The sequence below is a fragment of the Amphiura filiformis genome, chromosome 4 (genome assembly GCF_039555335.1).
Source record: "Amphiura filiformis chromosome 4, Afil_fr2py, whole genome shotgun sequence".
NCBI classification, from domain to species: domain Eukaryota; kingdom Metazoa; phylum Echinodermata; class Ophiuroidea; order Amphilepidida; family Amphiuridae; genus Amphiura; species Amphiura filiformis.
Window position 1 is genome coordinate 66,543,948 of NC_092631.1, and position 144,179 is coordinate 66,688,126.

At 36.5% G+C, this 144,179-nt stretch overlaps 6 protein-coding genes across 7 annotated transcripts in view; 4 read left to right on the forward strand and 2 right to left on the reverse strand.

Moving 5' to 3' along the window:
- Positions 1-639: 639 nt before the first annotated feature.
- On the reverse strand, positions 640-22,252 carry LOC140151237 (DNA polymerase delta subunit 2-like). Of its 2 annotated transcripts, none has more exons than XM_072173505.1 (11): positions 22,084-22,252; positions 12,947-13,116; positions 10,377-10,498; positions 9,837-9,960; positions 9,521-9,635; positions 7,955-8,150; positions 7,220-7,300; positions 6,366-6,523; positions 5,949-6,076; positions 4,908-5,009; positions 640-3,859 (listed from the first exon to the last, which is right to left on the reverse strand). In XM_072173505.1, the coding sequence occupies exons 2-11, from the start codon at positions 13,113-13,115 to the stop codon at positions 3,717-3,719; spliced, it is 1,338 nt and encodes a 445-aa protein (XP_072029606.1). In that variant the 5' UTR covers position 13,116; positions 22,084-22,252; the 3' UTR covers positions 640-3,716. The 2 variants fall into 2 exon arrangements, with proteins under 2 accessions (XP_072029606.1, XP_072029607.1); XM_072173506.1 differs by having other exon boundaries at positions 22,111-22,251.
- Positions 17,382-18,602, forward strand: LOC140150332 (uncharacterized). Its single transcript, XM_072172340.1, has one exon. It carries the CDS (start codon positions 17,382-17,384, stop codon positions 18,600-18,602), a length of 1,221 nt encoding a protein of 406 aa, XP_072028441.1.
- A 240-nt stretch (positions 22,253-22,492) lies between the features above and the next one.
- Positions 22,493-33,657, forward strand: LOC140151238 (uncharacterized). Its single transcript, XM_072173508.1, has 6 exons — positions 22,493-22,679; positions 24,524-24,751; positions 25,271-25,660; positions 26,183-26,281; positions 26,988-27,109; positions 27,678-33,657. The coding sequence occupies exons 2-6, from the start codon at positions 24,532-24,534 to the stop codon at positions 27,843-27,845; spliced, it is 999 nt and encodes a 332-aa protein (XP_072029609.1). The 5' UTR covers positions 22,493-22,679; positions 24,524-24,531; the 3' UTR covers positions 27,846-33,657.
- Positions 33,658-38,744: 5,087 nt separating this feature from the next.
- On the forward strand, positions 38,745-98,154 carry LOC140151239 (sodium-dependent multivitamin transporter-like). Its single transcript, XM_072173509.1, is given in 18 exon segments — positions 38,745-38,930; positions 51,265-51,532; positions 54,250-54,349; positions 55,062-55,181; positions 57,002-57,119; positions 58,060-58,127; positions 61,199-61,301; positions 61,304-61,349; positions 63,909-64,049; positions 64,804-64,889; positions 66,150-66,200; positions 67,497-67,558; positions 76,894-76,982; positions 77,667-77,815; positions 82,702-82,855; positions 83,476-83,593; positions 85,023-85,156; positions 96,377-98,154. Coding segments are annotated over 17 exon segments (1,827 nt in total). The 5' UTR covers positions 38,745-38,930; positions 51,265-51,380; the 3' UTR covers positions 96,513-98,154.
- Positions 98,155-104,662: 6,508 nt separating this feature from the next.
- Positions 104,663-108,972, reverse strand: LOC140151240 (cytochrome P450 2J4-like). Its single transcript, XM_072173510.1, has 3 exons — positions 108,303-108,972; positions 105,548-106,510; positions 104,663-105,177 (listed from the first exon to the last, which is right to left on the reverse strand). The coding sequence occupies exons 1-3, from the start codon at positions 108,667-108,669 to the stop codon at positions 104,999-105,001; spliced, it is 1,509 nt and encodes a 502-aa protein (XP_072029611.1). The 5' UTR covers positions 108,670-108,972; the 3' UTR covers positions 104,663-104,998.
- A 24,025-nt stretch (positions 108,973-132,997) lies between these two features.
- The window catches only part of LOC140151241 (proteasome activator complex subunit 3-like), a 23,392-nt gene continuing 12,210 nt past the window's right edge, over positions 132,998-144,179 (forward strand). Inside the window, exons 1-2 of the mRNA XM_072173511.1 lie at positions 132,998-133,142; positions 141,090-141,122. Of these exons, the coding sequence (XP_072029612.1) occupies positions 133,119-133,142; positions 141,090-141,122 (57 nt within the window). The 5' untranslated portion in view covers positions 132,998-133,118. The remainder of the gene's footprint in view (positions 133,143-141,089; positions 141,123-144,179) is intronic.

Below are 144,179 nucleotides of genomic sequence, written 5' to 3' on the forward strand. Positions count from 1 at the left end.
TTCTCGCTTGGATAACAACAATGCACTTCTTTATGGATTACCAGCAAACCAACTCTATCGCCTTCAGAAAATTCAAAACACTGCCGTCAATTCTTACTTTCACCAGAAAATATTGCCATATCACGCCAATCCTAAAGGAACTGCATTGGCTTCCTGTCACACAAAGAATTGTTTTTAAACTTATGTTGATTGTATATAAATGTATTAATGATATTGCTCCGTCATATTTATCTGAACTCCTTTCACATTATGTTCCCAACCGTGACGCTTCGATCTGGAAACATGCAACTTCTACAAGAAAGAAAATCCAACCGCACATGGGGTGACAGATCATTTGCAATCGCAGCTCCACGTCTATGGAATGAACTGCCTATTTATATTAGAACTGCTAAAAATGTTACTGTGTTTAAAAAGTTGTTAAAAACTCATCTTATGTCAGAGACATTCTCTAATTCTTAAGTTATGTTTCTTAATTTAGTTCCAGTTTTCTTTGTCTTGTTTGTTTTTGTTTTTTGTTTTAGTGCCTTGAGCGCTCTTAATTGAGTGGATATGTGCCTTGTCGCTATTATTATTATTATTATTAGTACAAGAAACAAGACTTGACACAAAGCATAATAAAGCAACAGATTCACGTTCTAGTGTTGTTTACTTCATATTCTTTTTCATGTTCAGAGAATACAAAACTATATATTGGATTTTAATTGTATTGGATTACTACAGATATTGTGCAATTATGACGAAGGTGCATATTTTGCTAGTTGCGGTATTTGCGTAAAAGCACTGACGTCATGGGAGCTTTGACATCCTACACACACCATGAAGTTCTTAGCAAACCTCTTCACAGTTAGTAACTTTTTTCATACCAAATAAAATGAAAATATTTCATAAAATATAATAAAGGCTAAAAGCTTACTTTACAGTATCAAAAGTACAAAAGATTTTCACAAATAATGATGAAACAGAAAAAGAGTTCAGATGCAAAAAGCAACGTGTTAATTAATGCTTGCTGACAACCTTTACTTAAAGCATATATCATCATGATCGCCGCATACTGACAAATCACATATAACTAGAAACGGGTCCTTATGAATTACAGGTTAAATACCACTAATTTTGGGCAATATTTGAAAAAAAGAGGGACTACTTTCTCGTACACATCTGAAAAAGATACTTTGAAATCACTGAAGCATACCAAGCTATTATAGTCTGTATACCTTTCTTGAGTCAGTAATTTTATGTTTTATAATCATTATTTTAATTCATCTGGTGGACATCAATTTTTCGACTCTATTGATGTGTTTTTCTCAGGTCCCAAAAAAGAAGGAAGCACTGTAATCTGTAAATGTGTGGGGTTTAAACACATCTGGTTGAAAACAAGGAAAGTCTCAGGTCATTGTATGTTGAAATTTTGGTCATTTGGTGTCTCAACCATCTACTTTTAATTGATAATAATATCTTTTTCCTGTGAGAGTTCCAAGTATGAGAAAATCATGTTTGAAATTACATATTTTTCCATTGAAAACTTGTGTAATAGAGAATTGGTGGTATTTAAACTATAATGACACTGCCGTTTTAATTTCTGCACTTGGTGAATCACACTTTTGTAGTTTACTAGTTTGTAGTATGAATAGTATTCACCAGTTTGTTGAAATCACATTAATCTGAATACATGATAAAATATCTATTAAAGAATTCTAATAGGGGACTGTCTGGACACATCACAGCTACATAAATAAATGTAATGAAGACCCCTTACACCATATCAACAGCTAACTCCCCAAATGATTCAGACAAAGGCTATCTTAGCTGGCAACTTAGGAAACAGACAGATCAATGATATCTTATAAACAAACTATAGTGGGAATTCCAATTGAATGAACGCAGCTTTCAACAGTTGTACTCGATCCAACCGTGATCATATATCGCGTATTTCAAACTACAACGCGAACGCATAACCTTAGATACAATGCTAACCAATCACGAGTGTGTTGCCATGGTTAGATTCACTTCAGCGTTACTCACGCACAGTCACACACGCTGGCGTACATCGCGCAGTGTACGCAAAAAATCGTCACGCTATTGAATGCTGCGTTCATTCAATTGGAATTCCCACTATAGTTTCATTATAGGGGAGGAAGTCAAAGGTTTGTAAAAAGGAAGGGTAAAGTGTCAATACAAAAAAGTAATTGTCAACATTTCATGATTATGTTTTAGGCAGGGAGCGAGGGGGGGGCAGCCTTCTAACAAAACTAGAGGTCATTGATCTTTTTGGTTTGTACGAGTATTGCAATGGTTTGCATAGAACTGCATCATCAGTGAAATCGCATTGAACCCAGAACACGGCTATATTTGTGTACACAAGTGTGACCAAAGTCACCAAACATATGTGAAAAGGGTGTTTTGGTGAATGTGAATTTTTCATTCAATCTATCTTTATTCTGGTAAGCTCTTTCAATGCATAAGTACTGATCTCCCAAGAGGTCCATGTTTTAAAGGGTTATATTATGGTTCAAACTTGTATAGGGGATCAAATGTGGCTCCATATCTTTGTTTAGGGTTGTTTAAGCAAAGAGACCCAAAACTTGCTTAGGGAGGGTACTTTGAAATCAAGTTGACCATGCATGTGTACACTATTATGGTTCAGTACCAAATTCCCATCTATATAATCCCCAATGTTATTAAAATGTTTCGACTATAACACAAACATATTTATAATGGAAAGCAAAATTAAACTTCTACACTACTTAAATTTGGCCATTTGGTACACTCACTGGAGCGCTTTCACTGGTGAGTGCACCAAATTTGAGTAGCGTGATAGTTTAGTTTTGCTTTCTATTTACGTTTACCGCTACGTATGAATATACATCATTATATGTGTAAAATGTTTTACAAAAATTATGTGATGCTGGGATGCGCAGTGTTTATGAAAGTATATGCATCACATAAGATTGATTAATTTTCCAGCAACAAGGTTTCAAGTGGTACAGTGGGACTGAAAAAAATATCAAGCATTTAAAGTGTCAGAGCCACTGCTAATGAAACCTTGGTAACTTTTTCGATACATTGAACAGTGGCCTGAATTGACTTTCTGAAGAAGTGTGCGATTTTGGGCTATAATATAAAGACCCAAACGGGTTGAAAATAAATAAAAGTGCAGGAAATTTGGAGTAACAGAAAGTAGGACATCAGGCCTGGTTGGAAACTTGTTATGGATTCACATCAGACCTATAGTGAAAGCCTCTCTTGTTGGGTCATTTTCCTTCGAGATGAATGCCTTTCTATTGCTTATAACATTTTTATAGAATATTTTGCTATAAAATGTTGTTATTTCTTTGTTGTCTATTAATTGGGTTACAACTACTTTCATTACTTGTTGCTCCAGAACTAAGTCAAATGAATGTAATTGCACAGAATGTTGATGCTTAGCATACATGCATTGATTTATCTCATTTCTGGAATAGTCCTTCAAGAATGACTCTCGGCTTGAGAAGTTTAAAACTACAATGTATACTAGTATTGAGCATGTTGACCTTCGGCCTCGTTGTTCGGCTTCGCCAAGCCCCCCTCGGCCTCGCTACTCGGCCTTCGGCCTCGTTGTTCGGCTTCGCCGAGCCCCCCCCCCCCACATAGCCGTGGGTCATTCTTGAAGGACTATTCTGGAACAACAAACAATGCAGTTTTTAACCTATTATTATTTCATCTGGGATATATCAATTCTATGCTTCACCATTAGTTGATGTCAATTGACTTGAGAAAACAAGAGGTTGGCAGTCTAATGTCCGTAAATTCACCATGACACACGCCTGGGTGTCTATAAACTTGGGTATCGTCACTAGCAGTACTTGTTGTTCTGAATCACCTGAAAAAAGACAAGGAGAAAACAATGAATATCTTAAGTAAATCTTTCATGCACAACTCTCACCTTGAAGAAACTACCAATGTTAAGATGTCTTTGTGAGACAAGTTCTACTTGAATTTGATTTTGAGGGATAAGTGCAAGAAGGTCCTATCTGCAATAGCTGCCAGGTGTCATTATATTTAGATGTGTACACAATAGAATGCAAGAAATTGTCAAATGTCTATATGGCAGCTTTTGCAGATAGGGCCTTCTGGCACTAATCCCTCATTATTTCATTTCATTTTGGAGGCCAAAGTAAAATAACACCAGAAAGTCTACTTTTTTAATAATTAAATTCAATTAAAATGAATTTGAAATCGTAAGTCATCAATTGTATTACACTTTTCCCACCGTTAAACTAACACAACTTGCTAGAACCCTAATACAAACATACCAATATACAAGATAATGTTATTCATCTGGTTGTGCTGCATACATGTAAGTATGTACTGTATTTGCACTGCCTTCTATAGCACATGTTTTTCCAACGGTACATCTAGTATTTCTTACCAGGCAGGAAATACTAGTATTTTCCAGGTGGCGGGTGACATGATAGAGAGAGACGGCAAAACTGTTCAGCCGTATGGCACTTTCCATACAATCGGAACACGGAAGTAAATCTAGTCTGAATTTCGCAGCTGCCGTGATCACTGGTACGCGCCGTTCAATTTACACAGAGTGATCGGAGCCTAACCAACACAGCGAATTTCGGCACTCTCACCCATTAATAATCAAATTTTACTGTATTTAATTCATTTGAAGGTTTGTTTTGTAGGGTTCATTATCGAACCCCAACGGTTTTAGCTTGTATTAATATTATTTACTAACATAGGCCTACTTGTTTGTGATATTTTAAGCGTTTTAAAATTTTAAAATAATCCCATTCTATTACAGGGCTGACAAAGGAAATTTACTGAATTTAGAGAATGCATTGCGCTCACCACCTGGTATTTTCTGGTAAATTGCTAACCTGACATTATGACTTTATGTTGAGATAAGTTTTACATACCTTTCCATAACCTGCTCTGAAACTTGGGTTGGTTTCCAGCAAAGTAGATGGTTGGACAATCTGATATTATCAGTGGATCTTTGTCATAGTATGGGTAACATGCTGTAATTGATGAGATACAAAACAGAATGATTACATGTTACATGACAATGGAGAATATTAAAAAGGAACATTATAAAATACATGAAAGACGGGCTATTTCTTGGAAGTTATTAAACTTATGAATATGTTAGGCTATTCCAGTTGAAATCCATACATCCCCTATGGAAGACATAACCATGGCACACATGGAGTGTTAACTTCAAATGGTATTAACTGAATGGGCGAGTCCATTTGCAATCTACACCCCCTGTGTGGAAGATTAAGGTCATATCTTCCATAGCGGGTGTTATTATTTCAACTGGGATAGCCCATTTACTCTGAACATTTTGATACCGTACTTGCCACCTAATCAGGGATGTAGCTACAGTGGGCGGTGGTGAGCGGCAGTTTTGGAGCCCACCACTCAGCTGCAATTTTAGCACTGGAGCCCACCACTCAGAGGCCAAAATTGCACAATTTTATTGGATCAGTCAAGAATTCGGTCCATTTTGTCAAAAAATGCCACATATGCAAGATTTTCATTAAATGCAGCCCACCACTAAAACTATCCTAGCTACAACCCTGCACCTAATATGCAGATTTTGGGGTTCTCTGTGTTTTTTAAATATCCCTTGTTTTTGTTTCTCCCCATTCAGTGCTGCATAATTGGACAAATTCATGGATTTATTTCTCAAAATTGAAATGATACTAATTTTAAATGAGTCTTGAGGTACTGAAACTACATACATGGTACAAAAACAACTTTGGTGTTATTTTAAGCTGATTTAATACAATCTTTTTACTGCTACATTAAAAAATCCTGGTTTTATGGTAACAGGTTACATTATTACATATATGTATTTTGTTTCTTGAACCATAAAGTATTTTGTTTCTTGGACCATAAAGTATTTTCACATCATATGATATGAAATAAAAGATATCTCGGCTAACATTACTTACACAGTGTATCTGGTGCAGTGGGTGCCAGGTGACCTGCTTTCAATGTTGTCTCCAAGATCTCCATATGGTCTTCAAATGATGTGAAATGGAAGATGTCTGTCACATTCTGACCTGATGTACCTAGTATCCTGAGAAAAAAGAAAATTAAAAAAATGTGATGCAGACCATCATACATGACTTCTTACCATCGCTCTAAATAAGAGCAGGAGACATTTTTTCACAGAAATTGTCTCCTGGTTGAAGAACCAGGACAACCTCCACAAAATTAAAGTTCAATTTTTAGCTAATTCCATGACTATAATACATTAAAATATGAATAATATCTGTAAATTATCAATTGCTCTCAAGACATGCATTTAAAAGCCTGTCTTAGTGAATTCATAGACAAAGAACTGGTCCAATTTCAACTACCCTTACCTGATTCCATCAATACTGGCTTCATATGGATTGGTGACAGAATGCATTGTGGGATAGATAGTAGCTTGAGGAAACATACACTTATGTAATGGTTGCTGAGGAAGACAGCTGTGACCTGGGTCATATTCACCAGGCATCACATCAACAGGGACTGAACTCTGAGGGGGAGGTATAAATTGCAGACATTTACAATAATGCAACTACAATAACTATTTAACAAAAGGACAACATACATTATGTACATGTGTTGACACCCTGTCAGTTTTTTAGAACAAAAGTAGCTAAAATTTCTACAACAATTGATCTTGTCAAAAAAATTCCCCTAGCCCATGTGGTACAGAACTGCGTTTTCCTACACCGTGTCACAACTTTGCACTTACCAATAACAGCCACATGTCTGAGAAAGCTGAAAATGTCTGATGATATTTTATTTAAAGATTTCAATAATAATTGAAAGTTAGGTTGGTGACCAATTGACAACCAATTGGCAACCTCACCTCATCCACCCACATAACCACATTATTTTTGATTTTAGCATAATATGAAGAAAGCTTGTATTTTAGTCATAACCCCAGTAAAATTGTAACTTCAGATATAGGTTTCCCTTTAGATGGTATAGATATTTACCAAAAATGTGTGGCCTCATCCCCCATGGCAGTACTGTTGTATGGGCCATTGTGATATACAGTTATTTGCTTCTAATAATATCCAAACCGTTTCTAACTTTAAAATTGGAATCAGATATTTCGGTGATAGCCCTCCACGTCAGGTAGAATACACCATATTAGAGCACCCACATTTGACTTAAAAATACAGTACATAACTTGATAAGCCTCTGCATGAATAATACTTACAGCAAGCTGAACCAGGATGTCATCTAACCCTCTCACTGCGTCCACTGTACTCGCTTTGGTTTTTCTTGTTAAGTACTTGGCCTGTAAAATCATTGAAATCAACATTAATATTGTTCAAATACCAACATGTATATTACTATATTATGAGATGCCTTACACATAATAGAATAAAAGCAGCAATGAAGCAGTTCTTTGCATAACATATGTGACCATCCACCACAAATGAGCCCAGAAGTCGGAAATTGTGATTTTGAGCTACAGTATCCAAAAATGTCATATTTTAAGAAAAATATGATTTTCACAGATTTGAAATATTTCATACTTCTTTTACACAGCTGCAAAGTTACATGGCTATACAAAAACAAACAAATACTTAAAATTATACATTTTATGGAGCTGGTTTCAAAAGAAATAATAGAATTATGATAACTTTAAGTGCAGTTTTCTCAGTGTTGCACTCTGTTGTAAGGCACATTTTGGAGATTTCAACATAACTTCATTTCAGGATATCATACAAAGTTGGTTATTATTTTGAAGCTTCAAGTATGATCTTTCCAAATCTGTAAATATCTCAATTTGATGAAGGGCTGACTTCTGGGCTCATTTGTGGTGGACTGTCACATATGAGGTTTGTATAACAAATGAGGTTTGTATTACGCTATGTACAAACCCAAACCCTCAAAGACATAACAATTTCATGAATTAAAAAAGAATAGTTTTAGAACTCAAACTTACAGTGTTAAGTATATCCTTCTGTTGTGTTTCTGCGCTTAGACTATTGCCAGCCACAATTACCCGTATAACCTTAGAGAATTTCTCTTGTTCTTCTGCAGTCCCCAACTGGCCTGTGATTAAGTCTACTAGTAGTTGGAGGTTCATTAGATGGTGCCCATCTTCTCCTATGCCTAGTCCAGACATCAGGACAATGTATCTGAAATAGAGGAATGGAGCCACAATGCACCGTGAACCATCATTCTAAACTACCATTTATGACTAAAACAACCATTTTCTCCAAGATAATTTTATTTCCATCATGTTTGTTACCGCCATGAGAAATATTAGAACTGTAGTGGGCTAGATTCTATTTTACTTCACCCTGAATGATTTTGGAATTCAACTGTTTTAATTATTCCATAGTAACACAGTCTCCTTTCCTGACACAAGAGATTAAGATAAAAACCACAGAGCAATCCATGAAAGACATCTTATTAGTGCATATTTGTAATGTACAGCAGGGTCTCCCAGTCAGTCCAAAACACCGTCAGTCCAAATTTTTAGGGTTAGGGTTAGGTTTAGGGTTAGGAACTCTAAAAATTCGAACTGACAGTGGTTCGGACTTCGGACTGATGGTGTTTCAGACTGACGGGATGTACCCTGTACAGCAAGCACAAAGACACAAGAGCACATTACTTCAAGCACACTGTGACACATTTGTAATGTACAGCAGGGTCTCCCAGTCAGTCCGAAACATCGTCAGTCCAAACCACCGTCAGTCCGAACCACCGTCAGTCCAAACTTTTAGGGTTAGGGTTAGCTTTAGGGTTAGGAACATTAAAACAAAAATTCGAACTGACAGTGGTTGGACTTCGGACTGATGGTGTTTCGGACTGACGGGATGTACCCTGTACAGCAAGCACAAAGACACAAGAGCACTTTACTTCAAGCACACTGTGACACATTTGTAATGTACAGCAGGGTCTCCCAGTCAGTCCGAAACATCGTCAGTCCAAACCACCGTCAGTCCGAACCACCGTCAGTCCAAACCACCGTCAGTCCGAACCACCGTCAGTCCAAATTTTTAGGGTTAGGGTTAGCTTTAGGGTTAGGAACATTAAAACAAAAATTCGAACTGACAGTGGTTCGGACTTTGGATTGACAGTGTTTCGGACTAACGGGATGTACCCTGTACAGCAAGCACAAAGACACAAGAGTACTTAACATCAAGCACACTGTGACACATTTGTAATGTACAGCAGGGTCTCCCAGTCAGTCCAAAACACCGTCAGTCTGAACCACTGTCAGTCCGAACCACCTTCAGTCCGAACCACCGTCAGTCCGAACCACCGTCAGTCCGAACCACCGTCAGTCCGAACCACCGTCAGTCCGAACCACCGTCAGTCCAAATTTTTAGGGTTAGGTTTAGGGTTAGGGTAAGGAACTCTAAAAAAATTCTAAAAATTCGAACTGACAGTGGTTCGGACTTTGGATTGACAGTATTTCGGACTAACGGGATGTACCCTGTACAGAAAGCACAAAGACACACGAGTACTTTACGTCAAGCACACTGTGACACATACATACCTGTCTTCTTCAAGTGGCGCTGCTGGTGCCTGTGTTGGTAAATATGTCAAGCAGTAATCATCCACTTCAAATTTACCATCATCCCTTTCTTGACCATACACAGCTATCACCACACCTGTATAACATGGACAGAAAAATAAACCTGCATTTCCCATTTCTATTTCTGAAGAGCAATAATATTTGAAACAAATAATTAAATTGGTATGGCCTTATACATGTACAATGTATACCAGTACCAGTAGTTGCGTCTCTTTGTTAGACATAATTGCACAAAGATTTGACTTTTTTCAAGAGTCATACTGAGTCAGATACATACCTGTAATTGATTTGTGTACATCAATGTCCCCAACCAATACAATCCTCTGTAAATCATCTTCTAGTATAAGTTCATCAGAGTCGGATACATACTTCCTTCTTGGTGGCTGAGGGACCAAGTTGAGCTGCAGATGAAAAATTTAGTAAAGTGGTAAATTTGAGCACAATATGTCATAAAAAGCATCTAGACCCTAAAGTCGCACAAGTGCATTATTGTTGTGGTTCTAAGAGTGTATGGAAGCATGTTACACGTCATACAATGCATAAATGGAGGACAAAATGCAATTGTTGCATTTCAAGATCAACAGAGTAAAAGTTGCATTTGGAGAGAACTACCTTATAATGCAATCACCATGCAGTGCAGTATCTTGGTAAGGTATACCTGTTTTGGTGTATGGTAATGAACGCTAGTACACATTGATGGCTTCCCTCTACCGTTTAAAACACCCAATGGATGTGACATAGCTATCTACTACGTATATTGCTACAAACATTAACAAGGACTTAATCAAATTTAGTACTGAAAGACAATTGTACTTACATCTTTGCTGATTTCCTTGAGTATATTTGGCTTAAGTTCCATTCTTTTAAACAGAGTCCCTATAACACAGCACTTCTCCCCAGATGTCATTTCAAACAGTTTCTTTAGGTTCACTTTGTTACCTGGATTAAATTAGAACAACAATCAATAGCTTATTATAAATGTCTTTATCACATACCAACAGGTTCCCCCTTTTTAAATATGTGACCAGCTCCAACAAAACTCGGAACAAGTCGCCAAGCATGTTTTTGAGTTATAGGCCTTTAAAGATGGTATTCCCATAAAAAAAATCAAATTTTGGAATTCTTAATTTCATGGTATTTGACCTTGGGACTGAGTGGACTTTCAAATCCTTGAAAGTACTTCTTGAAAAGTATTGATGCTATGTATATAATTTTGGTATCATTTTGAAGTTTATTGTCCTGTGCTTACATCTTTATTCAAATCATGAAATGTAAAAAATGTGACTTGTTCCTGGTTTTGTCGGAATGGGTCACATATATTAGGGATCTAGGGAAGCAGGCATTGAGTTTTGCAAAGTGACAGGTGTGCTGTAAATCGCACGCCTGGATAACCCGAGGTGTGCTCTTAGGTGTGCTGCAAATCGCACACCTAAATAAATCAAGGTGTGCTTTTTTCAAAACTGGTGTATGACTATGATTTCATTTTCAGTTAAAACTTAGCAATATTGTGACTACATGTACTTTTTTTAATTGGCCACGGTTAAGCTCTGGGGTAATGAACGGTGCATTCTGCAAAGATGTCTTTTAGCTGTAAATTTGCTTTGGTGATAACTTTGCTTGTATCATTCGTGGTTAATTGAAAAAAATACAATAACAAGAAAAAATTATTTTACAAGTTGGAAGGGCAAAGTTGTATATTGTGTTCATATCACAATCTACCGTAATTTTTTAATTTTGTTTTTTTACATTTTTATATTCCCCCTGGATTTAGAATGTCCCTGGACCTTGGACTAATTGCTAGTGTCATTTGTAATTAATTTAATAAAAAATACAAAAAAATTACAAAAGATTTAAAAAAATTATAAATTCTTGTTTAAAATAGGCAAATTCAGTAACTTATGTTCACATAATAATCTATGAATGATTTTCAAATGCATTTGTTTTGTATGCTTCTTTACATCATAAATAGGTTGCAATGTGAACATCAATTATAAATTTGCCTATTTTGAACATGAATTAATAATTTTTTTAAATCTTTTTGTAATTTTTTTTTTTTTTTCTAAAAATTTTTTCAGGGACATTCTTAAGTTCCAGGGACATTCTAAATCCAAAAAAGAAAAAAAAAAAAAAAAAAAAAATTTTTTTTTTTTTTTAGGCGTCATGAAAAATCGCACCCTCGGCGCATTTTCAGGCGTGCGGCGCGTGCGAATCGCACTCGCACGCCTTAAAACTCAATGCCTGGGGAAGAGACAAACAACAAACTATGGTTCTTATTTCCCCATGACTTTGCATGTATTTGGGTGTTACATCAACAATTAGGGTAAATATTTCTGAAATATTTTTCATTAAACATGCACAATGAATTTTGTTCATCTACATGTAGGTACTATTGAAATATGGCATATTCAAGCGTAAAAATTGAGGGAATACCATATCATTTATCTTGTGTGCCAGCTTTATTTGTTTCAATATCAGGTCATGCTCCTCTAGCCAACAGACCTGGCTTACACTGTGATACTTAAGGGGGTACTACACCCCTAGCCAATTTTGTGCCTATTTTTGCATTTTTCTCAAAAATTATAGCATATTGGTGACAAGTAAGATATGTATATTATAGGGGCAAGGACTACAACTACTGTACTGAAAATTCAGCAACTCAAAGCAAGTAGTTATTGATTTATTGATCAAATATTGGTTCTCCCTCATTTTTGACTGTAACTCTACAACTGTTGTCTGTGCTGAAATAAAATTTCCAGTGCAGTAGTTGTAGTCCTTGCCCCTATAATATACATATCTTACTTGTCCCCAATGTGCTATAATTTTTGAGAAAAATGCAAAAATAGGCACATAATTGGGCAGGGGTGTAGTACCCACTTAAGGCAAGTGTAAAACCAAGGCCCTTTACAATTGATTCTTAGTTTCCTGTTTCCCGCCCGCATCCAAAATAGAGAATTGCAAAATATTTAATTATTTTATTTATATTGTGGATTTTCTCTTTTAAAGTAACTTTTAATGACTTCCATTTACTACTTTCTGACTTTGATCATATCAACTATAATGATGAATAAACAAAGAACATAACTGTACCATTACTTATGTATAAAATCAAACATAGTTGTAAAATAATTAAATGCATGTTCCTAGTCGAAACGGATTGATGTAGGTTGCGACAACTTGTTTTTTTAAAAGTAAAGAAAATAATAGATAATTAATAATTAAGAGTCACCGCATCCCTTGTTTTCAACCATGAAACAGGAAACTAAGAATCAATTGTGAACGGCCTAATGAAAATAATGTCCAACATTAGTAAGGAATTTTGTTTCATACTCCAGACCTTAGTCAAAATCAGAATGAAATGTACCATTAATGATCAAATTCCACACTCACCCCATTTTTTCTTTGCAGCATCTCTGAGAAGAGGGAACATAACCTTCAATCTTTCGGAATAAAGATGTGCATACTGACGTTGGAAGTTGCGCTCTTTCAGCAGAAACCTGGAGGAGAGATTCTCATACTTTGATGCAGGGCGTTGGAACAATACACCATCCTCTTCCATTCTAAATTAAAATGAACAAAAAATACAGAGCAATTGTGACACAATCTGATCCAATCAGAGTACATTTTAGGGAAAATTAAAAGGAGCAAAAATTACTAGAACATTCACATTGACATAAAAAGTTCATAACTTTGCAATCAAATATATCATTTTGACTTAACCTTGTTATTTGCATGCGTTTAGGAACTGTTTCTACCTCGATCTAATTCCTAAAAACAATTATCAATCTGCATGGCCGTAATTGGCGTAAACTTTACTGTGCCTGCGGATAATGAAAGGTCGCATGTCATAAGTTGGGTACAATTTCCATTACATGGTCAAAAATGACAAAAAATGTATTTTTTTATATGTTGTATATATTGAAAACCTCTAACAATTACCACCACTTTTAACCTTAGCACATGCTTAATTTTTGAGATAATGCTTAATTACTAATTAATTAATACACAGGCGTCTATGTAAATCTCAATTTTCAAATGCATTTTTCTCAAATCGGACCTCAATTACAAAAATGACTGTAAAATTTTATGCAAGAATGTCATCAGATTTGGAGGATATATTCTCAATACATTAATGCTTGAAATGAACTATTTAAAATAATTGTACGTATGTTAATTATGTTGTGGAGATCAATGACCTTTTTACGAGTAATTAGCGAGATGGTTATTCTATTTGAGGAAATGAATATCAAGAAGAGGAATGTACATTAGCATATTGCTAAAAATACTGAAATTCAACTATGGTTTCATTAAAAATGAAAAAAATGGAACATATAACCCTTTAAGGTGGTACTACACCCCTTGATACATTTGTGAGTATTTTTGCATTTTTCTCAAAAAATAATATCACACTGGCAGGGTCTTAGCTAGAAATTGAGGGTTGCCCGTCATTTGAATAAAATTGCCTGTCCTAATTTGACCTTTAAAACATTTACCAGACATCTATAGCCCATTGGGGGTTCAAAGAGTTCAAATATGTGCTGATATGGCCTTGTTCTACAAATTGGGTCTACTAAAAGGGCAATTAGCTTCTCAAAACATACAATTTATAATATAGCATCTGTCAGAGGCATTAATTTTGCCCGTCCCAGGAGCAAACTGGCCGTCTGAAATGACGGCCAGACGGGTGGCTAGCTAAGACCCTGCACACTGGTAACAAAAGTTATGTATATTATAGGGGTAAGGAATCCAGTTACTACACTGGAATTTCAGTGACTCAAGACAAGCGGTACGTTATTTATTATAAGAAAAGAGGTACCGCTAGAATGTACCTCATTTCTTAACATATAATGAACCCCTTGTCTTGAATCACTGAAATTTCAGTGAAGTAATTGGATTCCGTGCCCCTATATAATATAGGCCTACATATAACTTTTGTTACCAGTGTGGAGTTACTTATTTGAGAAAAATGCAAAATTAGTCACAAAATTTATCAGGGGGTGTAGTACACCTTAAGTAGTCAGTAATTGTTTTAGTTGTACAAATTCAGAGCTGTCAATACATCATACCCTCACTAGATTTAAAAAAGTAACCAGTAGTTTTGACATGCTGACATGTGAATGTTCACATATGCCCTATTGCACACTCCCACATCCGCCTGCTCCACATCCGCCTGCTCCTCCACCCCTGGCATTTTTCATTTCAACTGATGTGATTTTTTTACTGAATGATGTATAATTATATGCTTCAGGAGACTGAAAGAGTATGAAATTAGGCTTAAAATGAGGTATCAGTCACTGCTGTAGGATATAGGGTTACGGAATTTTCAGAAAAGTGTAATCCCTCCACCCTTTTTGCATACCCAACTTATAACATGCGACCAAAATTCTAAAATGGCGACCGTCGAACAAGAATCAAGATCGCCATCTTATTTTTGGCTGACGATTACATGTACGTTCATGAAGTTAACTCAGGTAAGACCGTAAGAATGATCGCATACTGGTATACCTAATTAGTAATTTTAAAGAAAGGATAGAAACGATAGCTGTATATATAACAATTGTGCGAAATATACATGCATGCATACATGTGCATGTACATACATGTACAGGCCTGTGTTAGACATGATCACATTTTGAACATGTGAGGGCGGGCTTCATTAAGCTTACTTATGATCCAAGATCCTGTCTTAACTGTGTAATCCAATAGGAAAATGAAGAAAATTTTGATTTTGACCCTCAAAACTCCAACCTGCATGATTTTTAGAAAATCTGCATTTGAATAATATTTGATACTATCAAGTAATGAAAGCCACATTTCATGAAACATTTGCGAAAGTTTTGTAAAATGGCCCTTCGTGGAAAAATTTAGCCATAAAATACATACACACGTTGGTGCGCATGCGTCGACGGTAGTTGCTTTTTTGCAGACCTGGAGGTCGGGGGATTTTTATCCATCAGAATCCCTAGTTTATGTTTTCCATCCACCATAAACTCTCTCCAGATATTGCTCTTTGACATCTACTGAGCGATATAGTGTGGTTTGTTGGTTGCTTTAAGACTTTATTTTCCTCAAATTTTGTGTTGAAGTTTAGTATTTCGCCGACCCAGTAGCGGCCATTTTGACATCAAGGTACAATCTACACACTGTGCAGTCACTCTGTCAACGAGGGGTTCCTTCGTCTAACTGAACCCAATTGCGTAGTTATGGCTGGCTAGACCAGTAGTGCCTTGGACCGCGGGACGGTAGTTGTGAGATACTCTACCGGTGGGGTTAGGTTGTCCCTCTCATATGCCTTGTTTTGAGCATTTTCATGCTCATGTTTACATGCCTCTTCATGTTGTCGAATGCATGAATGTATGGCCCTGTATTGTTTACATTGCATCTTCATTATGCATACCCGTATATATTGATTGTATTTTGCTTATTTATTGATAATTGCTTTGTATATATATAGTCTTGAGCGTGCGCACGCCAATTGTGTTAGTGCTAGCTTAAAATATTATAGCAAATTTGTGGATTTTGAATTATTATGATCCACATTGGCATTTGCTTGCTTGTTATCTCATGTATATATTTGTTTGCTGTATTTATATAATATATGTAAACATCGCCAACAGCATTGTCATTATTGTTCTTTGATATTTATGTAATTTTGTACCATACTTCATTGCTGTGCGTATGTCGACGCACACAAAATTTATGCGATCAAAATCTTGCGCTAGTGCTCCATTGATTGTAAGTTGGATTGTATGAATTTTGATATTATCCTACCTGTCATTTGCCAGACAGGCTTACATGTTTTGCATTGTATACTGTATTATTTTGTTATATATACATCGCCAACGGCGTTGTCATTGCCATTTAAATATATATGTTTGTATCATATTTATATTTGCTCAATTGCGTGCTACATGTAATTGCATATTTCTAGTGACACTGATTGCTAGTTGAACTACATTGTATACTGTATTATCATACATGTATGCATTGCCATCGGCGTTGTCATAGTGCCATATATTTTTGTATCATATTTATATTGCTCAATTGCGTGCTAATTGCATATTTCTTGTGACATTCATTGCATTTCATATTTGCAAGCGCTCTTATTGTACGATAATTGCACGCGCGCATGATTGATTTGCCTTGCCTTATTTGGGCTCTTGTGTTACTATCTATGCATACCATTGTATATTATATATTGTGTATTTATTATTTTAAAAATATTTTGTGCTCGAAGCCGAGGGTAAAGCTTGTCAGGTACACCACGCTTGCGCCAAATTTTGGTTGACTTTGTAGTGTCATCACTACACGTTCTAGTCCTGCTTTAAAAGATTGCGTGAGCGTAGTTATCCCCGACGCTAGTTTTCATCAGCCTAAATCTCTTATGCTGCTGTGAAAACTCCCCGCTCGCATCATGAGACTTGACATTGTTCTCGTCTCTTTATTATTCGTTGTTGGATCTGGCTTACAGATCCACCAAACCTGGATGGAACATATGCCTGATACTCTTCAGTATCAACCCTCAATGTCAAATGAGATCAGTTTAGTTAGTCAGAATTATTTTGACCACTTCCGGCCCTATTGGGGAGTCCTAAGCAACACAGGACCCCAATCTTTGAGGATACGAGTTGTAATCGGCCGTGGAAGATCACCTTGTGTTATATTTCCATACTGATGCTCGTGACGTGCAGGTGACTTACATCCCAATCCAGGTCCCTACACACCAAAATTCCCATGTATGATCTGCAGCAAAGCGGTTAAATGGAAGCAGCGTGCGCTAGGGTGCGACGGGTGCATGGAATGGTGGCATTCGGATTGCCTGAACATGGACCTGTCAGTTTATGAAGCACTTGCCAATTGCAGCGTCTCCTGGATTTGTATTAAGTGTGGACTGCCAAACTTTACTGACTCATTCTTTAGTACATCTAATGTCACCGTGTCCAACTCATATTCAATTTTGTCAACCGATTCTGATTTAGAAACCAACACTAGCCACGCTAGTTGTAATAGCTCTGGGCCAAAAAGCCCTCCTCTGGCGGCATCCTCGCCTAGAGCGACCAGTGGTGTTCATATTAATCGTACTACTCCTGGCAATAATAACAGGCCAGCTAAGCGTAGTAACCTGAAAGTGTTAGTCATCAACTTTCAAGGTATCACGGGCAAGATTTCTGAATTGGCTTGTTGCATAGACACCAATAACCCTGATGTCATCATAGGGACAGAAACCCATGTGGATTGCTCCATTAATAGTAGTGAATTGTTCCCACCACAGTACCAAATAGTCAGAAAAGACAGTGACTTTGGTTCTGCTGTTAGAGGGGGAGTTCTGATTGCAGTTAAGAACGACCTCATCGCCACTCACAGAATTGATCTCGATTCAAACTGTGAAGTTGTCTGGATTTCTATCTCAGTCCAAGGGATGAAACAGATCATTGTTGGTGCTTTTTATCGATCGCACCAATTTGGTAACACCACTGAGTATTTGGACCAACTTAGGGATTCGCTCAGCAAGATCAAAAGATCTAATCGTAGCCATATCTGGCTTGCTGGCGATTTTAATCTTCCCGGAGTCGACTGGGATTCTCAGAGTGTCACCCCTAATTCCCAGTATGTTGGACTTTCCAAACACATGCTTGAGATTGCTGCAGACTTTGGCCTTGAGCAAATGGTCACTAAACCTACTCGAGGCAAAAACATCCTTGACCTATTTTTCACCAACAATCCAACCCTGGTTGAAAGGTTTTCACTTATCCCAGGGTTGAGTGATCATGACGGTATCCCCATGATCATAGTCAGCTCTAAGCCCAAGGTGATCAAAACCAAGCCTAGAAAGGTCTTTTTATATCAGAAAGCTGACGTCAGTGCTATCAGAAATGATCTCAAGCAGTTTAGTGATACTCTGACTTCTAGTGATCCATCATCGTGCTCTGTGAGTGACCTATGGGCTGATTTTGAGAAGGCGGTCAAGAATTCCATGGATTCCCACATTCCGACTCGCATGGTCAGCAAGCGCAATCTGACCCCTTGGATAGGGAGGAATAAATGAGACAGCTGAAAAAGAAACAGCGTGCGTTTAACCATAAACAGAAAGTTGGGGACCAGGAATTTCTTGATCGCTTCCATGATTTGCGCAAGGCCACTCAGAAAGCTACGAGGAAGGCTCACAGAGAGTTTATCAACTCTGTTTGTCTAGATTCCAGCAAAAAGTTCTGGTCCTTCATGAAGAATTTGAAGACCGACTCTGTTGGCATATCTACCCTGAGATCAAACTCAGGTGTTCTGGAATCTGACAACCATGACAAGGCTAACATTCTCAATGACCAATTCAAATCTGTTTTTACCAATGAAGATGACACATTACCAACATTAGGACCTAGTAATTATCCCACAATACCAGACATTCAAATTTCACGAGAGGGCATCATTAAACTCTTACAGAACATCAAGATTCACAAAGCCCCAGGGCCTGATGGTATTCCTGCCTATATACTCAAGGTTGCAGCTGAGGAGATAGCCCCGGCATTATGTTTGATTTTTGAAAGATCCTTAGAGTCTGGCGAACTACCGTCTGATTGGCTTAGTGCCAATATTAGCCCGATTTTCAAGAAAGGAGACCGAACAGCTGCCTCGAACTATAGGCCCGTCTCTCTCACAGCCATATGTTGCAAGGTCTTAGAACATGTCATCCATTCACACATCATGCATCATTTTGATAAACATTCTGTTCTCACCACAAAACAACATGGCTTCAGACGCAACCACTCATGCGAATCACAACTTTTATTAACAACTCATGACCTGGCCCTTTCACTAAATAACAGACAACAAACTGATCTTGTAATTATGGATTTTAGCAAGGCATTTGATACGGTACCACACAATCGCCTTCTCCTTAAATTACAACACTATGGCATTCGCAATAACATTCATACATGGATAGCAAACTTCCTTAAGCACCGTAAGCAGAGGGTCGTTGTCGGGGTGAACACTGCTTGGACAGATGTGTTATCTGGCGTTCCCCAGGGCACGGTGCTAGGACCTTTGCTATTCCTCATATATATCAATGACTTGCCACAAAACATACAGTCTGAAGTCCGGCTCTTTGCCGATGATTGTGTTATCTATAGGCAAATATCTCACACTCATGACCATGTTCAACTCCAGGATGACTTAAACACACTTGTCAAATGGCAGAATGATTGGCAATTACATTTCAACATCCAAAAATGTTTCGTCATGAGGATCACCCATGCACGTTCCACTAAAATGTTTGATTACAAACTAGGAGACAGCATTTTAGAAGAGACAAAATGCCATCCCTGTAGGAGTTGAGATTTCCAACAATCTTTCATGGTCAAATCACATCAACCGCAACACATCATCTGCAAACAGACAATTAGGATTTGTTAGAAGGAACTTATACTCTTGCACCAAACAAATCAAACAAAATGCCTACATGTCACTTGTACGTCCCCACATTGAATATATTATGCCAGTTCAGTGTGGGACCCCCACCAAAAGGACCTAAGTAACAAAATTGAGATGGTGCAGCGTCACAAGAGCGCGCTTTGTTATGAATGACCACAAAAGAACTAGTAGTGTCACTAACATGCTGAAGGAGCTGGATTGGTGTTCTCTTAAAGATCGTAGAACAGCCAATAGGTTAACCTCCACAAGGCTAGAGAGGGTCTCCTGCCCCTACTGGTCGACGACCTCCTTCTGCCGGTCCAACGTCCTTCTAGGCACTCCCATCAGAACTCATATGAAATTATAACAGCAAATAAGGACTGCTACAAGTACTCGTTCTGGCCAAGGACAGTACAAGACTGGAACAAACTACCCTCCCTACCACATCACCACGATACAACTACAAGACTCAAAAGAATTCAAGAATCAAGCAACCAACCACCTAAAGCAACTACAATAAATAGCATTCCGCATGTGCACAACCATTTCCTGTTCGTCTGGCTTCACCTGAAGCGTTGAGCAGTATTGCTACAGATACAGATACACATGTTATGACATAGGAAGCCATTGATAATGCTGTGACACACAATTTGGCCTTCCCGGGCCTTGGGACATTCAGGCGAGCATACTTTTCCTCATAACATTGCCAATTATAGGCCTACATGTATGTACATGATTGACCCCTAGGCCTCATTTTTTAAGTTAAATGATTCTCTTTTTAATGAAAGCAATTTTAGATGCATTTATTAATTTTCAAAATTTTATGAACATGCCTACCTGCATGACCTGTGATGTGTGTATATAAAAAAAAATAATAAAGTCTAATATTAGGCTAATGAAAGTTGATCCCCAGTTTCCCGTTACATAGTTTTTCATGACTGGGTAGGTGACTGTTTCATTATTCATTATTCATTATTTTCAAACTTTCATTATCAGTGCAAAGTTAATTACGGAATGCTATGTTTTGAGGCCCAAATAAAATAATAAAGTATAGGGGCCTAGTAGGCCTAATGACCATGCTTCACTCAAATATTTTACCAACTTAGTCTTCAAAACAAATTTTAATTAAGCACATCTTCTTTGGAATCTTCAAATTAACCTATAGGTTGTGCAACATATGAAAGCACCAGAAGTCCATGATAGTCTTTGGAGAACCACTTTTCCATATAAATACAATGTGTCTGTGTGTTCTATTGCACACTACTTTTTACAAACCAAACTTACTCTCCACTAGCACATCTTTGGAAGCAATATTTATACGGAAATTAGTTTGTCTACTTGCACATAAAACAACCATGCAAGAAATTGACAAATAAATCATTTTATTTATAAGTTTATTTTATTAAATACATATATTTGTAAGATAAGCAGAATAAATTTGACTTCAAATTTTATTTATTTTATTTATTTTGAAGTTGTCTATATATAGCGCGCTACATAGTGCACGGTAGAAATGCTTTCATATTTGTTCATACGCTGGTTCCCGCGAATTTGGCTGCCTCTCTTTGTGTTCGGTCTATCCATTTAGTGGTAGGAGAAACTTAGATGCAGGGAATTGCTAGTCTCCAGTAAATGCGCTCTACGATATCGCCATTTTACCCGTAGTTTAACCCAGCGCTTGCAAAGACTATTCGGGCCGGTCAGGGTCGGCGTAAAAGTGTGCTTAAAATACGTGTCGGACGTGAAAGATGACATTAAAACTATCCTTTTTTCTTAAAAACTTGAAAATGTGAAATAATGAAATAATGGAAAATAATGAAATATTTGATCGGCATTTTTTTCTGACCGGAGTCGGGTACATGGGAAACTGGGAGTCAACTTTCATTAGCCTTAATGTAAAATTATGTGGACAATAGAAAATCCATGCTAAAAATAAGTTGCGTCGTATAGGTTTAATAGCAGTACATTTAATTTGTAAAATATTATAACAGCATCAGCAGCATGCATGCATGATAGTGAACAAAATGCCATGCACATGATGCATATCTGACAGGTGAATCATGATGATTTATTTTAGGTAAGCTTAAAACTTTTGTTTAGATCTAGGCTAATTCGTTTACCTCACAATACTTGAAAGGTATTCTTACGCTGAGGAGACTCTCTAGGTAACAATCTACACACAATATACTGCCGTTACAGTTCTGGTTACGCTCACGCATTAACAATTTACAGTAAAAGAATTCGAATTTCACATTCACGTTTCGCGGTTTCGCGCAACTTGGTAAATAATGACCTTTGACCTAATTATGGATTTCCGCGATGACGTCATTTTTTTCCAGTGTTTTATCTGGTAGAAATTTTCCAAATCAAATATAATTTCACTAGTGTTTACTTTTAATGTAAAGTACAGCAATGCATTATTTTGTAAGTAAGATTTGGACCGTAACATGTTGATATAGAATTTTAAAAGATGGTTTGTTTGCTTTAAGTGAAAACTTGGACGGATTTTCACAAACTCTAGAAACATTGTTTTTGTTTACATCAGACAGCTGCTTTGCATTGCCCGGTCGCCTTTGTTTTGGCTTTGCGAAATGCTATTTTTGTTTAATTTTGCATCAAAAAAAGGACATAGTGACGTGAGACAAACGTGACAAGGTGTAAAATGATAGTAAGGATCAACCAACTGACTTGATTTGAAGTGAGACTGCATGGAATGGTAAGAATTCAGTGTCAAATTGGATGTAAAATATTGCGTCACACAATAACAACAACGTCAAATCGAATTGCACGATCACTCTGCATGATCGGCTAGTTATGTCGATGACCTATCACAATAATAGAATAATAAACCCTTTGTTCTATTTATCTATAAATCATGCGTTTATCTTTATATATCAAAAAACAATACTTTATTTCTCTTTTGCAAGTGATCTTTATTCAGGACTTCATATAGATATAGATGATGACTTTGATTCAAACTTTGATTTCTTAAAATTTGATTTAAAACTTCAAAGCTTGGCTTCTATCAATACTCTCTTGAGTCCAACCAATATGAATTTCTGTGCTTGAATTTAACTTCAAGATAAGTGAATCAATAATTTTTAGCATGAATATATTTACAAATGTACCTAGACATTCGCTTTTCGTATCTCTGTGCTTGTTGTAAAGGTATAACATTGTGAAGGTAGGACATCCGGGTCCTACACCTTGGTCTGGGGCGGACATTTTAAAAATGAATTTAGAAGAGCAGCAACGACATCACTTGCATTACATTCCAGATGTTAAATATACATCATATGCAAAATTTGAGGAAATTCGCACGAGTCCGTTTTATTTTAGGGCCATTTGTCTATAACTGGTCTTTACATGTAGCCCTATGGAGAGAGTGCCCGTTGAGGGCGCTATAACCCCCATTTTAAGAACAAAAATGTGATTTAAAAAAAACGGACTCGTGCGAATTTTCTAAAATTGTCAGAGTATGTAGTATGAACATGTAGAAATATAATCAAGTACTTGCCCTACCTGCTCTTCTCCGAAAAAATAAAAAGTCCTATACCTCAATGATAATGAAACCTAGGTGCCTACTCTGCCATGTTTGGCTGAGTAACAGTACATGAACACGGTCTTTTGTGCCTATGTAAAATAAATTGTATAAAGCTGTGTTTATACTCATGGTTACTCATCATCAGACTGAATCATTGTCATTTACAACTGCACAAGTTTATGTGTGTAATTTTAGTGAACGTTGACCAACAGAGTGTCAAATATAATAGGCCTATCTGTCGCTTTTGAAAAACAGCGAATCATGCGCATACACAGCATGCAAATACAACGGCAATTTAGTACACTGATCATGCATGGCTTTTTTGTGTGCGATTCAGTTTTCTGCAAAAGCGATTGAGTAAAATGTATCTTTAGAAATGGCCGGCGATTGTGTGTTCTCAAGTGGGTTTTATCATGTTTTTTAGCGACCTGACACATTTGTATTGGTTCGATCACGCATTAAAATGCTTTTAACTTTTGTACTGGATCGTCCAAGCATGCTCAACAAATTTTTTAACGTAAGTGCCTCTGGCCCTAGTAGAAGTAAAAACGGATACTAAATAGCCAGAGTTCTAGGGCTAAATGTACCTCCGTAATTTTCAGATGTTGCTAATTTAGTCCAACCTTCATCAGTGGAATGACCAGGGCTGCCAAATGAATTAGCCCATGTCGCAGGTAATATAGCTGTGAAATGTCACCTGATGCCCATATAGCCAAAAAATTGCTATTTAAAAGTGGATTTAATTTTAACAATTTAAATCGAATGTTATTTTTTTCTAGCGAAAGGCCTCAATGTAACTCGTAAGGAAATTCAATGCCAGACTATCAACATAAATTTAACAGCACAATTTCAAACAAGAGAATGAAGTATCTGATCCATGGTATTCTTTATTCAATGAAATGTGGCCTACATTTTCTCAGAACTATATAAATTTGCGTACTTGTTAACAGAATTTATTGTTATGTACGTTCTTGTAGTACACATTTTGTAAAACTCCCCAAAAATATGTTTTTTAGGCAAAATCATGCTGGGGATAGGAAATCGTTTGGTTCAGGCACAACAGGCAAGTGCCCCTACACATCATGCTGAAGATGAGTCAGTGAAAGCAGGCAGAGAAGCTGAACAACAACTGGTAGAACTCTTGAGAAAACATGGTGTGCCTAATGGGTATGTGTACCAAGGTCTCAGGGTACCTGATGGATTTCGGACACGCAAGTATGAAATAGACGTGGTTGTTTTATCAGGTGAGTTGCTGTGTCAAATTTGAGTTGTTGTTTTTTTTCATTTAAATTTTTACTTAAGTAAAATTTGCAGGATCTTGTTTTGCACAGATTACTTTAGGCAAAACTGCAAAATCATTAGTTAATTTCACAAATTTTGTGCAGAGACACTTTTCGCAAATTCAAGCAAAAGTATAAGTTTGGAAATAGAATTGAATGTATGGATCTACAAAACTAATTCCCTTCAAAAAAGCATGCTGGTCTTTAAAAATTTGTGAAATAATTGCGCTCATCATAAACAGTTAGCGGATCCTGTGGGTGTTTTAGGGGGTTCCAGCCCCCTCCCATTTTGTGTAAATCTTACAAAATCAGCACAATTAAGTGTGACAATATTTTGGCCCTAACAGGTCCTCAGCCCCCAGTATTTTGGACCATTTTACAAATCCTGGATCAGGGTTTTAAAAAGAATATTGGTCAATATTTAGTCTTTGCTGCTAAAATCTAAATCGGCTATAAATTTGTCTTCATTTTCTTATCTTTCAGAATATGGTATTTATGCAATTGAGGTAAAAAACTGGTCTGGAAGAGTAGCTGTTAGCCATGATGGCAAATCATGGGTACACGGCAAAAAAGACATTAACAAAGAGAAAGATGTGACTTTACACTATGACCAAGTACATGACAATGTTCTGATTGGAATACAACAGAAAGCACAGTTGCTAAGAAATCATCTGTTGAGAAATGAATCCTGCCTTGCTGAGAAATATTTCCATCCTAGGGTTGTGTTTATGAATAGTAATGTGCAGTTGTGTGATAAACTGAAATCAACTAAGGAGGTGATAGGACAGGAACATCTGCTCAAATTTTTGGAGTCATTTGAGAAGGGTTTAGCATGGAGTGTTGCCAATTCAATGATACCTTCATTTATAACAGGTATGTAATTATGTGTTATATTTGTTATGGGTTCAAATCCCTGTAGCACCAGCGTGTTATATGCAATTGGGCAAAATGCTTGACCTATTTGCCTCACCCCCACCCAGGTGTAATGGTGTGCTGTTGGGGCAGGGGATAAGTCAAGTATCATGAAGCTTGCAATGCCAGTGATTGCTCCCCTCCCATAGCTTCCAGTGGGCTGGGTTAACATGCAGGCTAAAATTTCAAATGATAACTTCACTAGAACAAATACCTACAAATGCGCACAAAAACAATATTAATGCTTATATGGGTCATAATTAAGTTAATTTTGGACTGAAGCAGGCCCAAAGGTAGAAGCAAAAGGCAGATTTTCAACAGTTGTTTATACCACCTGTCAGAGCTCTTTGGGATCATCATTTAATTACCATTGCCCTGTGATGTACATGTAACAATGGACCATGATGACTGGTGGTGACCCCACTGGCTATATGCTACTGATGTAACATAAACCCTTTTTTCATGTGATATTTTCACCCCCAGGTCAACTTTCTTACAGTGCAATTGAGAGTGCAAGACAAGGCTTATGTACCATAGGAACATGGGATGTATTGCAACTAAATGGTGGTAGACAACTTATAGGTAAGGAGAATGAAATGATACATTTAGAGAAATTTATTTGCAATATTTGATAATAATGTGGAAAATACTGTATTTGGCCAATCTGGAAAATTGAAGCAAATAATTGGATATTGATCAGGGAGTGGATTCCAGTGGAATGATTGTCAGTTGGCCCAAACAAGGATCAAGAAAGATATGATCTTGTATATATTTGGGTAGATATTCATTACAATAATAACAAGAATTAAATGTAGAGTGTAGCCTCTTCTAAAGCATAGCTTTGAGTCTTCAGTCAATCCTGAGCCAGAAGGGTGCAGGTGCAACACACCCGGGGCAACACATTAAAAAAAAATGCCAATTCAAAAAAGTCAGTTAATTTGCTCTGTAAAAAAACATTAAAATCCACCCTTTTTGGAAACAAAAATTAACAAAAGGTCCACTTTTTCTGTAAAAACATTGAAATCTTTTGTAAAAATATCAAGGTATCATTTACAAAATTATTCATATCTTGAAAAGTATTGATGCTATATAAATCATTTTGGTATAATTTTGAAGCTTATTGTCGCGTGCTTACAATTGTATTCAAATCATGAAATGTCAAAAATGCGACTTGTTCCTGGTTTTGTCGGAACTGGTCACATATATGAATGTTTAAGTAAATTTGCCTCCAAAGACTAAATACAAGAATCAACTAATCATGTTTACGTATTTGTACTTAACATTATAGGTGATTTCAAGAGTTGTCCCCATATATCACCCAACCGTGATGATACTGCCAGATTAGATTTCAAACATCAAAGAAATGCCACAGTGTCGTCAGTTTGGGCTGTGTTAGGATATTCACCACAGGTAAATTATACTATTCCATTTGAAATCCAATACACCTTCTGTTAAAACATGATCTTAATCTTCCACATAGGGGGTGTAGATTTCAAATGGAGTCACCCATTCAGGTAACCCATCAATGCCTAATGCCTGTATGTGGGTTTCTGACCAAATTAATCTCATATTTGGCCATTTTAGCCTAAATTTTTGCATGCTTCACACAATTTTATTCCACTTTTGCACCACCTTTTACCAGTTTAGCATCAATATGACAAAAAAAATTTGGCGCTTCGTACACATTTGTATCATAAACTTATTCTGTGGCCAAAAGACGCTGGATTCACTTCCAAGAAATTATTCCAATGCCATCCCCCCCATGATGTCAAAAAGAAATCTACTCCACTGCCCGAGGGTTCTTCTTTCTTCCTTCCTTTTTTCCTTCCTTCCTTTTTTCCTTCCTTCCTTTCTTCCTAGGTTTAAGTTTCCAAATAAACAGTATTATTGAAACTAGTTGCTAACTTAATTGAAATTGCATTGTATATGTTGTCAAAGCCATATGATGACAACAAAGCCACTTTTCATTTTTCATCAGGTAACTGTGAACATGTACAAGCGTAATAGCACCAGCTGGCTAGTAGGCTCTACTCTTGGATCAGTCAACGTACCGTACAATACCGATGTCACTTTCCGTGTTGCCGGGGAACAGGTGGACTCCAAGATTCCTGTCAATGATATCCACAATATAACATTGAGTGTGTAGTAATACCAAGTGTGTTGTCATGGTAACTAAGTAAAGATGAAAAGTGTCATCTTAATAGAACCAAATTGACGCTAAGTCAAATATTTCGTCTTTGTGATATATTTGTGTTTTATTGCCAAACAAGCTTTGCTTATACATAAATTTGGAGAATAAGTTTCATGGCCTGACTTTAGTTCTAACTTCATGGATTATTATTTGATGTATACTAACTGTTTCAAAGGAACTAAGATTTAATTTTAGATAGAATGCTGTGAGTTTTACAGTTCTGAAATATAAGCCTGGAATGTACTATATTAAAAGGCTTAAAACCAGAATTGCATGTGTCTAACATTCCAGAAAAGAACATGGCATTTACTGGTTCTAAGCCCTTGAATTCTATTTTGTTCATATCATCAGAAAAAAAACCTTATATTTTATGATTTGGCATTGTGGGCTTTTCCAGTTGAAAAAGTTTACACTTGTGCACTCTGCAAGTGTACATAGACATTAATTGACCTTAATCTTCCACACAGGGAGTGTGAATTTCAAATAGGGTTAGCTGAATGGGTGACTCCATTTAAAATATACACCCCATGTGTGGAGATTAAGGTCATGTCTTCCATAGGAGGTGTGTAGATTTCAACTGGAATAGTCCATTCCATTCTTCATAAAGAAAGAGGAAATCAAAAGTTGTAATATTACAAAGCACAGGGTACATTTCACTATACATTTATGACAACACAACGCAAGTCCAAGTCCATCGCAACTCTAACATACCAATCCTATGGAACTGTTTGATGGATTTAGCCTAACAATGGGTTTAAGTAGCCTCCGTTCCAGGAGTTACGTCGCTGGTATAGTATTGTTGTTGTTTTTATTCTGCCTACCTTGAATTACTAGCTGGTCTTAAAGGCAGCCCTGCTGTCTTGGTTGTCATGGTTTACAGAAGTAACCAGAGAAAATTGCTAATCCCAATTTTTATCATGTAACTGCTGCTCTCAACAACTGCAACTTTTCAATCTATTATTAAACTTTGTCAGTGATCTTTTTAGCTGCCACAAAAAAAAGAACAATACTATCCCCACCTCCTAAATCCTCAAACCAAAGCTAGGGTATAAGGACTTACGATGTGCTGTAATTAATGGTAGTGAAATGGGCAATTCCAAGCGCATCATTCTGCAACACAAAGTTTGCATATACAAATTATGAAGTTATGGATTGGAAAAGTTTCTCCTACCTTAACCATTCACTTACCAAAATAGTTTCCATTATGCTATTCACCTACATCTGAGATGTCTCAGACCTACATTATATTTGGCTGCTTCATTAAAAAGAAATTCATAAGCAAACTTTGTATTGCGGGATGATGCGCTTTGAATTGCCAAATACACCCTAGGGATAATTGCACAAATAATGAAATGGCATTTGCTTCTTGAAGTACTTGTATTCTTGTTAATTGGAAAAATAAGATAAGTGTTATGTCAGGGGAAATCATAGTACTACCTACTCAAATTTGTTATGTTTGTGTGCATAATTATGCTGACACCTTCAACTTTGCATTCTATTGATTATGTGTATAAGATATTTCTGAAATAAAGAATGCTTAGGTTATAAGACATGCTTGCTTGATTAAAACCTCATCATATTACTTAGCTTAATTTAGCAAATAATATGTGAACAAATTGTGAGAAATGACACTTTATTTCAAGAGCAGAGGAATTTAAACAAAAATGGTATAGTGTCAAAATAAACAAGCTTGCCAGGCCATAACGTAACAAAAAGAGAAAAAATCAAAATATCTGTAAATGCTCTAATCAAGTTTGGACTAGTTTCACAGTATCTTCTAAACTAGTAATCTGAACTTTCCATGCACAATTTTGCACTGCCAAAGAAGAGTAGTAAGGGGTCTGCATAGTGCCCCAGCTGGTCAGCCCATAAGTGTGTTATGACTCAACAAGAAAGTACAGTGTGAAAGCTCTTTCTCTCTTTCTTGTTCTCTTTCTCTCTTTGTTCTATAGTTTCCTTGTGGGTTAAATATTAATTTGGGAGCAGTCAAAAGAGCAGTCATGCCAAGACCTATCAAAATTAATTTATTAATTTATCATGGATGATTTCTTCACAGCATAGTTTATCTTTGACATTATTTTGTAACTAATAATTTTTAATGTAGAATGTCTCTTGATGATTTTATCATTGTTAATTAGTTTTCTTGTGTAATAACAATGTTAGATTTACTGTGTTAAGTGATGTTATGTACTGTTATGGCTGATGTGTTGTGTGCTGTTTGATTTCCTTCTCTAATATGGAGTCACTCATTTATTCATGGCAAGTGATTGTTTCTAGGTGACTATCCATTATGAACCTTTCGTAAAGGTATAAGTCAGCCCGGTCAGTTTTGTCATAAGCTTTAAAATGATATATCATTTGACTACATGTACAAACGATATCCAGAGGCGGAGTTATGGTTTGTTGAACTTGACACTTTCATGCACATTATATGAATTGGCCCTTCATGCACATTTTGCACTGGAAATCAAAATGTATTTTATGACTTTAGGTATTTGTGGTGGATGGTTATACATATGTGATGGAACTTCTAGTAGCTAAGCTTAAAGGTTGAATAATACTCTGGCCTTGGCTGAGTGTATTAGAGACTTGAGTCTTTAATCAATTTCAGTGAGTTTTTAGACCAATTTGGGATATGCATAGACCTGATAGGATGGAATTTGAAAAAGAGCGATTTGTGTGTGTATCCAGGGTGTATTATCTCATCACAGTTGTAGCAGTAAAAGGTCCACATGAAAAGGTCAGGCATTGTGTAGAATTATTATGCACAATGTGTAGATGAGCTAGTAGTAGTGCAGTCACAAGTCATGGCACATGGTCAGTATAATTTCAAGCTTGTTTGTGGTGCTTTAATGAGCCTTGGTTATAAATTGCTTGGCAAAATACAAAGAGAATGCTTTATAGATGATGGTCACTGTTATCATGCTAAAAGAGCAATCTGTTTCTAACAGGCTCAAATTGTGTACATGAAGGCCAGGGGTCCATTTCACTAAACTTAACAAAGCTTGGTAAGTCTCAAAATCGTTCCTAACTTACGACAAGTTCCATTTCACTAAACTTATTTACGAACGGTACCCTTCGTAAGGAGGGATTTACTACAGGGACTCTTCATAAGGTTACGTCTAGTATTGGGTATTTGTAACTTTACGAACGGTTACTTGAGTTACGAAGGGTAAAAGTTTAGTGAAATGGACCCCAGGCCCTATTTAAACAATTACGAACAGTACCCGTAGTAAGTAGAGATTTACTACAGGGACTCTTCATAAAGTTACGTCTAGTATTGGGTATTTGAAACTTAACGAACGATTACTTGAGTTACAAAGGGTAAAAGTTAAGTGAAATGGACCCCAGGCTCTTATCTAAACAATAAGTAGACTGTGCAGTGGTAGACATAATTATGAATGGATTATTGGCCAGTGTTTTATCCAATGTTGATTGTTTGGCATTCAACATTAACATGGTTTTCCCATAATTCAATGTACTATAGCTGGATTTTGTTGTGTTATGTCAAGCAAATTGTCCAGGTTTTATTATTATTTATTACCAGTATTGTATTTAAATGCTTAATGTTGTGAATTCATTAGATAGAATTAAATAATGATTTGTTTTTCAACTTTATAAAAAAGCAAATTTGCAGATATTCAAATGTCAAATTTTGGATGTAGATACATAATCATACTCAAATTGTGTAGTTAACACTAAACAGCATGAAATATTACCTCATTCATGAGGAATGAGTCTAATGTCAACATTTTTCAATTTTGATTTTGATTCATACTTTAGAAATGCTAAAGTATAGTCCAAACCCCAATTACAGTTGGACTTCCAGACAAAGTTGAGTCTTGCCAACTTAAACAATGGCATACATGCAGTTGGGCACGGCACTAACACTTGTTGCACATGGCATTCAAATAGGACTACATGATGTTTAATTGTGTGCATAAACTTTCTTTCAAAATTGGTTGTTTAACATCCAATATGTATTTTCTGTCTGTTAGCAGGCACTTGAGGGAAATTACAAAACAGTGGCCTATATCATGTATATGGGGCAATGTAAAACATGCAATTATGTATAACTTACAAATCGCCGTTGGGCAGAAAAAAACTCAAAAAGTGTCATTGGCCCCTGAACATGTATGTTTAAAGCAAAATCTCCTATGTAACCTGTCAGCAGTTTTGTTTTAAACATGTTCAGGGCCTAAAATCACATAGGAGGTTTTTCCTGGCCAGCAACGAAATTCAATCTCCAAATCAACTGAAATTTTTAGAAATAACCATGCTAATTACTTAGTAGAGGGTGCTAATCAGGTTGAATATGGTATCCTTTATTGGGTATTGTTGTAGATAAGTTGTACCAATGGCTTTTTAGCAGAAATAAGAACCGGGCATTCAATAATTCAGTGTAATCTATATATATTCACAACTATTGTTCATTAGACTTGAGCTAATGTTGAAATGGAAAGAAGTGCATCTTAAATTCTCATGTGGCGATATAAATGAAGTTAAATGTGTGCCATAAAGGTCGACATGCTGCAATGTAGGTTTGGGAAAACTAATTATGTTAACTGATGCCAAAGATATCAGCTAGGCTATCACATAATTCTCTTTTAGGTCTAATTACAATGCTCGAATTAAAATGTAAAACATTATTTTACCTGCTAAATTATGACTTTTCAATATTTCTACATGGGACACCAAAAAGCAGAAGCTTATATTTTATTCTACGATTTATAACATTACGGTCTCAAAAAAGTTTTGCCAAGTTCAATACTTTTTCCTCAGTCAAACTTATTGTATTTTTAAATGCATTTGTATATACAGTTATTCGGACCAAAAGTGAGACAGAAATTGATTGAAGAATGCATGGACTATTATATTTATGATGGAATGACAGAAAAGTTGGTATATTTATTAAGATATGGATGCATGCATATAAAACAAATCTTTGCCATGATTGATTGATGCATAAATATTCTGTTATAATTTCACCGTTGTTTAAATACGGAACACATAATAAAGATTCATTGCACTAAGATTGAAATTATTTTTATGAAAATATCAATATGTAAAGGACACACGAAGGCTGGATCCTAACAAAATTATTTTAATGATTATTATTTAAAACAACATACTATAGAAATTATAGAAACACTAAATTATAGAAACACCTAAGTATTCATCTTCCACACAATTTCAATGCATTGGGCTATTCCAGTTGAAATCCATACACCCTTTATGGACAATATGACCTTAATATTTCACACAGGGAGTGTGAATTTCAAGTAGGGCTATCTGAATCGGTGACTCCATTTGAAATCTACACCCCATGTGTGGGAGATTAAGGCCATGTCTAAATTTCATAGGGGAGTATGGATTTCAACTGGAATAGCACATTTTTAGATCCAGCATGGATATTTGCTAATTGCAACATTTTAAGAAATTCCCTGCTGGTAAAATATCTCTTCATATTTTGTGAGAAGAAAAGATATTTAGATAAGCAATGCAAAGTAGAATGTTTAATGTCTTTCTATGGATATAGAAACAATACACAGTAGATTTTAACAATCTTACAGTGAAATTTTCCATAACATTGTGGTTTTAAATTTGTAATTTAATACGTCTTGAGATTTGTGCAAACTATTTGGTAGACACATTGTAGATATGATATTTTGATGCCATACATTGTACATAGATATAAGATTGTGACATAAAAATGAATGACGTCTAGCTTTACATAACTACCTCTGTAATGGAGGTATCCTAGAAATGATATCATCTTTGTGTGTAAGATTAAGTAAGAAAGATGTTTTGTAAGAAAGATGATAGCTGTCTCAAATGTACAATGGTGTTACCCAACTCTCCTACCATAACAGTTGATCTGTGGTACATGATTCTCCTGTCCTGCCAATTCTGATGCATTTAGTCTGTTTTAGCATATCCATAATAAGGGCTAATCCTGAACTTGCATATATAAGGGGAGGTATCAGTAGTGTGGCCATCCTTTTAGTTTAAGGGGACAGAGACAAATTTTCGTCCCCATTTACCAATTTTTTGTCACATTTTTAGTCATTTTATTCTTTACTCTTTGTCGTCCCCATCCCTGAACATCCCTACGCCACTGCGTACAAACAAAATGGAACCTGTGGACAAGAAAGTTTTTTTTCTTTATGAAGTGATTACTATCCGCATTAAGAAAACTTGGGAGCTAGTGAATCAGGGCTTGAAAAAATGTTTATTTCCCGGGAAGCAAGCTAAATTTCCCACAATTTATAGCATGTTTTTATATACAAAACAGACACAATTTCCCTCCAAATACCAGAATTTCCTCCAAACACCAACATTTCTTGGGAATGAGGTTCCCAAATTCCCCCACTTTTTCAAGCCATGTAAGTGAATTTTGTTTGGCCAGAATCTTTGTAACAGGCTTTTTAAAGTTATGCCTATACAACCATATGGTCCCCAAAATGAGTGCATATACCGTATTTAGTCAAATAAACGCCCGAGCGTTACATTTTCCCAAGGGGGGGGCGTTTATTAGAGGTCATTTTTAGCACGACAATTCCCGTTAAAATCATTAGGTAAGCTTAAAAGTCACGCTAAAATGACGAACTATGAACTTTTGACACTGACTTTTGGTTCACTTCGGGTTTCTGATGCAGATTTTCGCCATTTATTGCTGCTATTACCGACCATGTGAGCAACTTGGTAAGCTTATTACACAAGATAGCATGGAAATATCGGAATTTTTTAAACATCTTGGTTGAAAAAAGTGGTGGGGGCGTTTATTTGAGGGGGGTGGCGACTATTTGACGAAATACGGTATGTGCATTGATTCATAAAGTGACAATTCTATTTGTCACTCATAATACCAGAAGCTATTTCCACTCGACAGTTATTAGATATCTTGTAGAAACATCTTTCTTTCCCTTACAAGATGATTATATAGATCATTTATCCCTAGAAAAAAAAAAAAAAAGTTTCATTTGATTTTGCTGTGAAGCAAATTTTGCCCTGTAAAAGATCCTAATCAAATCAACCATTATGCACCGTGTTCCTTCTTAAAATGATTGGTCTAAAGTCACCTTAATAATAATAAATGTGATGCAAGGTGATGTGTGTAAATATATGAGGGTAAGGTCCTAATTGACTGTGTTATAGTGATACTACACCCTTGATAAATTTGTGATTATTTTGCATTTTCTCAAAAATAATAACACACTGGTAACAAAAGTTATGTATATCATAGGGGCAAGGAATCCAGTTACTACACTGAAATTTCAGTGACTCAAGACAAGCGGTACGTTATTTATGATAAGAAAAAGAATTAATGTAGCTCATTTCTTAACATATAATGAACCACTTGTCTTGAATCACTGAAATTTCAGTGAAGTAATTGGATCCCTTGCCCCTACAATGTAAAATAATACATAACTTTTGTTACCACCAGTGTTTGAGAAAAATGCATAATTAGTCACAAAATTGATCAGGGGTGTAGTACCACCCTAATGAATAATTATGATCAGCATGATGATTAATAGTTGCTGAAAAGGCAAAAAAAAAAGGTTTGTCTCAAAGCTCACAAGATTTGTAAAATCGTGAGATTTTATTTCAATTTTTTTTTAGTTTTTCCAGAAAAATTCGGCGAAAATCAGATTTTTTTCTCCAAATACCATGAAAAAAGTCGGGAATAACAAAAAAATAAAAAATAAAAAATCGCATTTCGCATTTGTTTTCAAACCACTCGTGAGCTTTGAGACAAACCATTATTTTTTTTGGCCTAAAGAAATTTTGGGTCATGTTTATACTGCATTATGACAGACGTACATGAAGAGTTCAGATGCTAAATGTGACATATGTACATGGTGTGTTAGTTCTGTTATAGATATTGTAATTTATTTATTTTGTGTAGGGGTGTGTGTGTGTGTGTTTAGTTCTTTTTTAATGGATATTTTATTGAATAAACTAGTCATTGTTTATTTGGGAATAATTTTATGATATTTCTTTGTATCAAATTATCAATATTAATACACCACAAGCCAGTGATGGCATTTCATATCTCTTATTTTGCATCTAAACTCATCAAATATATCATGTCAAGGTCCTTTGGACATGATACCACTGGTAAATATGCTCATTATTGAACTTGGTTTCTGCCTACCAATCAGAACTTGTATTTTTATCAAGTGTACAGTTGATTGATTTTGATAAATATTTCTTAACTTTATCTGGGCCAATTTCTTGTCAAATTGGGCCAATATGATATTTCCTTGCCATGGAACACTAATATACAGGATGAAAATTGTGGTAAAGTTTGACCATCGAGGCGTTTTGGTCATTAAAAGATTGATGTATATTGACGATTATTTTGTGAGTTGTGTCACATTGTAGTTTTGTTTTGTTTTTCAGTTGGAAAAACTGACAGAAAAAAATACTAGAAGTGTGGATATATTATAATAGTGTTGCTTTAGACGAGCAGAAAATAATGTGTGTCTGTTTTTTCTTACTGGTATTCAATAAATTGCATTTTTATGGACTAAATGTCACATTTGAAGCTGTGTGTTGTCAATGTTGTGATTTACAATAACCACTCCTCACCTTACCATTAAATTAAATGGAGGATGAAATTTGGGCCTGTGCAATAATTAGTGTCATAGAGTGGACACAATGCCTGGGGTTGACCATCCAGGGTATGTATGTTAGTTTATTAAAGCCATAATGTACAATCTTATAAGGCAAAAAAAACCCAAGTTTGTTTCCTGTAGTGCGCGCGCATTTCATTTTTGACGGCTTATTTTGCGCATTAGAAATTCTTTTGCTTTTTCGTTCTTATTAGGAAGGTGAACGTTTTGCCCAACATATTATGCAATAAAAATCGACATTTTGTGTTAAGTAGGCATAACACGAGGTAAAGTAAAAAAGTACCATTGGGGCAAGTCCGCCCTGTATGTGAAGGGGCAAGTCGGCCCTGTGTTTTCCCCTGACAGACTCCCGGGGCGGATTCGCCCCATCGGCGTATTATGCAAAATATTGATAATAATACCTTTAAAAAGGGTAAAACTACATGCAAGCATATTTTTTAATGTTAAGTGGCCGTTTATGCCCTAAAACCATAAATGCTGAAGTTGTAAATGAAGGTTTTGCTCATTTTGGACCCCTACATTTATTAGCTTACATTATACCCCTCCAATAAATTTAGTATACTCTTTGGAAGAGAGTGAGTGCCTAATATAACCTTTACTAAATGTTTGCAATTTATCATTGTTATGCAATATTATAACCTTTTCTTTTTTATCAGGATGAACTTACCCCACCATAGGGACTTGCCCCAGCATGGGGCAAGTCCGCCCTTGCATCGTGATTTTTATTTTTAGTATACAGCTTTAAAGTGTAAAAACTATAGCCTTCTAACATGAAAATTGCCCTCTCTAGGTGAGATTGAAGAAAATAGGGCGGACACGCGCGCGCACGCCCCAGTCTCCCCTATGTTGCAAGTGCAGCGAGCAGGGATTTGCATATTAAAGCGTTTCCTAAGCCTTTTTAGAGCGTTTTATTCAGGTGCCCCATAAATGTGTGCCACAAATTGCTTGCCCCCTTCTTGGCTGGGCTGGCCGAAAATTGCATGCCCCCTTTTGGCTCGCCAAAATTTCTTGCCCCCCCCAATACCCCAGGTCTCATAATTATTGCACAGCCCCCTATACATGCAGTGGCGTAACTAGGGGGCAGGGGGGCACAATAGACCCATTCAGCATCAATTCTGCGCCCCTCCAAGCGATGAAAGTCAAAAATTTTGAGCGTTTCACATGCATTTCAGCACCATCAATTGAAAGAACATCATCAAGACCGATATTCAACATCTAGTAACCAAAATTAATTAGTGGTAGGCCTTATTTGTCCAAAATTGTGCGCGCAATTGTTTCAAGAATTGCCCGCGTCTAAGATTCGGGGGGTAGGGGAGTCAATTTTGTCAAGTGCGGCCCCGGGCGCTACCAAAAGTACCAACCCTAGTTACGCCACTGTATACATGAACATATACCGTAAAATGGGGTAACTTTGGGCACTTTTCAGAGTTTTTAAACCACTGCTTCCAAACAAAACCAATTATATTTCTAATTAACTCTTTTTGTGACATTAGGGTTCCTTCTACACCTTGAAGTTGAAAAAGATTTTTTAATAATTTTGTAAGGGTGCCCAAGGGGTTCAAAATGACCTGACCAAAGTTACCCGCCTTTGGGGCAACTTTGGTCACAGTATTACATTCCATGAAGGAAAAGAAATCAAAAAAATTGATCTTCGCTGAATATGGGCAAGTTGTTGTTTTTTGTGACATTTGACACCTTGCAAAATTAATCAAACACACATCCTTGCTCACAAATATCGATTTTTATTTTTCTGAAAAAATGTAAAAAATGCTGATTTTTGGTCAAAAATCCCGCTTTTTTTCTTTCGTAAATTTCAAGGAAATTACACATGAGCGACTATTATTTCTTCCAAACATATTTCTTAACAAATTGACACAAATATGACTAAAAACAATATTGCTGTACGAAAATATGACCATTTAAAAAAATATATTTGACCGACCAAAGTTACCCCGCTGACCGAAGTTACCCCATTTTACGGTAAGCCATGGCATGTGTGCTGGGGGTGTCTAATGATGGTTAATAGTGATACTGATAGCCAAGCTTCTCACTGCCCCTCCACTGAGTTCCTCTCCTCTCTCATCCCTCCGGCTCAGCTCTAATATACGGTCATACTCAGAGTTTTGTCGTACTTGGCAAGCCATACAGAATAGTGTCAAATTTGAGCGTTCACAAACCAGTGCAGATCGAGACTGCCACAGCTGGGAATGGAATGACATTTTCTCAAGGATTATTTCTGTGGCGTTAGCAGTGTTTGTCTATGCGTGACCAATATTATTTTCCTGGTATTATGAAGTGATATTGTGTCTCATATTATGGATTACATGTACGCCATAAATGCAAGTGCTACATCGACTTGATTGAAGAGGAGGAAGTGCACCGTTGTGTTGGGATTTATTTGGTAAGCTTAAAAATTACTACGGTACTATATATAATTAAATGCATTTATGATTTAGCTTTAATTTATTTACATTTGTACTATAGTAAAAATTTCATTTGAATGAACGCAGCTGCCAATATCTGTGCACGATTCGACCGCGATCGCAGCTGGGCGTATTTTTAAATTTTAATTTATACAATGCGAACGCACAACCGTTGGATCATGATCATCATCGATGGCTGCCCATTGAGGTTGATGAAGGCACACACAGTTAGTTTAGTTCGCAACACAAACTTTTAAAAAATGGGCAAAACAGACACGTCATTTGTCGGTATCACTTTCGTTATTGTTGCTGCCCTCAAGCACGGATCCAGGGGGGTGCTTTGGTGGCTGCAGCACCCCGGGGGTATGAATCGCAAAAAAAAATGAGAGAGAGAGAGAGAGAGAAAGAAAGAAGGGAAGAAAGAAGGAAAAGTATGCACCAAATCGTGCGAATTGAGTTCAGAAATGCAAAATTTCCCTAGGCAAGGGGACGCTGCCCCCTTCCAACACCCTAGGCCCCTAACTTTAGCCTACAGAAGGCGCGGTTTAGGGGAGCGGGTCCTCCTCCCAAAAAAAAAAAAAGAGGAAATGAGAGAAGAAAGAGAAAGGGAAAAGAAATAAAAAAAAAAAGGAGAAAAGAAAAGGAAAAGGGCTAAAAGGAGGAGAGAAAAGGTTAAATTGCACGTAATTGAGTATAGGTCCATGCCTAAAAAACCGCACGGTCGGGTCCATCGGAAGTAGGCCCTATAGGCCTAATATAGGTTTGCAATTATTTTAGGCATTGCTTGAAGGCGGGTCCTCGTACATACCAAAAGCTTGTGAAAATTACTGCAGGCCCGCCGATATGCAGGACCTATTACATTTTGTCACCTAAGTCACTAGATGACAATAATAGGGAAAACTTATCCACGAAAGGCTTCATGGACGGGCCGTCATTTCATAAATTTTCGGGTTTTTTTTCAAACTAAAATTTTACACACTTATAGTGACAAAATGGTCCACCAAATCGCTTTAATTAGGTCTTCATTTTGCAAAAGTTTCTTACACCCCCCTGCGTAGTGCATAAACAAGTAGTCATTTTAGCGTCTGCTTTCAACATTGGCCAAATTATGTTTAAAACAATTTGTAGGCCTACAACAATTATAGGAAAAACTTGTCCACGAAAAGGTTCACGCCCCGTCATTTCACAAATTTTCGGCTTTTTCAAACTAAAATTTTACATACTAATGGTGACAAAATAAAATGATCCACCAAATCGCTTCAATTAGGTCTTCATTTTGCAAAAGTTTCTTACTTCTGAGGGGGCACATCCCCCCTCAGACCCCCCCCTGCGTCAAGCAAGCGCGACGCGATGCACGCTTCGTGAACATTTTTTTACATTTACGATTTCTTTTTACGGGTAAGCAGTCCTGGATCCGCCCTTGGCTGCCCTATTGAAGTTTGCACTGAAGTGCCATCTAGTTTGGGTGCACCGCGCGATGTGGATCATGTGCTAATGAATTTTTATTTATTCTGGATAAAATGGAGTACGTATACTATTAAAGGTCCGTAACCCGATCGACAGCATCATCCCCCCGATATAGATTATATTTTTCTCATTACCATCCAGAAATTTGACGATCCAATTTGATGTATTTTCGGAGAAATCAAGAAACAAACAGGCTATATTGGTAGCCACCTTCGACATTCTGGGTAGGAAAAATTGAACCCGTGAATAAGAGCCGTTTTACTCCCATACTAATTCGCACGAACGGAAATAGGTCCGAAATAATGAGGGCGCTATAATGATAAACGCTTAAAACAAAAATAAAGAAATACATAAGGGATGAAATAAATACAAAACAAGACCTTATCTTGTTAAGTATGATACGAGGAAGTAAATGTATTTTTATCATTGACATTGTAGTTATAGTTGTAGTTATAGTTGTAATCACATTTTTATAATCATTTATAATTGTAGTTGGATTATAGTTGCATTTATAGTTGCAGTTAGAATTGTAGCTGGATTGAGAGTTATAATTAGAGAGTTATAGTTGAGTCTAGAGTTATAGTTGAGTTTATAGTTACTTTATAGTAGTTGTAGGTTTAGAGTTAGGGTTGAATATTTCACTTATGCTACATATGATCACAGAAGTAAGAAATCTTTCATGATGATCAGGTATTAAACCTAGTAAATTCAAAACCTAAAGGTCTATAGATTCAAATCTTCTTAGACTATACTCCAACATCAGATACTCTTTTTTCCTGGAAGACCTGGGTAAATTACTTGAGGGCACAACAAAGAGGAATTAGTTTTGTGGCCATATTAAATGTTTTCACTGTGGGAGACTATTAGCATGATTAGTAGTTGTGAAAGCAGACCCTGGAAATAAATTCCAGGATCTGTGCTGTGACTTGGTATAGATCTGATTACCTACCATGCCTATACTGTAAAAATAGTCATGATAGTGGGGTGGGTGTAACAATGCGGTACTTAAAAACAATTGTGCCATTTAGTACCATTTAGCATAACATAATTAGTGCAAATTGCACTCTATTAGTTTAATTAGTGTTCAGTGGTGTAGTTCAGGGGTTGTGGTGCCCAGGGGCCAATGATACATGTACATAATGGTGCCCATTTTTTTGCATCAGCCCCCCTTACAAGTGTTTAAGATAAGATTGTCAAAAAAGATGGTCAGAAAAGGTGGTCAGAAAAGGTAGTCAGAAAAGGTGGTCAGGTTATGGAAATTCCCTGTGAACGGTCCATAAATAGTTTTGCGAGCATAGCAAGCATGACATAATTAGGGGTATATGAGGGGTGTTTGGGTGATGGAGCCACCTTCAAAAGACAGGGTATAAACTCTTCTACAGGAGTGGGAGAATTAAGAAGGGGCCAAGAGGTGAAAACTTTACAAATCTTCCTGCTGTCCCTCTACTAAAATATTGTTGATATTCACTGAGAAATTTTGGGTCAAAATTAGAATGTTTAAAAAATTTTGTCCCATTATTTTGAGCCAAGGCAATATCAACCAGCCCCCGGGGGGGGGGGGGATCAAAACATTTTGGTGGGGTATGCCCCCCCGAAATTTTGAGGCGGTGGGTCTTTGGGAGCTGACTGCGCACCGATAAAAGGGGGTCTTTGGAGCTGCGAACAAGTAAAACAGGGACTTTTGGAGCTGCGAACAGTCCAAATCAAGGGTCTACCTTGGCTTTCTGGTTGAAAATCGCCTGAAAAAAACCTTTCAGAGCTGAAATTATCCCCCGGGAAATGATCAAAATCAAGGGTCTTTCCGAGTTCTATTTTGGTCAAATATAGGGGCTCTTTCGGAGCTGCGAAATCCAAAAAGGGGGGTTTCTCCGGGGAGCATACCCGTATGGTCATTTGTGTTGAGTGCCCCGGGACCAGCCTCTCCCACTGATGCTGGTATGCCTCTGCTCGTCTGGGTCTTTGAATTGATGAAGGATCATGCGATAAAAATTAATAAAGTCATGAAGTGACATGAGCTATCTATAAATTCCATATGGGTTGCTGTTTTGGCCATGATTTGACCATTTGATTTGACCACCCAGAGGCTTTCATTTCCTGCTTAACCATCAACACATTGACCCCTTACTGTGTGTCTCAACTCCAAGCATGAAGTTATAGAACTCCCAGGACCTCAGTTTAGTATCTTTGTTTACCTGGACAAAAAGGCATTATGGGAAGGCATTCCAGTACAGAGTACGGAATACATTTATAAGGTATTTGACTACCGGTATAGCATAGTATCAACAATGCATTATGGGAAGCTATGGCATAATTTCATCAATCCTTTGTATGGGAATATAAGGTACAGGTGATGCATTCTGGGAAGAATACATAGTGTACATGTAGGCCTATTTAACATGACAATAACATGGTTTAAAAAATGCATTATGGGCAAGAGTTCCAACAATGCATTGTGGGCAAGAGTTCCAACAATGCATTATGGGAAAGCATTCCAATACAATCTACAGCAATGCATTTATTGGGAAGACATTCCGCTACAGAGTATGGGTATAGCATATAGTTTCAACAATGCATTTTGGGAAACTATATCATAGTTTCAACTTTCAACGATGCATTATGGGAAAGCATTCCAGTACAGGTTACGGAATGCAATATGGAAGGCATTTGACTACATGTATAGCATAGTATCAACAATGCATTATGGGAAGCTATGGCATAATTTCATCAATATTTTGTATGGGAATATAAGGTACAGCTGATGCATTCTGGGAAGAATACATAGTGTACAATTATTTAACATGACAATTCAGTATCGAAGTTACGTAATGTTACTATGTCAACGGGATCACTCGCTAGAGTAATGAACCACGATCGAAATGATCACCACATAAAGTATATGGCACTCGAAGGCATACCAAAGTAGCGTGATCCGGTAACCAAGAGAATTACGTAACCACTTCGATGCTGAATAACATGGTTTTAAAAATGCATTATGGGCAAGAGTTCCAACAACGCATTGTGGGCAAGAGTTCCAACAATGTATTATGGGAAAGCATTCAAATACAATATACAGCAATGCATTATGAGTATAGGTATAGCATATAGTTTCAACAATGCATTATGGGAAAACATTCCAGTACAGGGTATGGAATGCATTATGGAAGGCATTTGATTACAGGTATAGCATAGTATTAACAATGCATTATGGGAAGCTATGGCATTTCATCAATACTTTGTATGGGAATATAAGGTACAGCTGATGCATGTAGGCCTAGGCCTAGGCCTATATATTTAACATGACAATAACATGGTTTTAAAAATGCATTATGGGCAAGAATTCCAAAAATGCATTATGGGAAAGCATTCCAATACAATCTACAGCAATGCATTATGGGAAGACATTCCGCTACAGAGTATAGGTAATAGGTATAGCATATAGTTTCAACAATGCATTATGGGAAGCTATGGCATAATTTCAACAATGGTACAGAGTATGTCTTTAGTTATCTAGCCAACTATAAACTCAACTATAATTCCAACTACAACTATAAACTCAACTATAATTACAACTACAACTATAAACTCAACTATAATTCCAACTACACTATAAACTCAACTATAATTCCAACTATAACTACAACTACAACTATAACTGCAACTATAAACTACAACTACAACTATAAACTATAAAATGTTAACACTCGATACGAGGAATATGAAAAAAATATGAGAAAAAATGCCCCCCACTGTAAAATTAATTAATTAATTAGAAATAAAATTTTTAAAATCATTTTTTCATTAAAACAAATCCTAAAATAAAAGAAAAGTGTAAAATGTACATGATGATAATATATAAAATTAAAAGGAAATGTATCCGGGTCAAATTAAAATAAAAAGAATGAGATATTTTGTCACAAGAATGATGGGCGTACGTAGTGGTATGGCGAAGCACTCGACTGGAGTGTTGTTTCTGGATGCCGGACCACAATGCAATTCATGCGTACCAACGTATTGGCTTGGTGTGCTAATTATTCACTTTTACGCTGAAAATGTTCTCGTTTTCTCACATGCATAAAGGGGACAATATTTGAAATTGTATGTAAGTTTGAAGACAATCCATATCCTAAACTGATAGGGTTATACCCCCCTTTAATTATAATTTCAAGCATTACCTGAGTTACTCACAACAAGCTGAGTAATTAAGGTTGGTCTGAACCCTGGAATTATGGAAACTTTGGGGCCTCATAACTTCTAAATTGTTGGTCTAAAGTATATAAAAGTATATTTTAGAATGGCAAAGACTTGATAAGTTCATCTGTGGGGTCAAATTTGGGCCAAAATGCCATTTTTGGCCCAAAATCCCCAAAATAACGGTTTTTGGCCCACTTCTTCTTCGTGCATCGTAACAAAAAAATTCTTGGGCCAATTTTTTTGTACACAAGACTTCTTTCGTGACATCGGCTCTTGGCACGTAGACGAGCTAGATTGAACACAGTTTTGCCATCTGTCCTAGAATGGAGGAAAACTCAATGCTGGTGACCATCTGATAGGTTGTCAGATAAAATTTCCAAAACAGCTGCCAAGAAGAGACCACAAGCAAGGTTTGTGCCAATACACATCCCTGCTTAACACCATGACAAACTGAAAAGGGCTTGGTTGTATCATCATCAATGGCATCAACAAGAACAGTTGCCTGCATTCCATCATGAAATTCACGAATGATCTTGACAAAGATGTCTGGACAACCATAATGCTCCAGTAGTTGTCAGTTTTTAGTAGAATGCACAACCTTTGATACAATAATGAAAATTATACCATTACTAACCAATCACGAGTGAGTCGGCATGGTTGGATTCATTTCCATGTTACGCACACACAGCGGGCGTTCATCACAGTGTATGCGGACAATCGTCACACTGTTAGCAGGTTTGTTCATTCAAATGAAATTTCAACTACACTGTAAATACTAGCCCGGCCTAGTGGCGGGGGTCAGACGTGTCCATATGGACTCACAAAAAGCAAAAAGCACCCTAGTATACAAGTGTTTCTGAGACTGAAATTTGCACCCATAAATAAGTATAAGTAGCACAATTTGCTACCCTAAACAATTTTCCCCACCCTAAACAAGTAATTGATGCAATTATTACCCCTAAACAAAAACACAGAAACGGGTGCTTTTAAAAACCCTATGGGGTGGTGCATAATTATGTGTGCCCCGGTAGTGAATTATAGGGGCAAAGATTTTGGCAGGCCAAAAGGGGGGGGCAAGCATTTTTTGGCAGGTCAAAAGGGAGGGGTCAAGCAATTTGTGCAGGTTGAGGAAAGGGGGTGGGGGCAAGCGATTTTTGGCACCGTTTCTGTATTACGCACTTAGAAAAAGGTGTAGGAAAACATTAGGAACATGTTCAAATATATGCAACATTGCCTGCTCACTGCGCTCGCATTATAGCAAGACAATTTTAGGTTATAAATTCGGGCTCCCCAAAATCTTAGTGTGTAAGGGGGGAGATTTTTTGGCATGTCAAAAGGGGGGAAGGTTTTTTGGCATGTCAAAGGGGGGGGCAAAGATTTTTTGGCACGGCCATAGAGGGAGCAAGCGATTTTTGGCAGACCACTTTAAGAATTCGCCGCCCCGGGAGTACACATAATTATTGCACAGCCCCTAAATAAGAAGCTGCAGCTGCCTCCAGGAGCATTTTTTTGCATACTGCAGGCTTTATAAAGTCTAACGCCGGGTGGTGTCATGTTACGAAATTGGGCGCACCCCTCCTTTGCCATTATAGTCCCCCCCGGGCCCCCCAGAATACTAGTACAGTATGTCTATACACAGCCATTCTTCCATGGAATCAAATCCAATGAGCCATGTCATGGTCAGGATTTGGTCGGCCATTATCGGGTCCCCGCATGGCGCATGCACCAAACAGGTGTTGTGAGTGCCCAATTGGGTGGATTAAACCCGCTTAAAATTTGATGTTAGATTCTTTTGTGTTGTAAACTGTCATCATTCTTTTGTCTATGTGTATCACGGGTGATAGAATGCAGTTTAAAATACCCTTCAAGGCCACATCATTTCACATTTTAGGTGAGATAGCTGGGTCCCCGTCGCGGCTATGGCTGCCATTGAGGTGTAGGAATATGTGAAATTGGATTCGTCTATAATAGTACAGCCTACACAGGAACCATACTGTGGTTCCTTTTTTTAATCCAACTACAGTCAGTCTATTGTACCCATACATAAAAAAGGTTCTATGGAAGAACCTGGTAACTATAGACCAATAACATTGCTTGATGTATTTGGGAAAATTTTCACCTCTATTCTGCATACAAGACTAAGCTGATTGGTGTGATCAAAACAATAAAATTCGGAAAATCAAGCTGGCTTCCGTAAAGGATATTCGACTGTGCATAACATTTTCACATTATACAGTGTCATTCAAAAGAAACTTCTCCGATCAAGAGGGAAATGTTATTGTTTATTTGTTGACTTCAAACAAGCTTTTGACTGCGTCTCAAGAGAAAAACTTATGGCGAAATTAATCTCCGTTGGAATCAGAGGTAAAATGAAGAACATTTTGACAGGCTTAAACAAAACCGTCAAAGCCTGTATTCGCAAAGGAAATACAATCTCTGAATTTTTAACATGTACTACTGGACTCAAGCAAGGCTGTCTACTTAGCCCATTACAATTTGCTCTTTTTATTTCTGAATTTTCAAACTTTCTTGATAATAACGGTGCTCATAGATTTCAATTGTACCCTGATATCACAGAGATAAACTCACTTTATTATGCGGATGACATTGTTATTATGGCTGATACAGTCGGTGGACTCAAGAAACACATAGCCTCTCTCCAAGAATTTTGTTTGAACTGGGAAATGAAGGTTAACATCAATAAAACTCAAATCATGATTTTCCGGAAAGGAGGGCGATTCAAGAGACGAAGCTTGGTTTTATCAAAACAATCGCCTTGATGTTGTTAAATCGCACCGTTACCTGGGTATTCAATTGTCTACTGGTAATGCATGGGGCAGAGCGACACGAGCATTGGCTGATCAGGTAGTAAGGCGTTGAACGCACTTAGAAAAACGATGTCTGCCGTTGGAAATATTTCTTATGACTCATACTTCAAGATATTTGATACAACAATTTTGCCTATTCTTACATACGGCTCTGAAATCTGGGGTTACAAAAAATATGATTGCATTGAAAAATTCATTTCAAAGCATGTAAACATTTTTACAGATATCTCAAAACACTCCCAATAATGCTGCTGTTGGTGAATGTGGTAGACTTCCTATTTATGTTACTTGTATGATTCGTTGTGTTAAATTTTGGTTCCAACTTCTATATATGGACAATAACAGGTATCCAAAAAAATGCTACCTTATGTTATTGTATCTTGATGACAGAGGTAAATCAACCTGGGTAATGCATGTTAAAAACATTCTTTTAATGCATGGCTTTGGCCACGTTTGGTACAATCAAGGTGTTGAAAATGAATGTCTTTTTATGTATATATTTAAACAAAGACTTGAAGATGTTGCAAAACAAAACTGGTATTCTGATGTAACTTCACTTGATAAGCTACGCACGTATTGCACTTTCAAGTGTCAATTGACTCCTGAAAAATATCTTTTTGATGTAAAACACGCCTCATATAGGCGTTTTTTAGCTAAATTAAGGTGTTCCAGTCATATTCTCAAGATTGAAACAGGTACATGTAGAAGACAGAAATTGGATTTGGAGGACCGGGTTTGTGATCTGTGCAGGGATGGGAATATTGAAGATGAATATCATTTTGTCATGGTCTGCAAGTTTTTTGATAAGATTCGTCAAAAATATCTCCCATTCAGGTATGGATCGGAACCGAGTCCCCAAAATTCATTTCACTCATGAGTTCAGATACACCATCTGACATCAGTGGTCTCTCATTATTTGTTTTTCACGCTATGAAACTTCGTGAAATGATTGAATTTATGTAATTATTTCTTCATGTTATTTATATGTCTTCCTCATATGTAATTATTATATTTGTAGTGCAAAGGGCCAAGGGCCTATATGTACAAATAAAATCTAAACTGAAACTACTCTGAAGTACAAAGTACCGAAAAATAATAAAAATCATAAAAATAAAACATGTTTTAACCCATATTTCACCTCAATATGGCATTTGGTGAAACAATTTTGTTTACAAATTGTATAAAATATTCATATGCCTGCTATTTTTCAGAGCAAAAATTAAGGTTGCTGTCATTTTTAATAGTTGACATATTTGGGTAAATATTGGAATAAAGCCAGAAAATAAAGTCATATGTACCCACAAAAGTGGCCTCTCTGCTAATTTTAAAATAAGAAACCACAACTGTTCTGTTCTGTTCAATTCATGAAAAATGAATACTGCAAAAATATAACGCTTTACTTGTTTTTCCGGTCCATAGGATATATAGAATGTTTGAATATTGTTTCTTATCATATACATTGTACTATACAAGTGTAAATACAGGCATATAACTGGGTTGGTACTAGATATCCAGAATTTCACTGTTAACTCTGTAACTTTACACCATTTACTATAGTTTGGTGTTGCCATTTACTGAAAGCAAAGTAAAACTAAAATATTTTGACCAGTTTAAGCCTAAAAATCCCATGTGTACCAGTTTGCGATACTTGACTGTGATCTCTCTCTCTCTAGGTGCCATATCCTAAGACGTTGGCGATCATGTCATGCCACAATTCTCTGTTATATGCCATCTCCAGAAGCTCTGTCGCTTTATGTTCAGCTCCCCTTTCTTTTAGCCAGTCTTTCAGATTTGATAACCACATCACTCTCTTCCTGCCTCTGCTCCTTGTTCCTTCTATTCTTCCTGTCAATACTAGGTTCTCGAAACCATCCTTTCTGAGGATGTGACCAAGGAATTTGAGCTGCTTAACTCTGATTTCACGTAACAGCTTCCTGTTCACATTTGCTCTACTTAGGACATCGTCATTAGACACTTTATCAGTCCACTGGATCTTCATCATTCTTCTAAGGAACCACATCTCGCAGCTCTCCAATCTTTTAATGTCTGTTGTTATTGACCATGCTTCACTTCCATACATTAATACAGGGACGACATAGCAGTTGAGTACCCGAATTCTGGTCTCTATACTGAGGGCACTGTTTTTTAGGATCTTGTCTAATTTTGAGAATGCAGACTTAGCCAGTGCAATCCTTCTCTTAATCTCCTTTTTAACATCTGGCATCTTCTGTGATTAGACTGCCAAGGTAGTTGAAGGAGGAAACTTGCTTAATTCTTTGATCTTTCACCTTCAATATGCATGTTGGGCTTTCAGTCTTTGATACCACCATACATTCTGTCTTCTTGCAATTTAACGATAAACCTTTCCTCTCACTTTCCTGAACCACCACATCAAGAAGCCTTTGCAGATCCTCCTCAGACTCAGCTAATAGGACAGTGTCATCTGCATATCTTATGTTCGTGATGTTATGTCCACCTATACTGAGACCATTTTCCTTTTCTAGCTCCCTTAGAATCAGCTCACTGTAATAATTAAAGAGATCTGTTGACATCACACATCCCTATCTGACTCCTCTCTTAATGCTTGTATATTCACTACAATCTCCATCCACCCTTATGCACGCTGTTTGGTTCCAATAAAGGTTCTGCAACAGTCGTAGATCCTTTCCATGCAGGTCTAGCCTGCCAAGATCTTCTGACTGTGATAATGCCTATGAAACCATATGAAATGATGTACTGCGAACAAAAACACATTAAAACACTTTACACAGTACACTAAAAACAAAAGCAATATCTTAAAGACACTAAACCTAAATGACTAAATACAGCAATGATGGACTGAGAATGTTGTACCCTAAACATAAATTACACAATTTTGTTATCTGCATATTTTGGTAGGGGCACAATGCGACTTGAGTTTCCCAACATACCAATTTGAATGCAAAAGAGAGCATTTCAAAAAGTAACAAAGATTTACAATGACATACATTTTTCTCTTGAAACACACTAATTTTAAATAAATGGCGTAACTAGGGGACAAGGGGGGGGGCAACATGCCCTTGGCGCCACTTTAGGGGGGAGCAGAATTGATGCTGAATTGGTCAAGCGATGAAAGTCAAAATTTTCAACACAAATGTCCATTTAGATCAATTTATGACCGTAATTTAACTTCATTATTTAAAATTAATTAGTGGTATTTGTGCAAAAATTAAATTCTTTGGGGGGGGGAGTGAGGGGCGCCACTATGTATCCTTTGCTCCGGGCGCCACAACCCCTAGCTATGCCACTGAGTGTACAGATGCTTTTTGTGCGTAATGTAGGTCTAATGCACTGCAAGATCTAGCATGCTGTATCTCCTGTATATCATATTGTCTTTTAGTATGTAGTGCCTTCCAAGCTCCCTGCTGGGATCACATGTAATTAAACCTTTTAATTGGGATCGTAACTAATTTAGCATGATGTTTATGCATCATATTCACACAAATATCCCCCAAAAGGCCAGAACCGTTCACAGACCAAAATATAAACATTTTTTTAATTTTTTTATTCAAATCCTATAGCTATAATTTTCACAAATCATGCTGATTAAACAAGTTGTTGCAACTTTAATATACATTTGTTATTTTGCATTAAATTATGATTGTACCAAATCAAAAAATTAAAATATTTTAATATTGTACATTCTAAAAGTTTCAGTTGACCATCAATACAAAATCTGTGAATGGGTCTTTTTAATTGTTTGATAAAGATGCTGGCATTAAAGAAAATTTTACTGTTACATTATTTTCATTGTAAATTTGATTTTTACTCTCAAATTGCTTTTCAGCATAAGGTTTGAATAATTACTCTGTGACGGCACCATTCTTACCAGAACCAGATGTTGCAACAATAATCACAAACACTATAGCACAGGCTACAAATACTAGCCAGTGTACAGAAAATATGGCTGCCACAAATGAGACTCAGATTGATGACGATGAGACTGTGCCTTTTGCATGGCTGGATTACACAATATTTAGTCTGATGCTGCTGATTTCTATAGTTACTGGTTTATATCATGCTTTAGTTGGAAAAGGACAGAAGACTACATCAAAGTAAGTGTATTAGGTTTTATAAGGAATATCAGTGATAATTTCCTAAATCAGGATATTTAAAAAATCATAAAATAGATTTGTGCATTTTATAGGTCTGCTAAATACTTATTAAACTGCTATTGACATAGACTTGATTAATAAAATAATAATAATAAATAATAAAACATTGTGAATCACATATTCCTCAATGCATTTTAGGGCTCATATTGAAATTCCCTTACACAGGAAGGTGGCGCCATCCTGCAGCTTTCCTGTGCTAGCCTTCTTTGTTAAAATCCTGGGCAGGGTGTATCACTGATGCATATAATCCATCCGTTTTATGACCGAGCTTTCCTGAGGCGCACGCTTAGCGAGGGGAATCCTGCCTTCTTTCTGTGTGAAAACGTGGTAGGGTATTTCAATATGAGCCCTTACAATAAGTAAATGGAAAAATCATAATCAAAAAATTATGTTACATCAATAAAACATACAATGAATTCAATATAAAAGTTTAAAAGGCTTAAAAAAACTATGTATCTACATCAAGCATAATAAAAATACAAACTAGACCAGCTGTGAAATGCAATATAATTTTGGTCAATATTGACTAGAGCTTCACATTAATTTTGTTGGCACTGTTGTTTTTTCCGTTCTGTCAGCTTTTTCATGAGAATTATATAGATTATATCATTCACTCTTAAGCTACCTCTACTTTGACACAGTTTGTATGTTACATCAATTAACATGAATTCAGTATAAAAGTTTAAAAGGCTTAAAAAACTATGCATAAATATATACATCACGCATATTAAATAAAAGTATATTTTAAAAACTAGACCAGCTGTGAAATGCAATATATAATATAATATAAGATTACAGAATTAAAGGGCACAGAATTGCACAAAAGAAATTTTAGTCAGTATTAAATTGGAGGAGTCTAGATGCCTAGAGCTCCCATACTCTGCATTTTTGTTGTTTTTTCTCTTTCTATCAGCTTTTTCATGAGAATCATATACCGTATTTCGTCAAATCCGGGGGCGTTACATTTTCCCAAGGGGGGGGGGGGGCGTTTATTCAAGGTCAATTTTAGAACGATAATTCCGTTAAAATCATTAGGTAAAGTAAAACACACGCTAAAATGACGAACTATGAACTAGAAACACTGACTTCTGGCTCACTTCGGGTTTCTGATCCAGATTTTCGCCAATTATTGACACTATTATCGACCATGTGCGCAACTTGGTAAGCTTACTACACAAGATAGCATGGAAATATCGGCATTTTTGAAACATGTTGGTTGAAAAAAGTGGTGGGGGCGTTTATTTGAGGGGGGGGCGACTATTTTACGAAATACGGTAGATTATATAATATCATTCACTCTTAAGGGATCTGGAATGAGCGTTTTGACAGTATTTTTTGTGGGACATGAGAGCACATCAGACATATCGAATTGCATTCTGAATCGAAGAATGTCTTTCTGATATCAAATAATTTTCATTTTTGAAATTCATGATATAATACAAATTTTATGACAAATTATTAAAATTTGCTATTTTTCATATTTTATATATAACAGTCCTCGAAGTAAATTTTATAAATCTAATGATATATTCTTAAAGTGTATGTAGCTGGGAGGAAAAGCAGACGATCAATTTTGACCTTTCATATTGAAGATATGGATTTTTCCCCCAAAAGACCTAATTTTTTTTTTTTTTTTTTGTAAAAAATCCATATCTTCAATACGAAATTTCAAAATTTTCAATTTATTGTTGGCTTTTCATCCCACTTACATACACTTTAAGTAGAAATCATCAGATTTATAAAGTTTACTTCGAGTACTGTTAAATATCAAAAATATCAATTTTAATCATTTGCCATAAAATGTGTATTACATTGCAATTTCAAAAAATTATTTGATATCAGAAGGACATTATTTGTATTCAGAATGCAATTTGATATGTCTGATGTGCTCTAATGTCCCACAATAAATACTGTAAACGCTCATACCACACCCCTTAAGCTACCCTACTTTTTTCAGATACAGTGACACATCACTGAGATTACTGCTATAGGCCTTTGGCATGTTTAGCAGACAGTGAAATGTAGTGTCAATCCTGACTAAAACTTACATCATATCACATAATTCCATGCAGTGTAGCTTTTTCAGCATATGAGGTGCTGATTTTTTTATGATTTGATGCCAATTGCCAGCTGCCATTTGGGACACATTTCCATGTTTTTAACATTATGCTACATCAGTCAGTGAAAAATTCTGTTCAATCTGATAAATTTCTACACCTGCACTTACAGGTTAGGATTAATATAATTTGTTATCTTAATTAGAAAGTTTTAGGGGCCGGAGCTTTCAATCCTAGCATGCCTTTGATAAAGATCCTGCTTGGATCGAAAGCTCAGGCCCCTAAAACTTTGAAATTTTACTTAACAGGCTATTCTTGTGAATAAGCAGTTTACAACAGCTCACTTTTTAACATTAATTAGAAAGTCAATGAAAAGTCTTGTTTGGTTTCTACTTTACAGCATATTCAGTTGATTTTCAAAAGAGTCACAAGACTTCTTATTTGCAGAGCAGCTGTAGTTTCTACCATTTACCCTACCATCTTGCAACACATAAATAAATGTGTTACAAGAGAAACCTGTTTAAAAGCAAAGACATTTTGATATGTAAAAAATGTTGATTGTAAACTATGTATTTTGTTTTCTTTTCATTGATGCTGTAGGTTCTTGATGGCTGAGCGAAGTATGTCGAGTCTACCAATCACAGTCTCAGTTCTGGCATCCTATCTATCAGCTATAAGTCTTCTTGCTCTTCCAGCTGAGGTAGGTAGTGACCCCAGAGGTCCATTGCTGTCCTGCTACTTTGTGGCTACTGTAGTGTACCAGTGCAGGGTACTGTACCAATAAAGCTCAATAACTAATGTACTAGTACCAGTGTGTGTACTGTATGTATGTGATTCCAATGTGTGTACGGTGTACCCATACAGATACCACAATGAAGTAGCTGTACCTTTCGGGCAGCAGCAATAGGAATCTGGTTGAGTAGTAATGACCCTATTCTTAAAACACAAGGGTCCGTATGCACAAAAGAGTTAGACCGGGTCTAAAGTTGAACCTGATCTAAGTTGAATTGAGTACCATGAGAAAGGACATTTTCCTTTAAATTTGCTTAAGTTATTTTGTATTATTTTTTAACGTTTTTGAAATCTTTAGAATTTGCCAGCTACTCTAGGAAGGAAATAAGAGTAAAGGACCATTCCTGATGGAACTGAATTCCAGTTAGACCAGGTCTAACTCTTTTGTGCATACGGACCAAGAAGTTACATGCGACAAATTTCTTTTTAGAGAAAGGACAGTTCAACCTCCCCTTTGAGTTTAGTACTATAAATAGTAGTGACATCAAAATGTGTCTCTATAGAGCATTCCAATTTTGCCACCTTTACTTGCGAGCGTATAATATTGTGATTCTTTGTATTATAATGTACTAAAGCCCTGGACTGAACCTTTTCCCTATGTATCTTTTTTTTCATTTCAGGTATTCTTACATGGGATCCAATATTGGTTCTATGTGTTTGGTGCTTTTATTACCTTTCCAGTAGCAGCATTGGTTTATATGCCTGTATATTATGACCTGGGATTAATCAGTGCCTATGAGGTAAGAAGGATTCAAGTCTTTAGGTGTGTTTAGACGGTAGCCTACTTTCGAATGTAACTTACAAGCGAGCCAGAAATTAAATAATGCTTCAAGCGAGTGTGTGTCCACATGGGACTTACTTACGTAGCAGTCAAGTTAGCTCAATCGATAAGGCGTTTGACTATGGTGCGAGAGGTTGCGGGTTCGAACCCTGGCGGTGCCTATACGTTCACATGGAAAAATTGAGTTAGCTTGAAATTCCCTTGGACAAGGAACTCACTGCTAATTTGTCTTGTTGTAACCCGTACGAAACTCGGGGAGCTGATCCTGGTTGCGATGGTTATTTGTGGAATGTCTAGGGTGTGCGCTCTTGAAGCAGCAAAGTCCCTGAATTGTTTAATGGTTTGTGGAATGATGTGGGGCCGTATTGGTCAGCGAAAACCTGTAAAGTGTGCTGAGGCTTGTGGATCAACGTCTAGGCGTTGTGCCTATGTGTAGCGCACTATAAATCACTGCGCTTTTTTTTTTACTTACAAGCCAACTCAAAATTAAGTGTGACCTTCACTGGTAAATTATGCCATGATTATGCACAATCAGAATAGGATTGGGTCATTAAGGTTATGCTTATACACATGTCACTTGTATGACCCACCCTAGGACCCCGGGGGATGTGCGTCATGGTTGGGTCATTTACCAACCAATTAGTGATGCAGGGTATGGTCATTTACTCAATATGTGCGTCACAACATACCCCGAGGGGTGCGTCAGTGTCAGTCACTTTACCTAGGTGCGTCAATGGTTAGGTGCATCAGTGTCAGTCAAAATACCTAAATGGTGAGTCAAATTTGCATCATGAGGACAGTCATAATCCTTAACATGTGCGTCACAATTTTGACGAGGGGCTCAGTCATTGTCGGCAAATGTCCGTCATTGTTTAGACGCACATGTGGGTCATGGTATAGTTAAATCCGACTCACCTTTGTAAAGTGACTCACCACCCCCGGGGGTCATGGGGTGGGTCATACAAGTGACACGTGTATTACATGCGAGTTTACATGCAAGTCTTGTTCAAACTGGTCTTACATTGGAATGTAGCTCACTACATGTAAGATATCTTACATGTAAAATCGTTGAAAGTAACTTGCATGTAGCTTCATGCGAGTGTGTTTAGACGGGCACTACATGCTAGTTTACATTTGAATGTACTTACAAGCGACTTTACAAGCAATCATCTGAACAAGCCTATTGGTTTATTTGTTTACCAAATAAACCAGGATGTTCCCAACCAGTGGATTGTAAGCTATTTCAGTCAAGATGTGAAGTTAGGTCGTTGGAGACGATTAACATGTTGATACATGTTATGTCAAATGTTTGCTATGTTGACGGTTTGCTATGTCCACAATAAGGTTTGCTATGTCGAATTTAACCCCAAACCATACCCTAACTCTAGCGAATGTTATTTCATGCAGCAAACCATGCAGTGTTTCATATTCGACAAAGCCAGCCTTGTTTGGGACATTGTGAACCTTTGACATAGCAAAACCTGTGATGGTGCAGGCACACATTGTGTAGAGTTGGGAGTGTAAAGTATTTTAAATTAACATTGGATATATAATTTGTGAAAACATACTTCACCTATTTCGTTTTTGTACAGATCTTTTTTCAGATGTCAATTAATATTCAGACTTGCAGCATATTTAGGAAAGTAGAAAATGAATTCCTTGGTGCCAAGAGAAATTATTGTTTTAGCTATTCATGCAAATAATCTTTAAATATCAGTTGATCACATTTGTTCTTGTGGACATCATCATAATTTCATGTGTTTTATCACAATTTTCCAGTACCTTCAGATGCGTTTCAACATGACAGTGAGGATATGTGGTGCTCTTGTATTCATCTTACAAACAACTTTCTATATGGCTGTAGTTTTATATGCACCAGCTTTAGCCTTAGAAGCAGGTAAGCATAGGTGGAGATATAACGCCCCCCACCGGGTCACAGTGTTTTAAGATTTACTTACCAAAATAGGGAGATCTAGAGTTGATCTCAATATGTCAGATAGTTATTCATTATGCAGAACATGCTATTATAGCACTTACCAAGGGATATGTGCTCTATTTCCTTTTCCAAGGGATGTACTTCACACCAGCTGGACCAGTCATTTGCAATTGCCAGTCTCTTTAAATTCCAAAATTACATGCCGGACTGGCTGCTGGCAATTCAGTCGGCTAAATAACATAACAATATGTTGAGTCATAAGCTGGTTAATTATGCTAGCCGAATCAAATAAATATTACTCATGGAACTGAGCTTTCGCCATCTTGGCTGATGGCTTGATCACAGATGAACTGGTCCACTGCTTTTCCTGCGAAACTTGGTTGCTAATGACGCATCCTCGTTACCCGCAAGTGATGTTGATTTAAGCAGTGGGTCATATGTTGAGTCGTAGCTGCACTATTAACAATTTCATGTAATGGTGGTATTCATAGTCACATACTGAGGTCAAAATTAATTTGAGGTCAACTTGTAAAATAGGATGAAAATTAATAAAATGTCTTGCATAAACAGATCAAGTCCTTTTGCAACTAAACTTGAGTCGTAGGTGTACTTTGAAACCCGCTTTGAAACCTTTCATGTAATGGTGGTGTTCATAGTCAATACTGATGGACTAATAACTTATTTTGTTACCTATCTGACTGGCTAGTGCCAAAGAAGTTAAAGAACCCCCCTGATCACTAGAACTTCATATTCTGAGCTAAAAGCACTGTTGTAAATTTGATAATCATTGCCTTTATGGTTTTTTATTTCCATTCAACAAAAGGCTGATCTGGCAACACTCTACACCTGTTTCTTATAATTATGTACTCCAGCTTTTAATGTAGCTGTTTTTATTTTACAGTTACTGATTTCCCCCTGTGGGCAATGATTTTAGTAACAGGAGTAGTATGCACAATATATACTGCCTTGGTAAGCTTAGTTCTCAAGTATATTTATACACTGCATGTATATAGCACCTTGGAAATAAAGCTGCATGGCTAATCTTTGCATGCAGACAGGATCAGCACTCTGTCAGCCTGGTACAATACTTGCATTGGCTTTTTGTGAAAACCAGGATTTGCTTATATGTGACCAGATCTGATCCAATCAGGCTAAAGTAGGCAATAATGAAACTGAGATATAGGCTAAAAGAGAGGAGAAAAAACAACAAAAAGAAAATGGACATGAAAGTTTCATAACTTTGCAACTAAGTATTCAAGACACATCAGTGGGATTCAACATCAGTAAGTGTATGTACTGAGCAAGTTAGAAATGGTAGTAACTCATGTTTCAACATTTCCGATTTTGGCATGAGTGGATCAGACCAGGTCACATCTTTTTACATATATTTAAATGCCGTAATGATCAAGTACCCTCATATCTGGCTGATATTATTCAATTAAACCTAGGTGATGTTTCTGATGGATACAGGCATATACTTTGCTTTTTCTCTGTTATTACTTGCCTCACCATTTCACAATCTAGAAGAGAGCCAAGGACTCCTCATTTGCTGTAGTTGCATCACAGCTTTGGAATCAGGGGATCCTAATAGCTACCAGGGAATCAAAATCTGTGTCTGTATTTAAAACCCTACCCTAAGTTATGGGGAGTGCAATACTGAGGATCTCACTGTTGGTAATTGCCTCTCCCTGCCAAGGCTTTGTCAAATTGTTATTTTCATGCTTTTATAAAATTGTGTGCTACATATTTATCACTGCTTGCTTAAATTACAGCATTGTTTTACACTGTTTTTGCTGCATGTTTACATACCCTGCCCTGTCTGAGCACTCAGGATTATGTGCTGGTAACCTCTCTCCTCCAGGACTTTTCAATAATTCTTTCTGCCCTTGTTTTTATTATAATCACTGTGTGCGTTTTGGCCCCCACACATATGTGGGACTTATGTTATCATCCAGATGGTTCACTGTCTGCCTGTTTGGCTGGCTGGCTGTCGGGGCTGAAGCAAATTCATTAATCCACTGTGTAACTCAATGTACTAAGCTAGTTTGATGCGGATGGCCCCCAGCTGACCATCACTTGGCTCGTCAGATTCGTCTATAGATTAACTTCAAACTTGGTTTGGTGATTGGATCTGGTGCCCTGATGTGCTGTATAGTTATGTGTCATGCTATTTGCATATTTATAAATATTAATGGGCTTATTTGCATATTCTGCCTACATTTGTCATGAATCCACTCTGCAGTTTTTGTTATAAAACAACCATTTAAAAAAATCAATCCTTATTATCCTTGTCCATATTAAAAGAAAATTTCTTAAAATGCTTACCCAGCTTATTATTTTTAAAGCAATTTTATATTCTGTTTGAATTTAACCTGGACTAATTTATTTTGCATTTTTACTGCTTTGGACACATTATAAAGATCTATGCTGTATCAGCCTTTATTTCTGATTTGTTTTATTTGCTTTGCTGTACTACTTATTTCATCTGACTTGATTGTATTTTAATGTTCTTTGCTTGTGCTTTTTATCACCATATGATATTTCATTATATGTGTATATTTTTCATATGGTATTTTAGCGTGATTCATAATAATGTTTGTATTTATATTGAGGCATGCTAAATGCGCTATATAAATCTCTTGTATTATTATTATTTATTATTTGTATCTACATATTTTTTATTCGGGCTATTTAGACATCAAAATGTTTGAAACAAAACAGGGTTTTCCTCTGCTATTTCATTGTGTAACTTTGATTTTCAGATAGATATTTAGTCATATCGTAGTAATGAAGGGGTGTAATGACTTTAAATGTGATATGCTTGGGCCAAAAAAAAGGTTTGTCTCAAAGCTTGCGCATGCATCTTTAAAATTGTGCGATTTGAAAAAAAAGAAATGCAGAAATGTTTTTTATTTAAAAAAAATACAAATTGTAGTTCTTTCCGTAAAAATTCTGCAAAAAGCAGACTTTTTTCTTAAAATACCATAAAAATACCAAGTCAGGAATTTAAAAAACCACTTGTGAGCTTTGAGACAACCCTTTTTTTTGCCTTATATGAAATACATATTCTCTGCCATGTATACATGAAATGCTGTTCACATGTCCATTTATATTCTCTATTTTGCCGTATGGATTAGGGTGATAATTACTTACTGAAGCTGTCAATTTGTTTTCTGTACTATTTTAATGGGCTATTCCGTAAATTATAGTTGCACCCCTAAGAAGATATGGGATTCCCAAAAATTCTAGCCTGTGCTCTCCATGGGATTTCTCAAGAAAAATCATCATTTAGCAGTGGGGTGGGAATTTCCAAAAATGTATCATGCTCATTTCTAATGAAAAAAGAAGACATTGGATTTCCCAAAAATCTTTGTGAAATTTCACTTTTTTGGGGAAATCCTAATTTTCAATGGTATTTTTCCCAAACTGGGAATTCCCATCCCATTGTATCATTCTGATCGACTCCACTTCTCTGGACTTTATGCTTCCGTCAATTGCAAGCCCAGCTACCAGGGATCCGGGGACGTAGCGGGGGAGATTACCAAAGGCAATTGTAATAATCCCCGCTATGCCCCGGGTATTGTCCTGGGTACCGGGGCACAAATTGTGGGTGAAACCCCCGGTACTGTCCCCACCCATGCCAGCCGGGTTTCAAAGTGCTGAATTAATTTTCAATGTTTTTAATCAGCAAATCCAAAATTTAAGTATTTTCATGGCCCCTACCGGGACGACTGATTGTACATCCCGGGTACTGTCCCGGGTACCGGGGACGTACTTTCTGGTAATTTCAGGGTGGCAGTCCCGGGTATTGTGTCTACAGTGCCTGTGTCCCTGGTAGCCGGGCTTGCAATTGACCGAAGCATTATGCAAAGCCATTTCTTCCTTAGTCAGTGGTAGGCAAATCCCCTAAGGTCCTCTATGCTATACAGACACTGTTTAAAGTAACGTGAAAAAGTCAATATTCAGTGTTCACAAAAATATTAATGGAACTTCGCTGCCTGGCAATTTCTGATAATTATTATGTTAATTCTTTAATACAGGGTGGCATCAAAGCAGTAATCTGGACAGGCGTTTTCCAATACGCTGTTATACTAGGTTCTATACTCACAATACTTATCATAGGCACTAGGGATGCTGGGGAGCTAGTTATGTATGGAATTATAACTTAGAGAGAGGTCATCTGGATCTCAAGTAAGTATTACAAAATACAGTCCAACCTACCATATCCAGACCTCATTTAATGCAGATCTCTCTTATCTGAGTTTTAATTTGACACCTTAATTTCATGCTCAGAAGGACATACATGTACTACACTCAAATACCAGCTTTCAATGTTAATGCCCAATATTTTGCTAATAATAACATTCTACATTCAATGGAAAATTATACATAATTCACTTATCTGGATTTTCATTTATCTAAACTGAGCTCAAAAAAGAAACTTATAATTTTTCACAAGGTCATATCTTGAAATCCTGTCCATCAAATTGAACCAAAATTACACACATGTTTACTTCAATACTCTACTCTTAACACATGTCAGTAACCAAGCAGTTATCCAACTGACACAACAGCAAAATGCACTGACATGGAACAGCTTCCTGGACCACATTCACAGCCCAGCCCTGTTTCATGAAAAAGTGTATGAAAAGCAGAAAGCAGCACCGTTTTATCATCTGTGCAAGGATATGTGTGCATTCTCACAGATTTTTTGTACTGGGTGCCAAATGTTGGGCTGTGAAAGTGGAGGAAGTCCAGGAAGCTGTCCCATGACAGTGCATTTTGCTGCTGTGTCAGTTGGACAACTGCTTGGTTACTGATATGTGTTTTGAGTAGAGTATTAAAGTAATCCTGTGTGTAATTTTGGTTCATTTTGATTGACACTATTTTAAGATATGACCTTGTGATTCACAAGTTGTAAAAAATTATAAGTTTCTTTTTGAGCTCAGTTTAGTAAGATTATAGGGGCAAGTTAATGAAAAATCAGTATTTTGCATTAGTCTCATAATAAGAAATGATGTCAGAAATAATCACTTGGACATTTGTCATCATCATCATCATCGGTCGGCTGCTTGAATCAGTTGTTCACAAGCTTCCTCCAATAAGAGATGTCTGTATTTACAACATATGTTATAAATATTACATATATATACAATGAACTCATATACTAGCACCAGCAAATTTTACACTAGCTTTGATTTGGTCAATAATTGCCTCATGTTTGGTCGCATAATGCAGTAAAGATAATTAATGTAGGGATTACAGCAATTTGATTTATTTTGTAAGCATTGTATTTATCTAAATTTGCAATTTTAATATTGTGTATTTGAATTTATGTAGTATTTTTAAAACCTTAATAATTATGTTATTTAAATGTTGTATTGATCCCTGGGCCTCAAGGAAGAACAGGTGATTAATTGCATTTTCAACTGATTGAGTGTCCCAGGTTAAATTAGAATAAAACAAACAACAGATGGAGATTGATTATAGACCAATCATGTTTTGTTGCCCTGAGCAATTTTACCCAAGTCTGTAATTATTTGGCATATTAAATGATAGATCTTATAGTTATATAATTACAGTTTCAATATTGTTGATAAACTATCAGTTTTGAAACCCAACTGTATTTAATGTGTTTGCTGTCATACCTGCCGTAGATGGCAATCAGATTTCTTGTTTGCTCCAAAAGGTCTTACCAGAAATAAAATTATATAAACAAATAACATATATGACATGTACATAAATATCTAGTCAATTTTCAACTGATTGAGTGTCCCAGGTTAAATTAGAATAAAACAAACAACAGATGGAGATTGATTATAGACCAATCATGTTTTGTTACCCTCAGCCATTTTACCCAGGTCTGTAATTATTTGGCATATTAAATGATACATGTTATATAATTACAGTTTCAATATTGTTGATAAACTATCAGTTTTTAAACCCAACTGTATTTAATGTGTTTGCTGTCATACATGCCGTAAATGGCAATCAGATTCTTGTTTGCCCAAAAAATCATACCAGAAATAAAATTATATAAACAAATAACATATATGACATGTACATAATACATTGTATACTTATAGACGAATCCAACGAGCCAAGTCATGGTCAGGATTTGGTCGGCCATATTTGGTTTCCGCATGCACCAAACAGGTGTTGTGAGTGCCCAAATGGGTGGATTAAACCCGCTTAAAATCGATGTTAGATTCTTTTTGCGTTGTAAACTGTCATCATTCTTTTGTCTATGAGTAACATGGGTGATAGAATAATGCAGTTTAAAATACCCTTCAAGGCCGCATCATTTCACATTTTAGGTGAGATAGCTGGGTCCCGTTGCGGCTATGGCTGCCATTGAGGAGTAGGAATGCGTGAAATTGGATTTGTTTATAGGCAATTTCACATTCAAATTGGGATTTTTTTTTGCCAACCTGACTGCCTGTGTATCAGAATTCCTTTGCATTCCTTTGTATTTATCACCTGTACTCCAAAACAAAACTGAGTGGGATCTTGATTGGCTAATTGAATCAAGAAATCTTTCCATCCCATTCATTGAAAAATCTGCATAGCATCAAATGACCAGGGTGTGACATGATTCTTTTTAGCCATAAACAATCAGAAAGTACAAAGAAGTTCATAACAGCTACTTTAATTTTACACACTTCACATAACATAATCATAACAGTTACTGTAATTTTACACACTTCGCATGACATAATGTTCACTCCACTTACATGATTTGTTTTTCAGCTGGAATCCAGACCCCACTGAGCGCATGTCAGTTTGGTCTTGTGCCATTGGTGGCGGTATTAATGCGTTACCTGTATTTGTTTCTAGTCAAATAAGTGTACAAAGATTCCTGACTGCTAAAAGTTTGAAAGATTCACAAAAGTAAGTTAACTGAGTATGTATAATTCTTAGAAAACAAAGATCAATAGGATTCATTTAATTTAATTCATTTAACCAGTGTCCCAGCAAAAGTGTATTAAGTTGTAACTTTATTGATGCTTGCAGTAACAAACCCCAAATAATTCTCTCCTATTGCAAGCAAGTATTATATGATAATAACATTGCAAAAATGTGAAGCGTTACTCGGCTTGATATTATATAGACATCCTAGCTCAAGGTATTATTTTCTACTCAACACATTCTGGTCAAATCTAACATAAATATGTATCTGATTACAGAGGGTCTATAATTGATCACATTTTATCTTTGTGATTTAAATTTGTTGTGTGGAATCTATTAATTCCTGCAATATGGTACAAAACCATTTTAATGTCCTGCAATATGGTACAAAACCATTTTAATGCAGCACACAGAGAAATTATATCCACTCAGTTGAGAGCAAATGTGCAGTAACCAATAGGCATTTTCAGCAGCTGATCATTATTTCAGAAAGATGTTGTGTACAGTAAACAAAACACCACAGCCAATCACACATTGGTGACAGTGCTTTTGATGATTGTGTGACATGGAATAATTTGCCCCACCAATTATGTACTTCATTGCTCTCAATTGATGCAGCATATTTAATGTTGTGTCTATAGTGGGTTGGAATAAGCATTCAAATCACCAGACTATATTGCAAACTTCTGAAAGAGATTTAGAATAAAATAAAATCTTTGGGTTTTTTTTTTTTCAGATCTATATTTTATTGTCTTCCATGGAAGTTTGTGATGGCATCTTTAATGGCTTCACATGGACTCATCTTATTTGCATTCTATAACAGTAAGTAACTTTGAATTATTATGCAGAATTCAGTTTTGAAAACTTAAGGGATCTGGAATGAGCATTTTGAGCGTTTCGACAGTATTTTTTTGTGGGACATGAGAGCACATCAGACATATCGAATTGCATTCTGAATACGAAGAATGTCTTTCTGATATCAAATAATTTTCACATTTTTGATATATAACAGTCCTAGAAGTAAATTTTATAAATCTAATGACATATTCTTAAAGTGTATGTAGCTGGGAGGAAAAGCCGACGATCAAGTGAAAATTTTGACCTTTCATATTGAAGATATGGATTTTTTTCCCCAAAAGACCTAATTTTTTTGGTGTTTTGGGGAAAAAAGTCCATATCTTCAATCTGTAAAATCAAAATTTTCAATTGATCGTCGGTTTTTTACCCCACCTACATACACTTTAAGTATAAATCATCAGATTTATAAAGTGTACTTTTGAGTACTGTTAAATATCAAAAATATCAATTTTTAATCATTTGCTCAAAATATCAATTTTTAATCATTTGCTATAAATTTAATCATTTGCCTCACCCATTATTTACGTTTTTTACTGCCTCGGACACATTTGCGTGTAAATGATAATGCTTTACCCTTTATTTCTTAATTAACGGGTGATGCTGGGACTAAGGCTGTTTGCGAATAGTTTGTGTCTCTTTAGTTTATTGAGAACACACTCTACATAAAGTAGGTTTGGAATAACTTTCATTTGCTTTAACCTCATTAACCATGATTTTGATGTTATTTTCACTCTTAACTTGGATTCAAAGATGTTTATTTTCTATATAGTTTTAAAATGATAACATGAAATAACATACAGATTTGTAAGCATGTTTTTTCAAATGATTTGAAACCTTTTTATCTGGCCATGATGGGACCAGACACGGGTCTAAAACTGGGACAACAAAAGGCTCAATATGGGATAATAACACTGAAATCAGGAGTGCTGTATGCAACATATGATGCCATTCTAAATGATTCAGAACATACGTCATAGCATTAAACACACATTTCCCAGTGAAGATCACACAGCCAGATAACGGAGAGGTGTGTATAAAAAGGGTCCGGATAAGGGAAGCTGGACTGCAGTACGGATTTTAGGATTGAGGGTTGGGATTAAAATTGAGGTGAAACATTTATTGTAAATTTCAAATTCATCAGCTGGTAAGGGGTTTAAATGTACCATATAACTATTTGAAAGAACAAACATAATGATATGAGTGATTTTGCTTTCTTTTTTGCAGATTTTATGACACCACTAGGTCCATCTATAGGTACAAATCAAACATTATCAAGTAAGTTAGGTGTTTCATAATTGTTATATCGAGCGAAGCATGGACATGTTTGCATATCGTACAAGCTGAAAGAGATTAGATCCAAATCATTGCTGACTCCAAATTGACCTTTTGGTAAATCCCATAAGCCTTTGCGAGTGAGACCTAAGATGTCGTAATTTGATGTCACGCCGATACGCACATCGTTTAGGGAACATTGTTACTGGGCATTTCAAAGCTGTGAAGTGCACAGTAATGATGTGTGTATCGGCATGACATCTTAGGTCTACCCGCAAAAGCTTATGGGATTTACTGAAAAGGTCAATTGCCCCAGGGATTCAAATTCGAGGAGAACCCGTTCTCCTGAAGGTTCTCGCTAAATTTTTAAAAAGGCAAAGTTTTCTTCATTTTAGCTGTCAATTTACAGGAATCTGTAGCATGTACTTTCAATGCTTATATTACTCTACTATCCCATAATAATAGATGTGACCTCGCTAGCATAGTAATGAAAGCATCTCCTTTGGTTGTATTCACTATAATAGAAGTGATGATGTAACAGGTTTAACTACCATAGCAATAGGTGAATACAATTTTGGAATATATCGTCCATGCACTACAACATTCACGTGAACCGAAGGTTCTCGCAAAAGCCCTTTGTGAGAACCTAAACAGGTTCCCTCAATTGATTGCGAATTTGGACCCCTGTGCCCCATGTGTGCAATTGTAAATGGCCATATTGGTTTACATGCATGAAGAGCAAATAGTATACCTGCAACATTTTTTTTTCTTTTTGTACCCGAAATAGAACAATGATTTGCGACTTTCAAGCTTGAGTGAATTATTAAGGTATGTGTGAGTAGCATTTAGCACTTGCTACCAATTGCCATAATGCATTGGCCACAGAATACAAACAAGCACATACCATTAATTGAAGTTTACCGGTCGCACTGCAGAATAAACTGGAGGTACCTGGAAACTGGATGTGCTCGCTTGCCTTCAGGTAAAGAACCCCCTCCACCGAAAATCCCAACAAGAATTAAGGGTCTGGACCCCATTTGCTGGTGGGACCTCCACATTTCCACAGGAGAGTACTTCCATTATGCACCTAAAATTCCAGTTTGTCAAGGGAGCCCATATTGCACCATTAGGCAAATCTTTAAAATATATTGTGGGTTGCAGAATGGGATCTCATGCGTAAAGGGCAGTTTGTCTGTACACTTGTGGTACAACCACAAGAAAATTATTGACATCACTACCAAACTTGCAGCGAACCAAAGTATATGATTTGAGCTAATATTTACTTCTTTGCTTCCTTAGATATCACAGAACCAAGTGGACCAATGCCTCACTACACCCCACATTATGAGAAAAGTGATCAGGTAAATGAAACATTTGTTACCTCATAGTCAGAAAATAAAATATAATTTTCTTTCATGCTGGCGGCTGGGACGCCAAGCTTATTTAATGTGTTGCAGGTCAGTTCAATGTGAAATATGATCGGAAAAATCAACACTACAAACATTTCAGTCATGGCCAGCAATGTTGCTATAAAAAATTTGCCTTGACTTCTAATTGATGGCAATTGATTTTCTGATAAGCAACAGAAGTAATGCCGCAAAACTGATATGAGCATAGAGCAGCTGTGTGATCAAATCAATCAGTGACAGTGACAACATTGTAAAAAGGGCACTATACCATTTTCCACCTTGTGGCAGTGACATCAATAGTGTAACGAAAATGGATTTTCGCTCATTCTCTAAAAATTGGTTATTTGAGCTCGTGTGAGGCTTATGGTCTTATTTTTGTATTGTTACACGTACCTATCTCTGTTGGACTAGTTATCATGATTTGTATAACCAAATTTGATCAATTTTGATGAGTCCTCGATTTCGATGTTCTGGTCATGCATTTTTATAAGCTTACTGAATGAAGAGTATTGTATTACTCACCAGTCACTGATTTGTCGCCAGATTTTCATGATCCAAATTCTTTTATTGTGCAAATTAATAAAAGTTTACAGCAAAGCACAGGTGGAAATACTATCAAAATTACTTTTATTGAAATCTGAAATGAATTTCAGCTCAAATTAATTGATTTAAAATGATGTGTTTCGTGCATATTTTCGATCTGGGAAAGTTTTGATTTGTTTACTAGTTGCCAGTTCTTTGTCGATTTGGGCTTAATTCTCTGAATCTAGTAAAGATTCTGTCAAATTCTTGCCCTGGCAACTCGCTTTTAATTCTGGAGATCGACCCGCCTGGGATGTCTATGGTCGGATTCTCGCTTGTCTGGGTTTGCGCCGTGTTCGCTTTTTCATGTTTTTCAGTCAATCAGAAACCTTTTCGGTGAGTGAGTTCTCGTGAGCAGAATGTGCAGTTAGCTTGCTCACGAGAAAAGACGATAAATTGCTCGCGAGCAAGGAAAGTAATTTTCTGCTCACTCAACTCTCGTTTTGTGCGTGATTTCGCGATAAATTGCTCTCTATAAAAGCGGCTGCTCGCCAAAATTGCTCACTTTTTGGTTTGACGCTGCCAGGGGCAGTCACGCCCTGGTCAGCTCTGTCACAGCAGATTTGAAATGAGACTCATCGGGCATTGGAAGTGATTGCCACTCACTGCCGTAGCCTCGCTTTCCTTGACATTGGTTCAGTAAACTTCAGCTTCGATGTGGAAGACATTTAATGCAATTTATGGGAACTTTCAGCCAAAAATGATGGTCAAAATGTAGCAGACGACATGCACTGTATGCAGCCATGTCAGTAGTGTAAAGTGGGTTGTCATCGTCGAGCCTTTTTCAAGGCTAGCCTAGCTTTCTCCGCTTCGTACTTTAATAATTTTTGGTTCCCATAAAAGCTTAATTGTCTTCATCGAAGGTAGGCCTATAGAACTGCACCAATTTTAAGCATCTTTACAGTCACCAATCGTCATAAATCGGTAAGCTTAGGTGGCCTAGGCTGCTGCCTTGCGACTTTTAGCGCCTGTAGATGGCCTGGAAAGTTTAAGCTTACTTAGGCTCTTGGGCCTTCTGCTTCTCTTGGACATCTTGGTTCCTCGTGACTGATAAAACAATGGTTTAATCATTAATTTAATTACGATAGAATATAAAAGGGAAGTTCCTAGTCTTCAAGAAAGGCTAAGCTTAGCCTTGCATTATGATGTGCATGCATGCCATGCAGATGGTGGCTCTGAATTTAGGTGTTATGGATTAAAGGCACACTCGTGTTTTATGAATTAAAAAGGAACTTCCTGTTTATTCTATCAATTGTGCAGTTCTATACTTCAGAATCAAGGAAAGTACGTGGAAAATCTGCCAGTGACTTCAATATTAAAAATAGGCTGAAGCCTATTATTTTTCTGATTTATTTATTGATTTTTATATTACAAAGAAATTTGACTTCTGATTGGCCTAAATTACTCAATTGCCAAACTGATAGACAAGCTGGCATCAGTCGAAAGCTCCCGCCATGAGTAATATTTTTAAGAACCAGTGAAATTCGCTCAATAAGAATAGTTCACCATTTTAGATGGTATTTCATTCAGTTTGTCTTTTTGTCCAGTCGTTCCAGGTTCCGGATTCCTCAGTATTCACGCTGCCGCTGGCCCAGCCGCGTTACAAAATTTTTGGTGGCAGCTTGTGTGGATGAACTTTGCTTCTTAGGAGAGTCGACCTTCTTCATCGATGATAGACCTACGAGTACTGAGAGCGTCCGGAACAGACTGGACATGAATGTCGACATTCCATGGTAAGCTTACCTGTGGCTTCGCAGCTCTATTTAGCCTATGGTGGTGTGTATACTGTTTCTTCGCCGCTCACGGTTCTACGCTACCCATGCCATGTCTACGCTACCAACTATGGTGATGTTTGTGATGTCAGAACTGAGTCTGAAATGCTTCAAAGCCTTTTGAGCATGTGAGTGCCTGTATTCCTTGATGTAATTATATGGCCTACAAATGCAGCTTCAGAATTGAGTAGTACCAAATGACCAGTCTATCATCTTTAATATGCAATGATGTAATTGCAAGTATTTAGGCCTACAACTGCATAAATGTTCTTCATGTTAACTTTTATCAAAGTTTTATACTTTTAGTGTTGCCAGATGGCCTACAGTCACAGCCTCATCTTACATTATCTGGTGGTATAGCAATCCTAAGGCTGGTAGACAACCCAACTCCGAAATTAGATAGAAATACTGTGGATGTAGTGATCCAGGCGCTGTAGCAGGGGCTACAGGCGCAGCAGCATGGGGCTCAAGGCGCTGTAGCAGGGGCTGCAGGCGCAGTAGCAGGGGCTGCAGGGATATGGATACAGTAGTATTGAACTGGTAGTAGTCACAAGGCCATGTAGTAACCACCGCCGTTCCCAGAGAAGGTGCTCGATTAAAGGAGTGAGGAAGAGGGAGATATAGCGCCATGCCTGGAAGATGTATTTTTACATGTGAATTTGTTGGAAAGGACCGGTCCGCTTTTGTTGATACCTCCGTTGTAGCCAGGACGAGCAGGGTAAGCTCAGCAGCTAATATAACGGAGATGTGTTTTTTTGATCGCAATGGTTGAGTAAGCGCCATTGTTTTGATCTGGTACTACGCCTACGCCTTGAGACGACTACTACAAAATGGGTGGAACCTTAGGATGATTACAGGGAGACAGTGAAGAGAGTGTAAAGACTGCTATCATTATACTTTAATTACATAAACCGAGAGAGGTAAGATGTGGCTGTATCAGCTGTGCTGTACTAATTGTACAGTGCTGCTGAATGGAAATTAAGAATTGAGTGGCTACCAACCAACAACTGTTTACGCTAATTTTGATAGTTGGCATCTTTATTAATTTCTTCAAATAGATCTCACCTGGGGTGATGAATAATACCTATTACCTTTCACATGTATGACTTGCTGCAGAGGGTCCTATCATGTATTTGGAATGTTGACATGATGCTTGCAGTACTGATCACACTGTAAAATTCATTATCAATATTTCCTACCTACCTTTCAGGGAGAGATGGTTTGGCTACACTCAACCTTGCCAACCTTGATGATCAACTTTATTTATTTGATGGAGAAGAAAAGTCTAACATGTACCTTCAACTTTACAAAATAACTGCAAAATGTCATGTTTTATGGTATTTAATTGTTCAACCAACTTTAATAATTCTGATGATTTGGTACTACACATTGTACATGTACCACAATACATGTATGATGCTATCAACTTGACTGTGTTGATGTGAATTACAGAATGTACCATTGCTTCGCTTGTGTAAACAACCATCTTTACTAGTTGTATCTTTTCAGTAATGGTTCATCAGTCAGCATGTGGTGACGGTGGTTCTTCAGTCTTCGATGGTTCTTGTATTCAACCTGGAGATGGCACGCACCTGGGACATGTTGCAATGAGAAGTTTGACACTGGTATTATTTATTCTCTACCTTGGGCTCTATGTGGGATGTCATGTGAGTGATGGTCTGAACCTGTTCTGATGAGAGCCCTGTGCTAGCTACATGGTGTGATGGGATGACTGCGCTACCGAGTGTGTATGGTGAAACTTTGATGGTTCTTCCAACAATACCAGTGTTAAATCTTTTCAAAGCAACATTTCCCAACTTGAGTCTTGACAAGGTGACTCTCACTGCCATCTGGAACCTGGTTCAGCATGATGTCAGATGACAGGCTACCTGTGTGATGGTGTACAAGCTGATGATCATCTGAGAGACTGATAACCTGCAGAAGAAGACTATCTGAAGATTCAGTTAATTCAGCATGTAAAATTTGTAAATTCACACATCAAAAATCTAGCAAATAATTTTGAACACAAATTGTAATTGATAAATAATTTATCTTTGAATTTTGAAAATTGGATTTTTGGAAAATGAAATTTATATGAATTTTGGTTATTCTGAAAAGCTCCGAAAGTGAAATACTATTATTTCTGATATCAAAATTGTGTGATGAATGGAAACATTAAAATATTTTAGTTCATTCTGGATAATTGCAAATTTGAAAATTGGTTGAAATTTTAAAAACTTGAAATTTTGGAAGATAAAAATAACCTTTGTTTACATTGTGATGATTTTGAAACAGATTTCAGAATATCGCTTTTGAATTAATATTTGAGATGTTTTGAAAACTTTTGATTATATTTCGAATAACTTTTTATACTCAAATTCAGTTAAATTTGAAATAAATTTGCAAAATTTAATTAATAATAATAAAATTTTCTTGAAAAATCAAAACAAAATTAAACCAAATTGTAGAGTAAGATTTTATACTATGTATTGTGTGCTCAATGTTGACAGAGATTGTCTTGCAAAGGTCTTCCTAATACGGTGTTATGTCTTCTTTAAAATGTGTCATAAAGCAAGCGCTGGAGACCTGGTGGAAATGTTCACGTGTCACAAGACAAATAATTTTTGGCAATGATGAGTGCACTAAAATGACTTAGGTATGGAATTGGTTGATCTAACCAGTTTAAATCCTGTGCATTTTTTTAATGAAATGTTGGCTTTTATTCAAATTTTTGCAGATTTGATTCTCTTTTGAATGTTTTGAATTTTAATAATAGTTCACAATTTAGATTGTTCACTCAATTCAGAAATTAAATTAAATTTCGAGGACGAAATTCTTTTCAGAGGTGGGGGTAGTGTAACGAAAATGGATTTTCGCTCATTCTCTAAAAATTGGTTATTTGAGCTCGTGTGAGGCTTATGGTCTTATTTTTGTATTGTTACACGTACCTATCTCTGTTGGACTAGTTATCATGATTTGTATAACCAAATTTGATCAATTTTGATGAGTCCTCGATTTCGATGTTCTGGTCATGCATTTTTATAAGCTTACTGAATGAAGAGTATTGTATTACTCACCAGTCACTGATTTGTCGCCAGATTTTCATGATCCAAATTCTTTTATTGTGCAAATTAATAAAAGTTTACAGCAAAGCACAGGTGGAAATACTATCAAAATTACTTTTATTGAAATCTGAAATGAATTTCAGCTCAAATTAATTGATTTAAAATGATGTGTTTCGTGCATATTTTCGATCTGGGAAAGTTTTGATTTGTTTACTAGTTGCCAGTTCTTTGTCGATTTGGGCTTAATTCTCTGAATCTAGTAAAGATTCTGTCAAATTTTGGCCCTGGCAACTCGCTTTTAATTCTGGAGATCGACCCGCCTGGGGATGTCTATGGTCGGATTCTCGCTTGTCTGGGTTTGCGCCGCGTATGTTTTTCATGTTTTTCAGTCAATCAGAAACCTTTTCGGTGAGTGAGTTCTCGTGAGCAGAATGTGCTGTTTTCTTGCTCACGAGAAAAGACGATAAATTGCTCGCGAGCAAGGAAAGTAATTTTTCTGCTCACTCAACTCTCGTTTTGTGCGTGATTTCGCGATAAATTGCTCACTATAAAAGCGGCTGCTCGCCAAAATTGCTCACTTTTGGTTTGGCGCTGCCAGGGCAGTCACGCCCCTGGTCAGCTCTGTCACAGCAGATTTGAAATGAGACTCATCGGGCATTGGAAGTGATTGCCACTCACTGCCGTAGCCTCGCTTTCCTTGACATTGGTTCAGTAAACTTCAGCTTCGATGTGGAAGACATTTAATGCAATTTATGGGAACTTTCAGCCAAAAATGATGGTCAAAATGTAGCAGACGACATGCACTGTATGCAGCCATGTCAGTAGTGTAAAGTGGGTTGTCATCGTCGAGCCTTTTTCAAGGCTAGCCTAGCTTTCTCCGCTTCAGTGCTTTAATAATTTTTGGTTCCCATAAAAGCTTAATTGTCTTCATCGAAGGTAGGCCTATAGAACTGCACCAATTTTAAGCATCTTTACAGTCACCAATCGTCATAAATCGGTAAGCTTAGGTGGCCTAGGGCTGCTGCCTTGCGACTTTTTAGCGCCTGTAGATGGCCTGGAAAGTTTAAGCTTACTTAGGCTCTTGGGCCTTCTGCTTCTCTTGGACATCTTGGTTCATCGTGACTGATAAAACAATGGTTTAATCATTAATTTAATTACGATAGAATATAAAGGGAAGTTCCTAGTCTTCAAGAAAGGCTAAGCTTAGCCTTGCATTATGATGTGCATGCATGCCATGCAGATGGTGGCTCTGAATTTAGGTGTTATGGATTAAAGGCACACTCGCTGTTTTATGAATTAAAAAGGAACTTCCTGTTTATTCTATCAATTGTGCAGTTCTATACTTCAGAATCAAGGAAAGTACGTGGAAAATCTGCCAGTGACTTCAATATTAAAAATAGGCTGAAGCCTATTATTTTTCTGATTTATTTATTGATTTTTATATTACAAAGAAATTTGACTTCTGATTGGCCTAAATTACTCAATTGCCAAACTGATAGACAAGCTGGCATCAGTCTAAAGCTCCCGCCATGAGTAATATTTTTAAGAACCAGTGAAATTCGCTCAATAAGAATAGTTCACCATTTTAGATGGCATTTCGTACAGTTTGTCTTTTTGTCCAGTCGTTCCAGGTTCCGGATTCCTCAGTATTCACCGCCGCGGCCCAGCCGCGTTACAATGAGCATTGCATTGGGTGCTGCTACAAACACGCAAACTCGATTCGATCATAGATGTCTACCAATCACGCCGGCATTGTGTGCCTTCGCATGGCATTTATGGCATGGGTATTTCTGCATTTTGATCACTTTTGCTTCGAAAAATATGAGGACATTTATTTAAAGGGGCATATATTATGTTTCACTAATTTCATATTCCCTGAAGCATACAGTGCAACGAAGTATGAATGTGTACTTGTTCTAATTGAATGTTAGCCCTAACGTCCCAGTTGCTTTTAGGTGAGGGGGAAGGAAAGAAGGGGAAAGAAAGAAAGAAGAAGAGAAAACCTTTTTTCTCGGGTGCGGTTTTGAACCCCCGACCCTTCGGGTGCCACGCCCGTGCACTGGCCTACCTTGGCACGGGGGAGTAGCTTGCCCGGCCAAGCTTTCCGTCGCCATATGACTGTTCGCATGATGACGCAATACATATGAATTTCTCCAAGGCAATTTTTTGTTCAGTGAAATTGTATAGTAAATTCACTGGACATTTATCGATTTTTTCTGACCACCATCTACTGTTCAATACACACAAAGCAATGCAAACAACATTTCTATTGTTCGATACGAAATTCGGCACACACAGCGTTACTGGATCATGAAACAGTTAGAAACTGTGGAACATATTTTTTGTTTTTTTGTCATAGCCCCCCAATAATTTATTTTATGACATTTAAAAACAACAGTGAAAACAAACACATTTTCAGCTTTCTGTACATATAATATTGTATATATATCTACATTAGCAAGGTTATTTTGATCGGAGGAAGCCGAGTCCCGTGGCCAAGTTTGTCACCCATGCAAACGCTATGGAAATTGCTGATATTACGCCGCTTCGTATTGGTTGTTACGATCGACGGTGCTTTATTTTAACCAATTGGAAAGAATTTTATATCAGCATTTGGCTAAGATTGCCAGTAAAATGATGGCGCTTTCGTCCAAAATAAATGATACACTCCAGGAGTATTTATGAGAGTAAGCCGGGTCGCCATGGACTAAAAACGATCATGCCACAGGAAATTTGGCGAAACTTGGGAACAGAAAAAATTAAATGACGGCGGATTTTTACAAGATATAAATATAAATTTTATACTACAAGATCGGTAACAAACAAAGCTTCAACAAACCCTTTTCGTCGATTAAAAAAGACCTTTCCATTCAAAAGAACAGAGTCAAAACCGTGCGAAATCGGCCATTTTCAAGGTTTTTCAAGCATTTTCTGACCAGAAAACAAGTCGCGCTGATAATGAAGCTTGAGTGAACAGGACAAATTCATATGGCATCACGTGGGATACCAGCTTGTGCCTACGCTTTCTGAATTGAGGTTTTTTGATACAGTTAGGGTTAATATAGTCTTTAAACCAAATAATTGGCCTCAAAGAAATAAATTGCACATAACCTTAAAAGAACATTATGAAACTTGTTTCTTTTAAATGAGTGCTTTTGATTTCATCTTCCTGGTGAACAAACCCTGTTTGAAAAAAATTTGAAAATAATGGTCTTTGCATTTTATGCATGAAAATATCATTTAGGGGCTACATAAATTGAAAATAGATAAATAAATGCAGTATAATTGTTTCCATAAGTGAAATACATGCACCTTATAGAGGAACAAAAACACTTGAAAATTATCTACCATTTTATACAGAAACAATAATGATTGTTAAAGTTAATTAAACATAATTAATATTAATAGATACATTTTAAAATATAATATCTGATATATAAAAGCCATGAATCACTAGTCATGCAAGAGCAGTCATGCATGTAATTGATTTATGCAAATTATGAACAATTACTTTTCATTACTGGTGGTGTATTGGTGGTTAAGCAGATGCACATCTGTGTGATGTAATTGTGGAAAGAAAGAATTCCCTTTAAAAGGAATGCCCACTTCTTAGTATATTAATTCTTGTTGCTAACACATGGTTGCTATAAAATTATATACTAATGTAACATCCAAATAGGAAGAAAGTTTGATTTCTTTAATTATTTGCACATTATACACAAAGTGATGTTGAAAAGTTTGATTATTCTTTTGGTAGACATAATCTTATACCCTCCCTCTTTGATATAAGTGGTTATCAGTTACATATGACTTGAAAATCACTCAATGTGAGTTGATCATAAGTTTAGTTTTGTATTTTTCGTTTCAGATTTTGATATATTTTGTAAATCGTGAGTTCAGTAAGATACCAGGAGTGCAGGGTCTTTTTGTAGCATGTCTGTATGCTGGATGTATGAGGTAAGTAAGAAGCTTATGGATATAATTATCATCGAACACAATTTGCCATATTGATATTGGCAGACCCATAGCCAGGATTTCTTTTGCAGGGTGAGGTGCAAAAAGTAAAAAAGTAAACTCTTTTCCTAATAAATTCACCTACATCAACAAGTTGATTTAACCACTCTAAAATTGATCTTTTTTGGGTAATTTTAACATTTTGGCATGAAAAAAGTGGTACTTTGGTTTTTTCTTCATATGTTGGATCTTCTAGGGTGCAATTTTACATTTTCCCCTTGAGAAATGGACCTTTTGTGAAATTGAGGGAGGTGCCTTGCTAATGGCCTGAATACTAGTTTAGTACCATCATCCATGCCTAGTTATAAGTTCTAATTCCACCCCCCCAATTGTTTGCCCAAACATCAATGAGTCAGCAGCAGATCACATAGCAACCTACAACAGGCAAGTGCATAGTAAAATGTAATATGGGGAAGGGCATTCCTCCATTTACTCAGTCAGAATAAAAATCACTGCAATTCCATATTTTTGGTAAATTTTCAGAAAAATGTCTGGTGAAATGGAGAAAAACTATTGTGGTAGCAACTATAGTTTGGCTCTACTATCATTTTCCATTAAAAAAAGAAAGGTGTGAAAAAGCTTATATTTATATTTGTGATAACAGAATCATGTATTTTTGCGTTCCAGTTCAGTGGCATCAGGCTTGAATTCACTAGCTGCTGTAGTTCTTTCTGATATAGTTCGTCCATGGAAAAATCGTAAACTCTCATCTAGCAAGCAACATCAGCTGTCTAGTGAGGAGGATCTGAAAGAAGTAATAATCAGCAAAACATTGAGTGAGTTAAATTGCTAAAATAAGCAGAATTCATTTGGGATACAACCATTGACAGTAAGGGCCAGTGGTAGAAATAATACTAACCCTTTGGGAATCACAGCAGACATGCTGTGAAGTATCGCTATAGCCCTTGGGAATCACAACAGACCCGCTGTGAAATAGGCTAGCCCTTAGACCAAAAGCCTGTGGAAATCACTGAGGGCCCACTGTACTGATACACTACTGCAGGGCCTTTGAAATAAGGTGAGCCCTTGGGCCAAAAGCCGGTCGATATTACTACGGGCCTGGTGATACATTATTCTACAGACCCGCAGAAACCTTGAAATTAGGTGGCCAGTGGAAATCCCTGTTAGCCCACTGGTAGCCCACAGGATCCTTGAAATAAGGTGAGCACTCGGGCCAAAGACCTGTAGAAATTACTGCATTCTGCTGATACACTACCCTACATGCTTAAATAAAGTGACTCCTTTCGCCAAAAGCCTATGTAAACATTCATTCATTCATCTTTATTTCATTCAAATATAAAATATAACAGCACAACAATTAAACACATACATTGAATGAGGAGGTTCTCGGAAGGCCGGATGGCCTGTATTAAGACCCCCTGTCCTAACAACAACAAAAAAGTTTCAAAATAACAACAACAACAAGATATACCGCAAAATGTCAAAACCCCCCCCCCCCCCCCATTTACCCTAACAAAAACCAAAAGAGCCTGTTTTGTGATCAAGAATATGCAAGAAATTTCCGAGATAAATTCAATACTACATTAACTATATTACAGATAATACGATACACAATTAAATTACTTTAAGCCGTACAAGGAAATTAGATAAAATACTAAATGTAATTAAGAATAATATTATCTTTCACTTTGGTTTTGAAATGCTTGATTGTCTTTATAGTCTTTATATGTTTCTCAAGTGAATTCCACTTAATTGGGCCCGCTGTTTTTAAGGTTTTATGAGCGAAATTCGTTTTAGATTTAGGAACCTGGTAATCTTCATTGTTTCTCGTGTGGTACTTGTGCAGAGTACTCTGCCTTACAAAATACTTTTGAAATGCTTCTGGAAGTTGATTGGTAAAATGTTTATACATAAAAGTACTTAATTCAAGATTATAGGTATCGTAGACATAAGTACTTTATAGTTCTGAAAGAGAGGAGCTGAATGACTTAGGTAATGACTATTCGATACAATTCGAAGTGCCCTCTTCTGCAGCTTGAAAAGTTTATCTAAGTATGTTTTACAAGTGCTGCCCCATGCTATAATACCGTAATTAACAAGGAAGTATCAGTGTACAATATAATGAATATAGAATATGCTCAGGTGCGAAATGTTTAATTTTGTTAATGATTCCTATACCCTTAGACATGTTTTTTGCAATGTTATCGATATGATTTTTCCATGTCAGGTTCTCGTCAATTGTAACTCCAAGAAATTTTGTATTTTTAACTCTTTCCAAATTCAGTATTATCCAATACAATGTTAACACTATCATTGCAAATACATGTTTTCTGACTTGTACCAAGTAGCATATAATTTGTCTTGCTTGCATTTACAGACAGCTTATTTGCTTTAAACCAATTATTGACCTCTTCTAGTTCCTTGTTAATGAGATCAAATTTAGATATAATATCTGGTTGTGAATAGGTAATAGTAGTGTCGTCTGCAAACAAAACAAATTCTAGAACAGAGGTAGTATTTATAATATCATTAACATACAGTATGAATAGTAATGGGCCTAAAATCGAATTCCCCTGAGGTACACCACATGAAATGCTCATATAGCTGGATTTACATGAATTGTAATATACATATTGTTTCCTATTGTACAAATAATCTGTAAACCAATTTAATACATTTCCCCTGAACCAGTAATACTCTAATTTGTATAACAAAATGCTGTGATCAATTGTGTCGAAGGCTTTAGACAAATCTAAAAATATTCCTGCTGTAGTTTCATTATTTTCAACTGAAGTACTGATTTTATCAACTAATTCCAAAATTGCCATATACGTAGAATGATTAGACCTAAAACCAAATTGTTTTTCATTTAAAATATTGTATTTATTAATGTAATTCATGCATCTGTTAAACACTAGTCTTTCAAGAATCTTTGAAAAACATGGAAGAACAGAGACAGGTCGATAGTTGGAAAACACGTCATGACTATCCTTCTTATAGATAGGGATTACTTTTGCAATCTTCAATTCATCAGGGACTTTTCCAGTAGTAATGGAAATATTAAAATTACAGTGAGAGGTATTGATATTTCATTTGCTATCCTTTTGACAACAAAATTGCCTATATCATCATGACCGGCACTTTTATTTTGGTTGAACTTATGTATAATCTTTACAATTTCCTCTTTTACAACTGGTTTCATATACATGCTACTATTTGATGGTGTTTTCAAGTAATCATAATAGTTCTCCCGCCCTCCATGTCGTGTTATGATGCTAATTTTGGCCCAATGCTTGTAAAAAGTCATTAAATTGCCGGAAATTATTTGAGGATCAGAGATCACATGACCTTGTGTACTTGTGAATTGAGTTTGAATGTTACTTTTCTTATTACGGCCAATGATATTATTGATTGTTTTCCAAGTTTTTTCGTAAATTATGCTTTACTGTTTCAAATTTCCTTTTGTAATACTCCCTTTTAGATTTTCGTATTAAACTGTTTAATTTGTTTCTGTATTTCTTGAATGTATTAAGCCTTTCATTACATGGCTTCTGTACATACCTCTTATACAACTTATTATTAGTATTTATGCTTTTGAGTAAGCCTCTGCTTATCCAGGGAAGCCTTGGTTCTCTTTTGTTATTGCACTTATATTTTTTCATAGGTATACATTCATCATATATTTTGGTGAAAACATTCACAAACTTATTGTAACAATCGTTAGCATCATTATTATCGCCATTTTAGATTCAACATAGTATTGTACATGTTATAGTAAAACATTTTAATAGGTTCAATATCACTTCACTGTATGATTTTTAATGACACAAGTGCAATAAGTGAACTCATATTAAATAAGTTTGTCCAGTCATTCGAGTTTATCAGTTTTTTCCCACTCAATTCTGTCATAATCATCATCTGTTATTCTTCTCTTTCTGTTGCTGGTGTCAATTAGATCGGCGCCTTTTCTCCACAGTTTATTTAGATCTTCATAGCTAGTTACTGTCACTTTCTTTGCCGGTGACTTCTCATCTACTTGCACGAGACAAGTTACCTTTCCCTCCCAAGCCCATACATTCTTTATCCAAGGGGCTTTTTGGGACAACTCCTTTGCTTTGCCCAGTAAGTGCTGTGTGAATGCTGTCAGGTGGTCTTGTATTCCCATTTTCTGTCCTTTCAGTTTTGTTCTCTCCCTCATTATTTTGCTGCGCGTGTTGTAGGTTGTTAATTTAACAATGATAACCACTGTGGGCCTGCTGATACACTACCCTACAGGCCCATCAGACCTGTAAAACTTTCATGCTTAAATCAGCACATTAATCTCTCTGCTACAGTTGACATTACCTGTTGTTGATTTGTAATTCTTAGAAAGTGTCACAAAATGTGGACCAGCGTGACATTACAATATTCTATCTCTTGTTAAGGGATCTGGAATGAAGCGTTTCGACAGTATTTTTTGTGGGACATGAGAGCACCTCAGGCGATCGAATTGCATTCTGAATACGAAGCATGTCTTTCTGATATCAAATAATTTTCATTTTTGAAATTCACGATATAATACAAATTTTATGACAAATTATTAAAATTTGATATTTTTCAAACTTTTGATATCTAACAGTCCTCGAAATAAATTTTATAAATCTAATGATATATTCTTAAAGTGTATGTAGCTGGGAGGAAAAGCCGACGATCAATCGAAAATTTTGAGCTTTTATATTGGCTTTTCATCCCACCTACATACACTTTAAGTATAAATCATCAGATTTATAAAGTTTACTTCAAGTACTGTTAAATATCAAAAATATCAATTTTAATGATTTGCCATAAAATGTGTATTACATTGCTAATTTCAAAAATCAAAATTGTTTGATATCAGAAGGACATTCTTCGTATTCAGAATGCAATTCGATATGTCTGATGTGCTCTAATGTCCCACAATAAATACTGTCCAAACGTTCATACCCCTTCCCTTAATGTGTCAATTTTAGAATTGAGTTTGGGCACTAGAGTTTCTAGCACTTGAACATATTTGGTTTATTGATAGGCTCAGTTCCCAATTAAATGCTAAAGGTTTTGGATCATACTGAATGATTTCAATCCCTTACATTGAGGATGAGTGATTCAAATCCTTAGGTAATTCCTTGTCAAATGTAGGATTTAATTTGATTAAAATTTGGTATTTGGTATGCATCTATCGTCTCATATAGCATGTGCAACATAATTAATTTTGGTGTAAAACAACTCTGCTTTTAAAATAATGATGTCGCATGTGTTATATGAGACGATAGATGCACGACAGTGCCTAAAGATAATACCTTCATTCTCTAAAATATACAATAAAGATTCACATTCAAGTACCATATATATTTGAAATCAGTGCCCCTTCATTTGAGGAACCTCCTCTCGTTTTTTTTTTTTTTTGCATTAAATCTGGAAAACAAACTACATCACAGAAAACAAACTATAGCACAGAAATTCATTTTTTAATTTATGGATAATTGAGTTGCAAAAACAGTTTTCCTACATGCTTTGCATGGATTATGTCTAGTTTGATTTGCATAACTGGGTAAATAATAAGTGTAAACAAGTAGAAGTAAACAACATCAAAAGAGTAAAATGTCCGACACATTTCTATTAATTTGCTGCATATGAAACAGTAAAAATCTGATATCAGTGAATTTTTCTCTTTCATTCTTTTCAGCTGTAACCTTTGGAGTCATTTCAGTATTCCTTGGCATGCTGGCTCCCAAACTAGGTAGTCTTGTTCGCATGACACATACAGTGTTTGGTGCAACTGGAGGACCTATACTTGGTCTTTTCTCGCTTGGAATCTTATGTAAAAGGTCAACATCGAGGTATGTGTGTATTTAGGGTGACCCAAGAGTTTCTATGTTAAAACTTTTTTGCACCGAAATAGATTTTCCATTACTTTTTTTGTTTTGACTTGGGGCGGGGACAGGGGAAAATGGTAGATAATACATTATTGGGGGTCATGGACCGTTTATTGCAATAGTGTGTGGCATTTTCTGTATAGAACATTATGCAGAGTGGATATGTGCCTGCATTCCACCTCAAGGTTTTACAAGGCCAAAAATGCGGGCAAAATTTGATATGTTCTCATTAACTCATGCCACTTTAATTGATTAGAAAAAAAGAGGTTTGCAGTATCATTTATGGAAAAATAATTTGTTGCAGCCCGCTATGTTGAAGATTCAATATGTCGAAATAAGGTTTGTTATGTTGAATATCCAACAAGGTTTGCTATGTCAAATCTAATCCTAATCCTACCCTAACCCTTAGCATAATGCTCTTAGCCCTTAGCCCTAACCCTCACTAACCTTATTTCACAGCATCCTCCTAACATCCCACCCACCCTGCCTGATATATTTTTAAAAAAATGAAGTAAATTTTGAAGAATATTCAATATGTACTTCTTCTGACTCATTCATGATAAATATTCTTTTGCATATTTCAGGGGTGCTGTTGTAGGTCTTGTTGTTGGGTTTATTATGGCAGTTTGGATTTCAGTAGGAGCGATGATCTATAAAGATGATAATGGCGAGATTCCAGATGATGTATTTTGGCTCTACAGGGTAAGACATTGTCGATCTATCTGTATATGTGACGCGAGCAAGGGAAATGAGTCAGATGTCGCTAATATTGATTTTGAGATAATGGCAAAGAAAGTGTTAAAATTCTTTTGTTTTCTATTGTTTTCAGCGATTGATAAATTGATATAACTTCGCAAAGAAAAATCGTATCAACATGGGGTTTTTAGTTTCTGAAAGCTCTATATGTCCTCATTTTCAACTCATTCCCCTTGATCATGTTACATATTTTGTTCATTCATTCATTTACTTGTCCTTTTGTTTGTTTATTTGTTCATTCAATCATTCATTTATCATTCATTTATCATTCATTCATTCATTCATTCATTCATACACTCATTCTTTTATCATTCATTCTTTTTTTGTCAAATTTGTTTCTTTAATAATTAATATCTCAGATTAAGAATTAACAATCAAGTTTTTTGCATTCACTCACACGCGCATCGTTTGGATCAATCATTCGACCAACCAATCAATCATCAATAATTCAACAACTCCTCCTTTACCTTTGTACAGGAGCCAAGCATTGTTGTCCACACTTTTCCACTAGCGTATACGCGAACGCAAGGTGTGCACGTAAAAATTCGTCATGGCTGGAACTTTGCGTAAACATTTTCTTAATATGTTATTAAAGTAACAGCTAAACATTACCGCTGTATTCTTGATTCTTGGTATTCTGATATCAACAGAGAAATCATTGATCTTCTTGTAAGGTTGAGTTGCAATGACAAATGGATATTCCGAATGAAAGAATCATGTGAATTAGACGATCTTTAGCTTGTTTTCATTGTTGAAAGGGATGTCGAGAAGTAAACCACGCAGATGACGCGGACGCATCGTTGTTAATCAGTGATGAACAACGGAGAAACATGATTAAATCCATAAATCAATGGCCTGTTCACTCTCACTAAGTGTCAAGGTTAAGTTTTCCATGCACAGCGCTATGTGAAGTGCTATTTAGTACGTTCTTAATAGCACTACGTTGTCACACTGCACAGAAAACAACATCGATATTGTTGTCATGTGTTGTGCACTTGCTTTTCATTGCCATGTTGATGAGTGTGAGTTTCACAGACTACTACATTCGCAACCAGTCTCAGCATCACCCGATAATGAGGGCCGATTGTTCCGTGAAATGCGACAGGTGATATGCTTGTACAACATATTTTTACGGTCTTTCGCGTAAACATGAAGAAACACAAAACTCTATCACGTACATGTGAAGGCACGCAACGCTGGCGTGATTTTTAGACTCGGCACGATGGAACAATTGGCCCTCATGAATATGCAAGAATTCACCGCATACAAAACACGGGGGCTCTAACTGGTTGCGAATGGTCTGTAGTAGTTTGTGGTGAGTTTCCTCTCATCAACACTACATGTAACATGTTTTTCTTATTTGATTTCTTACCAGATATCTTTCTTTTGGTATTGTGCCATCTCTGCTGGGTTAACTATGTTGATTGGATCCCTTGTGAGTGAAATAGACAGGAGAGTCTATCACTTGACTTGCCATGTTGATCCATCCTTGTTGGCCCCATTTCTCAGGTAAGAGATTTATCACTAACTCGCATATGTGACCTGCTCCCACAACATGAGCATGAATTGGTAACTATGAGACCTCATGGCTGCTGAGTGGGTGTTTTTTATTTGACGCGGACTTAGTACATACAATAAGTCAGTAGTACCATTTGCCTTTGTGATTGGGACATTCGCAAGCCAGTTGTATGGCCTTTTGCATGTGAATGAAGCACAATGGGACATTAAAAAAGACCTACTACTGGTTTATACAGGTGCGTGTTATACAGAGAACATCAACTCAGAAGCTATGACTAGTATGAGGTCTCAAAACTACCAACCTGTAACTTTCTGCTAATTTTTGTGGGAGCATGTCACATATATGGAATATTTATGTTTATATACCTCATCTAAAGATTCCCGCCATCTGATTGGTTAAAAGAGCGGGCCTATTTTTGACTATGCCCGCAAAAGTAACTATTCCCCGGGCATAGTTTTGCGTGTGCGTTGTTCCCAGCGTAAAATGATATTACGCACACGTTAATATTTGCGCGCATTATAATTACGCGGAAATCGCAGATTGTAATCTGTGCCGTTCGCATTGAAACTATTAATTTCTCTTTCCAAAATCGATGCTTTTAACCAAACAGATGACAAGAATCTTTAGATTTGGTATATAAAACAAATATTGACTGCTTTTTTATTAGGGCATGGTTAAAATTATAGGCCGCTGTGATCTCAAAACCATGACCATGCCCTCGGCCACGCCTCGGGCATAGTCATGGTTTTGAGATCACCTTGGGCCTATAATTTTAACCATGCCCCTCATAGCAGTCAATATTTGTATAATATAAATTTGTATACTAGCCATATGGACTATGGTACTTTAAGATCCACAATCTTGGTTTGGAATCACTTGGATTTATTTAGCACTATTTTGCTGATGACACTGGTAAATGCTTGCTGCAAGTTTGCTAGCTTATTAATTAACCAAACAATCCACTAGCCATTAAATAAGCACCCATTCCTTACTAACCCTTCGTTATTATGAAAATTGTCTGTTGGCGTAGAAGTAGTCATGTAAGAGGATTAATTACCATAGCAATAGGTGAAAACAATTTATGAATGTATTTTCCTTCACTAGACATATACTGTACATAACTTTGCATTGCACAATTGATTATCAAAGAATAGGCATATAGACCTGGGTTGTAATTCTATGGACATTGCACATTATGCAGACTCCATGTACTTTTCACTAGCACCTGTACGATTAGTGTCTTTGAAAAAAGCGGTATTGTATTCAATCTATGATTGCGACATACACTGACAAGCATGACAGGTGATAAGTGCAACCTACTTATAGTGCAGGGCAATACATTCAAAAATTGTTTTCACCCATCGCTATGGTAATTAATCCTGTTACATCACTACTTCTATGTCGAATATTAGTGTGGCCTATGTAATAGTTCTGCACACACAGTATTGAGAACCAGATATTAAGCAAATTTGTAATGTCTGCATGGTTCATGTTTGTAGGGAGCTACACACCTTGCATATTTATTTGTTCTATCAATGGTGCCAAACACACAGCATTGCATGTCCATGAGTTTGTGTGAAAGATACTATGATTAAGCTGTGAAAAATAGGTAGAGACAGGTGCAAATTTTAGGCTGCAATTTTGTTTCACATACTTCATGGAACAATTGAATCTCATTAGGCACCAGAACCAAATTTCTCTGATCTTTGAATCGACCATCGATGCTGCTTCAATGCTTGTTATTGACGAACTAACAACTAATTAATCAGAATTAATGGTAACTTTATATTGGTCAATATCAATACAGGCAAAGATTGATATATATGTTATCACAATTCATAAAAATTAATTAATTGATATCATGAATAATAAGGATCGATGAAGCATCGATCGAAAGATCAAACTGAATTGTTTCTATTGCCTTATAGAAATGACTTTGCTTGGTATCTGGTTTTCATTTAAGACATACATGATTCTACCACAAATATATACATGGCTATGTTGCAGATGTCAAAACTCTCAAATCTGATGTATGTGGTGTAATTGTTGACCTTTTTGTTGGAAAATAAACTTTCTGAGCCTTTGTAGTGTAGATGGCTAGATGCATGGCTTTAAGCAGTACTAATTGCAAACCATGGTGAATTGATGCTACATTAATACTATTTGACTGTCTGTGCAGTGCATTGTACCAACATTTTCAAGGGCCATGGAGCCCTTTGGTCTGAAATTCAAATAGCCTTTGGCAATGTTTTGGGCCTGAATTCTAACTTTAAAATTTCACCATAATGCAAGATACACTTTTGGATTTAAGGGATTTTATAGATGGATATTAAGAAGATTTCAATCCCGGTGGGTTCAGTTTGTATTTAAAGGGCTCATATGGAGCAAATAAGTTTATATTATTTTTGTTGAAAATATTAAAGTTCAAATATCAAGGATAATAGTCCTTTTTGAATTTTTGAAAAAGCTCATCGGGAAGGAGCAAAAATGTGAAAATCAAAACTAGCTTTTGGGGTCTTTGGAATCAGCGCGCAGTTCATTTGTGGAAAACTTGTTCTGTTTACATGTCAGTGCAATGACCCGATGACGTCACAATGGGTAGTCCCTATCGCGACACGCCGCGGTGGTGCACTCACTTACACACGAATGTTTCGGGGAATGTTCCTGCTTTGAACCCAAATATCTCTTAAAACATGTCACAAAATCACAGAATCACATACCATTGTAAATACAGATATTATACATGATTACAATTCTTGAATTGAAAGTCTATATGCCTATCGCTGCGTTTTTAAAGAAATACGGGAGTTGAAGGCCCGGTTGAAGGTGAAGGTCATGAACAAATTATAATTTTTGTCCATTTCAATCAATGGTCATTGCCAAGGGGAAATTCGCAATTCTTAACATTTAACAGTAAGCCTATATCTTTGCATTTTAAGATAACATCATCATGTTGTCTGGTATGGTATCATTTCCAAAATTCTAATTCTGAGATATTGAACAAAATAAACCACAACTTGAGCGGTGCATATCCAGTTTTTCGCTTCAGCTTTTCGCCAAGGCTGATTAATCTCTCGTGCCTACTAGGCATTTATGCATCATGTCCATGATCCAACGCAGTCTTCGCCAAGTTTTGGAAGTATTTTTAATATTATATTTAAAAAAATATTTTTGTAGTAATTATCACAACAAAGCATGACTTACTTCAAAACAAATGTGAGCGTGAGACGGAGGCGCCCAGGCTTAGGCCTAGCCGCCTAGATCAATCCGGCCAGCGACGGGAATTCAACCATCCACATGATCGCGTATTATTTTTCTCGTGAGCACAGGCTAATTACATGGTTTTTAATGGAAGAATGGAAGATTTATAGGCAATATCAAACTTTTTACGAAACAAGCATAGCTGCATTTAAACAACAGGATTATAGGCCAAGTTTAATATCATTTTACCGAATGTCAAACATGTCAAAAGCAACAACCTTCTTGGCTTATTCTTGCTCGAGTCATGGGAAGCACACGCATGAACTTATGCGCTATGCATGCATTGTTGCTTTACCCGTGGTAGCCGCGGCAATGTGACCTCGGCACATGTCCCGGCACTGGCTCGGCGAAGGGTTAATTTGAGGTCTATTTGATAGCAAATACATGTAGGCCAATCATACATAGTTCAATAACATTCAATACCAAACTGACTCTCAAAATCTTTGGAAATTGGTTGTGGTTTTTCGAATTGTAAAATATGAGGGTTGAAAATCCTTGAAAATCCTGTTGAAAAATGGTCGGGGAAATTATTATTGCATACGAACTTACTGCGCACTGCATGGACGGACGTCCAATCGCCATTCTAATTTCCATTCTGTTCTGAGTGCTCGCCTATTTGGTGTATTATTTGTATACATGTACAAGGCTGTCTTTTTTATTGTAGCAATCCTCAACGTCACAATTTATTGGCATAATGCTTTAAAAAGCCCCTAAAAACACACGGCAGGAAAAATGATTTTTGCACCTCGGGTTTCTGTGTTGAAGCAAATTTCACCCCAAACCCATTTCGCCTACACGCAATCGTGCCTACACGCCACGTCGCCTATACGCCATTTCAGTGTTTGGGGTGTTAATTGGCTACATGGAACCAATGTTAAACATGTTACATGGAACCAATATTTTTGGCAACCTTACACCTACAATAATAAAAGTAGAATTAGGTCCATTCTTCTTTTATATTCCCCTATAAAATGCTTCCCAGAAGAGGTCAAAGGTCAGAATGGGACTAAAACTCAAAAATGGTCCTAACTCTCATAGCTAGAATTAAGTCAATTATTGAGTTCTTCTCTGGTTCTTAGTTCTTGGGTTAAAACGTCAAATAGGTCACATAATAAATCATACACAAGGTCAAGTTTTTTAAATTGGTCCGATTTCACTAGTCTCAAATTCTAAGGCCTACCCCTAACATAAGAAATTACATTCAATTCACAATTGTTGCAATTTGAAATATATGTCCCCTTCATAGTTAATGCAAAGTACAATAAATTTTTAACAAATAACCCATTTCATCTGCATTTCAACTGCTACGGGGAGGGGGAGGGCATTCGCCCCAAAATATTTTGCCCCCATCCAGTTTGCCCCCCCTTTAAAGGCAAAGGTAAATTGCGTATTTATGATAAAGGCCTTGGAACTTTTTTTCTTTTTCTTTTATTTTTGCAAAAAAATAGGAAAAAAAGTCTACGGTCAGGCCTTTTTTTAGGGTCGGTCAGGTTACGCCAATTAAACAATATTATTTTTTAGGCAGCTGGGGGTTTGTCATTTTCTTGGCAGGGGGGGGTCATGAATATGTAGGTGACCGGAGTAATTTTTACGACCCCCCCTATCTTGGGTTGAAAATTTTTACGATCCCCCTTACGCAGACTCAAGACAAATTATTCATTGCTGGAAAAAAGGCAAGGAGCACACCAAAACTATCGAGCTAAGTAAGTCACGGTGCGGAGCACGTTCAAATTGATCGTGTGTGAAGAAGGTGTGCGGAGCACACACAAATTTTGCATTATATAACGAAAGATTGTGCATATTTTGATTGTTAAATTATTAAAAAATGCACGCGCAGCAGGCGAAAATTTTGAGTCACCATCACCAGCCCTTAATAATTCTATAACCCCCTATTTTGGGTGTAAAAAATTTTAATCCCCTATTAGGTCTAAAATTCTATGACCCCCCTATAATAAATGACCCCCTTCGAAGAAAATGACAGCTCCTTATTATAAAATCCCCGATGGCATGTAGGCAAAATAGCGTGGAGGCGGCATGGCATGGTGGCGAAACCGATTGTGGGCGAAGTGTTCTGTATTCCTGAACACGAGACAACTTCCGTAAAATTATGGTAAACACCGGGGTAAACACCAGGGTAAACACCAGGAGTATAAAGCGAGATTAAACTGTATTTCGTCCCCGGATTTCGTCCCGATTATTCACTCTCAGAAGGTGCGTATTACATCATTTGTTCCTGATACAATTACTTACATAAATATTTAAAAATTCTGTTCAAATTCCTCGGTCAAATTCACATCGCAAGTCGTGACACTTCAGCACCAGTCGCGCTGCATGCACTGTGAATTTGACAGATTCAAAATGACTACGTGAAATGAAACGAGAAAAACCTGAATTTCGTCCTAAATATTCACTCTCAGAATGAACGTAATACCACATTTTGTTCCCGACACAATAATTTACATAGATATTAAAATATGTTCAAAATATTATCGGAAGTAGTGACACTTGAAGCCATATTTACAAGCTAGTCATGACATTTCCACTTCGCCGTGACTTTGGCTTTGACCTGTCAGCCCCGCTGTCAGCTGTGTGCCTCGCTCGCCGGCTGATGACGGACCTGGACGGCGGTCTGACAAACCAGAAAAGATTTCCATAAATAAAGCACACACAAAGTCCCCGACCATTTTTTTAAATGCCCAAATAAACTACTAAATAATTATACTAATTTATTATACATTTTGTGACATGGGCTAACATTTTGCGCTATCCCATTCTGTTGTCAAAAGCGTGCGATCGGTGTTGTTGTTTATTGTTGATCTGACAGTACCCATTATGACGTCACAGGTCATGTTGGCTCTGCGCCAGCAGACTCGATCGTTTCAAAAGTCGGGCTCAGAAGGGCATGTATTTTATTGCAAAAAATGATATTTTAAACAGTAAAATTGATTATAAATCATACTCCAGTCTGTTCATCATTGATTTCTGAAGCAAATTCTTTCATTTTCCGTCGGTGAAAAAACCCTCCATATGAGACCTTTAAAGGTAGGACGTATGACCGTTCCAGGATTTGAAAATTACCCCTATTTCACGGGGAATCGAGGACATTTGCAGCAATTTTACCCCCTATTTTGCGCGAAATCAAGGAAAATTTGCCCCCAAATACCTCCCCTATTTTTATCATTTTGAGGACGCATTTTCATTTCACCCCCTTATTACGAGGAATCGAGGACATTTTTCGAAATAAATACCCTATTTTTACCATTTCAAGGACGCTTTTGAATTTCCCCCTATTTCACGGGAAATGAGGACAATAACGAAAACTGTAGCGGTAAAACGCGGACGAAAGTCCTAGAAATACACCCTATTTTCCATTTCAAGGACAATTTTGCTCCAAAACACCCCTAATTTGGATAATCGCAAACAATTTTGTCCTCGAAAATTCATGGACATTTCTTGAAAAGTACCCTAATTGGAACCATCATGCGTACACAATGTCATTGAAGACTGAACCCACGGGATTTCAATATATATCAGACACATCAACATTTCATAGTATTTTGGAATCTTGATATCAACATCAGGTACTGACAGAAGAAGGGCTGAAGCTTTATTTCTTTTTAAAAAGATGAACACAAAAAGGGCACTATCTATCTTTCATCTTACTGACTTTTTAGTTTATATCAAACTTTTACTAAGCACACAGTTGTGATCCTTTCAATTGAGCCAAATGCCTGTGAAATCTCCGGTGATTTCAGATGTCTAACAATTTTATCTCCCCAAAATGGATGTTGTGATGTGTTGTAATGTGTTGACTTTGATGTTGGAAAGTGAACTTCTGTTGTGATTTTCTTAGTCGGTGTAGTGTAGACTTGCAATACTATTTTCAAACTATAGAGATATGCTACAATCCAAAATGGTGTTATTCAAATGGCATGGTTCAATTAAATCAATATTGTAACATTTGCTGAGGAGGATGCCCTCACTGTTTTTCCAAAATTTTGATTTTGACACAATTGTAGTGTACTTTAATAAATAACATTCCCTGCAAACATCAAGGCCTTGGATGCTGTATTTGTGAATCAAAATATTAGTTGTATGTCAAGATCAAGACGACCAACCATTCAGGACATTGGCAACATTATCACTGGAATTAAATGTCAATTTTCTTTGTTTTACCTCATTTTTTTAATTTAAAATTAAAAGGGGACATATCTGAAAGTCAAAACTAACATTACGTGGAAAAGAAAATACAAATCTATTTATATGGAAATGTTACAATATTGGTTATAACCTCCATCCAACAATCATGGCTTAAAAAGTTGGTCTATAGTTGTTGGCTACAAGCAAAGTTCATATAGTGAGTGTACTTACATGTTGAGATTAGTGAATTGTGTCCCAGTAGATGAGCATGTCAGATCCTTGTGATAGACTACAACAATACTATTGCACTCTGAAGAAGACTGTCTTAAAGGGACTCGGAGATTGGCTAAAATTTGAGACTTTTGCATTTTTGGATCAATAGATATGATAATGATCTAGGATCATAAAAAAGTATGTACAATGCTTTTATTTTGCATACTTTTATTATTGCGCATGAAGCTGTCATGTGTGAAGCTGTCAAAGCTAGAAATAGCAATACCATTACCAAGCAAGTTGTTTGCAATGTTTGATGAAATAGACATGAGATATTATAATCAAATTGGCTTATTTATCATTGCTGAATGTTTGCTAGAGCAGTTAGACAAAATATTCTGTTCAAAAAAACACTGATTATCACTTTAATGTTGATCACTGTGGTTTCTTCTCTTATCACCTTATATCCCTCGCTTTAGGCCACAAGGGTGGGTTTCAAGTAGCAGTACATCCAATGGTAGTACTGATATGGCTTTGAGTCAATTGCTGAAAGCAGATGCATCAGATTCAGATGATGAGATGTGAACAAGGTATACACTGGCAGTTTCCATTTTATCCCAGAGCATTTTTTTCTAAGCAACTTTTCTCGCACACATTTCTGGCATCATTTTCACTATTTCCTACTTCCATTATATATTTTAAATAATACGAAACAAAATATATCATAACTGGTGAATTAAAAACAATGGTGAGTATGATTTGTTTTCCTTATGGGCACCATTGCCTTTCTTAAAATTGACCATTTCGATAAATCCCATAAGCCTTTGTGAGTAGACCTGAGATGTTTTCATTTGACGTCACGCCGATCTGCGTCAATGCGCACATCATTTAGCGAATATCGTTACTGCGCATTGCAAGTGGGTATGATGTCAAATTACGACATCTCAGGTCTACTCGCAAATTAAAGGCTTATGGGATTTACCAAAAAGGTCAATGGTAAATTACATGGTTTAAAGCTGTTTAATCATCTGAGTAACCACTCAAAATAGAGCTTTTAGATACCTGGGTAATTTTAAGCTTCATTTCCATCAGCCCTACTAACCATCCTTACCATACCTCTGATTGGCTCAATATGTGATATACTCATCTTTGTAACCAATCAAAATAGTTCTTAGAGGCCAATAATTCAGCAGATATGTGTACATCCATATCAAAATGATGCACTTGTCGGCAGCTATATTATTATTATTTATTATTTTTTCTTTATTGAGGGTTATACTGCTTCAGTGACAAGCACTGCTTTTCAAGCAGGCCCTCATTGTGTGTCTCATTTCATCTATATGTGTCTCATTTCACACAACAGCTACAAATAAATACCAGGCTCGTATCAAGTGGAGGTCACTTAAGTTAGGCATGTTCACAAAATTTTCAAGTAGGATATTTCACATGGAAATTATTTTGTTTAAAAAGGTGATTATTTAACTTAAAAAATGAGGGGTCAACCATATCTGTAGGTCAAAAATTAGCGAAGTTATGGGCAAATGTCTGTTTTAAAAAAAACCATGTAATGCATCATTTTTCACCACGGCGATCCATTTTACACAAAGGCGATTTTATTTTATGAAATCTAACTTTCACTGCATGCTGACTTCTGTATCAAGGATAGGACGGCACATTTTAGACTACGTCGTCAAGTTTCTGGTGTCCAAATTTCAAATTTTTGTATTTCCCTTTTTGGATTGAATGTCGCCCTCTATAATAAGGAATGTGGACATGTCTACTTAAGTCATTCCCATGTCACATGGTTTAGGTTAGGCACCGGAGTTTTGCGCGATTTAAAACAGCAAAATGCGCTGGCCACTTTTTCAAAATGCGAAAAAAAAAAAAAAAAAATAGGTCAAAATGCGCTAAAATCGTGATCCCCTGTTATCAATGCAAAACACGAAAAAAACGAGGTAAAACGATGGCATGTCAATCAATTACGACCGACTTCTGGTTCATTTCGGGTTCATTTCCAGTTTCTGGAAAAAAAAAAATAAAGATGGCGGCGACCATCACAAATCGTCGATCGAAATGTAAAGCAAGGGTAAATTTCCCACATTATGCTTGGTTTAATGATCGTTATTTGTATTTTGATGTACATAAGTGAAGTTAGAACCAATATTGCGTGAATTTTCTTGTAAATGCTGCCGATTTGGGGCATAAAATCGCAAGTTTTAACTTTAAGCTTATCGATGGGTCAAAATCGTGAACATTCTCGATGGAACCCAAAATGCGCTTTGGACACCCAAATGCGCGAAAATGTGCGCTTTTGCGCGAACCGCGCAAAACTCCGGTGCCTAGTTTAGGTATACAGAGAACAATCTGTCTGTAAAATGAGACACATTTAGCAGCCGACAAGTGCATCCTTTTGATATGGATGTACACATATGAGGTTAATGTTATGAGGATGTAAAAATATGGTATTTTAAAGGTGTATGACCAGATTGACGGCCTCATCGCCCATTATCCCAAAAACTTGGATTTTGTTTATTAAATTGCCCAGTAAAATTTAACTACAGAGTTATCTTTTGTTTAGATAGTGCGACCTAAAAAGTGGTAACACCGGTGTGTACTGTCCAATTGGACATTTTTATACACATTTTACTTCTCATATCAAAAATGCTGGAGCAATACAACTCAAAATTTGAAAACAGATTATTTTAATGGTTGGCCTCAATATAAGTTGGAAACAGAATATGACTGAAAAATCTGACAACCCACTTTTAAGATATGCAACAGAAATGTGCATGAGTGTTTACAATGGCAGATTTTGATCACTAACAAAGTATAACACTTATTCAGGATATGCAACTGTATGAACAGGTAATCATGATCTTATGCTGTCTCAGAAAAAAAGGGTAGCACATTCTGGAAATTGTTTTAGTGTTTTACACATGCACAGTTGAGATAATTCATCATACATCTTGCAACAAACCCAGTCTCACTTAAAATTGTTGATGCACATGATATTGTATGTTAATGTGTTATAAATTGAAACATGTATTGCTCCCTAATCGTTTATTTAAAAATTGGATCTCTACACAAAATTAACTGGCAACCCAAGTTCGGTACCATTGACCTTTTGGACACTTGACCCCAACACTTAATCACATACACTCATGGTAACTGGTATCTGTAACTTGGGTTGTCAGTCTCCGTATGAAGGTTGAAGTTGCAATCAAACACTTCAAGTACGTCTAATTTTGTGTTGATCAAAATTATGATGTCTACCAACACAGATGAACGTTCATACTAAGGTATTGATCCTATTATGACATCATTTAATTCATGCATAAACTCTCATTGATCATGCTGTTTTTTGAACTGTTTACATTGTTCAGTTTATACTCCTCTTTTTCAAAATTCCCCTTTTCCTGGTTCAAGTTCTTATTGTTCAGTTTGTTCTTGTTTTTCTTTTCTTTTTTTCCTACATCTTTTTTCTGTCTTGTTTTTGTTCTCAATCTTGTATAACAATACAAGTGACTTGATTTGTGCAACATAAGATAATATGTGTAATTCATTCTTACCAATCCATATTGTTCTTTATCTACCAGACCAGCGGGATGGGTTCGTATGGAAGAAGAACCACAGGCTGAGGATATTGACTTGCAGGGGTTACCCACGAATGAAGCTGAGAGTTTACCATGTGACAATGCTGATATGAAATACCCAAGATATGTGGAAGATTAACTGCCAAATTCACCGCCTTAACAAAAATGGTACACATATGATTTAATTTTGAATAAGAGTGTCATATTGGCATGGGGCCTTATGTATGGTGGTGATTTCCACATGCTGAATAGTGCCTGATGACTGAAGACTCATCCTATAGAGGTAGTCATTGTGATGTCAACGCCGCCATCTTGTGGGTACGGAGTGACTTGTTGCTAAGATCACCGCGTTGACGCTTGACTGTAAAGGTGCGTCACGCTCTGTGACTTCCGTGTTTTTTCGGGGGCGTAATGTATAACGCGTGACATGCAGAACGGCAGTACCCACAAGATGGCGGAAAAGGCTGACGGCCTCTATATAAATTAGTTCACCTCTATTGCCATATGTGTCTTCCCCGGTGTCGTCACTTAACATTCAAAGGCGTAACGCATGATCGTTCCCTAAGTCAAAAATACCCCCCTATTTTGCGCGGTTTCAAGAACATTTTCGTCATTTTTTACCCCTATTTTGCACGAAAACAGGTACAAATTAGTCTTAAAAAATGCCCCTATTCTTTGCATTTAAACTACACTTTTACAAAAGTACCCCTTTTTTAACATTTCAAGAACACACACAAAAACACTTGTTCTGATTCATTGTCTTTTCTGAGGAGAACTCTGTTGTCCTTTTAATATATAAATGAGGAAAATAACAGAAAAATATATACAAATACATCCAATAGGATGCATAATGTGTTTTTTTATGATACAGTTATCAACAATGTAATCTTTCCACCCGTGTTTTTTTTTTGTTGCAAAATAAAGCTTGAATGTGGCCAATACATAAACTGACTGACAAAAATTACATTTGCCACGAATTACCTCACTCAAACCACTATATCAGCCCCATCTTTAGATATTTTCAAGAAAAACCTCTAGCTTGCCGGTCACCAAATAGTTAGCGATTTGCGGTTTTAGCCCTGCTGACTACAACTTCAGAAGGTTCAGAAGGAACAATTCCTTTATGATCAGGTGCCATTTGAACTTTGTGGCCCGGTTTGTGGGTACCCAGTTTGTCAAGGCTCCGCGGGGTCCGGAGGCCGGGCGCATCATTAAGGGTACATGCCACAAAATAGCTTTCCATTACGTGCAAAATAGGGGTCACGTTTTAGGCTATAAGTCGAGTTACGTCTTACTTTGAAATATATATTTGATATCATCTTAATCGGAACAAAATTCTGCATAATATATCTGAAAATGACACCATATTTTAGGTCTACTTTTTGAGAAAAATAGCGCTATATAAAAAGACCCGATTTTCCCGTGTTTACGTCCGACTGCTAACCGCGTTTTGACCTCGTGTGCTCATGCGCTCATCATCGTAAACATCACTCAAATTTTCGCGTTTTCTGTTCAAATTAGTAGAGATCACATTCACAAGTTCTAGCAAAACACGCTTTGCAACACTAAAATTGTTAATATTGTACCGATTTTGCACATTTTTTATGCAAAGTTGGGACTATAGTCGTGATAAACTTTTACCGGAAACTGCTTCACAGGCGGATTTAGTGGTATGAACCCTTAATAAAGCCGATGAAAAAAGCCCCATGGAATCAGCGACCAAACTGGGTAAGTCCCCAGTGACGTAATCGGTGTAAACAAACCATGAAACAAATAAAACCGAGTCGGCGTGTTGCTGTATATTTAGGCGGGATATTAGGAAGGCAAAAAAGTTTCACAAAAGTGAAATCCGGGAGTAAATTTCGAGTACACCGTCGTCAAAAACAACCCTATTTTTTAAACATCGTTGGGTTAGATCTTATACTTCCCTTGTTGTTTTTGCCAATGTGGTTTTTCTATATTGCCAACTTGGTCTGATTGGATCAGATTGTGTCACAAATATATAAGATGTGTTTAAAGTGTAGTTCATTTTTTAGGGCAAGAATTTGTTATATTTCTGGTATTCAGTCATTAATGAAAGCACAAATGTAATATGATTAAGCAAAATGTTTGGTTAGCACTAATTAGTATCGCTGCCGCCATGGTATTGTGTCACTCATGGAGGGCATAATAGTGCACTTCCAGATTATTTTGCCATGTAACCGGTAAACTCTGATTGATTGTTTGCATTCCGCATCTACTGTGTTGTGCCAATAATGCAAGCTTAGTAATACATGCCAAGACCTTTGTCGTTCAAGCTTAAAGCACAAATTATGGATTTGGGTTTTGCCTATAAATGCTAGAGGTACACTATGTTGCCCTCCATGCGTTACAAACCAAGATGGTTGATTTACAACAGCTGTATGGGTTCATACCACAAAATAACTTTATATAGACTTTACGTACAAAACAGGGGTCACATTTCTGTCCATATGTTGAATTACCTTGAACTTTGAAATATATATTTGATATCATCTTAATCAAAACAGAATTCTGCATAACATATCTGAAAATGAAGACACATTTTACGTCTACTTTTTGAGAAAATTAGCGCTCTATAAAAATGACTCTCAAGTAGCCCAATTTTTAAGATTCCAAAAAAGTGAATGTGGAATGTAAATCACCCAATTGGGTGGAAAAACACTTGACTTAAAAACTTCAATACTTAATGGAAGTCACTCAGATCAATAAATGGTCACAAAACCCATTGATATTCAAATTTGGAGCTTCAGATACTTAAAACCGTAATAAGTTGGCTAAATTGAAGGAAAATTATGACGTTACTGGCGTGGCTCGACACTTGCAAAAGTAGCCCAATTTTAGGCAAGTAGCAGATGGCTTTTTGAGAAGTGGCAAGTGATCGCCAAGTAGCCCAAATGTGCACCTAATGTGCAGTGTTGGCATCACTGTAGAAGGTTACCTGTATGTGACATTATAATGTGACACTTGGTTGGCAGGTATCATTGTTCACTCATTCTTTTCTATTGAGGACCTGTGCTTTTAAAACTCGAGCTGAATGTATATGTAGTCCTCTACCTTTGTTTATAACATTGCTCTCCCCTCATAGACCTTTTCAAACCTACTTTTAACGATTCATTCTGATTAAACCCAAAGCATAAAATCATTTCCCTCAACGCGCATGCAGAAAAAAGTACTTCTTCAACATCATGTACAATGCAAAGTTCCAATGTGTAACAGACATCATAACCACAATGAACTTTCGCTCTGTCAATAATGGATCATGAGAGAGGTACTTATGCCAAGGATTCTGCAATATTAATATAATATAGGATAAGCAATCAAGTGTGTGGTGGTATTGACTTGTGGAAGAGGTGATGCATATTTTGTTGTCATTTCAACAAAATCTGAATGGTGAAAAATGACAAACATTTGGTCCTTTTTTCCCATTACTACATGTATCATATTGCGAAAAACCAAGTAACTGAGGTGTTAGTTCAATATGCTAGGTAAATATTTTACCTGGTGCCCCATGTTGGTATTTGCTAAATAAGCTGCATATTTGCTCAAAAGGATACTGTCCGCCAATTTGACCCCCCCCCAAGCTTACTGAATAAATACCGCTCACTGAAGTTTTTAGCCTGTTATGCTTGTACATGATTTGTGGCTTAAAGTTCATGTGATCTCATTTCCAAGCAATTTCTGATGATTTCTGAATGATGTTTGAAAAGGTCTATCCAGTTTATATCATTAACAATGGGGTATTCAGGACATTGTAGGCTGATAAATTGCACAAGAGTATGAAAGTAGGAAAGTATGGGAATTGATTTTGGTTAACAACTATTTGCCTTTTCATGACACCCTGATGTTGCTACTGGGTGTGAGGACTTAGAGGGCTTTATCAAATGTGCTTGTACATTCTTAGAATATGTTTCGAGAGGAGAGTTTTTAACAATATTTTGTCTGTAAATATGGCAATTTTCACATTTTTTGCACAGTACTATGGCAAAATTATAAATGCACAAAATATATTTAGGCCTATCTTCATAAATTAACATTATAGAAAGTGATCAATTTAAGAGAATGAAAAGCATTGTGATGTGAAAATTCCAATTATTTAAGTTGATTTTAGTTAAATACATTGTATGTTGTAACTAATGTATCACAAAATATACTGAACTGAAATATGATAAATTCATACATCATTTGTTAAAATATCAGGGTCAAGATTTGATCAATTTTAAGCTATACACCAATCCGAGAAGCGTTTACAATATTTGGCCCTCTATTGACAGAACCACAGTGCGGAAGATTTAATTTGTTCAATCAATTCATGACCGTGTATTGAAAATTACTGTTGTGTACAATTCTGTATACCACACTAACAATTAGTAAATGATGGAGCCCCTGACCTTGGGACACCGCAGTAATGGCGTTTTCGGATTGGTGTATACCGATAATCGCTACAGGTATTGCCTATTCCTGATGCATTGTGGGATTGTTTTGGCAAATTTAATACAGATGATCTCTGAAGCTAAACTATCAGGAAAATTGTATTTTTAAATATTGTTAAAATGGTTTACTAAAATTTGAAAAAATATATTTATATTGTAATACATTATTACAATAATAAATGCATAATGAATTAAGTGGGTTTTTTTTTTGATAGGTCAGCTGTAACAAAACTGTCCCACAATGCATTCAAACTTGTAATGCCCATATAAGTACTATCGCCATATCTACTGAAATAAGTACTATATAATGGAAAGGGATATGTGACCGTCCACCACAAAATCCACAAATGGGCTATAATATCCACATTTTCACTTTTTGAGATATTTTATAACAGACAACTTTTTCTCAAAATAAGTTTTACATTGATATATTACAAGTCCCTTTTGCATGTTTGTTTACAAGTTGGTCAAAATCAGTAATAGAGTTGGGAAATCCTTGTTTTCTTTTTTATATTTTTTTTGAGAAGTCCAGTGGGCCATATCTCAAAACAGGCTCTGCCAACATTACAGCCTATTTGTGGTGGGTGGTCACATACAGTTATAACATTTTAAAGCTGAAAATATATTTTTGATGAGAAATATATATTATAGAATAGTTTATTCAAGTACTGGATCAACCTTTAAAATATGGACAAATCAAGTTCATATTGTGGAGGCTATTAGATATGTGAATGGTGCAGCACCCCATACCTCTTCTTAGTTTTCTTTCAAACATAGTACTCATTCAAAGAGCACGCATACCCAGACATTCAATGAGTTGGTTGTTCACATTTGCTCTCCCTAAAGCGGGAGGTCATTAAAGCAAGCAAGATTTGTGGTTTGAGAACAGCCTTGTTTATAAATGTAATCAGACTTTTTTGACCTCCTTCCCGTAATGAAAGTACTTTTGTTTATAGGATGTCATTGAACTTTTGGTTTGTTCCCTTACACATAATTTGTTGACTCCATTTGGTTTCCTTTTTTTTAAACTTGTTAAATTTCATTAAGGACAAAAATATTGTTTATCTGCATCAAAAGTCACACAGAATTAAGGCTAAAAATGTTATTTTTCCAGATTTCTCAGATAAAAAGCTGAATTGCATTCAAATGCTCCCAAAAATGAAAATGAGCTTGGCCTGTAGGAAACAATCTTGGTTTTTAAGCCATAATGTGTGATATCTTTGATTTATTACGTGAATACCCATCTATTTAAAGGAGTATTTCGTGATCCTAGCATCCTCTTTTTATGACATTTTTCAGTAGATATTCCCAAAATAAAAAGATTATTCCCAAAATTTCAGTTGATTCCGATTTTGCGTTTGCGAGTTATGCATGATTATGTGTATTTCACTGCTCCATAGACAATGCCTTGTAATTTCGTTCTGGTATACCAGAACGAAATTCAAATTTCACGATATCTTTGCTAAACTAATTAATCTGCAAGATATTTTTTGTACATACACATTATGTAGCCAGAGGTTTCCAGTGATATAAAAATCTCAACTTTTTTTGAGAAAAGTGGGGGGATGATGCTGTGGATCACGAAATGCCCTTTTAAGTTAATAAATAGGCCTATCCTGTGAAAGACTAATATTAGCCTAAAATGCTTAAATTACAGTAAAATGAAGAGGTTTTTTTTATAATGAAACCTGGATCTTGGTTTTATTCGCCAATGCATTGATACAGAGTGTACGGTATATTAAAAGGGCATTTTGTGAGCCACAGCCTCATCCCCCACTTTTCTCAACAACAAAAGTTGAGATTTTTATACAACATTTTTACACCAAGTTATGGCTTCATAATATTTATGTACAAAAATTTTCTTTCAGATTAATTCATCAAGCAAAAATATCAAAATGTACCAGAACGAAATTACTCGCATAAAATCATGGATAACTCGCAAATGCAAAATCGGAATCAACTGAAAAATGTTGTAAAAAGAGGATGTTAGGATCACAAAATACTTCTTTATAATTGAATACCTGAGTGGAAGAAGGGCCCAACTCCATCAAAACTGTTTTTGAGATATTAAGAAAAAACTTTAATACATGAACATACAATATTACATACATTTGAAATTATATATGATGTTTCCATGGCAACGGTACAGGTCTTAATACGAGCTGAAGTTGGGCACTAATATACTGCAAGTGCCAGTTCCGTAAGCAGATGTGTTATAATTATAAATAGCTACAGAAATTTGGTAATTATCCATTAATTGCACAAGTAGAAGCATGTAATGTATTAGTAAGAAAGTTTATTGTAGTGAAAAGCAGATTTCATGGATGAACAAAATTCCTTTTTAAACCTATATTTGTGGAAGAAGGGCCCAACTCCATGGAGTTGGGCCTTTCTTCCATGAAAACCATGATTAAGTGTACTTGGAAGACTATTTAGAGAGGGGAATTTGGCTCATCTTTCACACACAAGGAAGAACAGTCTGCTGGTAATAAAATGCTGGGTCTAACTCATTTTTGTTGGGCCCTTCTTCCACTCAGGTATTCAATTAATAGCCCAATAATGAGTATTTTTCACCCTGTACAACAAAAGTACTAATAGGAAATATGAAATGTAGTAATAAGAACACAATAGGTCACAATAGTAATTATTAATGTTTAAAGGCACTATCAGTGATCCTGGCAGAAGTATGAAATAAAATTGGATGGTTTGAACCCAATACACAAATTTATTGGTCGAGCTACGAGTTAAAATATTGTATCGACCAATAAATTTTGTATTGGGTGAAAAAAATATCCAATATTATTATTATTATGTTTTCAGAATCTTATTTTGTATTTTTTTTTCCCAAATTTGTTTTTCTTGTTTTTTTTTTCAATTTCCTAGAAATATCTTACAAATGAAGGACAGGTTGAAAAGTATGAAGGAAGAATATAGCAGTACCTATATAAAAATGTGAAGCCCAATTCAATTGCATGTAATTGTAAGTGTCCATAAGGACAAAGTCCTTCCAAAATTGACTAAAATGTAAATGTTACCCTTGGTTGCTTTTAATGTACAAGGCCCATTCAATATGATTTTTGATGATTTTTTTAATAGATTTTTTAATATGTGTTGAATGGCTGATAGTGTCTTTAAATTAAACTACCTCTAATAAAGGAATAAGGTTCACATTTTAATGAATAAAATGCAAATATATAATTGTATCTTGTCAGTAATTATCTTCATTTATTGTTTCTTCCATCTGCATGTGGGTGGGTGAGCTTATATTACTTGTTCTTTTTAGATTAGGCTGTGTACAATTTGTTTGGGTTCTTGTACGTCCAGAGGATTTTCACGAATTTATTACTGTTACTATTTCAGTCGGTTTTTCTTCAACATTTAATCTTCAAAAGTTGTTCTTCTCGAACCCAACGTAGCCTGTGCCTTTGATAAAGCAAAATTCTACTCTTGATAGAAAGCTCGGGACTGTAAATTTTACTTTGATATATCATAATTATTTCGTTTTCGGGGGCACAAATATATACAGGTGATGGGTATGTGCCTACACTGGGTGCTTAAACGCTCAAAAATAAAGGTTCTAAAAGGCCTTAAAGAACCATTTATATTCTCTATATAGAACCCTCAAGAAAAAAGGTTCAAAAACTGAAAGAACCTTATCAGGTTCTATAAATGGTTCTTTAACCCTTTGTATAACCAATTTTGGTCTTTGTAGAACTTTTTGATTCATTGTAGAACCATTTAGGGTTCCTTGTACAGATTTTATAACCTTTTGCTGTAAGTGTACCAGCTACCCCCCCAAGTAGCGTCCTTTTTAAATAGTTAAATGTAATTTACGGGGGGGGGCATTCGGTACAAAAGCTGAAAAATGTGACCGTTTGAATCAGATTGCAAAAATGGGGTCAATGGGTACGTATAAAGAGGTCAAATATAGAGTATTTGTGCAGCTAACTGCAACAATTGAAGTGAGGTTATTGGGTAGCATGAAAAAAGGGGCTCATAATTTGGGCAAAATCTGGTAGGCCTACGTGTGGTCTCATAAACGGTAGATGTGAAATTTAAGACGGAAACATCACCATGTGCAAGTTAGGGTTTGGTGCCACATTTACCTCAAAAACAGGGTCTTAACAGGCACATACCCGTCACTTTAATTTTGTACTAGTATTAATAACCGAAGTCATTTTCTATATTTGGCAATAATCCTGTATGGTTTTGGACCAAAAGTGACTCCGCCTACACCTTTCGTTGAAGGCGGCTCTACATCACCGGATGTGATGACGAATGAGTGCAGGATGTAGGTAAAGAACAGAAAGATTTCCATTTTGGCAAGGTTCTCCCCAAGACATACTCGATGACCTGTAGAACAAAATATAGAAGAGAACGTTTTGCCAGCATAATATTTTATAGTCTGTGAAGAACAAGAGGAACATGTGGAGGAAGGATGAGTTAGCAAGATGTCCTCAAAGTCATCTCTTTTTAACTGTCTCCATTTTTCTACTTTTTTCCCTCTTTTCTTCCCTTTTTATTTTGTTGTCTCTTTAAGTTCACCCTCTCCTCTATTTCCCCTTGCATTATTGTTTATCCTCTGCCCCCCCCATCTCATTGCCCCCCCCCCATCTCATTGTTTTTGCTCCGGGTGTGCAAGTTGCCCACCCGGGAAAGCACTGACTGCCGAAGGAAGAAGGGACCTTTCAATGTGTTAGAGAAGTAAAGAGAAGATACTGACCTGTACTAAATGGCATCAATTCTTTCCGATGACGCAGCCTTCCATCTTCATCTAAGAATCTCTCAGGTTTAAATTGTTCCGGTTCTGTCCATACATCTGGGTCATTATGCACAGCCCAAATATTCGACACAACCAATGTCCCTTTCGGTATATCATACCCTGCTAGTTTCGTGTCTTGTGAAGCCACATGCGGAAGGCCAAGTGGCAGCACCGTCCGAATACGCTGAATCTCCAACAGAACGGCTTCTGTGTAAGGCAGTAATGCCCTGTCGGCACATTGAGGCATGCGTGTGCGACCTATAACACAATCCAGTTCGTGTTGAACTTGAGCCTGAATCTCTGGATACTTGGTTATGTAAAGAAGAGCCCATCGCAAGGTTGTCGAGGAAGTTTCTGTTCCCGCTAAAAACAAAAATGATGCTGTAGCTGTGAGGGACTTCAGATGTATATAGTCGACGCGATCACCCTGTTCTTTCTCAGCAAGCTCAATTTCATTGAGGAAAACGTCAATGATATCATGCATGTTGTCTTTGTCAAACTTCTGCCGATGTTCTTTGATGTGGCCCTGAGTGAATATTGTAAATTCATTAAAATCTGATTTGACACGTTTGTATTGTCCGGGAAGAATATATTTTGCGATTGGAAGATAAAGAACCAACGCCCCTGAACCTAAGTTCTCGGCGTTTGTGTTCACAAGCTGTATAAGACGCTGAAATTCAGGATCTCTATGGTCATATCGCTTGCCAAAAACAACAGAACAAATGACATTGGATACACAATCTCCGACCAGAACATGCGGGTTAAAAGGTGTTTCCTTAGTATCTCTCATTCCATCAACCAAAGTTTGGGCTTCCTTGAGAATGTTGCCTTCAAATTTGCTTCTGCCTACGCCGAAGGAACGGAATGAGTTCAGTATAAAGGTACGCTGGTATTTCCATGATTTACCTGAAGTGTTTCCTATGGCTGTAAAATTATAAAAGCATTACTGTTTAAGTTATCATCATGTCATGCATGCTATACCATGCAGGTACTATTATTGTCATATATAGACCTAATTATAGGCCTACTCCTTGCCACCCCACCGTCATTGGTTTCCTAAATTGAGCTTGCCAGCAGTCATTGTAACTTTCCATAATGACATTTCTGTCCATGTCCATCATAATGCAAGGCACTGTTAGGCACGTTTAGATCTGTGATTTACTTTTTTCTGTGATCGCCCTTTTTTGATACAAACATATACTTTTTATATCATAAATCGGAACTTCTGAGAAACATCATGTAAAATTTAAACTTTTTGGGGTGAAAATTTACGAAATCACAATGTATTTCACCTAACAAATTGTATCAAGATAGTATTTAACTTTTTTGTATAACTTGAATAGTAATGTGACATGTAATTTCTCCATAGCAAATATGAAGTTTGTACTCCATTTACTTTCAGAGTTAGGCCCATTACTAATAATGCTATTTTAAAGTAGAAATTGGTTTAAAATTATTTTTTTTAAATTCATTTTTCAACCCAAATATCCCAACTCAAGATGGAAGAGCAACCCAAATATTCCGCTTCGAGATGGAAAAGAAAAAGTGTGAAAGGTCACATTGTAACCCTCATTTTCATATAGACACATCACAAAAAGTAATTACCCCTTTTATCACGAGACAACTGAAATAGCAAAAAGAAATCCATTTCAGTTCTGCAAATTTTGATACCTCATTATGTCTAGATAGCTCAAAATTTGTAGCCATGATGACTCCTTGAATGAAACTAGAGCGATAACTGCACCATAGCTGAACCATGTGGCTTCGGCAGAATATTGTGGTGAATATTTTCAACATGTGTAGAATATCATAAGGATCATTGCGTTTAAATTTCAGCTCAATCGGAGCATTTGGGAAAACTTGACCTTTGACCCCTTTATGACCCCTTAATGACCTTAAATGAATTTTAAAATATTTTGTAAATGTTTAGAATGTCATAAGGATCATTGCGTTTAAATTTCAGCTCAATCGGAGCATTTTGAAAAACCTTGACCTTTGACCCCTTTATGACCCCTTAATGACCTTAAATAAATTTTAAAATGTTTTAAACAAGTTTAGAATGTCATAAGGATCATTGCATTTAAATTTAAGCTCAATCGGAGCATTTTCAGTTAAAATTACCTTTTTTGACCCCATGTGACCCCTGGATGACCTCTGACATTTGGAAATATTTTTATTATATTCTTTATATTTTTCTCTTTCATATGACACCAGTTGGGGGGTCATACCTTCGTGGCATTTAGAGATATGTCCATTTTAGACCAAATGGTTAGTCAGTAAGCTAGTAAGTAAGTAAGCTAGTAACATACACTAATATAGGCTGATACCATTTCATGGTTCAGCAAAAAACATGCAGACTACTCGAGTCCGTGTACCATTAAGTTCTCTGCATTGGGATGATGCGCGGTGACCAGTGATGACCAGACTCTCTAGCAGCAAAAGTAACATTTCAAATGAGTTTATAGGGCAACTTTTGAATCTGCATATTTAGCTATAGGCCTATATCTTTTTTCATTCAAAGGATCACCATGGCAACAAATTTAGGACAATTGAGACAAATGAGGCATCAAACTTAGCAGGACAAAACTGGGGTTCATCTGCTATAAATTTAATGCATAGATTTTGAGCTTATTATATCATAATGAATGGCAATTTATGTGTTACTATTACTAAAGTGGGAACGGGATATATTTTTGTAACACATTTACTAACTAACCTTCATCCCAGTCCGTTTCTTGTAAGATCCTGCTTCCTGGTCGATCATTGATATCACGATTGTGGAATGCTTCTTGGATTGATGTACATCCATTAGCTACCACGATTAATGCTGTGCCGATCTTTAAGCTGAATACTTCACCATACTCTGTCACCATATCAGTCAACAAATACTCTGGTTCTTTGCCAGTACGATACAGGTTCATCGCTATGAATGGAAGGTTTCCAAGTAGCGGCAGACTCCATGGTCCTGGTGGCAGGTTCTGCCGCCGTTTTAGGGCATGAAATGAAAGGATATATATAGCAAATAATGCTAAGACTAGTTGAATATTGACGTATGATAGAAAGAACTCAAAGTATGATGTCATTTTATAATAATATAAGATGAAATCCTGGTAATGAAACAATTCATTACATGTTGTATCACAAAGTATATATAGACAGTACTGCTGTTACAAAATGACCCTTCTAGGCAGCAGTAAATAATAAACGACTTATCTCATATAGCTGGCATTTATATATGATTATATAGAATCCATGCAGGCACCAAGCGTGACTGAGAACAGAAAATGTAAAATGAGTCAGGTCACGTTCAAAAAGAATGCTCACCGAGCAGATACAATGCGGTCAACAAACTGTGCAATTTATTAAAGGTATACCTCAACATTATTCTGTGAGGTCAAAGTCAGATTGAGAACAAAGTCTCCATAGATTTGATCTGAATTCTCATCATACATGTCATACCGTGGACCTAAAGGTAATGAGCAATTTGTAAGGTATTTGCAATGTAGAATACTGTTACGCTTTTGCAAAACAAAAATCTGTATAAAAAGCCTATCCATTTTGTTTGCATGAATTTATTAGTGCAGTTTCTGAACGATTCCGTTCAATACCAAGCTACCAATCAACCGAAATTGCTGGGAGAAAGTATGTCTTTAAAGTCGTATTTGGGCGGAAGTGGATTGAAATAGACTTTTTTTTTTGCAGGGGTCGGAAAATTTTCAAAATATGTGTAAATATTTTTTTCAAAGCTAGCTTATTTTTAGGTTCTTCTAATAACAATTTGGAATACGGATGTTCAATCAATTAACAATGAGTTGTACATACAGTTGTATATTATGAAAATAACAAATATTTCCGACCGACCGACCGACCCTACTCTATCAAGTCACACGGAGGGCCTAGATTGAGTGGGCCTAGAGCAGGAGGTGTTTCGTCGCCTAAAGGTGACCCAGTAACGTATAACCCCGGAAGAGGTTTTTGGATTTTGGTGTGAGCCTAATGATCTCATGCTCGGAGCTATCATTAGGCATACCAATAAATCAATAGGTCTATATAAATATAATTGCATACTAGGGCAGGTTCAAGGATGGGAACAAAAGCAAAATAGACAGACGAATTTTTAAGCAATTTGGGAAAACAATTGCAAAATATAATTGAGCCCCCAATTCCAACCGGAATTCGGGATGTGCACATCAGGACACGTGTATTGTCACCGGGGACAGAAATTTGCAGCTCAACTCTTTGCAGTATTAAACATGTTAAACGGTAATCTATTCAGGGTGGAAAATGTTATCTATTAAAGTAGGGTCTCTCTCTGGTCTCTCAGGGGGTGTACCCATTTTTGTCCCATTTTGGAGCGGTTAACTTTCGTGGATTGGAAGCCAATCTAGATCTATGACTCACCGTGGAGATATAATGTTTCGTATACAAGATGAATAAGTATACTATAGTATAGATATATCATTGGCCCGCGTTGCTATCTTCAGTATAGATAGAATTTAGTCTAGACCCTACACGATATACCTTAGGACCATATTGCTATCTTTAGTAGATAGCATGTTGGTCTAGACCCTACACGATATACCATATGACCATGTTGTTATCTTCAGTAGATAGCATGTTAACCCTACACGATATACCATATGGCCATGTTGCTATCTTCAGTAGATAGCATGTTAACCCTACACGATATACCATAGGGTCATGTTGCTATCTTCAGTAGATAGCATGTTAACCCTACACGATATACCATAGGGCCATGTTGCTATCTTCAGTAGATAGCATGTTAACCCTACACGATATACCATAGGACCATGTTGCTATCTTCAGTAGATAGAATGTTGGTCTAGACCCTACACGATATACCATAGGACCATGTTGCTATCTTTAGTAGATAGCATGTTGGTCTAGACCCTACACGATATACCATAGGGCCATGTTGCTATCTTCAGTAGATAGCATGTTAACCCTACACGATATACCATAGGACCATGTTGCTATCTTCAGTAGATATCATGTTAACCCTACACGATATACAATAGGACCATGTTGCTATCTTCAGTAGATAGCATGTTAACCATACACGATATACAATAGGACCATGTTGCTATCTTCAGTAGATAGCATGTTAACCCTACACGATATACCATAGGGCCATGTTGCTATCTTTAGTAGATAGCATGTTGGTCTAGACCCTACACGATATACAATAGGACCATGTTGCTATCTTCAGTAGATAGCATGTTAACCCTACACGATATACAATAGGACAATGTTGCTATCTTCAGTAGATAGCATGTTAACCCTACACGATATACAATAGGACAATGTTGCTATCTTCAGTAGATAGCATGTTAACACGATATACCATAGGACCATGTTGCTATCTTCAGTAGATAGAATGTTGGTCTAGACCCTACACGATATACCATAGGACCATGTTGCTATCTTTAGTAGATAGCATGTTGGTCTAGACCCTACACGATATACCATAGGGCCATGTTGCTATCTTCAGTAGATAGCATGTTAACCCTACACGATATACCATAGGACCATGTTGCTATCTTCAGTAGATATCATGTTAACCCTACACGATATACAATAGGACCATGTTGCTATCTTCAGTAGATAGCATGTTAACCATACACGATATACAATAGGACCATGTTGCTATCTTCAGTAGATAGCATGTTAACCCTACACGATATACCATAGGGCCATGTTGCTATCTTTAGTAGATAGCATGTTGGTCTAGACCCTACACGATATACAATAGGACCATGTTGCTATCTTCAGTAGATAGCATGTTAACCCTACACGATATACAATAGGACAATGTTGCTATCTTCAGTAGATAGCATGTTAACCCTACACGATATACAATAGGACAATGTTGCTATCTTCAGTAGATAGCATGTTAACCCTACACGATATACAATAGGACCATGTTGCTATCTTCAGTAGATAGCATGTTAACCCTACACGATATACAATAGGACCATGTTGCTATCTTCAGTAGATAGCATGTTAACCCTACACGATATACCATAGGACCATGTTGCTATCTTCAGTAGATAGCATCTTAGTCTAGAGCCTGTTTACGGTACATTAACCCATGTTGCTATCTTCACTAGAATACATTATCATGATACCATCCCAGTGGGCACAACTGACGTTGCAATCACGTTGAAATCAGGTTGAAATTTCGACGTCGAAATCAATTTCGACGTTGAAATCAGGTTGAAATCACGTTGTATTTGCAAATGGACCTCAACCTGATGGACTTCAACCTGATTTCAACCCGATTTCAACCTAGAGGTTAGTTGAAATCAGGTTGAAATTTCAACGTTGTATCAACGTTGAAATTTCAACCCGATTTCAACTAACGTCTAGGTTGAAATCAGGTTGAAATCAGGTTATGTTGAAACTTCGACGTTGTATCAACGTTGATTCAACGTCGAAATCCTAACCTGTGCCCACTGGGATATCATTGGCCCATATTGCTGTCTTCAGTAGATATAAGCATTATATACATTTACCATAAATCATTGCTATGCTGCTGTTTTCAATAGATGTGGCATGTTAGTCTATAGATATTGCCATATATACACTCTCAGAAAAAAAGGTGCTACTTAGAACCTTTTTTTTGTCCTCTATGTAGAACCCTAAGCAGTAATAAGGTTCTAAAAAGAACCTTAAAAGGTTCTATAAAGAACCTTAAAGATTTAAATAGGCCTGGGGACATTCTAATTCATTCATTCAGGGACTCATCACAAAGTTAAGAAAAGTAAAACGTAGTGTTAACCCTTTTGATACTAAAATCATTTTCTTGGATAAAAAACTTTTTTCTGTTCTACTAAGAACCCTTTGAGGTTCTTTCTTTAAAATTCTTTAAAAGGTTATTCAAGCTTAGGTTCTACAAAGAACCCTTTTCTTGGCTACACAACCTTTTGTGGTTCTACAAAGAACCCAACTGAAACCCAATGGGGTTCTTTGTAGAACCAAAAAAGGTTCTCTAGCGAAGAAAAAGGTTCTTTGTAGAACCTTAAGCTTGAAGAACCTTTAAGAATTAAAGAAAGACCCTCAAAGGGTTCTTAGTAGAACAGAAAAAATGTTTTTTATCAAGAAAATGATGTTTTTACCAAATGGGTTAACACTACGTTTACTTAACTTTGTGATGAGTCCCTGAATGAATGAATTAGCATGTTCCCAGGCCTACTTTTTAGAACCTTATTACTGCTTAGGGTTCTACATAGAGGACAAAAAAAGGTTCTAAGTAGCACCTTTTTTTCTGAGAGTGTACCATTGGCCCATATTACTGTCTTCAGTAGCTAGCATGTTATAGTTTTGAGCCTGTATGATGTACCATACACCATACTATCTTCAGTATTAAAATATCATTATCATACGAGGGCCGGTCAAAAAATTCGTAGAACTCGGTATGTTACTTTGCTGCACGGTATTGAATTTGGTCTCATTTGAAAGCTTGTTCCTTCAAAACATGACTGCAAAGATATTAGATTTTTGGAACACTGTATATGGGCAGGACACTCTTCAGAGGAAGCCTACCTCCATGAATTCACAGGTACTACCAGAAGTGAATACAGGGTCATCATGGAAATTTCTCCCGACGGTGGTGAAAACTCAAATAAACTTTATCAATGTACCGTTGTTGTAAATGGTAATGAAGTCCTTGGTATTCAACAGCAACGAAATGGTTCTTAGAGTTCAAGAATGGAATAAGCGTCCTTGAAGATCATCCAAGGTCCAAAAGACTTGCTGACGGCACCATCAATGATGCCTTAAATAGGTTCCATATTTTGGGACAAATGCCTATTCTAAATGAATCATAATGACCCACTACCCAGCAAACACAAAAACGTTTTAAAAACGTTTTAAATAAGTTATATTTTGGCTTTTGGTTTAGGTAAAAACGTTTTAATAACATTAAAATGTCGGGTTATATAAAGGTCATGATAACGTTTTAAAACGTTTTGTATGAAAACACACTACAACAATATTTTTAAATGTTTTCAAAAAATGTTATTGTAAACTTTTTTACAAACATTTTTGCCAAATATTGTATCAATACTTAAATAACATTATGATAAAATGTTTGAACTCAGCAAACACAGAAATGTTCTTAAAATGTTTTTTCAAAACCTTTTAATAACATTTAAATGTCGGGTTATATAAAGGTCATGAAAACGTTTTTAAAACGTTATTGAAAATATTTTGGGCAAAGATTTTTCGCAAAATATTTTTTCAACCCCAAAATAACATTCTGAATAGAATGTTTTGTATCAAGTTTTCAAGAATGTTTTTGGAATGTTATTAAAACGTTTTTATACCCTTTATATAACCCGACATTTAAACGTTTTCTGTAAAACATTTTTGTTTGCTGAGCAGTAGATTATAAAAAAATGTTTTTTAGGGTTATGAAAACGTTTTATACTCTTAACATACCCTTTATATAACCCGACATTTAAAGGTTTTCTGACAACCTTTTATAACCTTTTGCGAATGATGTCGAAAACGTTTTGTGTTTGCTGGGTATCTACATTCCCAGTCCACCCTTAGTTTTTTTACCTGCCTATGCCTTTTATTAGGCACTTCACCTCAAAAATAAGTGCAGCAGAAACAAGTTATTTATGTTTCTCTAAGCGCGCAGCCCCCGTCAATGCAGTTTTGCCATTTCGTGCCGTACTGAATCATCATCTACAACGCGTATTATGCAATGTTTTTCTTTTCTTTTTTCTTTTTTGAATATTATTATTTTTCATGTTTTGTGCTTGCTATCTTCTGAAGATAGCAATTTTGGTCAGCTTCGTCATTTTAATATTTCTTTATAGCTTTGCATTCGGCCTAATGCCGATTTTTCTCTAAGCGCGCAGCCCCAGTCAATGCAGTTTTGCCATTTCGTGCCGTACTGAATCATCATCTACAACGCGTGTTAGGCAATGTTTTTTCCTTTTTTTTTTTTTTTTTTTTTGAATATTATCATTTTTTATGTTTTTTGCTTGCTATCTTCTGAAGATAGCAATTTTGGTCAGCTTCGTCATTTTAACATTTCTTTATAGCTTTGCATTCGGCCTAATGCCGATTTTTCTCTAAGTGCGCAGCCCCAGTCAATTCAGTTTTGCCATTTCGTGCCGTACTGAATCATCATCTACAACGCGTGTTAGGCACTGTTTTTTTGTTTTTTTGTTTTTTTGTTTTTTTTTAATATATTATTTTGTATGTTTTTTGCTTGCTATCTTCTGAAGATAGCAATTTTCGTCAGCTTCGTCATTTTAACATTTCTTTATAGCTTTGCATTCGGCCTAATGCCGATTTTTCTCTAAGCGCGCAACCCCGGTCAATGCAGTTTTGCCGTTTCGCGCCGTATACTGAATCATCATAGCGCAGCCCCGGTCAATTAGAGAATAAACGATAGGAATTTTTGTTTTTACTTTCCTTTATTGTCAAACTTTCTTACCTTTTTGTATTTTATTTAAAAAAATAAAATTTTGAGTAGATAGCGGAAAAAACCCAAACAAACAAAACACATCAAAAACAAACTTTCCTAAAAGATGTTTTCTAAATTTGTGAAATATTTTCGGACGTTTTATTAGGCCCGCAATGCTATCTTCAGAAGATAGCCGTTTGCGGGCGCGTTCCGAGAAAATGATGCAGATCGTAAATGATGCATGCCGGGGGTGGGCTCGCGCGTGTTCACATATGATGCATTTCGCAACGGGTGATTTGCAAATCGCACCGTAAATGGTATCTTGGGTAGATAAAAACAAAAACAAAAACAAAAACAAACAAAAAACAGACAGACAGACAAACAAACATGAAATATAAAAAAATATACCAAATGATCTTTCTGACTCGTCTCATGGTAAGTCTTACGATTTCCTTCTTTTTTTTTTTTATTATTTCATTAGGTTTAAAAATGCTATCATCAGTAGATATGCCTAACATAATATATTCAACCTTTCTCAATTTCTAAAATGACAATACTGGAAAAACTTTTGTTCACAATCCTAAGTCAGAATATTATTAAATTATAAATTGTGTACGACAGGATTTCGTTTATTTCAATCAATATTTTGCTCTTTTGCTATCTACTAAAGATAGCTCAAATTTAATGCATTTTGTTATTTCCTATAACGAAATAAATCGATGTTTTTACTGTTGTAATAGCGGTGCTATCTGCTAAAGATCGAATTAAAATTTCTGTAGCGTTATGATATTTTCGCTCGATAGGCCTATAATTTTGTTATATCCACGTGTTTTTGCTATCTATTGAAGAGATGCCTAATTCAGATTAAATGGATGTTGTTATTTTGTCTCTTCAACGAGGTATCTTATTATTTTAAAGCCGTGTTTAGTGGTGCTGTCTACTGAAGACAAAGAAATTTCCAATAATTATGACGGTCAAAAATAAACGTTTTTTAAGCAAGCAGGAAATAAACAGGTTTAAAAGAAATCTTCACTGCTTGAAATTTCAATTTGAACTTCAGTAGATATAGCACCGGTAGGCCTAATTCTATTGTATAATATCAATATATCTCGATCAGGAGCACACAGTTTTATGGAATTATGTGCTCAGCAGACAGAAATGAAAACATCATTTTATTTGATGCAATCTTCAATTTGACATTTTTACCGCATCCCGTGATTTCTAAGCTGTTGAAAACTTAATTTGAGATTTTACATCGATACATGATTTGCGCGATTAGTCCGCCAGAACATTAACAGCCTATATTTTGTTTCTGCACATAATTTCATAAAAACCATCTCAGGTTTAATATAGCATCAAAGAAACATATCTCAGACACACATTGGCTGAAAAAATGAAACAAATAAGCCCAATTTCGACGTATTATGGGGACTATTTTATGGGTTGCACTTTTTGATTGCGAAATCTTTTAACGTCAGTGGTGTGCCTCCTTATCTCGTTCAGCAGATAAAGACGACAGCCAACTACGCATTTAAATTTGAGCTATCGGCAGTTGATAGCAAAAACACACGAATTCAACATACGCCAAATTAAAAACAACAGATAGAGAAATCTAATAGCTTTGTTTCAAAGTTTGTTTCAGCGTCATACGATATTCCGTTCTTGAGATATTTCAATTTTAACATTCACCGTGCAAGTCAATGCATGAGCTTAATAGACACCGGGTACCAAAATCGAGCAAATTACGGCATGTCTTGCGACCGTCATTTTCTTAAAATCACGGTCAAATTCGTGTTTTTACTATCTTCTGTAGCTTAAATTAAATTGATATGGTGTAATTTTGGTCTTCGATTATGCTATCTGCTGGAGATCAAGTAAATATTCAAGCAGTTTAAGCTTACAGAGTGTTGTGACATTATTTAAAAAAAGATGTAGGCCTAGTCCGTACGTCATACAAAGCGTAAAACGGATGCGCGCATAACGCGTGGCACCAAAGTCGCGCGTTTTTTCACGCAATCGCTCGCGCCATTCGATCAATCTGCAGTAAATAGCAAAACCAGCATGAGAAACAAAACAACAGCATTGACTATACTAAAATAAAATGACAATACTGAAAAACCTTTGTTCACAATCCTAAGTCAGAATATTATTAAGTTAAAAATTGTGTACGACAGCATTTTGTTTATTTCAATCAATATATTTCTGCTTCATGCGCTAAAGATAGCTCAAATTTAATGCATTTTGTCCTATAACGAAATAAATCGATGTTTTTACTGTTGTAATAGTGGTGCTATCTACTAAATATAGAGAAACAGGCAGAGCGAATTAAAAAAATCGGCATTCGGCCTATATGCCATGAGCTATAAGAAAAAAGGGGTGAAAGCGGTAAAAATAGAGAAACAGTCAGATGCGGAAAGTGACGAGTCTGTAATATCGCTTTAAACTTTCAGATCGGAACTAATGTAGGCCCTATTAGAAAGAAAAAAAATCGCCGCTACATGATGAAGTAAAAATTTAGAGAAAATAATGTAAAACATTACTTCTAGAGTAGAAAGATGCAATGAATCGGGATGAGATTCTAAATGCCAACTTCAGTATAGATAGGCCTGTAGCGAAAAATCCTAAAACGCGCACGGTTACTCTGGGCGAATTGAAAAATCGGCATTCGCCCTATAATAATAATAATAATGTACACTTAATAAAGCGCCGGTATCCGTCGAGAGACGCTCATGGCGCTTTGCAAAAAACAACCAATGTACAATGATACAAACATACTATAACAATCATAAAAAAAACAGTTCATCAGTGTTGTATAGTTCATGATATGCAAAGAGTCAATTAAAAGCACTTTGGAACAAATGTGTTTTCAAATTTGTTTTGAAACTACACAAGCTCTTGGCAGAGCGAATCGAAAATGGCAGATTGTTCCAAATGTTTGCAGCTGAAACATGAAATGATCTGCTGCCCCACTGGTTTCTGGCAACTGTTTCTTGAAGAAGTCCTTTTGTAGTAGAACGGAGGTTACGAGTTGGTGAATACATTTCTACAAGTTCATTTAAGTATGCTGGAGCTGATATATACAAGATCTTGTAGACAAACAAGGCTATTTTAAATGTGATTCTTTGTTCAACTGGTAGCCAATGCAAGTCATGTAAAACAGGTGTAATGTGCTCACGTGGTTTTGTGTATGTTATAAGTCTGGCAGCAATGTTTTGAATTCTCTGTAGTCTGTGCAGTTGGGTCTTTGTGATGCCATGCAACAGAGAGTTGCCAATGTCTATCTTGGATGTTATGAAGGCATGTACTATCATTTCGGCAGTCTCCCTGTTTACATGTTTACGAATACGACCTATGTTTCTAATGGACGCATATGCTGCTCTACACACTGTTGTAATATGGTATTCCATAGAAAGGGATGAGTCAAAAATAACACCCAGGTTTCGAACCTCTGATGATGGGATAACATTAGCATTTCCTACCCTGATATGTGCAACATGGACTTTTGCAGTTTGATATTTTGAACCAATAACCATGAACTCTGTTTTGTCATCATTCAGTTTCAAGTAGTTATGGGACATCCACAATTTTACCTCATCAATACATGTTTCCAAGCGATTGATAGAAGCATCAACGCTACATTGGTCAGGGTCTACAGAAATATATATCTGGGTATCGTCCGCATAGCAATGGTAATCAAGGCCATGGCTTTGTATAATGTCACCAAGTGGTAATGTGTATATTGAGAAAGCGCTAGGTCCGATGACAGAGCCTATATGCCGCGCTATTTCGAAAAGAGGTCAAAATAGAGAAACAGGCAGATGCGGAAAGTGATGAGTCTGTAATATCGCTTTAAACTTTCTAATCGGGACTGATGTATCAGAAAGAAACAAATTCGCCGCTACATGATGAAGTAAAAATTTAGAGAAAATAATGTAAAACATTACTTCTAGAGTAGAAAGATGCAATGAATCGGGATGAGATTCTAAATGCCAACTTCAGTATAGATAGGCCTATAGCGAAAAATCCTAAAACGCGCACGGTTACTCTGGGCGAATTGAAAAATCGGCATTCGCCCTATATGCCGCGCTATTTCGAAAAGAGGTAAAAATAGAGAAACAGGCAGATGCGGAAAGTGATGAGTCTGTAATATCGCTTTAAACTTTCTAATCGGGACTGATGTATTAGAAAGAAAAAATTCGCCGCTACATGATGAAGTAAAAATTTAGAGAAAATAATGTAAAACATTACTTCTAGAGTAGAAAGATGCAAATATCAATCGGGATGAGATTCTAAATACTATCTTCAGTAGATATAGTGAAAACAATCCTAGCACGCGCACAGTTACTCTGCGCGAATTAAATTATTATTTTTATGTTTTCTTGCTTGCTATCTTCTGAAGATAGCAATTTTTATCAGCTTCGTCATTTTAACATTTCTTTATAGCTTTGCATGCGGCCTAATGCCGATCATTCTCTAAGCGCGCAGCCCCAGTCAATGCAGTTTTGCCATTTTGTGCCGTACTGAATCATCACAACGCGTGTTAGGCAATGTTTTTCTTTTTTGAATATTATTATTTTTCATGTTTTTTGCTTGCTATCTTCTGAAGATAGCAATTTTGGTCAGCTTCGTCATTTTAACATTTCTTTATAGCTTTGCATTCGGCCCAGGGGTGTGAGAGACCAGATATTTATCTGTTTTCACATATTATTTTCAACTTCCAGATATTTTTCTACACTTGTTGTGTACAAAAGTATGTATGGTTTAAATAATTTCAGATATTTTAAGCAAAAAACAGATATTTTTCAAAGACACACTCTCAGGCCTGATTCGGCCTAATGCCGATTTTTCTCTCATCCCCGGTCAATGCAGTTTTGCCGTTTCGCGCCGTACTGAATCATCATAGCGCAGCCCCGGTCAATTAGAGAATAACCGATAGGAATTTTTGTTTTTACTTTCCTCTATTGTCAAACTTTCTTACCTTTTTGTATTTTATTTAAAAAAATAAATTCTTGAGTAGATAGCGGAAAAAACAAACAAACAAAACACATCAAAAACAAACTTTCCTAACAGATGTTTTCTAAATTTGTGAAATATTTTCTGAAGTTTTATTAGGCCCGCAATGCTATCTTCAGAAGATAGCCGTTTGCGGGCGAGTTCCGAGAAAATGATGCAGATCGTAAATGATGCATGCCGGGGGTGGGCTCGCGCGTGTTCACAGAAGATGATGCATTTCGCAACGGGTGGTTTGCAAATCGCACCGTAAATGGTATCTTGGGTAGATAGAAAACAAACAAACAAACAAACAAACACAAAAACAGACAGACAGACAGACAGACAAACAGACATGAAATATAAAAAAATATACCAAATGATCTTTCTGACTCGTCTCATGGTAAGTCTTACGATTTCCTTCTTTTTTTGTATTATTTCATTAGGTTTAAAAATGCTATCATCATCAGTAGAGAGGCCTAACAAAATATATTCAACCTTTCTCAATTTCTAAAATGACAATACTGAAAAACTTTTGTTCACAATCCTAAGTCAGAATATTATTAAATTATAAATTGTGTACGACAGGATTTCGTTTATTTCAATCAATATTTTGCTCTTTTGCTATCTACTAAAGATAGCTCAAATTTAATGCATTTTGTTATTTCCTATAACGAAATAAATCGATGTTTTTACTGTTGTAATAGCGGTGCTATCTGCTAAAGATCGAATTAAAATTTCTTTAGCGTTATGATATTTTCTCTCGATAGGCCTATAATTTTGTTATATCCACGTGTTTTTGCTATCTATCGAAGAGATGCCTAATTCAGATTTAATGGATGTTGTCATTTTGTCTCTTCAACGAGGTATCTTATTATTTTAAAGCCGTGTTAGTGGTGCTGTCTACTGAAGACAAAGAAATTTCCAATTATTATGACGGTCAAAATTAAACGTTTTTTAAGCAAGCAGGAAATAAACAGGTTTAAAAGAAATCTTCACTGCTTGAAATTTCAATTTGAACTTCAGTAGGCCTAGATACAGCACCGGTAGGCCTAATTCTATTGTATAATATCAATATATCTCGATCAGGAGCACACAGTTTTATGGAATTCTGTGCTCAGCAGACAGAAATGAAAACATCATTTTATTTGATGCAATCTTCAATTTGACATTTTTACCGCAACCCGTGATTTCTAAGCTGTTGAAAACTTAATTTGAGATTTGACATCGATACATGATTTGCGCGATTAGTCCGCCAGAACATTAACAGCCTATATTTTTTTTTTTGCACATAATTTCATAAAAACCATCTCAGGTTTAATATAGCATCAAAGAAACGTATCTCAGACACACATTGGCAGAAAAAATGAAACAAATAAGCTCAATTTCGACGTATTATGGGGACTATTTTACGGGTTGCACTTTTTGATTGCGAAATCTTTTAACGTCAGGGGTGTGCCTCCTTATCTCGTTCAGCAGATAAAGACGACAGCCAACTACGCATTTAAATTTGAGCTATCGGCAGTTGATAGCAAAAACACACGAATTCAACATACGCCAAATTAAAAACAACAGATAGAGAAATCTAATAGCTTTGTTTCAAAGTTTGTTTCAGCGTCATACGATATTCCGTTCTTGAGATATTTCAATTTTAACATTCACCGTGCAAGTCAATGCATGAGCTTAATAGACACCGGGGACCAAAATCGAGCAAATTACGGCATGTCTTCAGTGCGACCGTCATTTTCTTAAAATCACGGTCAAATTCGTGTTTTTACTATCTTCTGTAGCTTAAATTAAATTGATATGGTGTAATTTTGGTCTTCGATTATGCTATCTGCTGGAGATCAAGTAAATATTCAAGCAGTTTAAGCTTACAGAGTGTTGTGACATTATTTAAAAAAGATGTAGGCCTAGTCCGTACGTCATACAAAGCGTAAAACGGATGCGCGCATAACGCGTGGCACCAAAGTCGCGCGTTTTTTCACGCAATCGCTCGCGCCATTCGATCAATCTGCAGTAAATAGCAAAACCAGCATGAGAAACAAAACAACAGCATTGACTATACTAAAATAAAATGACAATACTGAAAAACCTTTGTTCACAATCCTAAGTCAGAATATTATTAAGTTAAAATTGTGTACGACAGCATTTTGTTTATTGCAATCAATATATTTCTGCTTCATGCGCTAAAGATAGCTCAAATTTAATGCATTTTGTCCTATAACGAAATAAATCGATGTTTTTACTGTTGTAATAGTGGTGCTATCTACTAAATATAGAGAAACAGGCAGAGCGAATTAAAAAAATCGGCATTCGGCCTATATGCCATGAGCTATAAGAAAAAAAGGGGTGAAAGCGGTAAAAATAGAGAAACAGTCAGATGCGGAAAGTGACGAGTCTGTAATATCGCTTTAAACTTTCAGATCGGAACTAATGTAGGCCCTATTAGAAAGAAAAAAATCGCCGCTACATGATGAAGTAAAAATTTAGAGAAAATAATGTAAAACATTACTTCTAGAGTAGAAAGATGCAATGAATCGGGATGAGATTCTAAATGCCAACTTCAGTATAGATAGGCCTGTAGCGAAAAATCCTAAAACGCGCACGGTTACTCTGGGCGAATTGAAAATCGGCATTCGCCCTATAATAATAATAATAATGTACACTTAATAAAGCGCCGGTATCCGTCGAGAGACGCTCATGGCGCTTTGCAAAAAACAACCAATGTACAATGATACAAACATACTATAACAATCATAAAAAAAACAGTTCATCAGTGTTGTATAGTTCATGATATGCAAAGAGTCAATTAAAAGCACTTTGGAACAAATGTGTTTTCAAATTTGTTTTGAAACTACACAAGCTCTTGGCAGAGCGAATCGAAAATGGCAGATTGTTCCAAATGTTTGCAGCTGAAACATGAAATGATCTGCTGCCCCACTGGTTTCTGGCAACTGTTTCTTGAAGAAGTCCTTTTGTAGTAGAACGGAGGTTACGAGTTGGTGAATACATTTCTACAAGTTCATTTAAGTATGCTGGAGCTGATATATACAAGATCTTGTAGACAAACAAGGCTATTTTAAATGTGATTCTTTGTTCAACTGGTAGCCAATGCAAGTCATGTAAAACAGGTGTAATGTGCTCACGTGGTTTTGTGTATGTTATAAGTCTGGCAGCAATGTTTTGAATTCTCTGTAGTCTGTGCAGTTGGGTCTTTGTGATGCCATGCAACAGAGAGTTGCCAATGTCTATCTTGGATGTTATGAAGGCATGTACTATCATTTCGGCAGTCTCCCTGTTTACATGTTTACGAATACGACCTATGTTTCTAATGGACGCATATGCTGCTCTACACACTGTTGTAATATGGTATTCCATAGAAAGGGATGAGTCAAAAAACACCCAGGTTTCGAACCTCTGATGATGGGATAACATTAGCATTTCCTACCCTGATATGTGCAACATGGACTTTTGCAGTTTGATATTTTGAACCAATAACCATGAACTCTGTTTTGTCATCATTCAGTTTCAAGTAGTTATGGGACATCCACAATTTTACCTCATCAATACATGTTTCCAAGCGATTGATAGAAGCATCAACGCTACATTGGTCAGGGTCTACAGAAATATATATCTGGGTATCGTCCGCATAGCAATGGTAATCAAGGCCATGGCTTTGTATAATGTCACCAAGTGGTAATGTGTATATTGAGAAAGCGCTAGGTCCGATGACAGAGCCTATATGCCGCGCTATTTCGAAAAGAGGTCAAAATAGAGAAACAGGCAGATGCGGAAAGTGATGAGTCTGTAATATCGCTTTAAACTTTCTAATCGGGACTGATGTATCAGAAAGAAACAAATTCGCCGCTACATGATGAAGTAAAAATTTAGAGAAAATAATGTAAAACATTACTTCTAGAGTAGAAAGATGCAAAGATTCGGAATGAGATTCTAAATGCCAACTTCAGTATAGATAGGCCTATAGCGAAAAATCCTAAAACGCGCACGGTTACTCTGGGCGAATTGAAAAATCGGCATTCGCCCTATATGCCGCGCTATTTCGAAAAGAGGTAAAAATAGAGAAACAGGCAGATGCGGAAAGTGATGAGTCTGTAATATCGCTTTAAACTTTCTAATCGGGACTGATGTATTAGAAAGAAAAAATTCGCCGCTACATGATGAAGTAAAAAATTAGAAAAAATAATGTAAAACATTACTTCTAGAGAATATAGATGCAATCAATCGGGATGAGATTCTAAATACTATCTTCAGTAGATATAGCGAAAACAATCCTAGCACGCGCACAGTTACTCTGCGCGAATTAAATTATTATTTTATAGCTTTGCATGCGGCCTAATGCCGATCATTCTCTAAGCGCGCAGCCCCAGTCAATGCAGTTTTGCCATTTTGTGCCGTACTGAATCATCACAACGCGTGTTAGGCAATGTTTTTCTTTTTTGAATATTATTATTTTTCATGTTTTTTTGCTTGCTATCTTCTGAAGATAGCAATTTTGGTCAGCTTCGTCATTTTAACATTTCTTTATAGCTTTGCATTCGGCCCAGGGGTGTGAGAGACCAGATATTTATCTGTTTTCACATATTATTTTTCAACTTCCAGATATTTTTCTACACTTGTTGTGTACAAAAGTATGTATGGTTTAAATAATTTCAGATATTTTAAGCAAAAAACAGATATTTTTTCAAAGACACACTCTCAGGCCTGATTCGGCCTAATGCCGATTTTTCGCGCAGCCCCGGTCAATGCAGTTTTGCCGTTTCGCGCCGTACTGAATCATCATAGCGCAGCCCCGGTCAATTAGAGAATAACCGATAGGAATTTTTGTTTTACTTTCCTCTATTGTCAAACTTTCTTACCTTTTTGTATTTTATTTAAAAAAATAAATTCTTGAGTAGATAACGTCACCAATCAATCGATCGAGTCATCAGCACCCAAACGCATATACCGCGCCGGCGCGCGCGATCAACTTTGCGCCACGCTAGGCATCCTGCGCGGAATTGCCAGCGCGGAATTGCCAGCTCGCAGTACGCGTTTAGTTCGCCACGGTGTAAAAAGTAAACAAAATTGTGAAACAAAACAAAGATTGAATTTTAAATAGCATCGCGGTTTTTCCGCATCTTTTGTATTTTATGGCATCAAAACAAACTGGAACAAAGGTAATTAGTATACAGTTCCCGTTTAAACAAATATTTTATGGAAGCTAAAGTGAAATATGACAAAACCGTGGACATGTGAGAAACGCACGTGTTGTTTGTTTACATCTCAGACCCCAATATCGATTAGGTGACGTCATCAGAAAAAGGTCTATACTAAAGAAAATGACAATACTGAAAAACTACAATCCTAAGTCAGAATATTATTAAGTTAAAAATTGTGTACGACAGCATTTTGTTTATTTCAATCAATATATTTCTGCTTCATGCGCTAAAGATAGCTCAAATTTAATGCATTTTGTTATTTCCTATAACGAAATAAATCGATGTTTTTACTGTTGTAATAGTGGTGCTATCTACTAAATATAGAGAAACAGGCAGAGCGAATTAAAAAAATCGGCATTCGGCCTATATGCCATGAGCTATAAGAAAAAAGGGGTGAAAGCGGTAAAAATAGAGAAACAGTCAGATGCGGAAAGTGACGAGTCTGTAATATCGCTTTAAACTTTCAGATCGGAACTAATGTAGGCCCTATTAGAAAGAAAAAAAATCGCCGCTACATGATGAAGTAAAATTTAGAGAAAATAATGTAAAACATTACTTCTAGAGTAGAAAGATGCAATGAATCGGGATGAGATTCTAAATGCCAACTTCAGTATAGATAGGCCTTTAGCGAAAAATCCTAAAACGCGCACGGTTACTCTGGGCGAATTGAAAAATCGGCATTCGCCCTATATGCCGCGCTATTTCGAAAAGAGGTAAAAATAGAGAAACAGGCAGATGCGGAAAGTGATAAGTCTGTAATATCGCTTTAAACTTTCTAATCGGGACTGATGTATCAGAAAGAAAAAATCGCCGCTACATGATGAAGTAAAATTTAGAGAAAATAATGTAAAACATTACTTCTAGAGTAGAAAGATGCAATGAATCGGGATGAGATTCTAAATGCCAACTTCAGTATAGATAGGCCTATAGCGAAAAATCCTAAAACGCGCACGGCTACTCTGGGCGAATTGAAAAATCGGCATTCGCCCTATATGCCGCGCTATTTCGAAAAGAGGTAAAAATAGAGAAACAGGCAGATGCGGAAAGTGATGAGTCTGTAATATCGCTTTAATCTTTCCAATCGGGACTGATGTATTAGAAAGAAAAAATTCGCCGCTACATGATGAAGTAAAATTTAGAGAAAATAATGTAAAACATTACTTCTAGAGTAGAAAGATGCAAATATCAATCGGGATGAGATTCTAAATACTATCTTCAGTAGATATAGCGAAAACAATCCTAGCACGCGCACAGTTACTCTGCGCGAATTAAATTATTATTTTTATGTTTTTGCTTGCTATCTTCTGAAGATAGCAATTTTGTCAGCTTCGTCATTTTAACATTTCTTTATAGCTTTGCATGCGGCCTAATGCCGATCATTCTCTAAGCGCGCAGCCCCAGTCAATGCAGTTTTGCCATTTTGTGCCGTACTGAATCATCACAACGCGTGTTAGGCAATGTTTTTCTTTTTTGAATATTATTATTTTTCATGTTTTTTGCTTGCTATCTTCTGAAGATAGCAATTTTGGTTAGCTTCGTCATTTTAACATTTCTTTATAACTTTGCATTCGGCCCAGGGGTGTGAGAGACCAGATATTTATCTGTTTTCACATATTATTTTTCAACTTCCAGATATTTTTCTACACTTGTTGTGTACAAAAGTATGTAGGCTATGGTTTAAATAATTTCAGATATTTTAAGCAAAAACAGATATTTTTTCAAAGACACACTCTCAGGCCTGATTCGGCCTAATGCCGATTTTTCGCGCAGCCTCGGTCAATGCAGTTTTGCTGTTTCGCGCCGTACTGAATCATCATAGCGCAGCCCCGGTCAATTAGAGAATAAACGATAGGAATTTTTGTTTTTACTTTCCTCTATTGTCAAACTTTCTTACCTTTTTGTATTTTATTTAAAAAAATAAATTCTTGAGTAGATAGCGGAAAAAACAAACAAACAAAACACATCAAAAACAAACTTTCCTAACAGATGTTTTCTAAATTTGTGAAATATTTTCTGAAGTTTTATTAGGCCCGCAATGCTATCTTCAGAAGATAGCCGTTTGCGGGCGAGTTCCGAGAAAATGATGCAGATCGTAAATGATGCATGCCGGGGGTGGGCTCGCGCGTGTTCACATAAGATGATGCATTTCGCAACGGGTGGTTTGCAAATCGCACCGTAAATGGTATCTTGGGTAGATAGAAAACAAACAAACAAACAAACAAACACAAAAACAGACAGACAGACAGACAGACAGACAGACAGACAGACAAACAAACATGAAATATAAAAAATATACCAAATGATCTTTCTGACTCGTCTCATGGTAAGTCTTACGATTTCCTTCTTTTTTGTATTATTTCATTAGGTTTAAAAATGCTATCATCATTAGTAGATAGGCCTAACAAAATATATTCAACCTTTCTCAATTTCTAAAATGACAATACTGAAAAACTTTTGTTCACAATCCTAAGTCAGAATATTATTAAATTATAAATTGTGTACGACAGGATTTCGTTTATTTCAATCAATATTTTGCTCTTTTGCTATCTACTAAAGATAGCTCAAATTTAATGCATTTTGTTATTTCCTATAACGAAATAAATCGATGTTTTTACTGTTGTAATAGCGGTGCTATCTGCTAAAGATCGAATTAAAATTTCTTTAGCGTTATGATATTTTCTCTCGATAGGCCTATAATTTTGTTATATCCACGTGTTTTTGCTATCTATCGAAGAGATGCCTAATTCAGATTTAATGGATGTTGTCATTTTGTCTCTTCAACGAGGTATCTTATTATTTTAAAGCCGTGTTAGTGGTGCTGTCTACTGAAGACAAAGAAATTTCCAATTATTATGACGGTCAAAAATAAACGTTTGTTAAGCAAGCAGGAAATAAACAGGTTTAAAAGAAATCTTCACTGCTTGAAATTTCAATTTGAACTTCAGTAGGCCTAGATATAGCACCGGTAGGCCTAATTCTATTGTATAATATCAATATATCTCGATCAGGAGCACACAGTTTTATGGAATTCTGTGCTCAGCAGACAGAAATGAAAACATCATTTTATTTGATGCAATCTTCAATTTGACATTTTTACCGCAACCCGTGATTTCTAAGCTGTTGAAAACTTAATTTGAGATTTGACATCGATACATGATTTGCGCGATTAGTCCGCCAGAACATTAACAGCCTATATTTTTTTTCTGCACATAATTTCATAAAAACCATCTCAGGTTTAATATAGCATCAAAGAAACGTATCTCAGACACACATTGGCAGAAAAAATGAAACAAATAAGCTCAATTTCGACGTATTATGGGGACTATTTTACGGGTTGCACTTTTTGATTGCGAAATCTTTTAACGTCAGGGGTGTGCCTCCTTATCTCGTTCAGCAGATAAAGACGACAGCCAACTACGCATTTAAATTTGAGCTATCGGCAGTTGATAGCAAAAACACACGAATTCAACATACGCCAAATTAAAAACAACAGATAGAGAAATCTAATAGCTTTGTTTCAAAGTTTGTTTCAGCGTCATACGATATTCCGTTCTTGAGATATTTCAATTTTAACATTCACCGTGCAAGTCAATGCATGAGCTTAATAGACACCGGGGACCAAAATCGAGCAAATTACGGCATGTCTTCAGTGCGACCGTCATTTTCTTAAAATCACGGTCAAATTCGTGTTTTTACTATCTTCTGTAGCTTAAATTAAATTGATATGGTGTAATTTTGGTCTTCGATTATGCTATCTGCTGGAGATCAAGTAAATATTCAAGCAGTTTAAGCTTACAGAGTGTTGTGACATATTTTAAAAAAGATGTAGGCCTAGTCCGTACGTCATACAAAGCGTAAAACGGATGCGGGCATAACGCGTGGCACCAAAGTCGCGCGTTTTTTTCACGCAATCGCTCGCGCCATTCGATCAATCTGCAGTAAATAGCAAAACCAGCATGAGAAACAAAACAACAGCATCAGGCCCGCGACACTCCGGCACTTGTTGGAAGACATGAAGTACAGCACTCAGTTACATGTACAATGTGATTTTCTCATTTATAATTAGGATTACGTCATTGCCAGAATGCCAGAGCTTGTTTCATTTGTTCATTAGAATGATTGACAGCGGTGGGCGGACTTATACTCTAAAAATGTGATTCTCTAATAAATTATAGGTCACTAGGTCAATTCGGACCGTCTCTTCCTCAGATCTCTATGTAGGACTCTATGGTATCTTCTCATTACACGTTCGTAGTAAGACTTGGCCGGCGACGACGCTTGCGAATTGCATGTCTTCAACTGCTGTATAGCATGGTATAGGCAGTTTGTACAGAGTGTCGCTTCTCTATCTCTTTTTCTCGGACAGCATTGACTATAGGCCTACTAAATAAAATGACAATACTGAAAAACCTTTGTTCACAATCCTAAGTCAGAATATTATTAAGTTAAAAATTGTGTACGACAGCATTTTGTTTATTTCAATCAATATATTTCTGCTTCATGCGCTAAAGATAGCTCAAATTTAATGCATTTTGTTATTTCCTATAACGAAATAAATCGATGGTTTTACTGTTGTAGGCCTAATAGTGGTGCTATCTACTAAATATAGAGAAACAGGCAGAGCGAATTAAAAAAATCGGCATTCGGCCTATATGCCATGAGCTATAAGAAAAAAGGGGTGAAAGCGGTAAAAATAGAGAAACAGTCAGATGCGGAAAGTGACGAGTCTGTAGGCCTAATATCGCTTTAAACTTTCAGATCGCAACTAATGTATTAGAAAGAAAAAAATCGCCGCTACATGATGAAGTAAAATTTAGAGAAAATAATGTAAAACATTACTTCTAGAGTAGAAAGATGCAATGAATCGGGATGAGATTCTAAATGTCAACTTCAGTATAGATAGGCCTATAGGCCTAGCGAAAAATCCTAAAACGCGTACGGTTACTCTGGGCGAATTAAAAAATCGGCATTCGCCCTATATGCTGCGCTATTTCTAAAAAAAGGGGGGAAAAGAGGTACAAAATAGAGAAACAGGCAGATGCGGAAAGTGATGAGTCTGTAGGCCTAATATCGCTTTAAACTTTCTAATCGGGACTGATGTAGGCCCCCCTATTAGAAAGAAAAAATTCGCCGCTACACGATGAAGTAAAAATTTAGAGAAAATAATGTAAAACATTAGGCCAAGTAAAATATAAAACATGTAGGCCTATATCGTCCCCTCCCTCACCAATTTTTGGAGATTTTCAAATATTTTTGTTATTTTTTCTATTTGCTTCCTTACTTTGTTTCTAAAATTGTTGTGATGAAAAGACATGTTAAGAAATACTTGATTATCATTTAGCCTATAAACACATTGCAAACACTCAAGTTCTTCAAACTAGGGGTAGGGAAATAACAAAAATATTAGGGGGCCTCCCCAATTTTATGATGTGTTGACAAACACTTTGCAATTGCAATTTTACACAGAAATGAATGGTAAAAAATAACACAATAACAAATAATAAGGACCTCCCTCACCGATTTTTGAAAAAGTCCGGACGATAGGCCTATAGGCCTAGGGCCTACATGTTATTTTTTTTTACTAGGCTGGGGCTGGGCCTTACTTCTAGAGTAGAAAGATGCAATGAATCGGGGGGTGAGATTCTAAATAGGCCTACTATCTTCAGTAGATAGGCCTATAGCGAAAAAAATCCTAAAACGCGCACAGAAATAGGCCTACTCTGGGCGAATTAAATTATTATTTTGTATGTTTTTTGCTTGCTATCTTCTGAAGACAGCAATTTCTGTCAGCTTCGTCATTTTAACATTTCTTTATAGCTTTAATGCATGCGGCCTAATGCCGATTTCTCTAAGCGCGCAGCGCCATCAATGCAGTTTTGCCATTTTGTGCTGTAGGCCTACTGAATCATCACAACGCGTGTTAGGCAATGTTTTTCTTTTTTGAATATTATTATTTTTCATGTTTTTGCTTGCTATCTTCTGAAGATAGCAATTTTGGTCAGCTTCGTCATTTTAACATTTCTTTATAGTAGGTATGTCACAGTGGCTGCACAATAATTCTGTCATACTGTGCACGCATACATAACAGTGAATCAAAAAGCGCGCGGATCAAAGTTGGCCAATTTTTGAAAACATACATGTCAAAAAACGATTTCCTCGTTATGTTTCATTGATCACAATAATTTGTCTTTTTAATATATGGTAGGTGAAACATTTCCTAAATCACTATCAACTCCGCCGAAATTAAACACTGCCTAGTTTAAGAGTTAAGACCTGTTTTATGAATTTTTTAGATCGTCCATAAATCAATAAATATAGGTCTCTCGAAATAGAGGACCTAGTACCACCGGTCTGAAATACCAGTGTTTGTTATCATGTATTTTTTTCCTTGGACAATGAGTGAAACACTTCCCTATACCAATTGAAAACTCGGTGCACTTAGGCAATTAACTGCAGTTTCTTTATTCAACATCACAGCAGGTTCATATTTGACAAAATCATGCTGTATAAATAAAACATAAATAAAACATTGAAAAAAGTAAAAATTACATATGCCTAATTAACATAAGAATGGCATAAATATATAATTAGATGTAATTAGCTAATTTGCATAATTAATGACTTTTTGTGTATTTTTTTTTTCCAAATTAAAGAACTTTGGGTACTTATGTGTGCAAAAAAACGCATCCTCATATCATGTACGGTTCTCTGTTGGCATTATTTTTGCATATTAATTAGCTGGACTTTTAAGCTTTTATTTGTCTGCAGATTGGTCAAAATGGCCAAAATTGTATATTTGGTGGATTTATTACATTTATTCGAGGAGAGATTTTTTAATCTTGTTTTCTTTAACGAAGTCCGGAAAGATATGCAATTAATCTGTAATAGGCCTACTTAAATCAATGCTACCTTTTCAAGTAAGTGTCCGAATAAGCATTACAAATCCCAAAAATTACCATTTTGCCATTTATAGCAATTTGTGGCAGGTTTTCACCCGATTTCCGGGTATCTTCAAGTTGACGTTACATCACTTTGCATTATCCGATTTCAATTCTGTTTTTTGTTTTTTGAAGCATTCATAACGATGATTCAATTAAAAGCGTCAAATAACATGTTTCTGCTGCGCTTATTTTTGGGGTGATATACCTATTTATAGCTTTGCATTCGGCCCAGGGGTGTGAGAGACCAGATATTTATCTGTTTTCAGATATTTTTTTTCAACTTCCAGATATTTTTCTACACTTGTTGTGTACAAAAGTATGTATGGTTTAAATAATTTCAGATATTTTAAGCAAAAAACAGATATTTTTTCAAAGACACACTCTCAGGCCTGATTCCATGTTTGTCTGGGCCTGATTCGGCCTAATGCCGATTTTTCGCGCAGCCCATGGCCCAGTCAATGCAGTTTTGCCGTTTCGCGCCGTACTGAATCATCATAGCGCAGCCCCGGTCAATTAGAGAATAAACGATAGGAATTTTTGTTTTTACTTTCCTCTAGGCCTATTGTCAAACTTTCTTACCTTTTTGTATTTTATTAAAAAAAATAAAATCTTGAGTAGATAGCGGAAAAAACAAACAAACAAAACACATCAAAAACAAACTTTCCTAACAGATGTTTTCTAAATTTGTGAAATATGTTCTGAAGTTTTATTAGGCCCGCAATGCTATCTTCAGAAGATAGCCGTTTGCGGGCCGCGTTCCGAGAAATTTTTTTAAATACTGCGCCCTCTTGTAAAAAATCCGGAAAGCCCGTTTCAAATGTCAAATCAGGTCAAAGGTTACTGCATGTGATAAAGCTGTTTGATCGTTCGAGATCAGAGAAAACGTGTTTATTTCATTGTGAAATCGTGGCCGTATTTGCCTATCAGTCAATCAAATGGGTGAAGAAGTAGTAGCACAGGTACGTTTAATTATTGGAAAGTTAATGAAATCAAATTTATAGGTAGGCATTTTCTTGCTGCTGACTTCAAGAAAACGTGTTGTGTAAAAATGCTGTTGTAAGCTTACCCATTGTTGAGTAAATACAGTCATGAATACGTTCAAATTTCAATGATTCATCATTTTTTGCATGCACTTTTCAATTACTCAATACAACACGAATACTGTACCATCCCAACTTGAATACTTGTTCAAAACAACTTCAAATATAATATTCTCAGTCATCCATTATAAATTTCCAGGTAGATCCGTAGCGTAGTCTGATAAACATTTAATAATTTTATGAAAAATGAATATTAAATCTGTTCATCCATTCTGGACTTCCTATTAGCGAGGACAACACTTTTTAGGTTTATTCTAGGAACATCTACAAATTTGGTATCACTGTAAAGAGCATTAAGAAACTTAGACAATGGTACCAAAAACAGCTCTATAGCTCAAAGTATGGGGAGTTATACCTATTTGAAGTTGTGAAGGGTAGTGGAATTTGTCTGTCATTTTTTGTTTAGGCACTTGAAACTTGATTCTGAGTTTAGCGTCGGCCGCCCGCGTTATGAATTTTGTGCCGCGTTTGAGATGTGAAATCTGAAAATAATTCATTATTGTGCAAATTACTACTAAACTAGAACGAAAATTTGTTGTGCAAAATTTTTAAACCCCTTCAAAAACTATAGAAAACCTTGACAACTAGTGGAAGAATTCATCTAAATATTTGAGCATTAAAAATATACAGATTTTTGACCCTTGCTCTGTCCAATTATTTCAATTATACCTTTGGGATATCAGGATAGACTAGCTAGAAGTGAACTTAACCATAGACCTAGCCAGACTATAGCCATGGACATTGTTTGTGTTAATAAAATTATAATTTAAGATAGGAGATACTAAAAAAGACCTATTTTTAACAAATTGGTGCCAATAATAATTATTTCAATGTTCTGCATGATTGTTATTTTTGTATGAATGACTCCCCATTTTCCCCTATCCTCAAATGTATACAGAGAGGTTAGTACAAATTGGAGTGAAGAAGACTGATATACTTCGGAATACATTGAGTTTGTTTAAAACTTTATTTAAACAAAAAGCAAGATAATTATACTTTTATAAACGTTTATGTGTATTCGTGACATTTGGGACCCAAATATTTTTAGAATGAACAAAAGTGCATAAGCATTGGTAAAAGGCCGCGTATAATGAAACCTTGAAAATAATGAATAATGAATAATGAAATAGTTGCCTCATTATGAGCTGAAAAAAAAGGGACGCTAAACTCGACATCAAGTTTCAAGTGCCTTATGGTACCCTGGATTTATTTGTCTAGCACTTGAATATTTTTACAAGTAACACTTACAATTCTGGTATCAATGTAAAGGGCATTAAAAAAGAAAGACAATGGTAAATAAACAAGTAAATTTAGGAATGAATGAATAAATAAAAGGCAAAATTGAATATGTAATCATAATCTAATATGACCCATGCAACACATGAACATGTTCTGCCAGTGCCATTAGTTACTTGTCAACCTCATCTGACACTGCACTACTCAACTTTAGTATTGAAAAAAAAATACAAAGGAAGTGAAAAAAATTGAAAAAAATTATACAAATTCTTAAAGTATCATAGAGTTGATTAAAAGTAGTAACAAAAATAATATCACTTGAATTAAGTGTGCATTTTGCATTTTACCACATACGACATGACCCGATATGCGCTACATCTCCCACCCCGGCGTCAGCCCGATCAGGAACAACACGTGCACCGCCACCTCACCACTTCTCCCCGTATTGTCGTATTTTCATGGCCAATTGCAAATATGGGTCATCACAGTAATTCCCGTTGCGCATCTATGCGCGGTGGATTTCTGCAGAAGAATGACCGCAAACATCTTCAAAATACTCTAAAATTTCATATTATATGGGTGTAATATAGGTGTAATGACCTCCTTCTGCTCCATTTCAACAACTTTTTACGCCAAAAACCATGAAAATCTTACCTAAAAAATAGACCTCAAAAAACTGAAAAATTAGGGGCTTTCCCCAAAACAAACCCCGTCGTGTTTGGTATGAGTGCAAAGGTCACAAAATTACCCACAAAATGATGACATCATCCAGGTAAGTCTCGTGGAGTCTCGTGGATAAATCCAAATCGAGATTTCGTGAATTTCAAGCAGGCGAAAAAATGGCGTCCCGTCGATCGAAGTCGCCATGGTGGTAACTCCTGAACTTCAACAAGTTCATGACATTAAAAACATGCTTATAATGTTCTTTTTTGTGGAAAACTTTACATAATCGGAAAATTTCATCTCTAACCCTAACACTGACCCATGCTTTTTGGTATCGGAAGTCAGAGAAGATCCGAATTTTTCAAGAAGTAGAAGAATTTTTGACTTGTCACCCCCGGGATTGGAACCTTTGACCCCTCGCATGCCAAGTTTAAGCGAACGCGGACCGGTAGCTGCTCGGGTTATTGCTGCCCGGCCAGCAATTCGGTGAGCATATCACACTTCGGGTGATTGCGTCATCGCAGACCCTGGGATGCATGCATGTTATGAATTTTTCATCGTGGTATTTTGTGGTTTTTACTGGTGTTAGGGTTAAAGGACACTCTAATCCGGAAAAATACATCTTTTCTAACCCTAACACTGACCCATGCTTTTTGGTATCGGAAGTCAGAGAAGATCCGAATTTTTCAAGAAGAAGAAGAATTTTTGACTTGGCACCCCCGGGATTCGAACCTTTGACCCCTCGCATGCCAAGCGAACGAACGCGGACCGGTAGCTGCTCGGATTATTGCTGCCCGGCCAGCAATTCGGTGAGCATATCACACTTCGGGTGATTGCGTCATCGCAGACCCTGGGATGCATGCATGTTATGAATTTTTCATCGTGGTATTTCATTTGTGGTTTTTACTGGTGTTAGGGTTAAACTCTGTAAAAATAATTTCCTATTGTATTTGGAGTTTTGAAAGGATGAGAAGACGAAAAAATGGCGTCCCGTCGATCGAGTCGCCATGGTGGTAACTCCTGAACTTCAACAAGTTCATGACATTAAAAAACATGCTTATAATGTTCTTTTTTTGTGGAAAACTTTACATAATCGGAAAATTTCATCTCTAACCCTAACACTGACCCATGCTTTTTGGTATCGGAAGTCAGAGAAGATCCGAATTTTTCAAGAAGAAGAAGAATTTTTGACTTGGCACCCCCGGGATTCGAACCTTTGACCCCTCGCATGCCAAGCGAACGAACGCGGACCGGTAGCTGCTCGGGTTATTGCTCCCGCCAGCAATTCGGTGAGCATATCACACTTCGGGTGATTGCGCCATCGCAGACCCTGGGATGCATGCATGTTATGAATTTTTCATCGTGGTATTTTGTGGTTTTACTGGTGTTAGGGTTAAAGGACACTCTAATCCGGAAAAATACATCTTTTCTAACCCTAACACTGACCCATGCTTTTTGGTATCGGAAGTCAGAGAAGATCCGAATTTTTCAAGAAGAAGAAGAATTTTGACTTGGCACCCCGGGATTGAACCTTTGACCCCTCGCATGCCAAGCGAACGAACGCGGACCGGTAGCTGCTCGGGTTATTGCTGCCCGGCCAGCAATTCGGTGAGCATATCACACTTCGGGTGATTGCGTCATCGCAGACCCTGGGATGCATGTTATGAATTTTTCATCGTGGTATTTTGTGGTTTTTACTGGTGTTAGGGTTAAACTCTGTAAAAATAATTTCCTATTGTATTTGGAGTTTTGAAAGGATGAGAAATGGTGAGTTGTTTTCACTAAGTTTCACACACAAACAGATACAAATGCGGAAATCATCGTATGCGCTGATCTCGCTATTCCTATTTTTGATAGCGACAGTATCGCGTCTCATCCAAGACGCATCATGATCATCAGGCTGACTGATTTAGGGGTTCATTCATATATTTTCATGACTAAACGGTTTATGCCCGAGGGGCCGCTATGCCCGAGGGCATAAACAACCGCTTAGTCAGGAAAATATATGAATGAACCCTGCTCATACATACAAGAACATTTTGTAATTCTTACTTCATCAAAATAATAACAAAAAATTACAAGTAACATTATTAAAAGTCATGATTTTCCTTCATTTTTCCTACCCGGCGATCGCACATCCGGGCATAGACGCTGTTTATGCCCGGCTGTCGACCAATCACGCGCGCCGTTACATAGCATGTATGTATGAACAGGTGGTGAACCATTGACCTGTGAGGCTGTGCCTGTGACACACTTGATGGTATGACGTCACAGGAGAGTCGCCGGGGTAGTTTCCTGATTGCTGCGTCGTAGGTCCTTGACAGGTTGACAGGTCCCCTCTGTTAAGCAAAGGTTCCTCCCGCCTGACATATATTGCCTCTCTAACTCCTCTTTCAAACCACTTATATGTTCTCTGTCGATGTAAAGCACTAGCATGTATCCTTAAATCCTCAAATGAATGGTTGGCAAATTTGAGGTGCGTGTATTAAACTGCAGAATCGTTCAAACCTGTAGGGTCTACGGTGCTGATACATGTGTTTGTGCAAGGGTCTCCCTATATGGCTCAAAATAAGCTAAGGTGTCATAAAAGTGTAACACACAATTATTTTTCCAGCTCTTTTCTTTTGGTCTCCAACCAGGTTTAAATTATAGTATGCACATATATCGCTCATAATACACTAAAAGAAAGATAAGTTATAGACCATTTACTTCACAAATTTAATTTTCTAGCCCTTTGCAAGACGTTATATTTGACAGACACAATTTTGATGATTTTCTGCAATCAAATAAAAATTTATAAAGTATTACATAAGGTATTTTGTGGTTATTTAGGTGTAGGACCTACAGCAACTGATTGTGGAAAAAATGTGTCCAAATATTACAATAAGGAGGATAAATTGTTATAAATAAAATATGTGTGTCTGTCAAGCCATAACATACGCAAGATGTCTGTCAAATGTAACATACAGAATAATAATTTGGCAAAAACAGTAGTTCAAGATGGGAAATTGAATAAAGATCACATGCAGTTTATAAATCACATGTTTTAAAACACTTTTATAAACTCTAAACTATCATCATAATGTGAACATCAAGTGATTTTTAATTTTTTTAAACGTATTGCGTATGTTACTTTTGACAGACACATACAAATCTTTGCGTATGTTACTTATGCATACAAATGTTTGACAGACAACACTTAACAATGGATTGTGTCATCAAAAAAGCTTCTCCTCACAAAGTGATGTGCCACAAAGCTAGGTGGAGCTAAATGCTATGTCATGTAGCATAATTAGCTGTATCACCCTAGTTTAGCAGGAATTACAGCACTGCGTCTTGCATATGTTACTATTTGACAGACATTTCAAGAAACATTTTAAAATTGTTATATGTTCAAAAAAGATGGCAGCCACTTACAAATTGATTATAATATGGAGAAATGAAGTTATTTACAATAGATTTACCCTTTAGTTTATGCTTCAAGTCTTTGTTTATAAAAAACTGAGGGACTTCAAAATCAATCAAAAGTTTGACAGACAATAGTAACATACGCAAGGCAAACTTTTAAATCCTTTTTTTGATCTGTTAACTTATAATTCATAATGCCTCTTTCTGTTTTTTTGATTGGTTTACTGCACCATTTTGGGAAACAGGTCACATGAATTTCTATAAGGATCCATAAAAAAAATAAAAAGCTGTTGAAAAAAGGCGTCTCTTGGCATGTTACAAATAAAAGTGTAAAAATAGGCATTTTTACAGCTATTTTTTTTTTTTTTTATTATTTAGAGTGAAAGGATTTTACTTAAATTGTGTATGCTATGTCTTTACTACCTAAACTTACCACTAAACTAGCAAATATTCCATTTCTATAATTATTATTTTTAAAAAAAGATGTCAAAATATATGGCTATAATATGACACCTTAGCATATTTTGAGCCACATATGAATCCTCACAGTCGGAGTCAGAACAGCGCTCCTTATTTGGAATTACGATCATTTCAAACAAAATGTCAAAAATAAATTACTACAAAGTCTACAAGAACTGTATCACATCAATCATATTGAAACAACATGCTATTGCTAGTAAAGGCTCTGCGAACGAAATAGTGCGGCAATCGACTTGAGAAACAATAACAAATCATGTCGGGTCATTGGGTCATCTCATCGTTCCGAAAATACAAGTGCGAAGTTTGTTTCTCCACTAGAATGATAGGTACTGCTCGGAGGCATGTGTCGGGGATCGCACATACGACCATTTTGTTTTTGATTTGCGTGCATGTTTTGAAGATCGGTTGATGTAATAATGACTGGGCAGATATGTCGCTGTGGAAATTCTGAATTGTACAGTGCAGTAAACATTGTTAAAACAAGTGAGATTTAAACTTAAAGGACAGATTGTTGCCCGTTTTGGTAATAATGTCTGAAAGAGAAATCGCAAGGCATTTAGGAATTTATGAATGAGCAATATTTTCAACTTGCAGATACTATGACTTTTAAAAACCACCGACATGACCAACACGGTATGTAACGTTTATCGTCTGTTGCATGGTTGGATTCCAAATTGAGCTGCTCAAAAATCACAGGAGAGTAATTTTGAGGAGCTCAAATCGAGCTCCTCAACAAAACCAGGAGTGTGATTGATGGAGCTCCACCAAATTTTTAATGTGAAGGCCTGCTAATGATGCATGTATCGGAACCGATCAAATGTCTGATCCGATAATTGATTCAGCCTTAGGCCCTTCGCACTTGAATATTAGTGTCCTGTTGAAGATTTTGAAAGAGGGACGAGGTGACTTTTAATTATTAATTATTAATTATCTTTTATTTTCTTTATTTAGTTTGAAATATTACAAGCAACTATTGACTCGTTTTGACTAGAGCGGGCATTTAATTAGTTCACAACAATATTTGATTTTATAAATAAGTGAAGGTGGAGTTGTACTCTTTGTTCATTCATCATTATTGTTGATATTATTAAAGTCAGAAAATGGCAAGTAGAAGTAGTTGAAAGTTATTTTAAAAATTAGAAATAAAAATAAAATACCGGTAATTAATTATTTTGAGATTTTCAATTTTGGACGCGGGCGGTAAACAGGAAACTAATAATCAAGTGCGAAGGGCCTTAATTGTTGATGACAACAGAACATGACTTTTGTTCATGGAAAAGGAATAGACCTTGAAGTCTGTAAATTGGTGCATCCAGGGATATTCCAGTTTGAAATCTATACACTCCCTATGGCAGACATGACTTAATCTCCCACACAGGGATGTAGATTTTAAATGGAGTTGCCCACCCATTTAAGGGGGTACTGCCCCTGCCCAATTTGGTGCCTATTTTTTGCATTTTCTCAAAAATTATAGCGCATTGGTGACAAGTAAGATATGTATATTATACTGGCAAGGACTACAACTACTGCACTGGAAATTTTATTTCAGCACATACAACAGTTGTGGAGTTACAGTCAAAAATGAGGGAAAACCAGTATTTGATCAATAAATCAATAACTACTTGCCTTGAGTTGCTGAATTTTCAGTGCAGTAGTTGTAGTCCTTGCCCCTATAATATACATATCTTACTTGTCACCAATGCACTGTAATTTTTGAGAAAAATGTAAAAATAGTCACAAAATTGGCCAGGGGTGTAGTAACCCCTTAAGGAATAGTCTGTAAATTGGTGCATCCAGGGATATTCCAGTTTGAAATCTATACACTCCCTATGGCACACATGACTTAATCTTCCACACAGGGATGTAGATTTTAAATGGAGTTGCTCATTCAGGTAACCCCATTTGAAATTTTAAGGTCATGTCTTCCACTGGTGTGTATGGATTTCAATGGGAATAGTCCATAGTTGTCATTAGCATTATTATACCAATCTTGTTTGTTTTAAATTTCTCTCTTTTCAGGTTGAGGCATTTAAGAAGACCCTTCTAGATGAGGTAAGGTGGCATTAATTTCATATGGGGGATTGCAAGACTGGGTCAGTGTTGTCATTAGAAAAAAGATGTTGTTGTTCTTAGTACTCTCTTTACATACGGTACTTACACGCATTCAGTAAACACCTTCATTTGGGTATAAAATAGTGTACAATTGCACAAAATGAATAAAATAATGATACCAATATTGGGTGCTGTAAATAGAAAAAATTGCAATCTACGAAAAAAGTCCTTGGAACGCTTGGTACACTCTGTTTCATATGATCATGGAAATGATGTATATTTTGCCTGGGAACAAGCATGACATCTACAACAATGATTTACCCTTCCCCTCTCCCCATCAATCAATGTTGGAACACATTGGGAAACCGCTGAAGACATTGGCATTTCTCAACATTGAACGGGGGAGAGGGGGTGAGAGTTTTCCGTTATTTACATGCAAGCGTTCCAAGACTTTTTTCGATGATTGTGGCCAAGTAACTGAAACATTGATCAAAAAGCACTCTCAAACTAGAAGTTTGTATGTCATTTTTGTCTCGCCTGAACTTTGTTCAGGATGGGACTTAGTAATCACTATTTCTGTCTGTCCGTGTGTGTGGATGGAGGGGTGTGTGTGGGGGTGTGTGGATGTATGTATGTATGTGTGTCCGTCCGGAGCTGTATCTGGGGAACCGTTCAGTTCAGTTCAGTTCAGTTCAGTTTTATTTCATCAAATTCCATCCATTCAATAATTACAATATAAAAAGCTTTTACAAACATCGTATAATATGGTGAAAATGATGAGGATGCCACTGAACGCAGAGCGTGTTGTTGTGGCACCCTTTACAAAGTTAGTATATTAAATAATTATGATAAACAAAATTTTAGAATAATAATAAATACAATAGCAAGACATATGCCTTGTGGGTTAGGTATATTAAACTTATTATCACAAGAGCTAAGCTTTCAATTATAAATCAATGAGTAATGATGGTGAAAATAACAACCAAACCTACACAGTAGGTGTAAAGGGGTTGTAAAATCCCAATATAATACTAGTGGCAAATGGTGGTCATAGACCACAAACCTAGCTGGGGCATGTTGGTGTTTTGGAGGTATCTGACCCCTGCAAAATGTTCCAAAAATGTTCCCCTGGTCATGAGGTTTGTTGTCACCGAGTTTGAGTCCCATACTCCTTACAGATGCCTAGAAAATTAAATTACTAAGATTTGACCCAGATAACCTTTGACCTGACCCCTGCACAGCGCTCCAAAGTGTTCCCCTGGTCAGTAAGTTTGTTGTCACAGAGTTTGAACCATACCCCTTACAGATGTACAGAAAATGCATTTCGAAGATTTGACCTCTGCATGACCTTTGACCTGACCCCTGCAAACTGTTCGCCTGTTCATGAGATTTGTTGTCACTGAGTTTGAGCCCCATACCCCTTACAGATGTCCAGAAAATGAAATTATAAGATTTGACCCCAGATAACCTTTGACCTAACGCCAGCAAAAAGTTCCCCTCGTCATTAAGTTTGTTGTCAGTGAGTTTGAACCCTGCACCTTACAGATGTCCGAAAATGCATTTCTAAAATTTGACCTCTGCATGACCTTTGACCTGACTGCAAAATGTTCCATTGGTCATGATATTTGTTGTCACTGAGTTGGAGCCCCATACCCCTTACAAATGTCCAGATAATACAATTGTAACATTTTACCCCCTTAATGACCTTTGACCCCAATTTTGAGTGTAAGGTATGGGCGCTGGGGAAAGCCGATGCACATGTGTAAGTGACGTCATTGTGCTATGTAATATGTGGCAGAAGAAGCATTTTGAAGATATTTGGTTATATACCGAAAATGCCCCTTTAATGACCTTTGATCCCAATTCTGTTTGCACCATATGGGCACTGGATATAGGCGATACATATGTGCAAGTTACGTAATTGTAGGGTGTAACATGTAGGAGGAGAAGCATTTTGAAGTTTGTTGCCAGAAGAAGAAGAAGAAGAAGAAAGAAAGAAGAATCGGATAGCAATACAGTACCTAGCTCGGGGGGTTGAAAACCCCCCAGCTAGGTAATAAAACAGTTCAGGCATGGCATAAGTATTACGGTACAATAATAACAAAAGTGTATTTAGCCCGGGTGAAAGCATAAGCACATGATTGCACGTGCACTTGCAACGAGTCTAAATAATAAGCTAAGTTATAACTTACATAGCAGGTAACTATTTAATGTAATATTTTGTGAATTAAATCTACACCAAGATATTTAATGCAATGATAAATTAACATGGTAAATGGTGTATAGTTCTGCAGAGCAAAAAACAATTAAATGCAAAAGTGATAGTCTGCATACAAGGCCAAGCGAGCTGACAAAATTTATCAAATAGCATAATTTTAATATAACAAAATAACAATAATAATAATAACTAAAGACTGGAACAATACAAACAGACAGACAAACGGGTCCGATTTGATGTGAAAAATATATACTGAATTAATTTTATAAAAATTGATCCTGACAAATGAGAAGAGGAAAAACCCCAAAAAACAACAACTGCAGGTGTAGGCTAATCAGTGTTGTACATATGTGCTGATGAGGATTTTTTAGAGTTGGATTTGAAAGATGGTACTGAACTACAAGATTTGATAGACTGGGGAAGTGAGTTCCAATAAAGGGCTCCTTGAATACTAATTATATTATCAGCCAATTTGGTGTTGGACATTTTAACGTGGAAATCATTGGCTTGTCTAGTATGGTGATGGTGAATGCTTTTGTTAGTTCTAAAATCTCATTAATGGACAAATCTTTTGGGAGGAGATTGTGGTGGTATTGGAACATAAATGTTCCGAGTTGATGGAAATAAATATCTTGCACCTTGAGAGTATTGAGTTGTTTAAAAGCGGGTCTGTATGGGCAAGCCAAAGAGAGTTGGTGCATGTCCGAATAATTCTTTTTTGTATAAGGAATAATGAATTTATATGGGAATTATTTTTGTCAGCCCAGATAATGTTGCAGTAGGATAAGTAGGGTAGAGCAAAGGTGTTATAAAGTGTATGTAATGATTCCTGAGGTAGA

Excerpts from the sequence above, each read along its gene's own strand:
- LOC140151237 (XM_072173505.1), bottom strand. The coding sequence starts at position 13,115 with ATGGAAGAGGATGGTGTATTGTTCCAACGCCCTGCATCAAAGTATGAG. Across the intron at positions 8,151-9,520 it reads GCGCCACTTGAAGAAGACAG|ATACATTGTCCTGATGTCTG; the intron begins GTATGTATGTGT and ends CCTCTATTTCAG. Across the intron at positions 5,010-5,948 it reads CACTGCACCAGATACACTGT|CATGTTACCCATACTATGAC; the intron begins GTAAGTAATGTT and ends CATCAATTACAG.
- LOC140150332 (XM_072172340.1), top strand. The coding sequence starts at position 17,382 with ATGGACCTGTCAGTTTATGAAGCACTTGCCAATTGCAGCGTCTCCTGG.
- LOC140151238 (XM_072173508.1), top strand. The coding sequence starts at position 24,532 with ATGCTGGGGATAGGAAATCGTTTGGTTCAGGCACAACAGGCAAGTGCC. Across the intron at positions 25,661-26,182 it reads GATACCTTCATTTATAACAG|GTCAACTTTCTTACAGTGCA; the intron begins GTATGTAATTAT and ends TTTCACCCCCAG. Across the intron at positions 27,110-27,677 it reads TGTTAGGATATTCACCACAG|GTAACTGTGAACATGTACAA; the intron begins GTAAATTATACT and ends ATTTTTCATCAG.
- LOC140151240 (XM_072173510.1), bottom strand. The coding sequence starts at position 108,669 with ATGACATCATACTTTGAGTTCTTTCTATCATACGTCAATATTCAACTA. Across the intron at positions 106,511-108,302 it reads AGAAACGGACTGGGATGAAG|CCATAGGAAACACTTCAGGT; the intron begins GTTAGTTAGTAA and ends ATAATTTTACAG. Across the intron at positions 105,178-105,547 it reads ATTGATGCCATTTAGTACAG|GTCATCGAGTATGTCTTGGG; the intron begins GTCAGTATCTTC and ends TTTGTTCTACAG.